At 34.6% G+C, this 144,179-nt stretch overlaps 7 protein-coding genes, 4 long non-coding RNA genes and 1 pseudogene across 18 annotated transcripts in view; 4 read left to right on the top strand and 8 right to left on the bottom strand.

Annotated features, from left to right (window-relative positions):
- The first annotated feature begins 6,007 nt into the window (after nucleotides 1-6,007).
- LOC145066101 (uncharacterized) lies at nucleotides 6,008-7,572 on the top strand. Its single transcript, XR_013688628.1, has 2 exons — nucleotides 6,008-6,272; nucleotides 7,276-7,572. It is a non-coding gene; the product is annotated as an uncharacterized LOC145066101 (long non-coding RNA).
- Nucleotides 7,573-8,881: 1,309 nt separating this feature from the next.
- On the bottom strand, nucleotides 8,882-22,203 carry LOC145066100 (TMV resistance protein N-like). Its single transcript, XM_079013278.1, has 9 exons — nucleotides 22,049-22,203; nucleotides 19,688-20,285; nucleotides 18,113-19,211; nucleotides 17,799-18,020; nucleotides 10,338-11,141; nucleotides 10,181-10,247; nucleotides 9,498-10,069; nucleotides 9,224-9,378; nucleotides 8,882-9,019 (listed from the first exon to the last, which is right to left on the bottom strand). Exons 2-7 carry the CDS (start codon nucleotides 20,197-20,199, stop codon nucleotides 9,636-9,638), a joined length of 3,138 nt encoding a protein of 1,045 aa, XP_078869404.1. The 5' UTR covers nucleotides 20,200-20,285; nucleotides 22,049-22,203; the 3' UTR covers nucleotides 8,882-9,019; nucleotides 9,224-9,378; nucleotides 9,498-9,635.
- Nucleotides 22,204-35,550: 13,347 nt separating this feature from the next.
- On the bottom strand, nucleotides 35,551-40,003 carry LOC145067030 (TMV resistance protein N-like). Its single transcript, XM_079014255.1, has 5 exons — nucleotides 39,443-40,003; nucleotides 37,869-38,967; nucleotides 37,603-37,788; nucleotides 36,203-37,063; nucleotides 35,551-36,114 (listed from the first exon to the last, which is right to left on the bottom strand). Exons 1-5 carry the CDS (start codon nucleotides 39,916-39,918, stop codon nucleotides 35,551-35,553), a joined length of 3,186 nt encoding a protein of 1,061 aa, XP_078870381.1. The 5' UTR covers nucleotides 39,919-40,003.
- A 9,477-nt stretch (nucleotides 40,004-49,480) lies between these two features.
- LOC145066290 (uncharacterized) lies at nucleotides 49,481-51,052 on the top strand. The gene is made up of 2 exons (XR_013688722.1): nucleotides 49,481-49,752; nucleotides 50,756-51,052. It is a non-coding gene; the product is annotated as an uncharacterized LOC145066290 (long non-coding RNA).
- Nucleotides 51,053-51,602: 550 nt separating this feature from the next.
- LOC145066289 (TMV resistance protein N-like) lies at nucleotides 51,603-63,814 on the bottom strand. 3 transcript variants are annotated; one of them, XM_079013504.1, is made up of 8 exons: nucleotides 63,138-63,814; nucleotides 61,563-62,661; nucleotides 61,249-61,470; nucleotides 53,818-54,621; nucleotides 53,661-53,727; nucleotides 52,978-53,549; nucleotides 52,393-52,858; nucleotides 51,603-52,106 (listed from the first exon to the last, which is right to left on the bottom strand). In XM_079013504.1, the coding sequence occupies exons 1-6, from the start codon at nucleotides 63,650-63,652 to the stop codon at nucleotides 53,116-53,118; spliced, it is 3,141 nt and encodes a 1,046-aa protein (XP_078869630.1). In that variant the 5' UTR covers nucleotides 63,653-63,814; the 3' UTR covers nucleotides 51,603-52,106; nucleotides 52,393-52,858; nucleotides 52,978-53,115. The 3 variants fall into 3 exon arrangements, with proteins under 3 accessions (XP_078869630.1, XP_078869628.1, XP_078869629.1); XM_079013502.1 differs by having other exon boundaries at nucleotides 52,978-53,727; nucleotides 63,138-63,812; XM_079013503.1 differs by lacking the exon at nucleotides 51,603-52,106 and having other exon boundaries at nucleotides 52,362-52,499; nucleotides 52,704-52,858; nucleotides 52,978-53,727; nucleotides 63,138-63,812.
- A 15,226-nt stretch (nucleotides 63,815-79,040) lies between these two features.
- LOC145067029 (TMV resistance protein N-like) lies at nucleotides 79,041-83,539 on the bottom strand. The gene is made up of 5 exons (XM_079014254.1): nucleotides 82,979-83,539; nucleotides 81,387-82,503; nucleotides 81,139-81,333; nucleotides 79,693-80,553; nucleotides 79,041-79,604 (listed from the first exon to the last, which is right to left on the bottom strand). The coding sequence occupies exons 1-5, from the start codon at nucleotides 83,452-83,454 to the stop codon at nucleotides 79,041-79,043; spliced, it is 3,213 nt and encodes a 1,070-aa protein (XP_078870380.1). The 5' UTR covers nucleotides 83,455-83,539.
- A 9,503-nt stretch (nucleotides 83,540-93,042) lies between these two features.
- On the top strand, nucleotides 93,043-94,619 carry LOC145066342 (uncharacterized). The gene is made up of 2 exons (XR_013688734.1): nucleotides 93,043-93,319; nucleotides 94,323-94,619. It is a non-coding gene; the product is annotated as an uncharacterized LOC145066342 (long non-coding RNA).
- Nucleotides 94,620-95,169: 550 nt separating this feature from the next.
- Nucleotides 95,170-107,248, bottom strand: LOC145066341 (TMV resistance protein N-like). Of its 3 annotated transcripts, XM_079013573.1 has the most exons (8): nucleotides 106,731-107,248; nucleotides 105,156-106,254; nucleotides 104,842-105,063; nucleotides 97,385-98,188; nucleotides 97,228-97,294; nucleotides 96,545-97,116; nucleotides 95,960-96,425; nucleotides 95,170-95,673 (listed from the first exon to the last, which is right to left on the bottom strand). In XM_079013573.1, the coding sequence occupies exons 1-6, from the start codon at nucleotides 107,231-107,233 to the stop codon at nucleotides 96,683-96,685; spliced, it is 3,129 nt and encodes a 1,042-aa protein (XP_078869699.1). In that variant the 5' UTR covers nucleotides 107,234-107,248; the 3' UTR covers nucleotides 95,170-95,673; nucleotides 95,960-96,425; nucleotides 96,545-96,682. The 3 variants fall into 3 exon arrangements, with proteins under 3 accessions (XP_078869699.1, XP_078869697.1, XP_078869698.1); XM_079013571.1 differs by having other exon boundaries at nucleotides 96,545-97,294; XM_079013572.1 differs by lacking the exon at nucleotides 95,170-95,673 and having other exon boundaries at nucleotides 95,929-96,066; nucleotides 96,271-96,425; nucleotides 96,545-97,294.
- Nucleotides 107,249-122,623: 15,375 nt separating this feature from the next.
- Nucleotides 122,624-127,113, bottom strand: LOC145067028 (TMV resistance protein N-like; annotated as a pseudogene).
- Nucleotides 127,114-136,584: 9,471 nt separating this feature from the next.
- On the top strand, nucleotides 136,585-138,153 carry LOC145066270 (uncharacterized). Its single transcript, XR_013688711.1, has 2 exons — nucleotides 136,585-136,853; nucleotides 137,857-138,153. It is a non-coding gene; the product is annotated as an uncharacterized LOC145066270 (long non-coding RNA).
- LOC145066269 (TMV resistance protein N-like) overlaps nucleotides 138,043-144,179 on the bottom strand; it is a 12,888-nt gene continuing 6,751 nt past the window's right edge. The window contains exons 4-6 of one of the 4 annotated variants that reach the window (XR_013688709.1): nucleotides 139,518-139,600; nucleotides 139,124-139,207; nucleotides 138,043-138,431 (exon numbers count right to left, since the gene is read on the bottom strand). Coding sequence is in view for 2 of the 4 variants with exons in the window: in XM_079013477.1 (XP_078869603.1) it covers nucleotides 139,490-139,600 (111 nt within the window). In the remaining 2 variants the exon portion in view is untranslated. Of the gene's footprint in view, nucleotides 138,432-138,703; nucleotides 139,208-139,464; nucleotides 139,960-140,078; nucleotides 140,123-144,179 lie in introns of those variants that run through there. The other 3 variants (XR_013688710.1, XM_079013478.1, XM_079013477.1) reach the window with 3 other exon arrangements.
- On the bottom strand, nucleotides 140,131-141,671 carry LOC145065580 (disease resistance-like protein DSC1). The gene is made up of 3 exons (XM_079012614.1): nucleotides 140,919-141,671; nucleotides 140,762-140,828; nucleotides 140,131-140,650 (listed from the first exon to the last, which is right to left on the bottom strand). The coding sequence occupies exons 1-3, from the start codon at nucleotides 141,669-141,671 to the stop codon at nucleotides 140,217-140,219; spliced, it is 1,254 nt and encodes a 417-aa protein (XP_078868740.1). The 3' UTR covers nucleotides 140,131-140,216.

The raw sequence follows: 144,179 nt of genomic DNA, 5'->3' as shown, positions 1-144,179 counted from the left end.
ACTTGCTTCAGTGTCTCAAAAAATAGATCCTCAACCTATCTTTACACCCAAACGATTTTTCATCACTAACCTGACCTGATTTAAAATACCACAAATGGTAATCAGTAAATGACTAATAATGAACTTCCAAAAGTATTTGGTGCTTAAACATAGCAATACAAGAATTCAATAGTCATTTTCCTCCAAATTCCATTCATTTATAACATACACAGCAGCATATTAACTTCACGGATTGTTTAATTTGATCATCTAACTACAGCAACTCAATAACTTCACAACGCTGACTAAATTAGGTCAAAATACGATTATCACAACCCGGATCAACATTTTTTTAACCCACTGATAAATTTTACTTAATAACTTATAGAAAACTTCATTAACACTTCCATTTCTTTCTCGGTAATTTATAATTAATCAGTATAGCAGTTTGAGGAACATACCTCAAATTCCCAGCAACGTCACACTTTAGCAAACACCCTTTCTAAGCTCTTTACTTTGGAAGCTTATGCTTCAATTTCCAATAGATTTCTTCTAATAATTTTCTAAGCTTATACCTTCCCTTCATCATTGACTCGTTTCTCTCCATTCTTCATATCGATTAACGACGGAGTGATAATAACAAGAATATATTTATAATTCCTTTGATCAGTCATCACAATTCTACACACTATCACCTTAAACCCTTAAAATGTGAAAAATATCACAAAACACCAAAATATTAGGAAAATGTTTTTTTTAATAAAATTAACATATTTTTTTACATAAATGATCACATATTTTATTATGGGATCATGTAAAATCATCCTTTGCTATGATTTCACATTTTTAAATGATTATACCACCAAAGATTAAAGATAAATAAAAAGTCATGTCTTCAAATATTGCGAAATATATAATATTCCATTTATTTTATTTTTTTGAATTTTTTTGTGATGCACACCATTGTAAAAATGAATTTTGCAGCATAATATATATATATATATATATATATATATATATATATATATATATATTTGACAAGTGTCATGCAATTAAAACCCCTCATTAATGTTATATATCATTTATCATGTCACTTGTCAATCTATTAATTATTCATTTGAAATTTCAAATGTTAAATTTCCCACTCTAATTTTATTAAATTAATAATTGATTATTCATTTTAAATTTCAAAATTTAAAATTTCTCCCTTTAATTATATTAAATTAATAACATTAGATTAAAAAATAAAATAAAATTAATATAAATTATAAAATGATATAACTCCACGTATTTATTTAAATTAACGATTATAATTTTATATAACTAAAAATATCTCTTAAGTAATAATTTATTTAAAATAATTGTATAATAATTTTGATTTTTTAATACGAAAGTTTAATTAATTTTATAACCGTGGTTATCACGGGTTATAAACTAGTATATATATATATATATATATATATATATATATATATATTCACATAGATATTATTGCAAAGTATAAGGTTATTTGTGTAACACATCAAAAAAAAGACCATATTCTTAAGTAGTTCCTTATTTTGATCATGCTTGTGATCATCCTATTTTGGTTATGATTGTTGAAGTCAATCAAAGTCACAATAACCAATTTTAAAACGCGTATTAAAACTTCTATTAGTTCTTGGTTCTTAATGACTAGGTGTGAGACCCGTGTATTACACGAGTTTATTAAAAAAAAGTTAATATCATAAACTATGATGAATAAGAAGGTAATTGAAATACAAAGTAATAAAAAAAACTATTGACATATTGTAAATAATTATTAGGAATAAAAAATTTTGAAATAGTTCTTTGAATGAAAATTAGATATCTTATTTCTAAGGTTACTGTTATACATTTGTATTTAAAAGTAGTTATTTCATCAAGGGCAAAACAATCACATTTATTGAGAAAAACTATCGAAACCAATTGCATGTTTTGTTTAAGGGAAAATATGACCAGAAAATACATAATATATAGTTGTAGTCGGATGACTTTGGAAGTTAGATGTTATAAAAAAGACTTTATATTTAAATTAAAAAAAAAAAACAACAACACTACTTTCCTACACCCCTTTACATTGATAATAAATATGAAATGACAATTTGTAACTAAATAATTATAAAATTTGAATACATCCTAATGTGTAATAGTATTCTGTAAAGAAAAAACTAAATTGCAATAGGAAACATTGATATTTTTGTATTTTTCTGTATTTTTTTTATAACATTGATATTTTTGTATTTTTTTTACAACACATACACACACAGCTAAACAATGTATTTTTGTTTTGGAAAAAATGTTATATATATATATATATATATATATATATATATATATATATATATTGTTAAAAAGTTTACTGCAATTTTATAGATTTTTTCCAAAGTTTATTGTTAAATTATAATTTTTTAACAAAATATGCAAAAAATCACATTTAAGGAAAGTGCAATGCTAGTTTCTGCAGAATTTTGAAGTTTTGAGAATTGTAAATTTTAGTTTTTTTTTGGAAAATATGGCAAAAATATGACTTACTATAAAATACTTATTTGAGTAGGGGTAAAACAGTAAAATTTGTTCCCATTTTTGTATTTAATTATAACACATTCACATGGTAACACATTATACTATCAATTTGATGTTTAATATAACACCATAACTTTTTAATATATTTGAACCCAAAAAAATTAAATTGGCAGAAATTTATTATTTATAAAATTACAATGCTATTTTTTGCTTAGTTATGAAGTTCTTTTATAATTCTCATCTTTTTTGGAAAATAGGTAGAAATTCATGGGTAAATCAGTCACACGCAGCATAACAATATACTTTCTTATGAAAAAATGTTAAAATAAAAAATCTATAAACTACAATGCTACTATATTTTGCATATTTTCTACAGTTTCATTGTTTAATTTAATAATTCTATAAAAAATGTAGAAAAAAAATGTTAACACGGCAGAAATGTGACTCATTATAAATTAGTTTTTAAGTCGTGGCAAAATAGTCAAATTTGTTGTCAATTTTGTATTTGTATTTTATACATTTCTATACGGTTGGTTGACAAGGTAAAACAACATAGAGACTATAAAAATCACAATCATTAATCATACATTCACAAACAGTTATTTTATACATAATTTGATGTTTTGTACGTAAGTCAATCATCGTTATTTTTAATTTATTAATATTTAAAATGGTTTCAAAATATTAAAATCATGTTCTATTAAGTCAATATCAATGATAAAAATATAATTTTGCACAATAAATATAAACTTCAATAGAATGAAAGTAAATAAATAACAATGTACTTTGTATTTTTGATATTTGATTTTTGATTTTTATGTTTCATTGATAATTTTTATGAAAAAACACAATAAAAGCCAACGATTACCATTGTTATAACTCCTTAAAATTTTTTAGTTAAATACCCTATTAACAAAAATTTTGAAAGCACCATATTGTAATAAAAAAAACACAGTGTTGACAAGTTAAATAACATAGAATGAACAAATTAAATAAAATATCATTTTGACTAAAAATTCCTTTACTATATGTTTTGAGTGTTTCCTATTAAGTTTTTTATTCATTTTTAAGTTATCCAAATAACAAAAGAAACAAAAACGGTAAAAATAATCAAATTTACTAAAAAAATAAAAATTTTCATTATTACAAAAAAATGAGCATTTATTTTACTATCTTCACAAAAGTATAATGTTGTAAACAATATAACCATTTGGAATATTTTTACCGTCAAAAGTTGACTAAAAATAAAATACCATTTTAATTTTTATCATTTTCACCAAAGTGAATTGAAAAAAAGCACCCCAACATTGATTTCCACTCAAAATTTACAAAACGGTCATCTCGTCTAGATGAGAATATTTGTTATTAAAAATGCCTATTGTGACCTTTTTAAACTTGACAAAAGGCCTGAAAAAATATCATTTTAGCTGCACAACTTGCCTGCAAAGTAATGGTGTCAAAAATACCTGATTTACATCCATTTTTACATCCATGCAAGCAAAATCACATTTTGAAAAGGAGCATTTACATAATTTTGATAAAAATCTTACTTTTCCTATTAAAAAAATAATAAAAATGAGCACTATTTTAACATTTTCACCAAAGTAAATTGCCATTTTGTCATTCGCTCCAAAGTACATTGCTATAAACAGAACATTATTTTATTTGGATCTATTATATTTTGATTTATGGCAGGTTGAAAACAAAGAGCATCTCTAAAATAGACATGATGATTTATGACCAATATTATATAGTTTTCTTTCCAGGGCATTTTGGACATTTAAGTAATAGTGAATGGTTACTACCATGAAGAATGATGCATAATAACGACCCTTAGCCTCAAAGATGCCATGATCATCGAACAGGGTGCCATCATCCATGCAGATTACAAGGCATTTTGGAAGTTAGTAAATTTGAAAATAAAAAGAAAAAATGTTAAATTATGAAAATGACGATCAATATATACCCAAAATTTACGTGTTGAACACATAGCTTTGATGAGGCCTTACAAATGAGGCTTAAACACCTAACCACCTGATGCTCAAGCTTCTCAAATTGGTCTTCATTTATTTGATTCCCATCAACTCCAAATTTGAATTGGGTTTATGAGTTCACTCTTTGAAGTTGAAAAATACGTACCTTTGCTATGATTAAACTAATATATATGAAAATCCGGAATCATTGAAATGACAATAAGTGTTAGAACCATCTTAATTAATATTGTAAAGTTGTATGGTTGCTGATTTATAAAAGTGAGAACATTATGTAAACACATTGAATTTTATTCATGAATAGTCTAATATAAATGCATCAAAGGATTAAACATAATAAAACTTTTGGGTTGTGACAGGAGCAAGGACCCTCAGTACAGGATCCTACGCCAATGTGACAAAAAGGTTGGCAATCACTATCCTTATGACAAGGGTCGGGAATCACACGATCGCTCATAGCATGACCATTGTTTTTAGACGTAGATTTATGGTTCACTACATATCCTCTCTCAGTGAAAGCATATGACATCTACATACCTGCAAAGTGTATCTCGTTAGCATTGAACTCTGTTAGTTTCTGAAACTACAGAAGTAGAGAAACAAATTGTAACAGGAATGGAAAGCAAGAATACGACAAAAAAGACAATCTTTTAGTGAAAGCATCCGCCTCAAAGGAATCAACTTATGTCTGTAGGTTCAATCATCGATTGCCTATGAAGACATATATACAAGAGAAAATTCATATTAGTGGTACAAAAAAGGAATCCCAATAATCAACGCTAATAAATGCGAGAAAATTCATATTAGTGATACAAAAAGGCATCCCAATAATCAACACTAATGAACGCATACTGTTTTAAAGAACATTTATGTTAGGAAACGTAACGTATAATCTTGTCATTAAAAATTTGATCTTATAATATCATTTATATATTTTTCTTACCTAATTAGGGTCGAAAAATAGAATCCTTCCTTCCAGATCAGCCAATCCATGAATTTTCGGTTTCATACCTTGTTTTAATTGGTTTTATATTTAATACAAAAAAAACCACAAAATTCCATGTGGAATTAATTTTATTCAAAAAAAAAACCACAAATTTACATGTGGCAAAAGGCTTAAGAATATGACAAGTGGCAAAAGTATTTTCATTTATTAGGGAGGATTTGTACCAAAAACCTATTGGGTCAGGTATGTTCACATAAAGAAGATCTTGATAAAAATGGAATATTGTATTTAAGGAATAAGATTTAATTTTATGAAGAACTTTTAAAGCATAGGGTTAGCCTAGGTCATGTATTGGACCTTTTTGCTTCCACACTTGACTAGGTCTTAAAGATCATTAGTAGGTTTTAATATTAATTTGTAAATTTATTATCTTGCTTAAGTGCAAAAACCATTTTGATATTGAAAATAAAAATATTGATTATGATATGTTTTTTCTTTTTCCTCTGTTTATTGAACAAGTAAAAACTTGATCTTGGCAATGCTTCATCATGAGAAATGAGGTTGGGATCTGAGTAACAAACAATTTTAAGTTAGGATGAAAAAGAAAAAAGAAAAAAAAATGAAAATACCCTAACAAACGCCAATAATGAATCCAAATTCCCAAACACTCCCTTTCCAACAGCCTTGTTCTGATTTACTCCCTTGTTATTGAGTCTTGACAAAAAAAAAAAAAAAAAAAAAAAAAAAAAAAAAAGGGAGGAGATCAGAAGACGATGATACGGGATTCCAAAATCCTGTAATCCGACTATCAAGTAAGTGAGGAACGATTCAGATGACTCCAATTCGACCTATATTATTATGTACATCGGTCCCCCAATACCCTTTCCATATCATCACACTCGTTCTCCCATTCTCTGTCAATGCAATTGTTCGCCATTTATCTGTTTTTGATTTCATCTTATGCTGTTTTCCTGTTTTCTGTTGAATAGAGGAATCGGCCCTGATTTTAACATCATCAATCTGCTACTTTATGCATCTGGCTTCTTCGGTTTTTCCCATCAAAGGAACCAATTATGCAAATTGTCTTTGATTCGAGATCTCTGTTTAGATATGCTGTTGTCCTGTTGAATATATGATACCCAAATTTATCTGTGATTTTCCCATTAAAGGGACCAATAAGGCAATTAGGCCGCTATATTTTCCAATTCCAATATGGTTTACCTTTTACATAATCCAAAGTCTGATCTGTATATGTTTACAGTTCACATACTAATTAATATCATTATCAATGAGTTACTGACTTATTAGGCTGTGTTAGTGTTTTAGTTCATATAGTACCAGAAGATTCCAAAAAAGATGTACATTGAGCAGCAAACAGAAAAGTAGGGATTCCCTTCCTATTCATTAGCCCAAATTATCAGAAAAAAATGTCATTCTCCCTTGTAGTTTTACTGGATGAAGAAACTCCAATCTAGTTATTGTGGCTTTTAGCCTTTTATGTTGAAGCTGATTGAATGAATTTTATATGTTTTGAACCCATTTTGATCTATTTGTTTATCCTTCTTTATCTTAATTTAGTTACTTAAGTTGATAGCAATCTAGTTGGCATTGATATTCTGCTGATTCCTAGTAAAATATATGAGATCCTACTTTTCCAATTCACAATCCTGAAACTTGATTGCCATTTATTCCAGAAAAAAATGAAATGCTATGGAAAGAATAATTGGATTAAAAGTCGAAAAACTGCCTATAATTGGTCCCCGAAATTAGTTTGAAAATTAAAAGTTTATTTTGAGCTTTTTAATTGTATGCCAGTGCAAAATATGTTCTATGCTGAAGTGGGATCCTCTAATGGCATTATTTGATCCAGCTCGGGATATATCAGTGATGTTCAAACAGTAAGAATTTTCCGTGCTCTTTATCTCAAGTTTGATTGAAAATAGTACAGGTTTTGTAAGGAAAATATCAAGGTAGTAACAACTAACAAAGTTTCTATTAGACTAGGAAACAAAAAATTATTATATGTATTGTATTGTATGTTTGTAGTTCTCGGGGTACCAAAACTGTAACATTTGTTATTATATATATCATAGTGTATGATGAATTCGAAAATGTGGTGTTCCTCAATGAACCAAAGGAAACATATCCTACACATGTCGTTCCACCATATTAAGGCTCCACTGCTACACTAGACTCATGTGAAAGCTCAAATAGAGAACCTTCATCTACCTCCTGCTTGATGACTTTATTATTAGAGAACAACACAGAAAAAGTCATTGTGGTAGATGAAGTGTAAATGTTCCAACCCTAAACAACAATCTACCAAAAAGCCTCCCTGGATTCATATCTTCAATTGCAAGACTGAAAAAGTAATCTTCAATAGCATTATCCTGCCATGGAAAACAACACACTTATGATTCATATGTTTGGGTTTATATAATTACTCATCGTATATTGAGATGTTGGGTTCAATTAATAAAGTTATAGTTTCATTTCGAAATCATTATTAATAACAATAACCCAATAGCTTAAATCTTTGTTGCACTCCAAAGATGTCTAAACTAATTCAAAGCTAAAAACATATACATCAACATTTTCATTGCATATTCCAGAGCTGTCCGAATGATGTGCAGGAAGACAAAGATGAAATAATGTTCTGAAGTTGAGGAAATAAGCAGGTTTCATATCAGATTATCAGGTGCTTTGTGCACATTAACTTATATAGATTGTAAAGCTACACTAAAGTTGCTCGATAAGACCAATACTCAAAGCCACAACAAACAGTTTTACCAATATATCTAAAAACAAATTACAGAATAAATTAGTCAGACTTTTTACACAGGATCCAAAGTTTTTATATGTTAATTAAAGAAACATTTGATTTATCTTACAACCCCTCCAAAGCTCTTTTTTGCAAGCTCTCGTACGATTGTAGAACAACAAGCTACATGGGTTGGAAACTGACTATCGGATTTGCAGGATAACACACGAGATACGACCAACAAATAAGGTGCAACTTATGAGAAAGACAATTGGGCCCTTCAACATTGTTGGTGAAAGAAGAAAGGCACATAGAAGGAACCTTAGCTTCTTGTTTTTAACAAGCTTGGGAATACATGATGAAGACCTTTGATGTATTTATTATCTCTTTAATCATGTCATTTGCCTGCAATAAACAAATAAAATGATGCAAGGGTTGAGTTAGAATATACATGATAGGCTGATATGCATGTCTACGATAGTGCTGAACAGCTTCATTATGTGGGGCACTTCATCAAACCAATCATGTAATCCACCGAGCACCTCTATTTGGTCAAGGTCATTGACATCATTGAAATAAATTACAGTATTTCTATTATTACATAACCTACTTCTCATCTTGGAGTTTTTAACTAAATAGCAGTAGTTGTAAAAAGTATTTACCAAAACAATGTAGTTTGTAAATTATTTACCAAAACATGGTAAATAGAAGGAACCTTGGCTTCTTCATGTTTTTGACAAGCTTAGGAAAAAGTGATGAAGTCCTTTGATGTATTATCTCTTTAATCTTGTCATTTGCCTGCAACAAAGAAATAAAATGATGCAAGGGTTGAGTTGGAATTTTGATAATACGCATGTCTATGAAAGAGCATTAGCCTCATTATGTGATAATAAACTGACACCATAGATCACATCAATCATGTAATCCACCTAGCACCTTTAGCTGGTCAAGGTCATAGACATCATTGAGAACAATTAGAGTATTTCTATTACATAAACCTACTTCTGATCTTGCATCTTCTTGCTCCCTTGATGTGTTATGTTAGACTATAATATCGTGGTAGTTGGAGGCAGTTATATATGATGTGCCTTACAGGTGATTGTTCGCTCTGCTGTGAGTCACACCCTGTCATGATATAGAGGTGGTGCTTTCCTTTGCTGTATAAATACAAAGTGTAGTCATATGAATTAGCTAAAGCTTATATACCAAGCATTCTCTTTCAATACTCGATGTATCTTACAGTATCAAAACCTAGGATCAAATCAGGAGTTTTTACCTTGATATGCAATCACCTTTGCAATCTGTTTTTCAATGTATGATGCGCAGTGTAATCGCATTCATAAATTCAGAGTGCAGACTATATGAACCGGCAAAGAGTTGAGAGATATATGGGTGTATGGATCTGATAGATGTTTTATTTCCATATAATATTGATAGAAGACTTAGAATTATCTTGGATCATAAATTCCTTAGATGCATCATTTGCCTCATCCCAAAATTCTGAGCAATCTGTTGCAAATTTTCTTGTTTGCACCGGATCATCTTTACTTTTTCTAGGAACGAGCTCAGCTGCAAATGAAGTCCAATACCCCTTTATGGAAAATGAAATGATATTGTATGATGGACTCAATGATGTGGTCTGCCTCAATGAACTAAAGGAAACATATCCCACGTGTGTCCTAACATCTCCACCATATTCAGGCTCTGGTACCTCATTGGATTCCTGCCAAATCTCAAACCGAGAATCTTCTTCATCTGGATCCTGCTTGATGCTTATATCCATCCACATTGTTAGGTCCTGGGTAACAATACGTATTAAGAACCCACAAAAGTCATTGCACCAATCATCTGGAAGATGCAGTATAAACGTGTCATCATGAGATTGAATATGCTGGGTATATAGGTCCCATTTAACATGTGGGTGACGCTTTGTAAATGTTTTTCCCCTAAAGAACCTACCTACAAACCCCTTTGGAATCTGCTGTTCAAGAACAACATTGATAAAATGATCTTCAATAGCATTTCCCTGCCATAAAAACACATTCATGTATTTGTATGTTTTGATAAATATATGATAAAGATCGAAATTCAAAAGGTACGTAGAGTAGAGGCAAACCTGGAGCATGGAGTCTAGTAATATCTCACCAACAAGTGGACCTACTTTCTTGTCCCCCCGAAGTGAGACTTTCCACAACCATTTACAGTTTGAAATATCTCCAATGCTTTCAAGTGAGCCACAAAAATCTGCTATGACAACGGCCATACTTGATGGCAGCTCCGACAACTCTACAAGTCCTTGGCACCATGACACGTTGAGCCATTTGAGCCGAGGAAGTCGGAAGCAACTAAAACTTAATCGTGAAAACTTATTTCCTCTTAGATCGAGCTGTTGCAAGTTGGGCAACTCTAAAACATTAGAGCCTAGGTCTTTATCTCGCAAGTTGAACCAGTGCAGATCCAACTTCCTTAAGAAGCGGAGTTCTTGCCAGTTGTTAAAAAACCCTAACCGACATAAACATTCTACACCAGGAAGATTGCTGCAACAATTAACAAAAAATTTTGGACAAGATTCTATGTAGGATGCAATTTCATTCCCACTATTATCCAAATCAAGATGTGGTAAATTCTCCATTTTCTGTTGTTGGATCTTTGGAAACTTAACAAGTTTGAGGTGTCCTTTGAATGAAAGGGTATCAAGTTTCTTTATTCCCCTAATCGGTGGAAACATCTCAAGACTGGGACAATATTCTATAGATAAGAAAACAAGCTTTTCCAAGCATCCAAACGATGGATGAATTTCTTCTAAATACCCACATCCATTAAGAATGAACCTTTCAAGATTTGGAAGTCCAATAAAATCTGGTGTCATGATTAGGTTATTCATATCACAAAGTTTCAATAACTTCAAATTTGGCAGCAACTGTTTAATAAAAGTGCAAACAAGTCAAAAATGTATAAAACGTGACAAGATTTGAAGGAAAATGGCACACACACACACGCATAAACTAGTTCCTTCCATCCACATATGGAAATCAACTGAATCAACTGAAGTGTTCAGTTATTTAATAAAATATCTATAAAACATATAAGAAAAACAAGATAATAATAGATCTTTAAACCCAAATCAGTGTTATCAATATTTTATAATGGTCTTTAATCAACAATGACTAATAGATCTTTAAACCCAAAAGGTAACGTAATGGGTGTATGAGTTGGCTGTTCTAAAAATAAATATATGAGATGATAACTTGTTGGAGGATGGGCTTTACATAAATACCATGTACTACAATGACTAATTAATATGTCAATAAACAATTTGTTTTTTGAAAAGTTTATAGTTATGAAGACAAATGGTATTCATAGAATAAAGGTCCAAGCTTTTTAATACTATAGATACTTGAAATTTACTCTGGATTAGTCATTTCAGTAATTCATCAACTTTGTTTTCTGATATGAACCCACCAAAGTTGACAAAAGTCTATCAGAGGCGCAAGAAGCATTCTCCGGGGGCTGTTTAGTACTTTTCGTAATTTAAAATATTTATGGTAATTATATGGTATTTGATTTTGTTTAGGATTTATCCTCTTACTTGAACCATGGGAAAACCAGACACCCGATCTGATACTGCCGCCTGAAACCTCAACAAGGATCCGACTCTTGATAAGAATCTAGTAGATTTTCAAACACAATCACTGGAGCGGTTCGAGAAGGTGGATCAAGAATTGGTGGAGATGAGGGCAGAATCGGAAAGTAGACAAGCAATTAAGAAATAATGGCCCTCCTACTTAGGGCATCGTAACCACCACCACCACCGCCTACGCAACCAATTCCCCAGGTGACCCCTCCAATTGTTACAATCACTAAGGTGGCTGCTTCTATTCCGCTAAAAACTGCCTCCAGGGGTTGGCAACAGCCACCAATCATGCAACCACACATGCAATCGCAACCCCAACCTTCTTACACGCCACATCCTCCTTTCTGTTCGATGAACAAAGATTCCTTGGACCACCTCCCTTCACCCTGGGGACGGTTCCAACAATAGCAAGTTTAAATCATACACCGGTGATGGATGGGGGATTGAGATCAGCACTTTCCAAGAAGCAATCACATGGGACCAACCATGGCAGCCACCAATCTCTAACCAAGGGCAAGGAAGGGGCCACTGTGAAGGCAACGACGTATATGGGTGGGTGTACAAGGCGGAACGGTTTTTTGCAAGGTTTTGAAAACCGGACCGGACATTGAACCGGCCGTCTTACTGGTCCGATGGTTCAACTGGTCCGACCGGTCCTAAAACCCGTAAAAACCGGTGTATATATATATATATATATATATATATATATATATATATATATATATATATATATATATATATATTAATGATCCATAGTCTTTGAGGTTTGAAAAGGATTATGTTAAACAATGGGACAATCCTATAGTATCCCACATCGAAAGATAAATAGAATAAAAATTAGTTATTTGGAGTATAAAACGTATGAAGTAAAGGTTTTACATTAAGTAATCCTTATACTTCCCACATCGGTTGGAAGTAAAAACAAAGGTAGCCACTTGCTTATATAAAGAAGGGTCATGCAAATTAGTTCAGCCGGATCCATGCGTTGGGTCCATCAACCGGCGTTTGAAAGTTTAAGTTTTTTTTTTTCTTATAATTTATAAAAACCGGTTTTTCGTTGGTTGAACCGGGCTGGTTGAACCGGTTTTTTGGTGAACCGGACGGTTTTATCCGGTTTGAAAACAAACGGTTTTTAGGCTTGAGAAAACCGGTAACCTGACCGGTTCCCGGTTGAACCGGTCGAACCGGCCGGTCCGGTCCGGTTTTCAAAACATGGGTTTTTTGATATGCAGGGCCTAACCACATTAGGAGAGCGATTACAGACAGTAGTGTTGTGCCTAGAAGGTCCGGTACCAGCTTGGTACCATTGGAATGAACATGGGACACCATTTCAAAGTTGGGAGGAGCTTAAACTCAGGATATTGGAACGTTTTCAGACTTCTTAAGTGGGTGACCTATATGAGCAGTTTTTAGCCATCAAACAGGAGGATAGGCACAAAATTACATGGGGATATTTGAACAGTTGGCGGCTCAACTAGGGGGCATTCGCCGGAGGGTACTTTCGTTAAGGGACTTAAGCCAGATTTGCACAATCCGGTTAAAATGATGCAACCTACAAGGCTTGGACAAACGATTAAGTTGGCCTTGTTGATAGATGAAAGTCGAATGAGTTAATATGTGGGGCCAAACAAGGGCAAGTCAAGAGCAATGGGTAACCATTCTGCGACGGGTGGGGAACGACAACATGGTTCGTAGGCCCTCAAGGACACCTCAGGTGCAACTAACTACTAGAGCCCCTTCTAAAAGAATGACAAACGCGGAGTTTGCAGATACTAAGGCCAAGGGCCTTTGTTTCTGCTGTGGTGGAAAATTTGCATCTGGCCATCGTTGTCCTGACAAAACCCTTTTGCTGGTCGACGTTGAAGAGGAGGAACCCGAGAGGCAGGAGCATGTGCACTTGGACATGGTCTCAATGTCGGCGAGTTCGATAATGGGATTCACGACACCCCATACGATGAAGCCGTGTGGTATGATTAGTGATCAGGAGGAGGTGGTACTCATTGACAATGGTGCCACCCATAATTTTTTTGTCATTACACATTGTAGGGTGATGTGACCACGTCCTCCGGTAATCTGAAGCGGTGGCTCTGGGCGGTTACAGAGTAATCTTGGTCATTCCGGGAGACCTGCAAGGTCACAACAGAGAAGAACAATCTCTCTCTCTCTCTCTCTCTCTCTCTCTCTCTCTCTCTCTCTCTCTCTCTCTCTCTCTCTCTGAGGGAGGAGCTCTTGGAAAAATGCTAAAACGGTCAAGTTAGTGGTTGAATTGAGAGTGTATGGTTAGAGCTGAGAGAGAATGACTTACTCTTTAAGGTGGCGGAGGAGACCTTTTATGCTGGGACCTCTGGCCAATACATGGGACAAGGTCGTCAGCTCCGATAGGATCTAGTGCCTTGATTGATTAATCGTGCTCCTTGTTGTGCCAGAGCTGACGATTGGTTCAGGTAATAAGGTAGTAAAGCTCTGAGCATACTCCTTGTCGCTTGGAGTCATTGGATTTGTCACGGAGTGGAAGGCCCCCGCTGAGGGCTGAGCCTTCAATGTGGGCGTCCGGCTCTAGAGGGACGCCCGTGGCGCGAGACTTCGTTTTGGCGGCTGCAATGGGAGTAGCTTGGTCTGGCGGTCTTCCATGACGCCTTTCAGCAGGGCTGGGCGCAGCTTCTAGCCCGTGCTAAGGGCACATTATCATAGGGCTTCTAGGCTAAGCTGTGAAAGGGCTTCGCAAGATGGGGGTTATGATGGGGAACGAGAAGTGAGATCACAATAGAGGAATATGTAAGGGTATGGTATTAACTATTAACCCTACTTGAATACCAGTTGGTTAATGACTTTTACCCCCTTGGAACTGGGCAGCAACAATATCATATTTGGCATGAAGTAGTTGCATACGTTGGGCGATAAGAGAGTGAATTGGTAGGAATTAACAATAACCTGTTACGGTAACCAAAAAATGAGTAACATTGCGAGGTGAACCCGACCATCACTATTCTAGAAGTTCAGTGTTCGAATCTCAATCCCAAGTTCATCCCACGCTCGATGAACTCGGGACTGAGAGCGTTAACGTTCGACCCTATCGGTTCCCACAATTACAAAAAAGCAAGAACGTACGACTAGTGGATGTGATGATCACAGTGGAGATCATACAGCTGAGCTCTAGCCCATTCTCCAATCCATTTTTACTTGTTAAAAAAAGACAGCAGTGATGCTTCTATGTAGATTATCGTGCCCTGGCAGTTTTGGACAAATTCTAGATCTCGATTATAGACGAGCTATTGGACGAACTTCACGGGGCAGCGGTTTTCAACAAACATGATCTAAAATCAGGGTACCATTAGATTCGGATGAAACCGCAAGATGTTCCAAAAATGGCATTACGCACACACGAGGGACACTACAAGTTCCTTGTAATGCCTTTCGGGTTGACAAACGCTCCATCGACATTCCAGTCGTTAATTAATAAGGTTTTTTACCCTTTGTCTTTTCAAAGATATTTTGGTTTACAACAAAACAATGGAAGAACACCGGGGGAGCACCTCAAAGTCATTTTTGGCTGCCTTAAAACCGAGAGGTTGTTTTTCAACAGAAAGAAAAATGTGTTTTTGACCATGGGAGGGTGGATTATTTCAGTCACGTCGTGACCAAGGATGGGGCCATGGCTGATCATCTGAATAAGATTTTGGCTATGTTAGAGTGGCCGATTCCCAAGACTCTTCGAGAACTTAGTGGGTTCTTGGGTTTAACCAGTTATCACAGAAAATTTGTGCAATGATACAAAAGAAAATTTGCAAGAGCCTTAACAGATCTTTTAAAGAAGGATAAATTTGTTGGGAGTAACGAAGGAACCCATGCATTCCATTAATTACAACAAGCCATGACTCAAGTGCCCGTTTTAGCCTGATTTCTCCAAAAAGTTTACAGTGGAGATGAACGCATCTGGTCAAGGGGTAAGGGCAGTACTAATAGAAGAAGGCCAACCCGTAGCTTATTTCAACCGAGTATTGGGTAGCTAAGCCCAACTCAAATCGGTATAGGAGCGCGGGTTAATGGCAATTGTACTGGCGGTACAAAAATGGTGGTCATATTTGTTAGGACGCCAATTTACAGTATTGACCGATCAAAAGAGCTTGAAATTTTTGCTTGACCAGGGTTTGGTGGCCGGGGAACATCAACGCTAGAATTCAAAGTTATATGGGTTCAATTTCAAAATCTTGTATTGACCTGTGGGAGAGAATGGCGCTGTTGATGCGTTGTCCAGAGACGCGGAGAGGGAGTTTCCTTGTCGGCATTAACGGTTTCTCGGATTAGCAACCATGCTAACTTGCTGGCTAAATTGAGCCTTGACCAGCACATTTATGATATTCAGGCGAAAATTGATTCAGCTGCTGGTGACATGGATGTGTATGAGATCAGGAGGCATGACAGGGGCATGTGTTGTATAAGGGTATGCATATGGGTAAGCTGGTGATTCCACGAACATCTATCTGGGTCTCTCATGTGTTTCACAAATCGCATGCCGGGGCAAGTAGTGGTCATGAAGACATGTAAAAGACGTACCAATGCCTTTCTAGGGAGTTATATTAGATTGGTATGAAGAGGGATGTGGCAAAACCGGTGGTTGAATGTGCCAGATTTCAGTGCAATAAGTACTCCCATTTGGCACCGACAGGGTTGCTCCAACCGTTAAAGCTACCAGAACGGATCTAGGAAGATTTAACCATGGGGTGTTCATCAACCATTTTTTGAAGGAGCTATTTAAGGACTCGGGTACAACCCTAAAATGCAGGACCGCGTACCATCCGCAAACGGATGGCCAGACATAAGTCGTCAATAGAAATTTGGAAACATACTTGTGGTGTTTTTCTTCCACTCAGCCAAAGGAATGGGTGAAATGGCTACCATATATGGGTTGCGTATTGGTATAATACTTCATACCGCTCTTCTATTCGAATGGCCCCATTCAAGCTACTTTATGGACGAGATCCACCGCATTTGATTCGATATGATTCTGATATTGTTGTCACATTTGAGGTGGACAGATATCTACAAGCAAGGGATGAAGTTCTCAAGGAAATTAAGTTGTATCTGCTCCGGGCACAGTAGATTATGAAGACTCATGCTGATGGTAATAGAAGAGATGTGGAATTCGTGGCTGATGACTTGGTTTACTTGAAACTATGACCATATCGGAAGGTTACGGTAGCTAAAAGCACAAACGAGAAGTTGGCTCCGTGTTTCTATGGGCCATTCCAGGTTCTGACTCGAGTGGGCAAAGTGGCGTATAAGTTAAAGCTTCCCGATAATGCTTCTATTCATCCGGTTTTTCATGTTTACTAGCTTAAGAAGGTTGTCGGAAGTCAAGAGGTGCTCACAACCCTTCCCGAGGAATTGACTGCCACGGATGATGGGATGCTGGTTCCAGAAAAGGTGGTGCGAAGCAGAATACAGCGAGGTGTTGAGGAATGGTTGGTCCAGTGGAAAGGCTTACATGAGGAGAAAGCAACTTGGGAAGAGAAAGAGTCGGCTCAGCGACAGTTTCCCGAGTCTTACCTTGAGGACAAGGTGATATTTCAGAGAGAGGGGGGGAGGGGGTTATTGATATGAACCGACCAAAGTTGACAAAGGTGTATCAGAGGCGAAGAAGAAATCAATAGGGGCTGTTTAGTACTTTCCGTAATTAAAAATATTTATAGTAATTATATGGTATTTAATTTTGTTTAGGACATATCCTTTAGGTAGGAGGCTTAAATAAGGAGGGTTAAGCCCCCATTAGGGTTAGACAAGTTTTTCACAGTTTACATTCTGTTTGGAGACTTCCTGATTCTCAAAATTCAGGCTCCCCTTTATTGATTAATCAAAGCATTAGGTTATCTTTGATTCTGTTGTTAATCTGGTCTTATCATTTTCATCTATTAATTAAATAAAGTAATAAACAATACAAATTACCTTACAACCCTCCCAAAGTTGTTTTTGCAAGCCTTCGCACAATATAAGACAGCAAAGCTGCCTTAGTGGAAGGTCATTAGACAATGATAGTTGACCACCTCTCGAATCCATATACCGAAGGTTCTTCATGTTTGCAGAGTAGACCGTAGGAAGATCTTGTTCTTGTTTTTTTGTTGGGTGAAACCGAAAATCCATTTTTATTGCTTCGATCTTGTCAAGTTCCTGTGATAGAAGAACAAAATGGTATCAGGATAGATTCAAAATTTTTGTTTATACATAAATAATACATCATGCAAAGCTAGCTTAACCATTACCGCAGTTGCACCCATAACACATATCTTAAAAATATCTTCCCTCTTCCAAACTCTACTATGTTTTTCAGGATTCTTGCGGTGTTCACCTCTAACGATGTGGTGTCCCATTTCTTGCACCAGATCATGCATATCAAACCTTCCATTGGAAATAGTTATGAGAGCCTTTTGTATCAACACCTTCACTCCTATAACAGGATGAAAACCACAAGCATCAAGCATCTCCATTGCCCTATCTTTCTTCTCCCACCTAAAAAAACATGCTATATCAAGAAACAAGTCTTGCTCAAGTGGTTTAAGTCCATCAAAGCTGACTTTTAGCGCTTCCAAAATATTATCATCCGGGATGTCTTTCAGTCTGGCTAATGTACTCCTCCACTCATGAATGTTTTTGTCACACAAGAAAGAACCGATTACTGTAAGTGCTAATGGAAGCCCACCAGCATAAGAGACAACCTCTTTAGAAAGCTGCCCGTAATCTTCCGTCCATCTGTAATCCCGGCATGCATGCTTGCAAAAGAGCTTAATAGACTCATCATCGTTTAGCAAGCGAATATTGTGCATCACATCTACTCTGTGTGCATTTAATAAATGCACATCTCTTGTTGTGATTATTATTCGACTTCCTTCACCAAACCAATCATGTGATCCAGCTAACGCTTTTAGTTGGTCAAGCTGATTGACATCATCTAGCACAATCAAGACCATTTTGTGGCACAACCTATCCTTTATCATTTGTCTTCCTTCCTCAACTCTCTCTATTGTCACTTGCTTTTGTTTCAAAACACCAAAAATGATTTTCTCTTGCAATTTTTCCGATCCATTTTTGCTTGATTCCTCCCGGATATTTTTTATAAAGCAGCAACCATCAAACTTGCTAGAGATTTCATCATAAATAGCAGACACAAGAGTAGTCTTACCACCACCCCCGACCCCCCATATTCCAATCATGCGCACGCCACCTGAGCCAATTTGTAACTTTGATTTCAGATCTTGCATGCGAGCCTCTATTCCAACCAGGTTTTCATTTGCACTTTGAGTTACTAGATGCAGCCTACGAGAAATTGTGTCAACAATTTCTTTGATAACCTTTGATTCATGCCTACACGTTGGACATACAAGGATAATCAACACATGCTCACATTGACGAAAGAGGTAACGTTTTTCATGTTCCATGAAATAGAAATAAGGGATCATAATCACCATTAAAATTTAATATTTTAAATAGAAGTTGAAAAGTTAAATTTAAAGGTAGTTTGTAACAATTTTCTCGGGAAACATCGAAAATAGTTTCATATAACAAAAAGTGAAGCAAGATGGATGTGTTGCGGCTTGAAGCGAGGCATCAAGTATGCTATTAGAATCAGAACTTAACGAAGTCCATCAAAACTTAATTTAAGGTTATTCATAATCCTAGGACTTGATACATATCTTTTAACTTTACCAAAATGATAAATTGATCTAGTAGAGCCTGTGATTATCTAGTTCATCAACATCATCGAATAATCAAAACATTTAGATAAAAACTTCTAAGATACAAGTATACATGTGTTTCACAAAAACAATGAAGAAAATTACCCATTGGCAATGTGCTTGGATTCCCATCCAGAAATGTTACTTGCATCCATGAGTGCTTTTCTCCAAGATTCAACATTGTTCTCGTTCTCCAACTCATGTTTGGAAAATGTTTCTCCATATTTTCTCTTTTGTTTTCGCACATCAGATGGATCCACATTATAAAATATGGGCAAAACGATTTGGTTTCCGGTATCCTTGCATTTCATGATATGTGCAAGTTCATGTAAGCACCATGAAGAATCTGCATAGTTTTCAGAGAATATGATGACAGCAATTTGTGATTCTTCTATAGCATTCATAAGGGATGGACCTATCGATTCACCCCGAGGAAGTGTTTCATCGTCCTTGTAGGTGTAGATGCCTTGTTGTTCAAGAGCTGTGTAGAGATGATCTACAAAGGTCTTGCGGGTATCCTCTCCTCTAAAGCTAAGAAATACATCATACTTCCATGATTTAGAAGAAAATACCGGAGCGGAAGGGGAAAATGATGATGATGATGATGATGATGCCATTGATGTGTTGATATGTTGCCAGTATGTGGTTTGAGCACCTCAATGAAATGAACTTTATACAGACAGATGTGAGTTTCCAATAAAACCTGTTATCATATAGAAAAACCTTGTCAGAACTCATAATTGGAGTAACCGGTTACCACTAATTTAGGTGATATCAGTTGGTTTTAACACAATTACATTATACATACTAATATTTTGCTTACAGCTGTATGTTGAGATTTTTCTGAAAAGACAGGGTGAAAATTTCCCAACAACACCAAACTTTAGCATAATCCCTTTCTGAAATCTTTACTTTGCAAGCTTATACTTCAATTTCCATAGGATTTGTTCCTTTAATATCTTCTTTCAACTTGAATCATTTTGAGTATGTGGATGCTTTGCCTCTACAACTTGACTCTTCTCTCAAGTCTCTAGATTGGTTAACCACAAAGTGAAGATAATGGAAAAGTAAATATAATTCCCTTATCTTTATAATCAATTTTCATAGTTTCAACATTTAACCACCACACTTTTACATTGTACATTCTCACACCAAATTTATTGCATCACCTATGCTATTTGTCAGATAACTTATACCCCAAAATTTTAACAAATACATAAATACCATCTCTGACCTACCGTTCCATACAATAAAATATGGAATAAAGTAATACACCCCATGGATTTTTACATTAAATAATGATATACACTACATCTTTTACCTAGAGTATATATCTTGGTTAACAATTCATTTGTATTGCATTCAAATTTCAAATCCAATGATTCACTAGTATAGTGTGAACAAAGTTGACCACTTTGGTACAAACCAATAATAATGTCATTACACACCCAGCATTTACATTGTTTACGAACAGCTTCTCCTATTTCATGCACAGGGTACACTCAGAAAGTCAATCGAAATTATGTTACTTAATTTCTTAGTTTAGCGGACTCTATCTATAAACATGATTCCAGGTGTTTCTTAATGAAAAAACAAGAAACTTCCCATCAAGACATGTCTATTTACAGGAAAGTTACTAAAAGTATGGATTTCCTATAAACGGTCCCACACTCCCACTTTCATCTTTAAAATCATGATCTTCCAATAATTTTACACATCATTGCTGCCACTTAGTCATTCTCTATGGATAGAAAGGGATATATTCATATTTATAGATTGATGTCAACATCTATCTCTCCTAGGACAGAGGACACTTATAGCCTTCAAGATTTTTTCACTAAGTCACTACATTACAACTTTCAAAAGCCTACCATGTACAAAATTCACACTCATAATCATCATAACGTCTTCATTTACCATTGTATAATCATCATAAGGTCTTCACAAAGCTTACCTTTATGACCTTTTGCTTTACGGCTAAAACCCATAACTTGTATCCGAATAAAAAAATTTAGTATCTTTATTGAATTCCCCAAGTATTTGGTTCTTAAACGTAGTGAAACACAAATTCAAATAGTGCCAAGCTTACTTGGATTTGCTCAAAAAACACAGCAGCGCACAACGGACCAATCCGCCTATTATATTTTATTTTTGTATCGACAACTCATACACATATCATTAGGCTCATTTACTTCCAAATTCCATTCGTTTATAACATACACAACAGCATACTAACTTCACGAATTGCTTAATTTGATCATCTAACTACACTAATTCAAAAGCTTCACAGCTTTGGACTAAATTAGGTCATAATACGATTTCTCACATTCCGAATTGACATTTTTTTCACTGTTTGATTAAATTTACTTAATAAGTTATATAAAAACATCATTAACAGCTAAGCGCTTCCATTTCTTTCTTATTGATAATTTGTGGCTCATCAAGTTATCAGTTTAGGGAACATACCTCAAATTCCCAGCAGCACCAAACTTTTAGCAGACGCGCTCACTAAGCTCTTCAGTTTGCAAGCTTATACTTCAATTTCGGAAAATTCCTTCCTTAATTTCTCTTTCGAACTTGGATCAATTTGAGTAGGTCGGTATCTTTTCTTCTATCGTTGACTACCCTCTCTCTCAGTTTTAGAAAGAGTAGGAAAAAAAGTAACTATAAATAAGAGAACATTACAATTTTGTTCTCTGAATAATTTTTTAAAATTTTTTGGTCATAAAATAAAGAGTAAAATAAACGAATGGTCCCTGTGGTTTGAGTTAATTTACATGTTTAGTCCTTAACTTAGTTTTAATTCGGACCGTCCTATAGTTTGATTTTGTTACGATGTTGGTCCCTAGCGACTCAAAATGACCAATATAGCCATATCTATTATTTTCATTGTGTTGTTTTATTAACTTATTAAATAAAATTTTAAAAGAAATTTCTTATTAGATATGGCCCCTAGTCTTTCTAATATTGTGAAGAATGAAAGGGAAACCTAAACCACCGGCGACACCTCAGTTCCCCCTTCCTCCTTCTCCCCTCTTTCCGGTGCCACCTCCACAATGCCACTGAAATCGCTACCGCCGACGATGAAAACCTTCACGCAGTTGCCTGGTGTTCATGGGAAATGCGTTGCTCACTCCTCCTTCCAATCATCTTCCCCCTTTTACCCTGAATCAGCGAATCATCCAACAATTATCTGTCGCCCTTCTCCTCTTAACCAATGACACCCTCAACCCACCTCAAACCCGTGTCAGCGGATCCCACAAGAAGAAGCAACCTATTGCAGGAGACCCGACGTCCGACGACCAAATCAACCAACGATTTCTGGATTTCGATTTCTTCACTACATGTTTAATCTAAGGTTTAAAATGTCAGACTGAATTAACGTCGAATCATTCCAAGGGCGGAGGATGGGGAACGACTGGAAGCTTCAAGTTAGACCCCTCCGATCCACCAAAATGAAAAAACCAAAGGGAGAAGATTGGATGAAGTAGTGTTGAATTGTGGTTGCCCTTTGTTAAACCTTTAAATCGCAAATCTGTATGTAACAAATTTTCTAATTATTGATCAATCTATCGAGTCTCAATGACATAATATGTTCTCTTGTGTCGATTCACCTAGGGGGTGTTTGGCTTATCTTTTGAGAGGCCAAAAGTTCTTTTTGGAAAAGATAGAATGCAAAAGATGTTTGGTAAAACCATTTTAAAAGTTACTTTTTGATTTTTTATATAAGGAAAATTGACATTTTGAAAAAGTCAGGAAATGCTGTCTTTTTATAAATTTTGTCAAAATGACTTTTGGCTCTAAAAAAGATAAGCCAAACACCCCCCTAGATTGTATTTAGGATTTTTGTATCTGCGATTTTTGTTTCAACGATTTTGCTTTTGGATTTGAGGCACAATTTCAATTTTAGATGTATTTCAGATTTATTGTTTAACTTCACATAGATTTATGGTTGGATTTAAGGTACAAGTTCAATTTTAGATGTATTTTAGATTTATTGTTGAACTTTACATAGATTTATGGTTGGATTTGTGTTTAATTTGGGGTGATTTATATGGTACTGGATCTATGGTCAAAGATGATGACCGGAGTTGGTATCGAGAACTAGATTTATGGTCGGAGATGGTGCCCAGATGTGGTGTCGGAAACGAGAAAAGGATTAAGGTGGAGTGGACTTGTCGGTTCCATTTTCAGTAATATATTAACAATTTACATTATTTAAAATGATAGAAACATGGTGTTCGAGATTAAGTTTCGAGACATAAAACTTTAAGCTTGCAACAGAAAACTTTTCATTTCAAAACTTGAACATATAAATTCCGACAAAAGATCACATTACATGAACATGTGAGATTTAGATCAACAACCATAGAAGGATAAGATTAATAACATTTGTTGTCCTTTGGTCCTCACGGGAGGTTGAAAGATGATGATGATGATGATGGCAAGAACTCAAAGTAGAATCCCTCTAGAGAAAGTCCACCAACAAGCTCCAACACTAGATGAATGCTAGTTCAACTCTTGATAATACAACCTCTTGAGTTTGAACACCCAAAAAAGAATTTTTGGTGTTCAATAGAGTGTATTCTCTTCTTTTATCAACTAACAACTTATAGAGAGAATGAGAGAGTTTGTGAGAGTAAAAATTTCATTTACATGCTTAAGCATGAGGAAAAATGAAAGCCTTTCACTCTTTTAATCACCTCACACATGCAAGAGTCAATCATGACTAATATAAAAGTCTCTACATGCATTGGACCACCCATAAAGGTGGTATGGAGTGATTATACATGAAATCATGAGAGATAGGAGGGAAAGTTAGTCAAACACTCATTCTCTCTCCTCTTTAATACTCCAAGTCTTCTATTTTATAAACCTAGCTTTTATATTTTATAGACTTTCAACTATATATACATATATTTGTTAGTTTTATTTATTTAATCTAACTCTTTAAATTAAATAAATAAATCTCACACAAAGTGAATCATTTAATAATGAAACAATAAAAGTACTAAACTTTTAATGATTTATACACTCTTCTGAATCGCATTTTATTATTATTATTATTATTACCATGTAATAACAATTCAAGATTTCTAATATTTTAATATAAGTCAAACTCATATACTAAAATTTTAATTCAAGTGTCTACTTGTTATTGGTGTGACCCTATAGGGTCATATGTTATTAGCAATATTGTTTTATTATCAATCTTGAGCAGATAGAACCAACAATCTCCCACTTGCACAAGATTGAATCGTACAAGGATATACATAGTGGTGAATGTTTAGCAACATTTCACTTACCCCAACAACACATGACGAAGTGCCATTCAACAACATTTAATTCCCATAAGCCCAAAGCTTCAATTGATGTAACTAGGTGATGTATCGGTTATCCTTTTGTTTCGAACATCATGTTAAACATGAGACATGGATCGCAATCATTCTCATTTGGTGTTCAACTTTAGTAAGATTCCTTAGATGTATCACTCTCAACACATAAGAGGAAAAAATTCCACATTGACTACATACGCCTCTTATATAGATCATATTATACCTAATGATGGCCTTATGACTGCATACAACCAATCTATGTCGGTAAGGAAATTGAAATCATATTGTATGATAAAGCCACCGACATTGTGTGCCTGCTTAATGAACTAAATGAGATATTGTTGGATTAGTGTCTAAGTCCATAACTATTTTGGTATGTACTTGACCCGATGGTGCATGGTCCTTTTGGGTTGCCTTCACCAAAGCAACTTGATAGGATGAATTATGGAGAGAGAGGATTAATTATGATTTATTAATATATTATGAGAATAATATATTAAAGGAGAAATCATATTGTTTAATTAATATTAGTCAAGAATTAATAAGAATTAACTTTGTGGCTAAAAGACATTAATTAAACTTAAGGGACTAGAACTGTCAATTGTGTGATAGTTGAATATTGGGCTAATGGACTACATATTAGAGGGGTGGACGAATTCTATGGGTAAACCCATTAGAAATCGTCCAAGGTCTCTAAGGAGGGAGTCCATGGGTTGCTTAGGGCCTAAGCAGTCAAATTAGAGTTTCCTTGTTAGACAACCCTAATAGCCTCACTATTTAAGGATCCCTAGAGCACCAAAAACGTGGTGAACTGATTCCTTAGGGTTTCTACACATTTTTGGTGCCTCCTCTCTTATCATTCTTCATCCTCTTGCTCTTGGTGTTTATGAGCCATTAGAGGAGTGATATTTGTGACTCTAAGCTTTCTAAAGCCATTACAAGGAGGATTTGAGATTGTTATTGCTACATAACAATCAAGGTAAGATCTAAACTCCATTCATAAGTTAATATGATTAATTGTATGCTAGATCTAAGGTTTAAAGTCTTGGATGAATTGCATGTACAATAGAGAAACCTAGATCCAAGCATTAGGGTTTGCATGAGCACATAGGTGATGGGTTTTGGTCATAAGACATCCTACAATATGTTTTATTATGTAATTTTCGTTTTCCCGCACAGTAGAAGAGGAGGCAGTAATGAAAAATTTTCTAGTTTTTTTCTATTAAGTTTAAATTGTGGGGTTTTATAAGTATTTGATGAATTACTTTTGTAAAATATAGAGTTTTGATGATATTTTAATTTATTATGCCACTAATAGATTTGGAAATTAGTGTCATAAAATAAAAAGTGCCACTATATATTAAAGGTTATAGTGGTATAAAAAAAGTGCCACTAAAAGTAGGCTATAGTGGCACAAAAACAAAATGCCACTAAAACTTTGTGCCACTAAATGTAATTTTATTTGTAGTGTGAGGTGGATCCTACCTCTAATAATGTTGCTTCTAGCCTCCACATTGTTGCGTCGTGTGAGGGATGTCAACGGGGACAAACGGCACGGGGATTGCATCCGCCGCCCCCACCCCCGCCCCCACCCCCAAAATCTCCATCCTTTCCACCCCCGCCCCCGTTCCCCCGTCCCTTATTGATTTTGGGCTAACTTATTTGGGTTAAAATAAGTTCTTGTTTGGGCTAAAAGAAACAATTTTTTGGTTAACAAATAGATATTTATAACATAATTTTACATGTTACAAACAACTTAAAAGCATGTTTTTTGTACATAAAAATCATTTTATTGTTTATTATACTTATATAATTAATATATGTCAATTTATATAATTTATTAACGGGGCTCCCACGGGGGTTTCGGGACGGGACTATCAACCCCCGCCCCCTCCCCCGAAATTAAAACGAGGGTTAACCTTGCCCCCGCCCCCGCCCCCTTCCCCGATTTTTTTCAACAAATGCCCCCATACAAGACGGGGCCCCCGCGGGATCGGGGTCCCACGGGACTTTTTGACATCCTTACGTTGTGCCTTATGAGGTAGCATAGTCCTTTTTCTCCAGTGATGCTGCATGGGGTTTTTGGCTCAAAAATCCATAAATCCATAAAAGGTGCTCTACAATGTGAATGGGGATCTCATGGCCATAAAGTTGGCACCTTTATGTCATGAGACCCCTCCAATAACTGAGATCTGAAAGTAGAACCCCATGAATCACTTTACAAATCCGAAAATGGCTTAGGAAGCCCTAAATGCACCCGAAATCTAAGCCCTAAAGATGAACAACCAAATGGAAGACCAAAACATGAGGCATTTACCTTGATTGAGCTGAAGATGGAATAAGATCTCTGGATCTACAAGCCCCAGCTCGAATTCCCAAGCTTCTTCCTTTCTTTCAAGCTTCACAAACCACCCAAAAGTACCAAAATGGCCTTAGATCACACAAAACGGCTAGGGTTTCGATATATAACTTCTTGAGAGAGATAGGGACGAGGGAGGCTGAGTTAAGTCGTTTAAATAGGGTGCAAACCCTCAGATTTAGGGTTTCCCTCATACAGAACCTACTCGCCGAGTCAGTCTCCCGACTTGTCGAGGAGGTCACTTAAAATGCCTGCGGATCACGACCCTACTCGACGAGTTGGGCCACCAACTCGTCGAGTCCCAGAGAAAATACAGAAGTGTTTAAATTAAATGCGTACCGGGAATCAGGTGCTACAATATCTCTGATCGGATCCACGACCGTCTTGCGGTTGAGAGCATCGACCACCACATTGGCCTTTCTCGGGTGATAAAAGATTTCACAATCATAATCATTTACCACGTCCAACCACCTGTGTTGCCTTATATTCAGATTCGGCTTATCCATCAGATACCTCAGGCTCTTGTGATCTATGTAAATAGTATAATGAACCCCATAAAGGTAATGCCGCCAAATATTAAGGGCGAAAACCACAACCCCCATCCAAGTCATGAGTCGGATAATTCGCCTCATGAGGCTTCAGCTGCCTCGAAGTGTAAGCGATCACACGACCCCTCTGCATCAACACTGCTCCCAAACCCGTGATTGACGCATCACAATAAACCACAAAATTCTCAACACCCTCTCGGTTTCTCACACAACCGTTGCCTGAAGGTCTCAAAAGTCGTCTGCTACTCAGTCCCCCCATGAAAAATAACCATCCTCTTTGTCAATCGAGTCAAAGGAACAACTATCTTGGTTCATATAAGTTCATATGTAAGTTCAAGAAATTATGGAAAACTTCAAGAAATTAAACACATCTAAGTTCATATAATGAAGTCTAAAACACAACCCCAACTTATAAGGCCATCCACATCTTGTTTAATCTATTGGCCTAAGAAATAGGCAAGGTAAATGAAGATGTAGGCAAACATCAAGCTGCAATTAAATCTGAGAAAAGAATTATCCATGGATGAACTTAGATGTGTTTAAATGAATTTTGGATCATTTAAAGAAGTATCAAATAAGAAACTATGCACCTTCATACTTCGGTACGTTGGCATATATAATACCTCAGTTATTAGAGTTTCTTTTGAGGAAAAGGAGAAGATTTCAGTTGCAAAGATGGAATATCATGCTCAAATCTCAAACAAAAACCAACAATATGACCAAATTGAAAACAAAAACTTGTTATACAAAATTGAAAATAAAAAATCAAACAATATCACCGGTGTAGAGAGAGAATATCAATGACCAAATATCCGGTCACCGGTTCCTTGAATAGAGAGGAGAGGGGGGGGGGTATCACATGACCAAATTGAAAACAAAAACCAAATCGATGAAATTGTTAGTGTTCGAAGGGTAGAACATAAGCATAATTTGACAAATTAGGGTTCAACACGTAGAAGATAAGCACAAACATCTGGCATCACAAGGGAAGAGTGGTGAATGTTAGAGGTGGCGATGGTAGTACAACAGGGCTCCCAACATAGAAATAAAACATATATCCGGAGAAAAGCGGGGAGGCCATGGTCTCCCCGGGCTTCTTAAGGGTTTTTGTATACTAGGATATGCATATTTTCTAAACGATATTGTAAATCTTCGTATATGATGGTAAAAACAACTATTAACAAGAAGAAGCCTCAAGACAAAACTAAAGTACACTACTAGAAAAACAACCTTTTACGACGCTCATTGCGCGTCGTAAAACGCTCAGACGACGCGCAAATGCGCGTCAAGGAAGGCCCTATCATAAAGAGAGACGATGCGCATTTACGATGCTCATTTACGACACGCATTTACGACACGCATTTATGACACGCAATGCGTATCAAGAAAGGCCCTGTCATACAGGAAGACGACACGCATTTGCATGTCGTAACCTTAGGAAGTGCATTTATGACACGCATTGCGTATCGTTAAAGCCCCTGTCATAAATGAAGATGACACACATTTGCGTGTCATAAGCTTCAATAACCATAATACAAAAATATGTAAACAAATATATACCAAAACAATCAACTTCATCTAATAACATCATGTCAAAAAATTGTAATACATTGATATTAAGGGGATCTAATTGTACATTGTTATTAAGAGGTTTTCCCTAAATATATAACCTAATACTACATTGCTATTAAGGGACACCTTCTGCAATGTAATGCTATACAAACTAAAAAGATATACACAAAGATGATAAACATCAAATTCCAACTAAGTAGATTTGCATCTTGCCTTTCATAATTCTTTAAGACTAATGAACCCTTGCTTCGATAATTCTTGTGACCTGATCAAATAAAATTCAAAAAATTAATAGGCTAAAATAATTATTAGAAGAATCAAACATGGAATGTTCGTTGTAGATAATACCTAAGGCAAATAGACAATCCTTGATCATTTGAACTAGAGAGCATATCATCACAATTCCATCTAACACCACCCATGAGAACTCGTAAAGCTACTCAACCAACATATCATGTCATGTAATGTATTTTTTATTAGTATATTTTCACATAGAAAAAAAGTGAAATAAATGAAAATAGTAAGTACCGATAATGATGTATTATTTCAAGTGAGATGGAGATTTTAAACTACCACGTATTGAAATATAAAGAACCTCAAGCACAAAATAGTTTCAAGTACACGCCCTTTGATTGTCTGGATATAAATGAAAATAGCATGTTCTTCACCCCACCCGGATTCCCAACTATTGTCTCCTTTCACTCCAACTCCACCTTTATACATAAGCCAATTAATCCAATCATCAAAATCTTCCATAGCTCTGTTCACATCACATCCCAATCATCAAAATCTTATAAGCTAGATTCATGAATTTGGAAAAAGAAAATAAAATAACTGGAAGCATACTTCTGCCATTCGAAGCCATGAAACCACATGAAAACAACTGCTCAATGTCAGCAATGTCAGCAGAACATACGAAACACTACCTCCTTTAGTGTACCCATAACCAACACTTCCCAATATTAAGCGGTCAACGCCTGCAGATGTGGGATCACATACTATGAACAATATTACACACAATTAAATCAAACATTAACATTTAGGCACCACAATACAAATAAATTAGACTAAATTATGCATTATTTATGATTTATGATATGCTAGTAGCTCAGTCTATGAAGGTTAAATGAAATAGGAGAATTAGAGTATTAGATTATAAATATGGATATTTTATCTAGAAAAAAAATGATCAATAATTCACACAAATTAACAATCACATGCCACATACTCTCAGTTTCATTCAATACTATCATCTTACCGACCGATGAGGGCAGGGATTCATTATAGCAGAGTCCACAACCTTCAAACATTAAGATTTCATACAATAATACATCAATGCACATTAATCAAACATTCAAAGTTACACCAATTTAAAGATGGGACTACTTAAATAACAACAATACCCTGTCAAAGCTTACCTGAGTTTGTTCAGGTATAAGGAGGATATCCTTTCCTAAAGAATCTGCCAAAAAGACCTATAAAAAAAATTAAACTTGCATGTTAGAGATTATATATGTTGCCTAATAACAGACCTAATATGCATAAACCAAATATCAACTTCAAGTAAGTAAATAAAGAAAGAAAACTGGAGGAAGAGAAAACCAGAATTCTGTAGATATGGCAGCCGGAAGCAACATAAATCCAACAAGAAGTTTTGTCGTTACTAACAAAAAAACGGCTTATAATGCAGGTTTGTATAGCATCACATTGCACGAGCACATAAATTCAAGAGCATTATTTGAAGCTGAGGTTTGTATAATGGATGGATAACAAAAGATAAAGAACAGAAGGATGAGAAGGTATGAGTAGCTTGGGGTGTTAATCGGGTCAACCCGATCGGGTTTCGGGTTAATCGGGTCGGGTTATTTGGGTTTTTTTAGAAAAAAAATCTGACTCGAAACCCGACCCTATTATGCTACGGGTTAGTCGGGTTTCGGGTAAATAGGGTCAAACCAATCGGGTTAGTCGGATTAATTATAAATTAGGCATTTGATTGTTTTGTGACTTGAAGAAATATATATAACGATTATTATTTATTAACTTTTTTTAAACATGCAACTAAATTACCATTACGGTTCTCTACTCATTATTTTTATCCATGTAGCCAGCAACTCATGATCCCACTGATGTATATGAAAAGCATTAGACTAAGATTTTAGAACACCACTAAAATGATTAAATTCCCGACTAAAAATCAAACCTATTTATTATCTAGAAACTTAGGTAACTATATATGTGTCAATTCTTGTAATTTCTCTTCTATTTTTCTTATATGACAAACTGCTTCCATTAATGTTTCCGAAAGTGCCCCTGAGTACATATATAAGTACAAATTTATAGAGCACATTTCACCAAGCTCTTCTTCCACTTTCTTGTATATATTTTCTTGCAAGCTTTAAGATTTTTTCAGGTCACCGGAAAGCACATCACCACCACCTAAAAGATTCTTACTCCGGTGATCATCATCAACTAAATCTTCATGCCCTTGAGATGAATATGAGAAAACTTCTTTAACCACAGTCCGATCGGTTTCAAACATGGACAAAACTTGAAAAGACAACATGTCAAGATCTTTTTGGAGTGGACTCACTGTAATTGAGTAATTCAATTGATCCCTTTTCAGAGCTGATTCTGAAGTTGTAGCTCTTTTTTGTAACTCCTTTTTAATGGAACTCAATTCACATCTTTCTTCATCGAATCATAACATCTGCTCATTTATTGAGTAAGCACATCTTGAGTGTTCATTTTTTAGGCTTTGAAACTCTCCAAGAATCTTTTTATGGTTTTCTTCAAGATCTTCCACAAGTACTTCATAGTAACACTCCATTTGTTCCAGCTTTCTAACAAGACTTTCACTTTCAGCTTTTGCTATCTTCAACTCGTTTAAAAGTTCCAGATGTTGCCCTTCTGTTGAGTTAATTGTTGATGTAGACCCTGGTTCTTGAAGGGGTAGAATTGGTCTTTTCTCTAATTTCATTTTTTTTTCAACTACTGTAGATTGTTTTTGAACCTTGAACATTCTTATTTAAGATCTGTAACCTCTTTCATTAATTCTTGGCTTGAAGAATCTTCAATAGCTAGTTCTTGTTGCAAATTTTGTGTTTCTTTACACATTTCATTTGCATAATTCTGTAAAGTGTTTACTTCCATTTCGAGCTCAAAAATCGATGACTCAGCAACCTCCAAGCTTCCTCTGAGCCTTTGATTCTCTTCATAAGAAATTGCCAATTCATCAGATCCGTTTCTTTTTTTGACTTAGTAACCCTGTTCTTAATGCTATCAACTTCATGAGTGATTGATGGATCATACTTGTAGTTTTCTGATGTGTTTGATGAGTCATCTTTGCTCCTGCTCCTTATGGGGACTATTGGCAACAAGTGCACCTATTCGAGTATCAGATCTTAGAGCATCCACAGCAGAGATATATGAGTCTTGGTTAAAGAATAAAAAGGGTAAAGGATCAGACGTGGTGAAGCCGGATATGCAACAATGGTTTGGGACTTTGATATTGAATGGTCTTTTAAGGGTTGTTTCTGGAAAGAGGCTTTTGCTCAACAAGGAAACTCTTTCAGTTATTTGCAGTAACAAGGTTCCTCAGTCAATATCACAAAATTTAACTTGAGTATAAAATCCTAATGCTTACTCATTAAATAGACCATGACCATCAAGATCATTCTCCCTTATCTTTGGGCCAGTCCTATACCATCCTACCACATGCTCCTTAGCTGCAACAAAAACTTCAATATTTCAAAAACAACTTTACTGCATAAACTAGGAAAAATATGAATTAAAACGATATCAATAATATAAGTTTTCTTTGTTATTTTTATCATTTATAATATCGATAATTCTTGACAACTTAGTAATAGAAAAGATCATTATTTATCATTTTCCTCTTAGTTTCTATAACTTTTGGAAATTCACTTAATGTGTTGTGAATACATGGTACTCTCTAATCATATAACCTAAAATACCCTCTGCATAATTTCTAATACTGTTATTTATTTTATTTTCAAGGTGTGATTTACAGGGGAGCAATCTTAGCAAACCCAAGTTACTTTAATCTGAATAAAAATTAATCAAACAATGTAACTTTCTCAAGCCATGGAAGTAAATTCATATTCAAGTGGGAGAGGTAAACCAACAAATGAGTAGTATTCGTATATTAAATGTGCAGAAACTTATTTTAAGGATTTAATTTTGCTGTTGGGTTATTTGGATATTAAAACCAGATTACCTATGGTGATAAACATAGACTTAAGTGCAACAAAGTAAATAAATAAATAAATAACATTATAAACATAGACTTAACTGCAAACCATCATACTTACTTAAACCGGCCTAACTATGAGAATGACCAAAATACCCCTCATTAGCTCCTTTATTCTGTACTTCTACTTATTTCCTACCCTTAAGACTACTAGGAAGTGTCACAGAGTTAGGTGATTTACTTATTGCTTTATAAATGTTTATAAATCCTGTGATTATTTTGGGTTTGAATGAATAACACACAGTTGGATACATGGATTGCAATCCTGTTGTGTAGAAAGTGTAGATCACTCCTACACATTTTGAAGAACTATGCAGAATCCATTCATCTAAAAATAACAAGAAGAAAAAGAGAACAAATTCTTTAGCTTTTCTGATAGATCACCACTAGGCATCACCAAATTTTGACCAATATAGATTATTTACAAATGTACTCACTACTCGTTCCCAGTAAAGCACTCTTGTCAATTCAATAGTCACGCACTAGGGCTTCATAGCACAATAGAAAGAGAAAGCAACATTAGCATAGAAGGCAGGTACCTGATACAAGATTCATGGTTCAGGTCTATAGAACTTCAAGTCCAGGAACAAACAGTAGAAACCATGTATCCACAATTCATGAAGTATTGTCAATTTCTAGGTTAACCAAAGTAGAAAATCCAATAAATTTGTCAAGAAATGTATACATGTACTCAAGTTAAAAAGACACGAGAGTACCTTTGGCGGGAGCATTGATAAATAAAACCCTATACGAGGCATTTCTGGCTTATGTAGTTAATAACGAGGGTTTATGGGTTTTCTTGGTGGGGTATTCTTTTTATCAGTGGATTCATCTTACTCAATCTCACATACTGATATTGATTTCCTGCTTCTAATCCTAGAACTTGAACAGTAGCTCTTCTTCCTCCTCTTTGACCTAGAATCATATGAATCGTCTGAATCATTGATGTGAAGAACTTGAAGATGAAAGATGGAAACAGAGGTGGAGGAGCACAAGGGAAACCAGATACAATAGAAATGAAGGCCAAAGACCGCCTAAGAAGTGATTGATGCCAAAAAAATAGGGGGGAAACGAAAATCGCTAAAATCGCATGAGATAATCCATGAATTTTAGGGAAATACCACCGGTTGTTTGGGGTTTTTCTTAGTAGCGGGATTTTTTTATAATTCTTTTGGGATTTCATTGTGTAATTTTTTGGAGTGCAATTCGATCATCAATGGTAGAAGGGTTTTTACAGAGAATGAAGATCTAGAGGGAAGGATGAGGATGCATATCACGGGTGGTTTAAAATAGTGATGGGGGTTTTGTTATCGGTGTAGTGCGACAGGAAAGAATGGTTGGAGAAGATGGTCGGAGACACTTGGCGGAGCGAGATCGGAGGTCGGGTGGTGGTACGATGCTGCTATGAAGACGAAGGCCTAGGGTTTTTTCTTGCTAATTGGAAATTTTTGGGATTCAATAGGCGGGTCAAATCCCGCCATAAAAACGCGTGTTTCATTAAAATGTTATAAAGCGACACATTTAGAGGACGCACATTTTATGAAAGGCGCCCTTCGCATTTACTTTTTTTTTTCTTTTCTAACACTACTTTTAGGGCACGCACAAATGCGTGTCCTATATCCTTCAAATTTTGCAAAATTGACATTATTTTTTAGGGCTCACACAAATGCGAGTCCTCTATCAGCGAGTGTCATTGTTTGCGCGTCATTAAAGGGTTGTTTTCTAGTAGTGGTAGCAAAACATGGTGTCGTAGAAATAGAGGAACCCAAAAAATTAAAGTAGTACAGGGAAAGAACTCATCATGGTTAAATAAAAGAATAAAAAGAAAACCATAAACCTACAAACCAGCCACTAAGACATAATCAGAACTTGTTCTCCATAGGTCACCATATAATATTAATAGAAGATTTTGAATCATGTTGGACTTGGATCGTAAATGTCTTTCTAGCATAAACTTTCTCCTCGTCCCAAAATTCCGAGGAATCTGTTGCAACTTTTGTTGTTTGCAGCTGATCACCTTTACTTTTCCTAGGAACGAGCTCAGCTCCAACATAACTCTCATTCTTCAATAAATTCCAATCCATGACTTTTAGGGAAAATGAAATCATATTGTATGATGAATTTGGAAATGCAGTGTGCCTCAATGAACCAAACGAAACGTATCCTATGAATGTCATTGTTCCATCATATATAGGCTCTACTGCTTCATTAGACTCCCGCAAAAGCTCAAATAGAGAATTTTCTTCATATACCTCCTGCTTCACGACTATATTAATACACGGACGGTAGATTTGGGTAACTACACATACTAAGAACCCACAATATTCATTGTACCAATCATCAGGAAGATGCAGTGTAAATGTTCCCCTAAACAACCTACCCACAAACCTATTTGGAACCTGAGGTTTAAGAATGATATTGATAAAGTAAACTTCAATAGCATTTCCCTGCCATGGAAAACATATTTACTTATAATTCTTAGGTTTGGGTTTTATATGATAATGAGTAAAATTTAAAAGGTAAGTAGAACTAAACCTGGAGCATGGAGTCAAGTAATATGCAACCAACAAGTTTGTTGTTTCCCAGAATTGAGACATTCCACAACCATTTACAGTTTGAAATATCTCCCAAGCTTTCAAGTGAGAAACAACCAATTGCTAAAACAACAGCTATACTTGATGGCAGATCTGACAATTTTACAAGGCCTTGGCAGCATGACACGTCGAGCAGTTTGAGCTGAGGAACTTGCAGGAAACTAAAATTTAATTGTGAAAAGTGATTTCCTGATAGATAGAGTTTCCGCAAGTTGGGTAACTCCCAAACAGCAGAGCCGATTTCTTTATCTCCCAAACTGCAGAAGCTAAGATCCAACTTTCTCAAGTTCTTGAGAAAGAAACGTAACCCTATGTGGTTCATATTGATGTCACGCAAAAAATGCTTCACATTTTTGTGAGGGGAAGAAGGCTCCATTAAACAACATTCAACACCAGGAAGATTGCTGCAACCACACCTCCAACAATTAACAAAAAAGTCTGGACAAGATCCTACAGAGGACGCAACTTTACTCCCACTATTATCATCCAAATGAACATGTGGTAAACTCTCCTTGTTCTCTTCTTGGATCCCTGAGAAATTAAAAAGTTCAGGGCATGCCAAGAACTTAATGGTCTTGAGTTTCTTTAGTCGAGTAACAGGTGGAAACATCTTAAGACGATCACAAAATTTAATACATATGAGAATAAGCTTTTCCAAGCGTCCAATCGATGGATGAATCTCTTTTAAACGCCAACATCCATTAAGAATGAATCTTTCAAGATTTGGAAGTCCATCAAAATCTGGTGTCATGATTAGGTTATGCAAATGGCAGAGTTCAATTGTCTTCAAATATGGCAGCAACTGTTGTATACAAGTGCAAGCAACTCAAAATTTTGGCACACATACAGGCATATATATATATATATATATATAAGAAATATGTCTCAACTTAGACAAAAACCAATTCCTATGGAAATCATTTGAAGTGTTTGTTTGATAACAATATAAAAAATACTTAATATAAACAAAATAATGAAATAGTTTTGAACCCAAATTGTTATAAATGTTTTATAATGGTTATCAATCAACAAAAAATAAATTTATGTTAAAATCTTACGTAGATAATAATACATTGTTTATCTTTAAAAGGGTATTTATATTGAGCTTTACATGAATACCATGGATTACAATGACCAAGGTGTCTACATCATATCAAACAAGTTATGTATTACCAAGTTTATCGTGATTAAGAGAATAAAGGGTTTGTGCTTTCAATACTAGCTACTAGTTATAAAAAATATAGTTGAAGCTGCTTGATGATATTAACAATTAGTTAGGTCGAACATTCATCGTCCACTTTGTTTTCATGTCTTAATTAGCAGAAAGACAATAAGAATTACCTTATAACCCTCCCAAAGTTGTTTTTGCAAGCTGTTAAACAAAATTAGACGACAAAGCTTCCTTTGTGGAAAATTACTAGGCATAAATTCACCGGCATATTCAATCCACCTAAGGTTCTTCATGTTTGCAGCAATTGGCAGATAAGAATAAGCCATATTGTATCTAACTTTTATTGCTTCAATCATCTCAAGTTCCTATGATAGAGGAAAAATGGTGTGAGAGTTGCAGTAAGAGTGCTTCTTTATACACTTATATCATGAAAAGCTAGCTCAACCATTACCGTCATTGCATCTATAGCACATATAGTCATAATATCTTCCTCCTTCCAAATTCTACTATGTTTTTCAGGATTGTTAGGGTGTTCCCCTCTAACAATGTGATGTCCCATTTCTTGCACAAGATCATGCATATCAAACTCACCATATTCTGAAATAGTTATGAGAGCCTTTTGTATCAACACCTTTACTCCTATAACCGGATGGAAACCACATTCACCAAGGATCTTCATTGCCTTATCTTTCCGTTCCCTCCTAAAAAAGCATGCAATATCTAGGAACAATTCTTTCTCAATTGGTTTAAGTCCATCAAAGCTGATTTTTAGCTTTTCTACAATATCAGTATCCGGGATCTCTTTTAGTCTAGCTAATGCACTCCTCCACTCATGAATGTCTTTGTCACAAAGAAAAGAACCAAGAACTGTAAGTGCCAATGGAAGCCCACCAGCATAAGTGATCACCTCTTTTGAAAGATGGTCATAATCTTCCACAGGCCTCTTATCCCGGGGTGCATGCTTGTAAAAGAGCTTAATAGCTTCATCACTGTTTAACAATCTAATATTGTATACTGCATTTACTTTGTGTGCGGTTAATAAATGTTTATCACGGGTTGTTATTATTATTCGGCTTCCTTCACCAAACCAATCATGTGATCCAGCTAGTGCTTTTAACTGGTCGAGGTTATCGACATCATCTAAAACAATCAAGACCTTTCTGTGGCGAAACCTATTATTTATCAAGCATCTTCCTCCTCCAGCTCTGTTTACTTCCATTTCTGAAAGAATTTTTTCTTTCAATTTTCCCAAACCATACCTGCCTGATTCCTCTCGAATATTTTCAACAAAGCAGCAGCTGTCAAACTTGGTAGAAATTTCATTGTAGATAGAAGATGCAAGAGTAGTTTTACCACCACCCCCAACCCCCCATATTCCAATCATGATCACACCACCTGACCCAATTTGTAACTCCAATTTCAAACCTTGCAAGCGAGCATCAATTCCGATCAAATTCTCATTTGCACTTGAAGTTGCTGGCTGCAACTTCCATGAAATTTCGACTACAATTTGTTTGATGCCTTTTGCTTCATGCCTACACATTGGACATAAAAGGATAATTAACACCTGCTCACATAGAAAAAAGATTACTCTATGAAATAAAGAGACCAAGTCCTAATTACCTTTTACTTTTCACATCCAAACAGAATTTCTAAAATCAATAACACAAGTAGTTTGTAGCAACTTTCTTGGGAAGAAGGAATAGTTTCAAATTGCAAAAAGTAAAGCTACATGGGTTTGTTGTCGTAACTTGAAGAGAGGTGTCATGTACGAATTTAGAAATAAGAACATAATAGATTACATCACAGCTTAATTTGAGCTTATCCATAATCCTAGGACTTGGGATGCCTTTTAACTTGGCCACTAGCATACGAAAACACATTTACTTTGAGCATCTTATAATCTTGAACAGAAAACATATTTGGCTCAAAACAAGTGATGTAGTCAAATCCTCTCTGTTTATAAAGTCATCAACTTCACCAAGAAATATTAAAACGAAGACAAATTACCCATTGGCAATGTGTTTGGGTTCCCATCCAGAAAGGTTACTTGCATCCACGAGTGCTTTTCTCCAAGATTCAACCTTGGTTTTGTTGTCCAACTCGTGTTTAGCAAACACTTCTCCGTATTTCCGTTTTGGTTTTCGTACTTGAGCAGGATTCACGTCATAAAATATAGGCATAACGATCTGGCCTCTCGTATCCCTGCATTTCATAATATATGAAAGTTCATCCAGACACCACGACGAATCACAATAGTTTTTTGAAAATACAATGATGGCTATCTGTGATTCTTCAATAGCCTTCATAAGGGATGGGTGGATCGATTCGCCTCGGGGGAGTGTTTCGTCGTCCTTGTAAGCAAAGATACCTTCTTGTTCAAGAGCCGAGTAGAGATGGCCCACAAAAGTATTTCGAGTATCTTCTCCTCTGAAGCTAAGAAAAACATCGTACTTCCAGAACACAGAAGATGATGGTGATACCATCAATGTCTTGACTTATTGAGATAGAAGATATGTGGTTTGAGCACCTCAATGAAAAGAACTTTATACAGAGATGTGAGTTTCCAATATAACCTGTTATCATGTTGGAAAACCTGTAAGAACTCAAAATTGAACAGGTTACCACGTAGAAAATCTCATAACCAGTCCTTACATTTTATTTTTCATTTCTGGTCGTAAAAACTCCTTTGAATGTATAATAGAAGTTACAGTTCTAAAGATAGGCATGAAACAATTTAGGTAATGTGAGTTAGTTTTTCCACAATCACATTGTAAAAACTAATGTTTTACTCTATATTCTACTTTGAGATTCTTCTTAAAAGAAGTGGAGGAGATTTCTGAGCAAAACCAAATTTTAGCAAACTCCCTTCCCGAACTCTGTACTTTGCAAGCTCATACATTAATTTCCATGGGAAAATAATGAAAAAGTAATTATAATTCCATACGGTTCATTTGCTATGATGGAATGGAATGAACAAGGTAATAGTATAGATCATTACATTTTATAGTCATGTTAGGTTGGCTCAAAATAATGGAATGAATTATTCGAACATAATTTTTTGTTATGGATTATATACAAAACTAAATATATTAGCTTGATTAATTAAACGTGTTATTTTATTTAATCAAATAAAGGTATTCTTAAATAAATTACATATAAGCATATTTCATTTCGTATAAAATATATGCTATATGTATTTCAAATAGTTAGAAAAGAAATTATATATCAATTACAAAATTGTTTTCACACTTAAGATTACCATAGAATCTTAAAACATAATTACAATATTGTTTACAAACAGCCTCTCAAGTTCATGCTAACTAAGGGTAAACTAATACACTCCATGAAATTCAATCGAAATGGTCTTATGTAATTTTTAAGTTTAGCAGACCATCAATATACAACAAAGTTACTTAATTCTGGATTTCCTAAGCACTACCACTTTCATCTTCACCATTCTGATCCTCTAGAAAACTTCACACTCGCATCAATGGTGCCTAGATCCAATTCTCCTTGGAGCGCAAGATATATGTTCACATTTATAATTTGATGTCAACATTTATCTCTTGTAATACAAAAGGACATATATAGCCTTTAAAGAAACTTTACTAGGTCACTATATTACAATTTTTATAATTTTACCATCTATTAAAATTCAGACTCGTAATCATCATTAATTATAAGTGTATTGATTATAAGTCTCTATTGGTTTCACAAGGCTTAATTTATGAACTTTTGCTTTCCCATTACACCAACACCTATAACTTGTATCCGATTTAAAAAGGTTAAGTTGAAACTCGCCAAAAGGTCCCAACAATAGATCCTCTACTTATGTTTACACCAAATCAATATTTTCATCGCTAACCAGAATCAATTTGAAACAACACAATTGGTAGTCAGTAAATGTCCTAACACCTTTCGACAAACACACATCACTACAACACGGACCTGTTTCACTTTCTTTTTGTATCCACAACACATACACACATCATTAGTCATCATCCTCCAAATTCCATTCATTTATAACATACACACATCACTATAATTTGATCATCTAACTACACTAATTCTAAATCTTCACAACTTCCATTTCTTTCATGGTAACTTATAATTCATCGATTTATCAGTTTGAAGAATGTACCTCAGATTCCGTGAAAAATCAAACTTTAGCAGAAACCCTTTGTAGCTCTTTACTCTGCAAGCTTATACTTCATCTCCATAGGATTCCTTAATTTATTTTTTTAACTTGGATCGATTTGAGTAGGTAGGTACCGTTGACTCTTTTCTATCATTTCTTCATTTCCATTAACGAAAGAGTGAAAACAATAAGAAAGTAATTATAATCCTTTATATATTTACTCATGTTTCAGAGTTTCATTATTAGTCATCACAGTTCTTAACACTATCACATCCTAACCCGTAAAATAGGGATATTTACAAAACTGGTCACCTGATTTTGTAAGATATAAATAAATGATCTAGTTTTTGGCGATTTGCAAAAATACATAAATAGGGCATTTGGGATTTCAGAAAATACATAATGTGTATTTTATCTCATTACAAGGGTCACTGTTCAAAAACTCTATCTATCAATTTTCGAAATGACAATTATAAATTTTCTAATATTACTGATTTTACCACCAAATGTCACATTTTGATGCTATAGTGTCTTATCTACTTTCCGTTTGTTATGTTTCGAAATGATAATTATAAAATTCTATCGAGTACCTCAGTTTTGATTAATAGGGCCATTCTTAATAGGGCATTTGGGAATTGGGATTTCAGTAAATATATAATGTGTTTTATCGCATTGCATGAGATACTTTTCAAAAACTCTATCTACCAATTTTCAAAATGAAAATTATAAAACTTCTAATATTATCGATTTTTCCACTAAATATCACATTTTGATGCTATTGTATCGTATCTACTTGCCATTTGTTATGTTTCGAAATGACAATTATAAAATTTTATCAAGTACCTCCCTAATTTTGATCAATAGGGCCAGGTCGTTGTGTAAAACATCGAAAAAAGGGCCATTCTATTAAGTACCTCCCTAATGTTGATCAATTTGTTATCTTCTTATTTTGGTTAATTATGTCCCAATAATCAAGTCAAGAATAATCAAATTTAAAACATACATGCAAACTTTTATTAGTGTTTGGTTCTTGTAGATTGTATCAAAAGATATATTAGTTCTGGTATTGGCACATAAAGATCTAGATAGAGACACAACACCATATTTTGGGAAGGTGATTTAATTTTATGAACTTTAACAGCAGATGGTTAGCATAGGTCATGTATAAGAACTTTTTTCTTCCGCACTCGACTACATAGAAAGATCATTAATGGGGTCTGCTAATATTCATGAATGTATCCTCATACTTGCCAACTTTTGAAGTTTAAGAACCAATTTGACATCAGAGGCGGACTTGTAGCTATGGAACGTATGCATGCGCTCTTATTAATTATTCGATATCCAAAACAAAAGCACAAAAAAGTAAGAAAAAGAAAAAAACAAATTGTCAACTCATACTCGAGCGCAATACACAATCAGAATTGACTCTCATCTCTCTGTTGACTCTCTGATTGATCGCAACCTCAATATATCTGTGCTCCAGTTATTCATTCTTCTATTACTTAATTAGGTGGTTTTCTCTTGTCTCTATTTGATTAAAGATAACTTATATTGGTAAACAATGACTAATAATTATAAAATGATAAACTATAACTTAAACATTAAATCATTGGTTAGTTAGTTATGGTTATTGGTAAGCTTAACGTTCTTAACAATTAGCTTTATTTTCCTTGATAGTTTGTAAGAAAGTTACATAATATTAATAATATGAGTGATCAATTCTTAAATGATAATTCAGTAACTTATGTAGATAAAAATATATTTTTAAAGTTCACGATAAAGATACACGGACCACTTTCAACATAGGAACATAAGACGAGAGCAACTGTATACTACTTTTTTGATATTAAGTGTCTTTTTTTAGACAATACATTTTTTTTTCTTAACTTGCTTCAGTGTCTCAAAAAATAGATCCTCAACCTATCTTTACACCCAAACGATTTTTCATCACTAACCTGACCTGATTTAAAATACCACAAATGGTAATCAGTAAATGACTAATAATGAACTTCCAAAAGTATTTGGTGCTTAAACATAGCAATACAAGAATTCAATAGTCATTTTCCTCCAAATTCCATTCATTTATAACATACACAGCAGCATATTAACTTCACGGATTGTTTAATTTGATCATCTAACTACAGCAACTCAATAACTTCACAACGCTGACTAAATTAGGTCAAAATACGATTATCACAACCCGGATCAACATTTTTTTAACCCACTGATAAATTTTACTTAATAACTTATAGAAAACTTCATTAACACTTCCATTTCTTTCTCGGTAATTTATAATTAATCAGTATAACAGTTTGAGGAACATACCTCAAATTCCCAGCAACGTCACACTTTAGCAAACACCCTTTCTAAGCTCTTTACTTTGGAAGCTTATGCTTCAATTTCCAATAGATTTCTTCTAATAATTTTCTAAGCTTATACCTTCCCTTCATCATTGACTCGTTTCTCTCCATTCTTCATATCGATTAACGACGGAGTGATAATAACAAGAATATATTTATAATTCCTTTGATCAGTCATCACAATTCTACACATTATCACCTTAAACCCTTAAAATGTGAAAAATATCACAAAACACCAAAATATTAGGAAAATGTTTTTTTTAATAAAATTAACATATTTTTTTACATAAATGATCACATATTTTATTATGGGATCATGTAAAATCATCCTTTGCTATGATTTCACATTTTTAAATGATTATACCACCAAAGATTAAAGATAAATAAAAAGTCATGTCTTCAAATATTGCGAAATATATAATATTCCATTTATTTTATTTTTTTGAATTTTTTTGTGATGCACACCATTGTAAAAATGAATTTTGCAGCATAATATATATATATATATATATATATATATATATATATATATATATATATATATTTTGACAAGTGTCATGCAATTAAAACCCCTCATTAATGTTATATATCATTTATCATGTCACTTGTCAATCTATTAATTATTCATTTCAAATTTCAAATGTTAAATTTCCCACTCTAATTTTATTAAATTAATAATTGATTATTCATTTTAAATTTCAAAATTTAAAATTTCTCCCTTTAATTATATTAAATTAATAACATTAGATTAAAAAATAAAATAAAATTAATATAAATTATAAAATGATATAACTCCACGTATTTATTTAAATTAACGATTATAATTTTATATAACTAAAAATATCTCTTAAGTAATAATTTATTTAAAATAATTGTATAATAATTTTGATTTTTTAATACGAAAGTTTAATTAATTTTATAACCGTGGTTATCACGGGTTATAAACTAGTATATATATATATATATATATATATATATATATATATTTCACATAGATATTATTGCAAAGTATAAGGTTATTTGTGTAACACATCAAAAAAAAGACCATATTCTTAAGTAGTTCCTTATTTTGATCATGCTTGTGATCATCCTATTTTGGTTATGATTGTTGAAGTCAATCAAAGTCACAATAACCAATTTTAAAACGCGTATTAAAACTTCTATTAGTTCTTGGTTCTTAATGACTATGTGTGAGACCCGTGTATTACACGAGTTTATTAAAAAAAAGTTAATATCATAAACTATGATGAATAAGAAGGTAATTGAAATACAAAGTAATAAAAAAAACTATTGACATATTGTAAATAATTATTAGGAATAAAAAATTTTGAAATAGTTCTTTGAATGAAAATTAGATATCTTATTTCTAAGGTTACTGTTATACATTTGTATTTAAAAGTAGTTATTTCATCAAGGGCAAAACAATCACATTTATTGAGAAAAACTATCGAAACCAATTGCATGTTTTGTTTAAGGGAAAATATGACCAGAAAATACATAATATATAGTTGTAGTCGGATGACTTTGGAAGTTAGATGTTATAAAAAAGACTTTATATTTAAATTAAAAAAAAAAAAAACAACAACACTACTTTCCTACACCCCTTTACATTGATAATAAATATGAAATGACAATTTGTAACTAAATAATTATAAAATTTGAATACATCCTAATGTGTAATAGTATTCTGTAAAGAAAAAACTAAATTGCAATAGGAAACATTGATATTTTTGTATTTTTCTGTATTTTTTTTATAACATTGATATTTTTGTATTTTTTTTACAACACATACACACACAGCTAAACAATGTATTTTTGTTTTGGAAAAAATGTTATATATATATATATATATATATATATATATATATATATATATATATATATATTGTTAAAAAGTTTACTGCAATTTTATAGATTTTTTCCAAAGTTTATTGTTAAATTATAATTTTTTAACAAAATATGCAAAAAATCACATTTAAGGAAAGTGCAATGCTAGTTTCTGCAGAATTTTGAAGTTTTGAGAATTGTAAATTTTAGTTTTTTTTGGAAAATATGGCAAAAATATGACTTACTATAAAATACTTATTTGAGTAGGGGTAAAACAGTAAAATTTGTTCCCATTTTTGTATTTAATTATAACACATTCACATGGTAACACATTATACTATCAATTTGATGTTTAATATAACACCATAACTTTTTAATATATTTGAACCCAAAAAAATTAAATTGGCAGAAATTTATTATTTATAAAATTACAATGCTATTTTTTGCTTAGTTATGAAGTTCTTTTATAATTCTCATCTTTTTTGGAAAATAGGTAGAAATTCATGGGTAAATCAGTCACACGCAGCATAACAATATACTTTCTTATGAAAAAATGTTAAAATAAAAAATCTATAAACTACAATGCTACTATATTTTGCATATTTTCTACAGTTTCATTGTTTAATTTAATAATTCTATAAAAAATGTAGAAAAAAAATGTTAACACGGCAGAAATGTGACTCATTATAAATTAGTTTTTAAGTCGTGGCAAAATAGTCAAATTTGTTGTCAATTTTGTATTTGTATTTTATACATTTCTATACGGTTGGTTGACAAGGTAAAACAACATAGAGACTATAAAAATCACAATCATTAATCATACATTCACAAACAGTTATTTTATACATAATTTGATGTTTTGTACGTAAGTCAATCATCGTTATTTTTAATTTATTAATATTTAAAATGGTTTCAAAATATTAAAATCATGTTCTATTAAGTCAATATCAATGATAAAAATATAATTTTGCACAATAAATATAAACTTCAATAGAATGAAAGTAAATAAATAACAATGTACTTTGTATTTTTGATATTTGATTTTTGATTTTTATGTTTCATTGATAATTTTTATGAAAAAACACAATAAAAGCCAACGATTACCATTGTTATAACTCCTTAAAATTTTTTAGTTAAATACCCTATTAACAAAAATTTTGAAAGCACCATATTGTAATAAAAAAAACACAGTGTTGACAAGTTAAATAACATAGAATGAACAAATTAAATAAAATATCATTTTGACTAAAAATTCCTTTACTATATGTTTTGAGTGTTTCCTATTAAGTTTTTTATTCATTTTTAAGTTATCCAAATAACAAAAGAAACAAAAACGGTAAAAATAATCAAATTTACTAAAAAAATAAAAATTTTCATTATTACAAAAAAATGAGCATTTATTTTACTATCTTCACAAAAGTATAATGTTGTAAACAATATAACCATTTGGAATATTTTTACCGTCAAAAGTTGACTAAAAATAAAATACCATTTTAATTTTTATCATTTTCACCAAAGTGAATTGAAAAAAAGCACCCCAACATTGATTTCCACTCAAAATTTACAAAACGGTCATCTCGTCTAGATGAGAATATTTGTTATTAAAAATGCCTATTGTGACCTTTTTAAACTTGACAAAAGGCCTGAAAAAATATCATTTTAGCTGCACAACTTGCCTGCAAAGTAATGGTGTCAAAAATACCTGATTTACATCCATTTTTACATCCATGCAAGCAAAATCACATTTTGAAAAGGAGCATTTACATAATTTTGATAAAAATCTTACTTTTCCTATTAAAAAAATAATAAAAATGAGCACTATTTTAACATTTTCACCAAAGTAAATTGCCATTTTGTCATTCGCTCCAAAGTACATTGCTATAAACAGAACATTATTTTATTTGGATCTATTATATTTTGATTTATGGCAGGTTGAAAACAAAGAGCATCTCTAAAATAGACATGATGATTTATGACCAATATTATATAGTTTTCTTTCCAGGGCATTTTGGACATTTAAGTAATAGTGAATGGTTACTACCATGAAGAATGATGCATAATAACGACCCTTAGCCTCAAAGATGCCATGATCATCGAACAGGGTGCCATCATCCATGCAGATTACAAGGCATTTTGGAAGTTAGTAAATTTGAAAATAAAAAGAAAAAATGTTAAATTATGAAAATGACGATCAATATATACCCAAAATTTACGTGTTGAACACATAGCTTTGATGAGGCCTTACAAATGAGGCTTAAACACCTAACCACCTGATGCTCAAGCTTCTCAAATTGGTCTTCATTTATTTGATTCCCATCAACTCCAAATTTGAATTGGGTTTATGAGTTCACTCTTTGAAGTTGAAAAATACGTACCTTTGCTATGATTAAACTAATATATATGAAAATCCGGAATCATTGAAATGACAGTAAGTGTTAGAACCATCTTAATTAATATTGTAAAGTTGTATGGTTGCTGATTTATAAAAGTGAGAACATTATGTAAACACATTGAATTTTATTCATGAATAGTCTAATATAAATGCATCAAAGGATTAAACATAATAAAACTTTTGGGTTGTGACAGGAGCAAGGACCCTCAGTACAGGATCCTACGCCAATGTGACAAAAAGGTTGGCAATCACTATCCTTATGACAAGGGTCGGGAATCACACGATCGCTCATAGCATGACCATTGTTTTTAGACGTAGATTTATGGTTCACTACATATCCTCTCTCAGTGAAAGCATATGACATCTACATACCTGCAAAGTGTATCTCGTTAGCATTGAACTCTGTTAGTTTCTGAAACTACAGAAGTAGAGAAACAAATTGTAACAGGAATGGAAAGCAAGAATACGACAAAAAAGACAATCTTTTAGTGAAAGCATCCGCCTCAAAGGAATCAACTTATGTCTGTAGGTTCAATCATCGATTGCCTATGAAGACATATATACAAGAGAAAATTCATATTAGTGGTACAAAAAAGGAATCCCAATAATCAACGCTAATAAATGCGAGAAAATTCATATTAGTGATACAAAAAGGCATCCCAATAATCAACACTAATGAACGCATACTGTTTTAAAGAACATTTATGTTAGGAAACGTAACGTATAATCTTGTCATTAAAAATTTGATCTTATAATATCATTTATATATTTTTCTTACCTAATTAGGGTCGAAAAATAGAATCCTTCCTTCCAGATCAGCCAATCCATGAATTTTCGGTTTCATACCTTGTTTTAATTGGTTTTATATTTAATACAAAAAAAACCACAAAATTCCATGTGGAATTAATTTTATTCAAAAAAAAAACCACAAATTTACATGTGGCAAAAGGCTTAAGAATATGACAAGTGGCAAAAGTATTTTCATTTATTAGGGAGGATTTGTACCAAAAACCTATTGGGTCAGGTATGTTCACATAAAGAAGATCTTGATAAAAATGGAATATTGTATTTAAGGAATAAGATTTAATTTTATGAAGAACTTTTAAAGCATAGGGTTAGCCTAGGTCATGTATTGGACCTTTTTGCTTCCACACTTGACTAGGTCTTAAAGATCATTAGTAGGTTTTAATATTAATTTGTAAATTTATTATCTTGCTTAAGTGCAAAAACCATTTTGATATTGAAAATAAAAATATTGATTATGATATGTTTTTTCTTTTTCCTCTGTTTATTGAACAAGTAAAAACTTGATCTTGGCAATGCTTCATCATGAGAAATGAGGTTGGGATCTGAGTAACAAACAATTTTAAGTTAGGATGAAAAAGAAAAAAGAAAAAAAAATGAAAATACCCTAACAAACGCCAATAATGAATCCAAATTCCCAAACACTCCCTTTCCAACAGCCTTGTTCTGATTTACTCCCTTGTTATTGAGTCTTGACAAAAAAAAAAAAAAAAAAAAAAAAAAAAAAAAAAAAAAAAAGGGAGGAGATCAGAAGACGATGATACGGGATTCCAAAATCCTGTAATCCGACTATCAAGTAAGTGAGGAACGATTCAGATGACTCCAATTCGACCTATATTATTATGTACATCGGTCCCCCAATACCCTTTCCATATCATCACACTCGTTCTCCCATTCTCTGTCAATGCAATTGTTCGCCATTTATCTGTTTTTGATTTCATCTTATGCTGTTTTCCTGTTTTCTGTTGAATAGAGGAATCGGCCCTGATTTTAACATCATCAATCTGCTACTTTATGCATCTGGCTTCTTCGGTTTTTCCCATCAAAGGAACCAATTATGCAAATTGTCTTTGATTCGAGATCTCTGTTTAGATATGCTGTTGTCCTGTTGAATATATGATACCCAAATTTATCTGTGATTTTCCCATTAAAGGGACCAATAAGGCAATTAGGCCGCTATATTTTCCAATTCCAATATGGTTTACCTTTTACATAATCCAAAGTCTGATCTGTATATGTTTACAGTTCACATACTAATTAATATCATTATCAATGAGTTACTGACTTATTAGGCTGTGTTAGTGTTTTAGTTCATATAGTACCAGAAGATTCCAAAAAAGATGTACATTGAGCAGCAAACAGAAAAGTAGGGATTCCCTTCCTATTCATTAGCCCAAATTATCAGAAAAAAATGTCATTCTCCCTTGTAGTTTTACTGGATGAAGAAACTCCAATCTAGTTATTGTGGCTTTTAGCCTTTTATGTTGAAGCTGATTGAATGAATTTTATATGTTTTGAACCCATTTTGATCTATTTGTTTATCCTTCTTTATCTTAATTTAGTTACTTAAGTTGATAGCAATCTAGTTGGCATTGATATTCTGCTGATTCCTAGTAAAATATATGAGATCCTACTTTTCCAATTCACAATCCTGAAACTTGATTGCCATTTATTCCAGAAAAAAATGAAATGCTATGGAAAGAATAATTGGATTAAAAGTCGAAAAACTGCCTATAATTGGTCCCCGAAATTAGTTTGAAAATTAAAAGTTTATTTTGAGCTTTTTAATTGTATGCCAGTGCAAAATATGTTCTATGCTGAAGTGGGATCCTCTAATGGCATTATTTGATCCAGCTCGGGATATATCAGTGATGTTCAAACAGTAAGAATTTTCCGTGCTCTTTATCTCAAGTTTGATTGAAAATAGTACAGGTTTTGTAAGGAAAATATCAAGGTAGTAACAACTAACAAAGTTTCTATTAGACTAGGAAACAAAAAATTATTATATGTATTGTATTGTATGTTTGTAGTTCTCGGGGTACCAAAACTGTAACATTTGTTATTATATATATCATAGTGTATGATGAATTCGAAAATGTGGTGTTCCTCAATGAACCAAAGGAAACATATCCTACACATGTCGTTCCACCATATTAAGGCTCCACTGCTACACTAGACTCATGTGAAAGCTCAAATAGAGAACCTTCATCTACCTCCTGCTTGATGACTTTATTATTAGAGAACAACACAGAAAAAGTCATTGTGGTAGATGAAGTGTAAATGTTCCAACCCTAAACAACAATCTACCAAAAAGCCTCCCTGGATTCATATCTTCAATTGCAAGACTGAAAAAGTAATCTTCAATAGCATTATCCTGCCATGGAAAACAACACACTTATGATTCATATGTTTGGGTTTATATAATTACTCATCGTATATTGAGATGTTGGGTTCAATTAATAAAGTTATAGTTTCATTTCGAAATCATTATTAATAACAATAACCCAATAGCTTAAATCTTTGTTGCACTCCAAAGATGTCTAAACTAATTCAAAGCTAAAAACATATACATCAACATTTTCATTGCATATTCCAGAGCTGTCCGAATGATGTGCAGGAAGACAAAGATGAAATAATGTTCTGAAGTTGAGGAAATAAGCAGGTTTCATATCAGATTATCAGGTGCTTTGTGCACATTAACTTATATAGATTGTAAAGCTACACTAAAGTTGCTCGATAAGACCAATACTCAAAGCCACAACAAACAGTTTTACCAATATATCTAAAAACAAATTACAGAATAAATTAGTCAGACTTTTTACACAGGATCCAAAGTTTTTATATGTTAATTAAAGAAACATTTGATTTATCTTACAACCCCTCCAAAGCTCTTTTTTGCAAGCTCTCGTACGATTGTAGAACAACAAGCTACATGGGTTGGAAACTGACTATCGGATTTGCAGGATAACACACGAGATACGACCAACAAATAAGGTGCAACTTATGAGAAAGACAATTGGGCCCTTCAACATTGTTGGTGAAAGAAGAAAGGCACATAGAAGGAACCTTAGCTTCTTGTTTTTAACAAGCTTGGGAATACATGATGAAGACCTTTGATGTATTTATTATCTCTTTAATCATGTCATTTGCCTGCAATAAACAAATAAAATGATGCAAGGGTTGAGTTAGAATATACATGATAGGCTGATATGCATGTCTACGATAGTGCTGAACAGCTTCATTATGTGGGGCACTTCATCAAACCAATCATGTAATCCACCGAGCACCTCTATTTGGTCAAGGTCATTGACATCATTGAAATAAATTACAGTATTTCTATTATTACATAACCTACTTCTCATCTTGGAGTTTTTAACTAAATAGCAGTAGTTGTAAAAAGTATTTACCAAAACAATGTAGTTTGTAAATTATTTACCAAAACATGGTAAATAGAAGGAACCTTGGCTTCTTCATGTTTTTGACAAGCTTAGGAAAAAGTGATGAAGTCCTTTGATGTATTATCTCTTTAATCTTGTCATTTGCCTGCAACAAAGAAATAAAATGATGCAAGGGTTGAGTTGGAATTTTGATAATACGCATGTCTATGAAAGAGCATTAGCCTCATTATGTGATAATAAACTGACACCATAGATCACATCAATCATGTAATCCACCTAGCACCTTTAGCTGGTCAAGGTCATAGACATCATTGAGAACAATTAGAGTATTTCTATTACATAAACCTACTTCTGATCTTGCATCTTCTTGCTCCCTTGATGTGTTATGTTAGACTATAATATCGTGGTAGTTGGAGGCAGTTATATATGATGTGCCTTACAGGTGATTGTTCGCTCTGCTGTGAGTCACACCCTGTCATGATATAGAGGTGGTGCTTTCCTTTGCTGTATAAATACAAAGTGTAGTCATATGAATTAGCTAAAGCTTATATACCAAGCATTCTCTTTCAATACTCGATGTATCTTACAGTATCAAAACCTAGGATCAAATCAGGAGTTTTTACCTTGATATGCAATCACCTTTGCAATCTGTTTTTCAATGTATGATGCGCAGTGTAATCGCATTCATAAATTCAGAGTGCAGACTATATGAACCGGCAAAGAGTTGAGAGATATATGGGTGTATGGATCTGATAGATGTTTTATTTCCATATAATATTGATAGAAGACTTAGAATTATCTTGGATCATAAATTCCTTAGATGCATCATTTGCCTCATCCCAAAATTCTGAGCAATCTGTTGCAAATTTTCTTGTTTGCACCGGATCATCTTTACTTTTTCTAGGAACGAGCTCAGCTGCAAATGAAGTCCAATACCCCTTTATGGAAAATGAAATGATATTGTATGATGGACTCAATGATGTGGTCTGCCTCAATGAACTAAAGGAAACATATCCCACGTGTGTCCTAACATCTCCACCATATTCAGGCTCTGGTACCTCATTGGATTCCTGCCAAATCTCAAACCGAGAATCTTCTTCATCTGGATCCTGCTTGATGCTTATATCCATCCACATTGTTAGGTCCTGGGTAACAATACGTATTAAGAACCCACAAAAGTCATTGCACCAATCATCTGGAAGATGCAGTATAAACGTGTCATCATGAGATTGAATATGCTGGGTATATAGGTCCCATTTAACATGTGGGTGACGCTTTGTAAATGTTTTTCCCCTAAAGAACCTACCTACAAACCCCTTTGGAATCTGCTGTTCAAGAACAACATTGATAAAATGATCTTCAATAGCATTTCCCTGCCATAAAAACACATTCATGTATTTGTATGTTTTGATAAATATATGATAAAGATCGAAATTCAAAAGGTACGTAGAGTAGAGGCAAACCTGGAGCATGGAGTCTAGTAATATCTCACCAACAAGTGGACCTACTTTCTTGTCCCCCCGAAGTGAGACTTTCCACAACCATTTACAGTTTGAAATATCTCCAATGCTTTCAAGTGAGCCACAAAAATCTGCTATGACAACGGCCATACTTGATGGCAGCTCCGACAACTCTACAAGTCCTTGGCACCATGACACGTTGAGCCATTTGAGCCGAGGAAGTCGGAAGCAACTAAAACTTAATCGTGAAAACTTATTTCCTCTTAGATCGAGCTGTTGCAAGTTGGGCAACTCTAAAACATTAGAGCCTAGGTCTTTATCTCGCAAGTTGAACCAGTGCAGATCCAACTTCCTTAAGAAGCGGAGTTCTTGCCAGTTGTTAAAAAACCCTAACCGACATAAACATTCTACACCAGGAAGATTGCTGCAACAATTAACAAAAAATTTTGGACAAGATTCTATGTAGGATGCAATTTCATTCCCACTATTATCCAAATCAAGATGTGGTAAATTCTCCATTTTCTGTTGTTGGATCTTTGGAAACTTAACAAGTTTGAGGTGTCCTTTGAATGAAAGGGTATCAAGTTTCTTTATTCCCCTAATCGGTGGAAACATCTCAAGACTGGGACAATATTCTATAGATAAGAAAACAAGCTTTTCCAAGCATCCAAACGATGGATGAATTTCTTCTAAATACCCACATCCATTAAGAATGAACCTTTCAAGATTTGGAAGTCCAATAAAATCTGGTGTCATGATTAGGTTATTCATATCACAAAGTTTCAATAACTTCAAATTTGGCAGCAACTGTTTAATAAAAGTGCAAACAAGTCAAAAATGTATAAAACGTGACAAGATTTGAAGGAAAATGGCACACACACACACGCATAAACTAGTTCCTTCCATCCACATATGGAAATCAACTGAATCAACTGAAGTGTTCAGTTATTTAATAAAATATCTATAAAACATATAAGAAAAACAAGATAATAATAGATCTTTAAACCCAAATCAGTGTTATCAATATTTTATAATGGTCTTTAATCAACAATGACTAATAGATCTTTAAACCCAAAAGGTAACGTAATGGGTGTATGAGTTGGCTGTTCTAAAAATAAATATATGAGATGATAACTTGTTGGAGGATGGGCTTTACATAAATACCATGTACTACAATGACTAATTAATATGTCAATAAACAATTTGTTTTTTGAAAAGTTTATAGTTATGAAGACAAATGGTATTCATAGAATAAAGGTCCAAGCTTTTTAATACTATAGATACTTGAAATTTACTCTGGATTAGTCATTTCAGTAATTCATCAACTTTGTTTTCTGATATGAACCCACCAAAGTTGACAAAAGTCTATCAGAGGCGCAAGAAGCATTCTCCGGGGGCTGTTTAGTACTTTTCGTAATTTAAAATATTTATGGTAATTATATGGTATTTGATTTTGTTTAGGATTTATCCTCTTACTTGAACCATGGGAAAACCAGACACCCGATCTGATACTGCCGCCTGAAACCTCAACAAGGATCCGACTCTTGATAAGAATCTAGTAGATTTTCAAACACAATCACTGGAGCGGTTCGAGAAGGTGGATCAAGAATTGGTGGAGATGAGGGCAGAATCGGAAAGTAGACAAGCAATTAAGAAATAATGGCCCTCCTACTTAGGGCATCGTAACCACCACCACCACCGCCTACGCAACCAATTCCCCAGGTGACCCCTCCAATTGTTACAATCACTAAGGTGGCTGCTTCTATTCCGCTAAAAACTGCCTCCAGGGGTTGGCAACAGCCACCAATCATGCAACCACACATGCAATCGCAACCCCAACCTTCTTACACGCCACATCCTCCTTTCTGTTCGATGAACAAAGATTCCTTGGACCACCTCCCTTCACCCTGGGGACGGTTCCAACAATAGCAAGTTTAAATCATACACCGGTGATGGATGGGGGATTGAGATCAGCACTTTCCAAGAAGCAATCACATGGGACCAACCATGGCAGCCACCAATCTCTAACCAAGGGCAAGGAAGGGGCCACTGTGAAGGCAACGACGTATATGGGTGGGTGTACAAGGCGGAACGGTTTTTTGCAAGGTTTTGAAAACCGGACCGGACATTGAACCGGCCGTCTTACTGGTCCGATGGTTCAACTGGTCCGACCGGTCCTAAAACCCGTAAAAACCGGTGTATATATATATATATATATATATATATATATATATATATTAATGATCCATAGTCTTTGAGGTTTGAAAAGGATTATGTTAAACAATGGGACAATCCTATAGTATCCCACATCGAAAGATAAATAGAATAAAAATTAGTTATTTGGAGTATAAAACGTATGAAGTAAAGGTTTTACATTAAGTAATCCTTATACTTCCCACATCGGTTGGAAGTAAAAACAAAGGTAGCCACTTGCTTATATAAAGAAGGGTCATGCAAATTAGTTCAGCCGGATCCATGCGTTGGGTCCATCAACCGGCGTTTGAAAGTTTAAGTTTTTTTTTTTCTTATAATTTATAAAAACCGGTTTTTCGTTGGTTGAACCGGGCTGGTTGAACCGGTTTTTTGGTGAACCGGACGGTTTTATCCGGTTTGAAAACAAACGGTTTTTAGGCTTGAGAAAACCGGTAACCTGACCGGTTCCCGGTTGAACCGGTCGAACCGGCCGGTCCGGTCCGGTTTTCAAAACATGGGTTTTTTGATATGCAGGGCCTAACCACATTAGGAGAGCGATTACAGACAGTAGTGTTGTGCCTAGAAGGTCCGGTACCAGCTTGGTACCATTGGAATGAACATGGGACACCATTTCAAAGTTGGGAGGAGCTTAAACTCAGGATATTGGAACGTTTTCAGACTTCTTAAGTGGGTGACCTATATGAGCAGTTTTTAGCCATCAAACAGGAGGATAGGCACAAAATTACATGGGGATATTTGAACAGTTGGCGGCTCAACTAGGGGGCATTCGCCGGAGGGTACTTTCGTTAAGGGACTTAAGCCAGATTTGCACAATCCGGTTAAAATGATGCAACCTACAAGGCTTGGACAAACGATTAAGTTGGCCTTGTTGATAGATGAAAGTCGAATGAGTTAATATGTGGGGCCAAACAAGGGCAAGTCAAGAGCAATGGGTAACCATTCTGCGACGGGTGGGGAACGACAACATGGTTCGTAGGCCCTCAAGGACACCTCAGGTGCAACTAACTACTAGAGCCCCTTCTAAAAGAATGACAAACGCGGAGTTTGCAGATACTAAGGCCAAGGGCCTTTGTTTCTGCTGTGGTGGAAAATTTGCATCTGGCCATCGTTGTCCTGACAAAACCCTTTTGCTGGTCGACGTTGAAGAGGAGGAACCCGAGAGGCAGGAGCATGTGCACTTGGACATGGTCTCAATGTCGGCGAGTTCGATAATGGGATTCACGACACCCCATACGATGAAGCCGTGTGGTATGATTAGTGATCAGGAGGAGGTGGTACTCATTGACAATGGTGCCACCCATAATTTTTTTGTCATTACACATTGTAGGGTGATGTGACCACGTCCTCCGGTAATCTGAAGCGGTGGCTCTGGGCGGTTACAGAGTAATCTTGGTCATTCCGGGAGACCTGCAAGGTCACAACAGAGAAGAACAATCTCTCTCTCTCTCTCTCTCTCTCTCTCTCTCTCTCTCTCTCTCTCTCTCTCTCTCTCTGAGGGAGGAGCTCTTGGAAAAATGCTAAAACGGTCAAGTTAGTGGTTGAATTGAGAGTGTATGGTTAGAGCTGAGAGAGAATGACTTACTCTTTAAGGTGGCGGAGGAGACCTTTTATGCTGGGACCTCTGGCCAATACATGGGACAAGGTCGTCAGCTCCGATAGGATCTAGTGCCTTGATTGATTAATCGTGCTCCTTGTTGTGCCAGAGCTGACGATTGGTTCAGGTAATAAGGTAGTAAAGCTCTGAGCATACTCCTTGTCGCTTGGAGTCATTGGATTTGTCACGGAGTGGAAGGCCCCCGCTGAGGGCTGAGCCTTCAATGTGGGCGTCCGGCTCTAGAGGGACGCCCGTGGCGCGAGACTTCGTTTTGGCGGCTGCAATGGGAGTAGCTTGGTCTGGCGGTCTTCCATGACGCCTTTCAGCAGGGCTGGGCGCAGCTTCTAGCCCGTGCTAAGGGCACATTATCATAGGGCTTCTAGGCTAAGCTGTGAAAGGGCTTCGCAAGATGGGGGTTATGATGGGGAACGAGAAGTGAGATCACAATAGAGGAATATGTAAGGGTATGGTATTAACTATTAACCCTACTTGAATACCAGTTGGTTAATGACTTTTACCCCCTTGGAACTGGGCAGCAACAATATCATATTTGGCATGAAGTAGTTGCATACGTTGGGCGATAAGAGAGTGAATTGGTAGGAATTAACAATAACCTGTTACGGTAACCAAAAAATGAGTAACATTGCGAGGTGAACCCGACCATCACTATTCTAGAAGTTCAGTGTTCGAATCTCAATCCCAAGTTCATCCCACGCTCGATGAACTCGGGACTGAGAGCGTTAACGTTCGACCCTATCGGTTCCCACAATTACAAAAAAGCAAGAACGTACGACTAGTGGATGTGATGATCACAATGGAGATCATACAGCTGAGCTCTAGCCCATTCTCCAATCCATTTTTACTTGTTAAAAAAAGACAGCAGTGATGCTTCTATGTAGATTATCGTGCCCTGGCAGTTTTGGACAAATTCTAGATCTCGATTATAGACGAGCTATTGGACGAACTTCACGGGGCAGCGGTTTTCAACAAACATGATCTAAAATCAGGGTACCATTAGATTCGGATGAAACCGCAAGATGTTCCAAAAATGGCATTACGCACACACGAGGGACACTACAAGTTCCTTGTAATGCCTTTCGGGTTGACAAACGCTCCATCGACATTCCAGTCGTTAATTAATAAGGTTTTTTACCCTTTGTCTTTTCAAAGATATTTTGGTTTACAACAAAACAATGGAAGAACACCGGGGGAGCACCTCAAAGTCATTTTTGGCTGCCTTAAAACCGAGAGGTTGTTTTTCAACAGAAAGAAAAATGTGTTTTTGACCATGGGAGGGTGGATTATTTCAGTCACGTCGTGACCAAGGATGGGGCCATGGCTGATCATCTGAATAAGATTTTGGCTATGTTAGAGTGGCCGATTCCCAAGACTCTTCGAGAACTTAGTGGGTTCTTGGGTTTAACCAGTTATCACAGAAAATTTGTGCAATGATACAAAAGAAAATTTGCAAGAGCCTTAACAGATCTTTTAAAGAAGGATAAATTTGTTGGGAGTAACGAAGGAACCCATGCATTCCATTAATTACAACAAGCCATGACTCAAGTGCCCGTTTTAGCCTGATTTCTCCAAAAAGTTTACAGTGGAGATGAACGCATCTGGTCAAGGGGTAAGGGCAGTACTAATAGAAGAAGGCCAACCCGTAGCTTATTTCAACCGAGTATTGGGTAGCTAAGCCCAACTCAAATCGGTATAGGAGCGCGGGTTAATGGCAATTGTACTGGCGGTACAAAAATGGTGGTCATATTTGTTAGGACGCCAATTTACGGTATTGACCGATCAAAAGAGCTTGAAATTTTTGCTTGACCAGGGTTTGGTGGCCGGGGAACATCAACGCTAGAATTCAAAGTTATATGGGTTCAATTTCAAAATCTTGTATTGACCTGTGGGAGAGAATGGCGCTGTTGATGCGTTGTCCAGAGACGCGGAGAGGGAGTTTCCTTGTCGGCATTAACGGTTTCTCGGATTAGCAACCATGCTGACTTGCTGGCTAAATTGAGCCTTGACCAGCACATTTATGATATTCAGGCGAAAATTGATTCAGCTGCTGGTGACATGGATGTGTATGAGATCAGGAGGCATGACAGGGGCATGTGTTGTATAAGGGTATGCATATGGGTAAGCTGGTGATTCCACGAACATCTATCTGGGTCTCTCATGTGTTTCACAAATCGCATGCCGGGGCAAGTAGTGGTCATGAAGACATGTAAAAGACGTACCAATGCCTTTCTAGGGAGTTATATTAGATTGGTATGAAGAGGGATGTGGCAAAACCGGTGGTTGAATGTGCCAGATTTCAGTGCAATAAGTACTCCCATTTGGCACCGACAGGGTTGCTCCAACCGTTAAAGCTACCAGAACGGATCTAGGAAGATTTAACCATGGGGTGTTCATCAACCATTTTTTGAAGGAGCTATTTAAGGACTCGGGTACAACCCTAAAATGCAGGACCGCGTACCATCCGCAAACGGATGGCCAGACATAAGTCGTCAATAGAAATTTGGAAACATACTTGTGGTGTTTTTCTTCCACTCAGCCAAAGGAATGGGTGAAATGGCTACCATATATGGGTTGCGTATTGGTATAATACTTCATACCGCTCTTCTATTCGAATGGCCCCATTCAAGCTACTTTATGGACGAGATCCACCGCATTTGATTCGATATGATTCTGATATTGTTGTCACATTTGAGGTGGACAGATATCTACAAGCAAGGGATGAAGTTCTCAAGGAAATTAAGTTGTATCTGCTCCGGGCACAGTAGATTATGAAGACTCATGCTGATGGTAATAGAAGAGATGTGGAATTCGTGGCTGATGACTTGGTTTACTTGAAACTATGACCATATCGGAAGGTTACGGTAGCTAAAAGCACAAACGAGAAGTTGGCTCCGTGTTTCTATGGGCCATTCCAGGTTCTGACTCGAGTGGGCAAAGTGGCGTATAAGTTAAAGCTTCCCGATAATGCTTCTATTCATCCGGTTTTTCATGTTTACTAGCTTAAGAAGGTTGTCGGAAGTCAAGAGGTGCTCACAACCCTTCCCGAGGAATTGACTGCCACGGATGATGGGATGCTGGTTCCAGAAAAGGTGGTGCGAAGCAGAATACAGCGAGGTGTTGAGGAATGGTTGGTCCAGTGGAAAGGCTTACATGAGGAGAAAGCAACTTGGGAAGAGAAAGAGTCGGCTCAGCGACAGTTTCCCGAGTCTTACCTTGAGGACAAGGTGATATTTCAGAGAGAGGGGGGGAGGGGGTTATTGATATGAACCGACCAAAGTTGACAAAGGTGTATCAGAGGCGAAGAAGAAATCAATAGGGGCTGTTTAGTACTTTCCGTAATTAAAAATATTTATAGTAATTATATGGTATTTAATTTTGTTTAGGACATATCCTTTAGGTAGGAGGCTTAAATAAGGAGGGTTAAGCCCCCATTAGGGTTAGACAAGTTTTTCACAGTTTACATTCTGTTTGGAGACTTCCTGATTCTCAAAATTCAGGCTCCCCTTTATTGATTAATCAAAGCATTAGGTTATCTTTGATTCTGTTGTTAATCTGGTCTTATCATTTTCATCTATTAATTAAATAAAGTAATAAACAATACAAATTACCTTACAACCCTCCCAAAGTTGTTTTTGCAAGCCTTCGCACAATATAAGACAGCAAAGCTGCCTTAGTGGAAGGTCATTAGACAATGATAGTTGACCACCTCTTGAATCCATATACCGAAGGTTCTTCATGTTTGCAGAGTAGACCGTAGGAAGATCTTGTTCTTGTTTTTTTGTTGGGTGAAACCGAAAATCCATTTTTATTGCTTCGATCTTGTCAAGTTCCTGTGATAGAAGAACAAAATGGTATCAGGATAGATTCAAAATTTTTGTTTATACATAAATAATACATCATGCAAAGCTAGCTTAACCATTACCGCAGTTGCACCCATAACACATATCTTAAAAATATCTTCCCTCTTCCAAACTCTACTATGTTTTTCAGGATTCTTGCGGTGTTCACCTCTAACGATGTGGTGTCCCATTTCTTGCACCAGATCATGCATATCAAACCTTCCATTGGAAATAGTTATGAGAGCCTTTTGTATCAACACCTTCACTCCTATAACAGGATGAAAACCACAAGCATCAAGCATCTCCATTGCCCTATCTTTCTTCTCCCACCTAAAAAAACATGCTATATCAAGAAACAAGTCTTGCTCAAGTGGTTTAAGTCCATCAAAGCTGACTTTTAGCGCTTCCAAAATATTATCATCCGGGATGTCTTTCAGTCTGGCTAATGTACTCCTCCACTCATGAATGTTTTTGTCACACAAGAAAGAACCGATTACTGTAAGTGCTAATGGAAGCCCACCAGCATAAGAGACAACCTCTTTAGAAAGCTGCCCGTAATCTTCCGTCCATCTGTAATCCCGGCATGCATGCTTGCAAAAGAGCTTAATAGACTCATCATCGTTTAGCAAGCGAATATTGTGCATCACATCTACTCTGTGTGCATTTAATAAATGCACATCTCTTGTTGTGATTATTATTCGACTTCCTTCACCAAACCAATCATGTGATCCAGCTAACGCTTTTAGTTGGTCAAGCTGATTGACATCATCTAGCACAATCAAGACCATTTTGTGGCACAACCTATCCTTTATCATTTGTCTTCCTTCCTCAACTCTCTCTATTGTCACTTGCTTTTGTTTCAAAACACCAAAAATGATTTTCTCTTGCAATTTTTCCGATCCATTTTTGCTTGATTCCTCCCGGATATTTTTTATAAAGCAGCAACCATCAAACTTGCTAGAGATTTCATCATAAATAGCAGACACAAGAGTAGTCTTACCACCACCCCCGACCCCCCATATTCCAATCATGCGCACGCCACCTGAGCCAATTTGTAACTTTGATTTCAGATCTTGCATGCGAGCCTCTATTCCAACCAGGTTTTCATTTGCACTTTGAGTTACTAGATGCAGCCTACGAGAAATTGTGTCAACAATTTCTTTGATAACCTTTGATTCATGCCTACACGTTGGACATACAAGGATAATCAACACATGCTCACATTGACGAAAGAGGTAACGTTTTTCATGTTCCATGAAATAGAAATAAGGGATCATAATCACCATTAAAATTTAATATTTTAAATAGAAGTTGAAAAGTTAAATTTAAAGGTAGTTTGTAACAATTTTCTCGGGAAACATCGAAAATAGTTTCATATAACAAAAAGTGAAGCAAGATGGATGTGTTGCGGCTTGAAGCGAGGCATCAAGTATGCTATTAGAATCAGAACTTAACGAAGTCCATCAAAACTTAATTTAAGGTTATTCATAATCCTAGGACTTGATACATATCTTTTAACTTTACCAAAATGATAAATTGATCTAGTAGAGCCTGTGATTATCTAGTTCATCAACATCATCGAATAATCAAAACATTTAGATAAAAACTTCTAAGATACAAGTATACATGTGTTTCACAAAAACAATGAAGAAAATTACCCATTGGCAATGTGCTTGGATTCCCATCCAGAAATGTTACTTGCATCCATGAGTGCTTTTCTCCAAGATTCAACATTGTTCTCGTTCTCCAACTCATGTTTGGAAAATGTTTCTCCATATTTTCTCTTTTGTTTTCGCACATCAGATGGATCCACATTATAAAATATGGGCAAAACGATTTGGTTTCCGGTATCCTTGCATTTCATGATATGTGCAAGCTCATGTAAGCACCATGAAGAATCTGCATAGTTTTCAGAGAATATGATGACAGCAATTTGTGATTCTTCTATAGCATTCATAAGGGATGGACCTATCGATTCACCCCGAGGAAGTGTTTCATCGTCCTTGTAGGTGTAGATGCCTTGTTGTTCAAGAGCTGTGTAGAGATGATCTACAAAGGTCTTGCGGGTATCCTCTCCTCTAAAGCTAAGAAATACATCATACTTCCATGATTTAGAAGAAAATACCGGAGCGGAAGGGGAAAATGATGATGATGATGATGATGATGATGCCATTGATGTGTTGATATGTTGCCAGTATGTGGTTTGAGCACCTCAATGAAATGAACTTTATACAGACAGATGTGAGTTTCCAATAAAACCTGTTATCATATAGAAAAACCTTGTCAGAACTCATAATTGGAGTAACCGGTTACCACTAATTTAGGTGATATCAGTTGGTTTTAACACAATTACATTATACATACTAATATTTTGCTTATAGCTGTATGTTGAGATTTTTCTGAAAAGACAGGGTGAAAATTTCCCAACACCACCAAACTTTAGCATAATCCCTTTCTGAAATCTTTACTTTGCAAGCTTATACTTCAATTTCCATAGGATTTGTTCCTTTAATATCTTCTTTCAACTTGAATCATTTTGAGTATGTGGATGCTTTGCCTCTACAACTTGACTCTTCTCTCAAGTCTCTAGATTGGTTAACCACAAAGTGAAGATAATGGAAAAGTAAATATAATTCCCTTATCTTTATAATCAATTTTCATAGTTTCAACATTTAACCACCACACTTTTACATTGTACATTCTCACACCAAATTTATTGCATCACCTATGCTATTTGTCAGATAACTTATACCCCAAAATTTCACCAAATACATAAATACCATCTCTGACCTACCGTTCCATACAATAAAATATGGAATAAAGTAATACACCCCAGGGATTTTTACATTAAATAATGATATACACTACATCTTTTACCTAGAGTATATATCTTGGTTAACAATTCATTTGTATTGCATTCAAATTTCAAATCCAATGATTCACTAGTATAGTGTGAACAAAGTTGACCACTTTGGTACAAACCAATAATAATGTCATTACACACCCAGCATTTACATTGTTTACGAACAGCTTCTCCTATTTCATGCACAGGGTACACTCAGAAAGTCAATCGAAATTATGTTACTTAATTTCTTAGTTTAGCGGACTCTATCTATAAACATGATTCCAGGTGTTTCTTAATGAAAAAACAAGAAACTTCCCATCAAGACATGTCTATTTACAGGAAAGTTACTAAAAGTATGGATTTCCTATAAACGGTCCCACACTCCCACTTTCATCTTTAAAATCATGATCTTCCAATAATTTTACACATCATTGCTGCCACTTAGTCATTCTCTATGGATAGAAAGGGATATATTCATATTTATAGATTGATGTCAACATCTATCTCTCCTAGGACAGAGGACACTTATAGCCTTCAAGATTTTTTCACTAAGTCACTACATTACAACTTTCAAAAGCCTACCATGTACAAAATTCACACTCATAATCATCATAACGTCTTCATTTACCATTGTATAATCATCATAAGGTCTTCACAAAGCTTACCTTTATGACCTTTTGCTTTACGGCTAAAACCCATAACTTGTATCCGAATAAAAAAATTTAGTATCTTTATTGAATTCCCCAAGTATTTGGTTCTTAAACGTAGTGAAACACAAATTCAAATAGTGCCAAGCTTACTTGGATTTGCTCAAAAAACACAGCAGCGCACAACGGACCAATCCGCCTATTATATTTTATTTTTGTATCGACAACTCATACACATATCATTAGGCTCATTTACTTCCAAATTCCATTCGTTTATAACATACACAACAGCATACTAACTTCACGAATTGCTTAATTTGATCATCTAACTACACTAATTCAAAAGCTTCACAGCTTTGGACTAAATTAGGTCATAATACGATTTCTCACATTCCGAATTGACATTTTTTTCACTGTTTGATTAAATTTACTTAATAAGTTATATAAAAACATCATTAACAGCTAAGCGCTTCCATTTCTTTCTTATTGATAATTTGTGGCTCATCAAGTTATCAGTTTAGGGAACATACCTCAAATTCCCAGCAGCACCAAACTTTTAGCAGACGCGCTCACTAAGCTCTTCAGTTTGCAAGCTTATACTTCAATTTCGGAAAATTCCTTCCTTAATTTCTCTTTCGAACTTGGATCAATTTGAGTAGGTCGGTATCTTTTCTTCTATCGTTGACTACCCTCTCTCTCAGTTTTAGAAAGAGTAGGAAAAAAAGTAACTATAAATAAGAGAACATTACAATTTTGTTCTCTGAATAATTTTTTAAAATTTTTTGGTCATAAAATAAAGAGTAAAATAAACGAATGGTCCCTGTGGTTTGAGTTAATTTACATGTTTAGTCCTTAACTTAGTTTTAATTCGGACCGTCCTATAGTTTGATTTTGTTACGATGTTGGTCCCTAGCGACTCAAAATGACCAATATAGCCATATCTATTATTTTCATTGTGTTGTTTTATTAACTTATTAAATAAAATTTTAAAAGAAATTTCTTATTAGATATGGCCCCTAGTCTTTCTAATATTGTGAAGAATGAAAGGGAAACCTAAACCACCGGCGACACCTCAGTTCCCCCTTCCTCCTTCTCCCCTCTTTCCGGTGCCACCTCCACAATGCCACTGAAATCGCTACCGCCGACGATGAAAACCTTCACGCAGTTGCCTGGTGTTCATGGGAAATGCGTTGCTCACTCCTCCTTCCAATCATCTTCCCCCTTTTACCCTGAATCAGCGAATCATCCAACAATTATCTGTTGCCCTTCTCCTCTTAACCAATGACACCCACAACCCACCTCAAACCCGTGTCAGCGGATCCCACAAGAAGAAGCAACCTATTGCAGGAGACCCGACGTCCGACGACCAAATCAACCAACGATTTCTGGATTTCGATTTCTTCACTACATGTTTAATCTAAGGTTTAAAATGTCAGACTGAATTAACGTCGAATCATTCCAAGGGCGGAGGATGGGGAACGACTGGAAGCTTCAAGTTAGACCCCTCCGATCCACCAAAATGAAAAAACCAAAGGGAGAAGATTGGATGAAGTAGTGTTGAATTGTGGTTGCCCTTTGTTAAACCTTTAAATCGCAAATCTGTATGTAACAAATTTTCTAATTATTGATCAATCTATCGAGTCTCAATGACATAATATGTTCTCTTGTGTCGATTCACCTAGGGGGTGTTTGGCTTATCTTTTGAGAGGCCAAAAGTTCTTTTTGGAAAAGATAGAATGCAAAAGATGTTTGGTAAAACCATTTTAAAAGTTACTTTTTGATTTTTTATATAAGGAAAATTGACATTTTGAAAAAGTCAGGAAATGCTGTCTTTTTATAAATTTTGTCAAAATGACTTTTGGCTCTAAAAAAGATAAGCCAAACACCCCCCTAGATTGTATTTAGGATTTTTGTATCTGCGATTTTTGTTTCAACGATTTTGCTTTTGGATTTGAGGCACAATTTCAATTTTAGATGTATTTCAGATTTATTGTTTAACTTCACATAGATTTATGGTTGGATTTAAGGTACAAGTTCAATTTTAGATGTATTTTAGATTTATTGTTGAACTTTACATAGATTTATGGTTGGATTTGTGTTTAATTTGGGGTGATTTATATGGTACTGGATCTATGGTCAAAGATGATGACCGGAGTTGGTATCGAGAACTAGATTTATGGTCGGAGATGGTGCCCAGATGTGGTGTCGGAAACGAGAAAAGGATTAAGGTGGAGTGGACTTGTCGGTTCCATTTTCAGTAATATATTAACAATTTACATTATTTAAAATGATAGAAACATGGTGTTCGAGATTAAGTTTCGAGACATAAAACTTTAAGCTTGCAACAGAAAACTTTTCATTTCAAAACTTGAACATATAAATTCCGACAAAAGATCACATTACATGAACATGTGAGATTTAGATCAACAACCATAGAAGGATAAGATTAATAACATTTGTTGTCCTTTGGTCCTCACGGGAGGTTGAAAGATGATGATGATGATGATGGCAAGAACTCAAAGTAGAATCCCTCTAGAGAAAGTCCACCAACAAGCTCCAACACTAGATGAATGCTAGTTCAACTCTTGATAATACAACCTCTTGAGTTTGAACACCCAAAAAAGAATTTTTGGTGTTCAATAGAGTGTATTCTCTTCTTTTATCAACTAACAACTTATAGAGAGAATGAGAGAGTTTGTGAGAGTAAAAATTTCATTTACATGCTTAAGCATGAGGAAAAATGAAAGCCTTTCACTCTTTTTAATCACCTCACACATGCAAGAGTCAATCATGACTAATATAAAAGTCTCTACATGCATTGGACCACCCATAAAGGTGGTATGGAGTGATTATACATGAAATCATGAGAGATAGGAGGGAAAGTTAGTCAAACACTCATTCTCTCTCCTCTTTAATACTCCAAGTCTTCTATTTTATAAACCTAGCTTTTATATTTTATAGACTTTCAACTATATATACATATATTTGTTAGTTTTATTTATTTAATCTAACTCTTTAAATTAAATAAATAAATCTCACACAAAGTGAATCATTTAATAATGAAACAATAAAAGTACTAAACTTTTAATGATTTATACACTCTTCTGAATCGCATTTTATTATTATTATTATTATTACCATGTAATAACAATTCAAGATTTCTAATATTTTAATATAAGTCAAACTCATATACTAAAATTTTAATTCAAGTGTCTACTTGTTATTGGTGTGACCCTATAGGGTCATATGTTATTAGCAATATTGTTTTATTATCAATCTTGAGCAGATAGAACCAACAATCTCCCACTTGCGCAAGATTGAATCGTACAAGGATATACATAGTGGTGAATGTTTAGCAACATTTCACTTACCCCAACAACACATGACGAAGTGCCATTCAACAACATTTAATTCCCATAAGCCCAAAGCTTCAATTGATGTAACTAGGTGATGTATCGGTTATCCTTTTGTTTCGAACATCATGTTAAACATGAGACATGGATCGCAATCATTCTCATTTGGTGTTCAACTTTAGTAAGATTCCTTAGATGTATCACTCTCAACACATAAGAGGAAAAAATTCCACATTGACTACATACGCCTCTTATATAGATCATATTATACCTAATGATGGCCTTATGACTGCATACAACCAATCTATGTCGGTAAGGAAATTGAAATCATATTGTATGATAAAGCCACCGACATTGTGTGCCTGCTTAATGAACTAAATGAGATATTGTTGGATTAGTGTCTAAGTCCATAACTATTTTGGTATGTACTTGACCCGATGGTGCATGGTCCTTTTGGGTTGCCTTCACCAAAGCAACTTGATAGGATGAATTATGGAGAGAGAGGATTAATTATGATTTATTAATATATTATGAGAATAATATATTAAAGGAGAAATCATATTGTTTAATTAATATTAGTCAAGAATTAATAAGAATTAACTTTGTGGCTAAAAGACATTAATTAAACTTAAGGGACTAGAACTGTCAATTGTGTGATAGTTGAATATTGGGCTAATGGACTACATATTAGAGGGGTGGACGAATTCTATGGGTAAACCCATTAGAAATCGTCCAAGGTCTCTAAGGAGGGAGTCCATGGGTTGCTTAGGGCCTAAGCAGTCAAATTAGAGTTTCCTTGTTAGACAACCCTAATAGCCTCACTATTTAAGGATCCCTAGAGCACCAAAAACGTGGTGAACTGATTCCTTAGGGTTTCTACACATTTTTGGTGCCTCCTCTCTTATCATTCTTCATCCTCTTGCTCTTGGTGTTTATGAGCCATTAGAGGAGTGATATTTGTGACTCTAAGCTTTCTAAAGCCATTACAAGGAGGATTTGAGATTGTTATTGCTACATAACAATCAAGGTAAGATCTAAACTCCATTCATAAGTTAATATGATTAATTGTATGCTAGATCTAAGGTTTAAAGTCTTGGATGAATTGCATGTACAATAGAGAAACCTAGATCCAAGCATTAGGGTTTGCATGAGCACATAGGTGATGGGTTTTGGTCATAAGACATCCTACAATATGTTTTATTATGTAATTTTCGTTTTCCCGCACAGTAGAAGAGGAGGCAGTAATGAAAAATTTTCTAGTTTTTTTCTATTAAGTTTAAATTGTGGGGTTTTATAAGTATTTGATGAATTACTTTTGTAAAATATAGAGTTTTGATGATATTTTAATTTATTATGCCACTAATAGATTTGGAAATTAGTGTCATAAAATAAAAAGTGCCACTATATATTAAAGGTTATAGTGGTATAAAAAAAGTGCCACTAAAAGTAGGCTATAGTGGCACAAAAACAAAATGCCACTAAAACTTTGTGCCACTAAATGTAATTTTATTTGTAGTGTGAGGTGGATCCTACCTCTAATAATGTTGCTTCTAGCCTCCACATTGTTGCGTCGTGTGAGGGATGTCAACGGGGACAAACGGCACGGGGATTGCATCCGCCGCCCCCGCCCCCGCCCCCACCCCCAAAATCTCCATCCTTTCCACCCCCGCCCCCGTTCCCCCGTCCCTTATTGATTTTGGGCTAACTTATTTGGGTTAAAATAAGTTCTTGTTTGGGCTAAAAGAAACAATTTTTTGGTTAACAAATAGATATTTATAACATAATTTTACATGTTACAAACAACTTAAAAGCATGTTTTTTGTACATAAAAATCATTTTATTGTTTATTATACTTATATAATTAATATATGTCAATTTATATAATTTATTAACGGGGCTCCCACGGGGGTTTCGGGACGGGACTATCAACCCCCGCCCCCTCCCCCGAAATTAAAACGAGGGTTAACCTTGCCCCCGCCCCCGCCCCCTTCCCCGATTTTTTTCAACAAATGCCCCCATACAAGACGGGGCCCCCGCGGGATCGGGGTCCCACGGGACTTTTTGACATCCTTACGTTGTGCCTTATGAGGTAGCATAGTCCTTTTTCTCCAGTGATGCTGCATGGGGTTTTTGGCTCAAAAATCCATAAATCCATAAAAGGTGCTCTACAATGTGAATGGGGATCTCATGGCCATAAAGTTGGCACCTTTATGTCATGAGACCCCTCCAATAACTGAGATCTGAAAGTAGAACCCCATGAATCACTTTACAAATCCGAAAATGGCTTAGGAAGCCCTAAATGCACCCGAAATCTAAGCCCTAAAGATGAACAACCAAATGGAAGACCAAAACATGAGGCATTTACCTTGATTGAGCTGAAGATGGAATAAGATCTCTGGATCTACAAGCCCCAGCTCGAATTCCCAAGCTTCTTCCTTTCTTTCAAGCTTCACAAACCACCCAAAAGTACCAAAATGGCCTTAGATCACACAAAACGGCTAGGGTTTCGATATATAACTTCTTGAGAGAGATAGGGACGAGGGAGGCTGAGTTAAGTCGTTTAAATAGGGTGCAAACCCTCAGATTTAGGGTTTCCCTCATACAGAACCTACTCGCCGAGTCAGTCTCCCGACTTGTCGAGGAGGTCACTTAAAATGCCTGCGGATCACGACCCTACTCGACGAGTTGGGCCACCAACTCGTCGAGTCCCAGAGAAAATACAGAAGTGTTTAAATTAAATGCGTACCGGGAATCAGGTGCTACAATATCTCTGATCGGATCCACGACCGTCTTGCGGTTGAGAGCATCGACCACCACATTGGCCTTTCTCGGGTGATAAAAGATTTCACAATCATAATCATTTACCACGTCCAACCACCAGTGTTGCCTTATATTCAGATTCGGCTTATCCATCAGATACCTCAGGCTCTTGTGATCTATGTAAATAGTATAATGAACCCCATAAAGGTAATGCCGCCAAATATTAAGGGCGAAAACCACAACCCCCATCCAAGTCATGAGTCGGATAATTCGCCTCATGAGGCTTCAGCTGCCTCGAAGTGTAAGCGATCACACGACCCCTCTGCATCAACACTGCTCCCAAACCCGTGATTGACGCATCACAATAAACCACAAAATTCTCAACACCCTCTCGGTTTCTCACACAACCGTTGCCTGAAGGTCTCAAAAGTCGTCTGCTACTCAGTCCCCCCATGAAAAATAACCATCCTCTTTGTCAATCGAGTCAAAGGAACAACTATCTTGGTTCATATAAGTTCATATGTAAGTTCAAGAAATTATGGAAAACTTCAAGAAATTAAACACATCTAAGTTCATATAATGAAGTCTAAAACACAACCCCAACTTATAAGGCCATCCACATCTTGTTTAATCTATTGGCCTAAGAAATAGGCAAGGTAAATGAAGATGTAGGCAAACATCAAGCTGCAATTAAATCTGAGAAAAGAATTATCCATGGATGAACTTAGATGTGTTTAAATGAATTTTGGATCATTTAAAGAAGTATCAAATAAGAAACTATGCACCTTCATACTTCGGTACGTTGGCATATATAATACCTCAGTTATTAGAGTTTCTTTTGAGGAAAAGGAGAAGATTTCAGTTGCAAAGATGGAATATCATGCTCAAATCTCAAACAAAAACCAACAATATGACCAAATTGAAAACAAAAACTTGTTATACAAAATTGAAAATAAAAAATCAAACAATATCACCGGTGTAGAGAGAGAATATCAATGACCAAATATCCGGTCACCGGTTCCTTGAATAGAGAGGAGAGGGGGGGGGGGGTATCACATGACCAAATTGAAAACAAAAACCAAATCGATGAAATTGTTAGTGTTCGAAGGGTAGAACATAAGCATAATTTGACAAATTAGGGTTCAACACGTAGAAGATAAGCACAAACATCTGGCATCACAAGGGAAGAGTGGTGAATGTTAGAGGTGGCGATGGTAGTACAACAGGGCTCCCAACATAGAAATAAAACATATATCCGGAGAAAAGCGGGGAGGCCATGGTCTCCCCGGGCTTCTTAAGGGTTTTTGTATACTAGGATATGCATATTTTCTAAACGATATTGTAAATCTTCGTATATGATGGTAAAAACAACTATTAACAAGAAGAAGCCTCAAGACAAAACTAAAGTACACTACTAGAAAAACAACCTTTTACGACGCTCATTGCGCGTCGTAAAACGCTCAGACGACGCGCAAATGCGCGTCAAGGAAGGCCCTATCATAAAGAGAGACGATGCGCATTTACGATGCTCATTTACGACACGCATTTACGACACGCATTTATGACACGCAATGCGTATCAAGAAAGGCCCTGTCATACAGGAAGACGACACGCATTTGCATGTCGTAACCTTAGGAAGTGCATTTATGACACGCATTGCGTATCGTTAAAGCCCCTGTCATAAATGAAGATGACACACATTTGCGTGTCATAAGCTTCAATAACCATAATACAAAAATATGTAAACAAATATATACCAAAACAATCAACTTCATCTAATAACATCATGTCAAAAAATTGTAATACATTGATATTAAGGGGATCTAATTGTACATTGTTATTAAGAGGTTTTCCCTAAATATATAACCTAATACTACATTGCTATTAAGGGACACCTTCTGCAATGTAATGCTATACAAACTAAAAAGATATACACAAAGATGATAAACATCAAATTCCAACTAAGTAGATTTGCATCTTGCCTTTCATAATTCTTTAAGACTAATGAACCCTTGCTTCGATAATTCTTGTGACCTGATCAAATAAAATTCAAAAAATTAATAGGCTAAAATAATTATTAGAAGAATCAAACATGGAATGTTCGTTGTAGATAATACCTAAGGCAAATAGACAATCCTTGATCATTTGAACTAGAGAGCATATCATCACAATTCCATCTAACACCACCCATGAGAACTCGTAAAGCTACTCAACCAACATATCATGTCATGTAATGTATTTTTTATTAGTATATTTTCACATAGAAAAAAAGTGAAATAAATGAAAATAGTAAGTACCGATAATGATGTATTATTTCAAGTGAGATGGAGATTTTAAACTACCACGTATTGAAATATAAAGAACCTCAAGCACAAAATAGTTTCAAGTACACGCCCTTTGATTGTCTGGATATAAATGAAAATAGCATGTTCTTCACCCCACCCGGATTCCCAACTATTGTCTCCTTTCACTCCAACTCCACCTTTATACATAAGCCAATTAATCCAATCATCAAAATCTTCCATAGCTCTGTTCACATCACATCCCAATCATCAAAATCTTATAAGCTAGATTCATGAATTTGGAAAAAGAAAATAAAATAACTGGAAGCATACTTCTGCCATTCGAAGCCATGAAACCACATGAAAACAACTGCTCAATGTCAGCAATGTCAGCAGAACATACGAAACACTACCTCCTTTAGTGTACCCATAACCAACACTTCCCAATATTAAGCGGTCAAAGCCTGCAGATGTGGGATCACATACTATGAACAATATTACACACAATTAAATCAAACATTAACATTTAGGCACCACAATACAAATAAATTAGACTAAATTATGCATTATTTATGATTTATGATATGCTAGTAGCTCAGTCTATGAAGGTTAAATGAAATAGGAGAATTAGAGTATTAGATTATAAATATGGATATTTTATCTAGAAAAAAAATGATCAATAATTCACACAAATTAACAATCACATGCCACATACTCTCAGTTTCATTCAATACTATCATCTTACCGACCGATGAGGGCAGGGATTCATTATAGCAGAGTCCACAACCTTCAAACATTAAGATTTCATACAATAATACATCAATGCACATTAATCAAACATTCAAAGTTACACCAATTTAAAGATGGGACTACTTAAATAACAACAATACCCTGTCAAAGCTTACCTGAGTTTGTTCAGGTATAAGGAGGATATCCTTTCCTAAAGAATCTGCCAAAAAGACCTATAAAAAAAATTAAACTTGCATGTTAGAGATTATATATGTTGCCTAATAACAGACCTAATATGCATAAACCAAATATCAACTTCAAGTAAGTAAATAAAGAAAGAAAACTGGAGGAAGAGAAAACCAGAATTCTGTAGATATGGCAGCCGGAAGCAACATAAATCCAACAAGAAGTTTTGTCGTTACTAACAAAAAAACGGCTTATAATGCAGGTTTGTATAGCATCACATTGCACGAGCACATAAATTCAAGAGCATTATTTGAAGCTGAGGTTTGTATAATGGATGGATAACAAAAGATAAAGAACAGAAGGATGAGAAGGTATGAGTAGCTAGGGGTGTTAATCGGGTCAACCCGATCGGGTTTCGGGTTAATCGGGTCGGGTTATTTGGGTTTTTTTAGAAAAAAAATCTGACTCGAAACCCGACCCTATTATGCTACGGGTTAGTCGGGTTTCGGGTAAATAGGGTCAAACCAATCGGGTTAGTCGGATTAATTATAAATTAGGCATTTGATTGTTTTGTGACTTGAAGAAATATATATAACGATTATTATTTATTAACTTTTTTTAAACATGCAACTAAATTACCATTACGGTTCTCTACTCATTATTTTTATCCATGTAGCCAGCAACTCATGATCCCACTGATGTATATGAAAAGCATTAGACTAAGATTTTAGAACACCACTAAAATGATTAAATTCCCGACTAAAAATCAAACCTATTTATTATCTAGAAACTTAGGTAACTATATATGTGTCAATTCTTGTAATTTCTCTTCTATTTTTCTTATATGACAAACTGCTTCCATTAATGTTTCCGAAAGTGCCCCTGAGTACATATATAAGTACAAATTTATAGAGCACATTTCACCAAGCTCTTCTTCCACTTTCTTGTATATATTTTCTTGCAAGCTTTAAGATTTTTTCAGGTCACCGGAAAGCACATCACCACCACCTAAAAGATTCTTACTCCGGTGATCATCATCAACTAAATCTTCATGCCCTTGAGATGAATATGAGAAAACTTCTTTAACCACAGTCCGATCGGTTTCAAACATGGACAAAACTTGAAAAGACAACATGTCAAGATCTTTTTGGAGTGGACTCACTGTAATTGAGTAATTCAATTGATCCCTTTTCAGAGCTGATTCTGAAGTTGTAGCTCTTTTTTGTAACTCCTTTTTAATGGAACTCAATTCACGTCTTTCTTCATCGAATCATAACATCTGCTCATTTATTGAGTAAGCACATCTTGAGTGTTCATTTTTTAGGCTTTGAAACTCTCCAAGAATCTTTTTATGGTTTTCTTCAAGATCTTCCACAAGTACTTCATAGTAACACTCCATTTGTTCCAGCTTTCTAACAAGACTTTCACTTTCAGCTTTTGCTATCTTCAACTCGTTTAAAAGTTCCAGATGTTGCCCTTCTGTTGAGTTAATTGTTGATGTAGACCCTGGTTCTTGAAGGGGTAGAATTGGTCTTTTCTCTAATTTCATTTTTTTTTCAACTACTGTAGATTGTTTTTGAACCTTGAACATTCTTATTTAAGATCTGTAACCTCTTTCATTAATTCTTGGCTTGAAGAATCTTCAATAGCTAGTTCTTGTTGCAAATTTTGTGTTTCTTTACACATTTCATTTGCATAATTCTGTAAAGTGTTTACTTCCATTTCGAGCTCAAAAATCGATGACTCAGCAACCTCCAAGCTTCCTCTGAGCCTTTGATTCTCTTCATAAGAAATTGCCAATTCATCAGATCCGTTTCTTTTTTTGACTTAGTAACCCTGTTCTTAATGCTATCAACTTCATGAGTGATTGATGGATCATACTTGTAGTTTTCTGATGTGTTTGATGAGTCATCTTTGCTCCTGCTCCTTATGGGGACTATTGGCAACAAGTGCACCTATTCGAGTATCAGATCTTAGAGCATCCACAGCAGAGATATATGAGTCTTGGTTAAAGAATAAAAAGGGTAAAGGATCAGACGTGGTGAAGCCGGATATGCAACAATGGTTTGGGACTTTGATATTGAATGGTCTTTTAAGGGTTGTTTCTGGAAAGAGGCTTTTGCTCAACAAGGAAACTCTTTCAGTTATTTGCAGTAACAAGGTTCCTCAGTCAATATCACAAAATTTAACTTGAGTATAAAATCCTAATGCTTACTCATTAAATAGACCATGACCATCAAGATCATTCTCCCTTATCTTTGGGCCAGTCCTATACCATCCTACCACATGCTCCTTAGCTGCAACAAAAACTTCAATATTTCAAAAACAACTTTACTGCATAAACTAGGAAAAATATGAATTAAAACGATATCAATAATATAAGTTTTCTTTGTTATTTTTATCATTTATAATATCGATAATTCTTGACAACTTAGTAATAGAAAAGATCATTATTTATCATTTTCCTCTTAGTTTCTATAACTTTTGGAAATTCACTTAATGTGTTGTGAATACATGGTACTCTCTAATCATATAACCTAAAATACCCTCTGCATAATTTCTAATACTGTTATTTATTTTATTTTCAAGGTGTGATTTACAGGGGAGCAATCTTAGCAAACCCAAGTTACTTTAATCTGAATAAAAATTAATCAAACAATGTAACTTTCTCAAGCCATGGAAGTAAATTCATATTCAAGTGGGAGAGGTAAACCAACAAATGAGTAGTATTCGTATATTAAATGTGCAGAAACTTATTTTAAGGATTTAATTTTGCTGTTGGGTTATTTGGATATTAAAACCAGATTACCTATGGTGATAAACATAGACTTAAGTGCAACAAAGTAAATAAATAAATAAATAACATTATAAACATAGACTTAACTGCAAACCATCATACTTACTTAAACCGGCCTAACTATGAGAATGACCAAAATACCCCTCATTAGCTCCTTTATTCTGTACTTCTACTTATTTCCTACCCTTAAGACTACTAGGAAGTGTCACAGAGTTAGGTGATTTACTTATTGCTTTATAAATGTTTATAAATCCTGTGATTATTTTGGGTTTGAATGAATAACACACAGTTGGATACATGGATTGCAATCCTGTTGTGTAGAAAGTGTAGATCACTCCTACACATTTTGAAGAACTATGCAGAATCCATTCATCTAAAAATAACAAGAAGAAAAAGAGAACAAATTCTTTAGCTTTTCTGATAGATCACCACTAGGCATCACCAAATTTTGACCAATATAGATTATTTACAAATGTACTCACTACTCGTTCCCAGTAAAGCACTCTTGTCAATTCAATAGTCACGCACTAGGGCTTCATAGCACAATAGAAAGAGAAAGCAACATTAGCATAGAAGGCAGGTACCTGATACAAGATTCATGGTTCAGGTCTATAGAACTTCTAGTTCAGGAACTCCTCGGTATCTATAGAACTTCAAGTCCAGGAACAAACAGTAGAAACCATGTATCCACAATTCATGAAGTATTGTCAATTTCTAGGTTAACCAAAGTAGAAAATCCAATAAATTTGTCAAGAAATGTATACATGTACTCAAGTTAAAAAGACACGAGAGTACCTTTGGCGGGAGCATTGATAAATAAAACCCTATACGAGGCATTTCTGGCTTATGTAGTTAATAACGAGGGTTTATGGGTTTTCTTGGTGGGGTATTCTTTTTATCAGTGGATTCATCTTACTCAATCTCACATACTGATATTGATTTCCTGCTTCTAATCCTAGAACTTGAACAGTAGCTCTTCTTCCTCCTCTTTGACCTAGAATCATATGAATCATCTGAATCATTGATGTGAAGAACTTGAAGATGAAAGATGGAAACAGAGGTGGAGGAGCACAAGGGAAACCAGATACAATAGAAATGAAGGCCAAAGACCGCCTAAGAAGTGATTGATGCCAAAAAAATAGGGGGGAAACGAAAATCGCTAAAATCGCATGAGATAATCCATGAATTTTAGGGAAATACCACCGGTTGTTTGGGGTTTTTCTTAGTAGCGGGATTTTTTTATAATTCTTTTGGGATTTCATTGTGTAATTTTTTGGAGTGCAATTCGATCATCAATGGTAGAAGGGTTTTTACAGAGAATGAAGATCTAGAGGGAAGGATGAGGATGCATATCACGGGTGGTTTAAAATAGTGATGGGGGTTTTGTTATCGGTGTAGTGCGACAGGAAAGAATGGTTGGAGAAGATGGTCGGAGACACTTGGCGGAGCGAGATCGGAGGTCGGGTGGTGGTACGATGCTGCTATGAAGACGAAGGCCTAGGGTTTTTTCTTGCTAATTGGAAATTTTTGGGATTCAATAGGCGGGTCAAATCCCGCCATAAAAACGCGTGTTTCATTAAAATGTTATAAAGCGACACATTTAGAGGACGCACATTTTATGAAAGGCGCCCTTCGCATTTACTTTTTTTTTTCTTTTCTAACACTACTTTTAGGGCACGCACAAATGCGTGTCCTATATCCTTCAAATTTTGCAAAATTGACATTATTTTTTAGGGCTCACACAAATGCGAGTCCTCTATCAGCGAGTGTCATTGTTTGCGCGTCATTAAAGGGTTGTTTTCTAGTAGTGGTAGCAAAACATGGTGTCGTAGAAATAGAGGAACCCAAAAAATTAAAGTAGTACAGGGAAAGAACTCATCATGGTTAAATAAAAGAATAAAAAGAAAACCATAAACCTACAAACCAGCCACTAAGACATAATCAGAACTTGTTCTCCATAGGTCACCATATAATATTAATAGAAGATTTTGAATCATGTTGGACTTGGATCGTAAATGTCTTTCTAGCATAAACTTTCTCCTCGTCCCAAAATTCCGAGGAATCTGTTGCAACTTTTGTTGTTTGCAGCTGATCACCTTTACTTTTCCTAGGAACGAGCTCAGCTCCAACATAACTCTCATTCTTCAATAAATTCCAATCCATGACTTTTAGGGAAAATGAAATCATATTGTATGATGAATTTGGAAATGCAGTGTGCCTCAATGAACCAAACGAAACGTATCCTATGAATGTCATTGTTCCATCATATATAGGCTCTACTGCTTCATTAGACTCCCGCAAAAGCTCAAATAGAGAATTTTCTTCATATACCTCCTGCTTCACGACTATATTAATACACGGACGGTAGATTTGGGTAACTACACATACTAAGAACCCACAATATTCATTGTACCAATCATCAGGAAGATGCAGTGTAAATGTTCCCCTAAACAACCTACCCACAAACCTATTTGGAACCTGAGGTTTAAGAATGATATTGATAAAGTAAACTTCAATAGCATTTCCCTGCCATGGAAAACATATTTACTTATAATTCTTAGGTTTGGGTTTTATATGATAATGAGTAAAATTTAAAAGGTAAGTAGAACTAAACCTGGAGCATGGAGTCAAGTAATATGCAACCAACAAGTTTGTTGTTTCCCAGAATTGAGACATTCCACAACCATTTACAGTTTGAAATATCTCCCAAGCTTTCAAGTGAGAAACAACCAATTGCTAAAACAACAGCTATACTTGATGGCAGATCTGACAATTTTACAAGGCCTTGGCAGCATGACACGTCGAGCAGTTTGAGCTGAGGAACTTGCAGGAAACTAAAATTTAATTGTGAAAAGTGATTTCCTGATAGATAGAGTTTCCGCAAGTTGGGTAACTCCCAAACAGCAGAGCCGATTTCTTTATCTCCCAAACTGCAGAAGCTAAGATCCAACTTTCTCAAGTTCTTGAGAAAGAAACGTAACCCTATGTGGTTCATATTGATGTCACGCAAAAAATGCTTCACATTTTTGTGAGGGGAAGAAGGCTCCATTAAACAACATTCAACACCAGGAAGATTGCTGCAACCACACCTCCAACAATTAACAAAAAAGTCTGGACAAGATCCTACAGAGGACGCAACTTTACTCCCACTATTATCATCCAAATGAACATGTGGTAAACTCTCCTTGTTCTCTTCTTGGATCCCTGAGAAATTAAAAAGTTCAGGGCATGCCAAGAACTTAATGGTCTTGAGTTTCTTTAGTCGAGTAACAGGTGGAAACATCTTAAGACGATCACAAAATTTAATACATATGAGAATAAGCTTTTCCAAGCGTCCAATCGATGGATGAATCTCTTTTAAACGCCAACATCCATTAAGAATGAATCTTTCAAGATTTGGAAGTCCATCAAAATCTGGTGTCATGATTAGGTTATGCAAATGGCAGAGTTCAATTGTCTTCAAATATGGCAGCAACTGTTGTATACAAGTGCAAGCAACTCAAAATTTTGGCACACATACAGGCATATATATATATATATATATATATATATATATATATATATATATATATATATATATATATATATATATAAGAAATATGTCTCAACTTAGACAAAAACCAATTCCTATGGAAATCATTTGAAGTGTTTGTTTGATAACAATATAAAAAATACTTAATATAAACAAAATAATGAAATAGTTTTGAACCCAAATTGTTATAAATGTTTTATAATGGTTATCAATCAACAAAAAATAAATTTATGTTAAAATCTTACGTAGATAATAATACATTGTTTATCTTTAAAAGGGTATTTATATTGAGCTTTACATGAATACCATGGATTACAATGACCAAGGTGTCTACATCATATCAAACAAGTTATGTATTACCAAGTTTATCGTGATTAAGAGAATAAAGGGTTTGTGCTTTCAATACTAGCTACTAGTTATAAAAAATATAGTTGAAGCTGCTTGATGATATTAACAATTAGTTAGGTCGAACATTCATCGTCCACTTTGTTTTCATGTCTTAATTAGCAGAAAGACAATAAGAATTACCTTATAACCCTCCCAAAGTTGTTTTTGCAAGCTGTTAAACAAAATTAGACGACAAAGCTTCCTTTGTGGAAAATTACTAGGCATAAATTCACCGGCATATTCAATCCACCTAAGGTTCTTCATGTTTGCAGCAATTGGCAGATAAGAATAAGCCATATTGTATCTAACTTTTATTGCTTCAATCATCTCAAGTTCCTATGATAGAGGAAAAATGGTGTGAGAGTTGCAGTAAGAGTGCTTCTTTATACACTTATATCATGAAAAGCTAGCTCAACCATTACCGTCATTGCATCTATAGCACATATAGTCATAATATCTTCCTCCTTCCAAATTCTACTATGTTTTTCAGGATTGTTAGGGTGTTCCCCTCTAACAATGTGATGTCCCATTTCTTGCACAAGATCATGCATATCAAACTCACCATATTCTGAAATAGTTATGAGAGCCTTTTGTATCAACACCTTTACTCCTATAACCGGATGGAAACCACATTCACCAAGGATCTTCATTGCCTTATCTTTCCGTTCCCTCCTAAAAAAGCATGCAATATCTAGGAACAATTCTTTCTCAATTGGTTTAAGTCCATCAAAGCTGATTTTTAGCTTTTCTACAATATCAGTATCCGGGATCTCTTTTAGTCTAGCTAATGCACTCCTCCACTCATGAATGTCTTTGTCACAAAGAAAAGAACCAAGAACTGTAAGTGCCAATGGAAGCCCACCAGCATAAGTGATCACCTCTTTTGAAAGATGGTCATAATCTTCCACAGGCCTCTTATCCCGGGGTGCATGCTTGTAAAAGAGCTTAATAGCTTCATCACTGTTTAACAATCTAATATTGTATACTGCATTTACTTTGTGTGCGGTTAATAAATGTTTATCACGGGTTGTTATTATTATTCGGCTTCCTTCACCAAACCAATCATGTGATCCAGCTAGTGCTTTTAACTGGTCGAGGTTATCGACATCATCTAAAACAATCAAGACCTTTCTGTGGCGAAACCTATTATTTATCAAGCATCTTCCTCCTCCAGCTCTGTTTACTTCCATTTCTGAAAGAATTTTTTCTTTCAATTTTCCCAAACCATACCTGCCTGATTCCTCTCGAATATTTTCAACAAAGCAGCAGCTGTCAAACTTGGTAGAAATTTCATTGTAGATAGAAGATGCAAGAGTAGTTTTACCACCACCCCCAACCCCCCATATTCCAATCATGATCACACCACCTGACCCAATTTGTAACTCCAATTTCAAACCTTGCAAGCGAGCATCAATTCCGATCAAATTCTCATTTGCACTTGAAGTTGCTGGCTGCAACTTCCATGAAATTTCGACTACAATTTGTTTGATGCCTTTTGCTTCATGCCTACACATTGGACATAAAAGGATAATTAACACCTGCTCACATAGAAAAAAGATTACTCTATGAAATAAAGAGACCAAGTCCTAATTACCTTTTACTTTTCACATCCAAACAGAATTTCTAAAATCAATAACACAAGTAGTTTGTAGCAACTTTCTTGGGAAGAAGGAATAGTTTCAAATTGCAAAAAGTAAAGCTACATGGGTTTGTTGTCGTAACTTGAAGAGAGGTGTCATGTACGAATTTAGAAATAAGAACATAATAGATTACATCACAGCTTAATTTGAGCTTATCCATAATCCTAGGACTTGGGATGCCTTTTAACTTGGCCACTAGCATACGAAAACACATTTACTTTGAGCATCTTATAATCTTGAACAGAAAACATATTTGGCTCAAAACAAGTGATGTAGTCAAATCCTCTCTGTTTATAAAGTCATCAACTTCACCAAGAAATATTAAAACGAAGACAAATTACCCATTGGCAATGTGTTTGGGTTCCCATCCAGAAAGGTTACTTGCATCCACGAGTGCTTTTCTCCAAGATTCAACCTTGGTTTTGTTGTCCAACTCGTGTTTAGCAAACACTTCTCCGTATTTCCGTTTTGGTTTTCGTACTTGAGCAGGATTCACGTCATAAAATATAGGCATAACGATCTGGCCTCTCGTATCCCTGCATTTCATAATATATGAAAGTTCATCCAGACACCACGACGAATCACAATAGTTTTTTGAAAATACAATGATGGCTATCTGTGATTCTTCAATAGCCTTCATAAGGGATGGGTGGATCGATTCGCCTCGGGGGAGTGTTTCGTCGTCCTTGTAAGCAAAGATACCTTCTTGTTCAAGAGCCGAGTAGAGATGGCCCACAAAAGTATTTCGAGTATCTTCTCCTCTGAAGCTAAGAAAAACATCGTACTTCCAGAACACAGAAGATGATGGTGATACCATCAATGTCTTGACTTATTGAGATAGAAGATATGTGGTTTGAGCACCTCAATGAAAAGAACTTTATACAGAGATGTGAGTTTCCAATATAACCTGTTATCATGTTGGAAAACCTGTAAGAACTCAAAATTGAACAGGTTACCACGTAGAAAATCTCATAACCAGTCCTTACATTTTATTTTTCATTTCTGGTCGTAAAAACTCCTTTGAATGTATAATAGAAGTTACAGTTCTAAAGATAGGCATGAAACAATTTAGGTAATGTGAGTTAGTTTTTCCACAATCACATTGTAAAAACTAATGTTTTACTCTATATTCTACTTTGAGATTCTTCTTAAAAGAAGTGGAGGAGATTTCTGAGCAAAACCAAATTTTAGCAAACTCCCTTCCCGAACTCTGTACTTTGCAAGCTCATACATTAATTTCCATGGGAAAATAATGAAAAAGTAATTATAATTCCATACGGTTCATTTGCTATGATGGAATGGAATGAACAAGGTAATAGTATAGATCATTACATTTTATAGTCATGTTAGGTTGGCTCAAAATAATGGAATGAATTATTCGAACATAATTTTTTGTTATGGATTATATACAAAACTAAATATATTAACTTGATTAATTAAACGTGTTATTTTATTTAATCAAATAAAGGTATTCTTAAATAAATTACATATAAGCATATTTCATTTCGTATAAAATATATGCTATATGTATTTCAAATAGTTAGAAAAGAAATTATATATCAATTACAAAATTGTTTTCACACTTAAGATTACCATAGAATCTTAAAACATAATTACAATATTGTTTACAAACAGCCTCTCAAGTTCATGCTAACTAAGGGTAAACTAATACACTCCATGAAATTCAATCGAAATGGTCTTATGTAATTTTTAAGTTTAGCAGACCATCAATATACAACAAAGTTACTTAATTCTGGATTTCCTAAGCACTACCACTTTCATCTTCACCATTCTGATCCTCTAGAAAACTTCACACTCGCATCAATGGTGCCTAGATCCAATTCTCCTTGGAGCGCAAGATATATGTTCACATTTATAATTTGATGTCAACATTTATCTCTTGTAATACAAAAGGACATATATAGCCTTTAAAGAAACTTTACTAGGTCACTATATTACAATTTTTATAATTTTACCATCTATTAAAATTCAGACTCGTAATCATCATTAATTATAAGTGTATTGATTATAAGTCTCTATTGGTTTCACAAGGCTTAATTTATGAACTTTTGCTTTCCCATTACACCAACACCTATAACTTGTATCCGATTTAAAAAGGTTAAGTTGAAACTCGCCAAAAGGTCCCAACAATAGATCCTCTACTTATGTTTACACCAAATCAATATTTTCATCGCTAACCAGAATCAATTTGAAACAACACAATTGGTAGTCAGTAAATGTCCTAACACCTTTCGACAAACACACATCACTACAACACGGACCTGTTTCACTTTCTTTTTGTATCCACAACACATACACACATCATTAGTCATCATCCTCCAAATTCCATTCATTTATAACATACACACATCACTATAATTTGATCATCTAACTACACTAATTCTAAATCTTCACAACTTCCATTTCTTTCATGGTAACTTATAATTCATCGATTTATCAGTTTGAAGAATGTACCTCAGATTCCGTGAAAAATCAAACTTTAGCAGAAACCCTTTGTAGCTCTTTACTCTGCAAGCTTATACTTCATCTCCATAGGATTCCTTAATTTATTTTTTTAACTTGGATCGATTTGAGTAGGTAGGTACCGTTGACTCTTTTCTATCATTTCTTCATTTCCATTAACGAAAGAGTGAAAACAATAAGAAAGTAATTATAATCCTTTATATATTTACTCATGTTTCAGAGTTTCATTATTAGTCATCACAGTTCTTAACACTATCACATCCTAACCCGTAAAATAGGGATATTTACAAAACTGGTCACCTGATTTTGTAAGATATAAATAAATGATCTAGTTTTTGGCGATTTGCAAAAATACATAAATAGGGCATTTGGGATTTCAGAAAATACATAATGTGTATTTTATCTCATTACAAGGGTCACTGTTCAAAAACTCTATCTATCAATTTTCGAAATGACAATTATAAATTTTCTAATATTACTGATTTTACCACCAAATGTCACATTTTGATGCTATAGTGTCTTATCTACTTTCCGTTTGTTATGTTTCGAAATGATAATTATAAAATTCTATCGAGTACCTCCTTAGTTTTGATTAATAGGGCCATTCTTAATAGGGCATTTGGGAATTGGGATTTCAGTAAATATATAATGTGTTTTATCGCATTGCATGAGATACTTTTCAAAAACTCTATCTACCAATTTTCAAAATGAAAATTATAAAACTTCTAATATTATCGATTTTTCCACTAAATATCACATTTTGATGCTATTGTATCGTATCTACTTGCCATTTGTTATGTTTCGAAATGACAATTATAAAATTTTATCAAGTACCTCCCTAATTTTGATCAATAGGGCCAGGTCGTTGTGTAAAACATCGAAAAAAGGGCCATTCTATTAAGTACCTCCCTAATGTTGATCAATTTGTTATCTTCTTATTTTGGTTAATTATGTCCCAATAATCAAGTCAAGAATAATCAAATTTAAAACATACATGCAAACTTTTATTAGTGTTTGGTTCTTGTAGATTGTATCAAAAGATATATTAGTTCTGGTATTGGCACATAAAGATCTAGATAGAGACACAACACCATATTTTGGGAAGGTGATTTAATTTTATGAACTTTAACAGCAGATGGTTAGCATAGGTCATGTATAAGAACTTTTTTCTTCCGCACTCGACTACATAGAAAGATCATTAATGGGGTCTGCTAATATTCATGAATGTATCCTCATACTTGCCAACTTTTGAAGTTTAAGAACCAATTTGACATCAGAGGCGGACTTGTAGCTATGGAACGTATGCATGCGCTCTTATTAATTATTCGATATCCAAAACAAAAGCACAAAAAAGTAAGAAAAAGAAAAAAACAAATTGTCAACTCATACTCGAGCGCAATACACAATCAGAATTGACTCTCATCTCTCTGTTGACTCTCTGATTGATCGCAGCCTCAATATATCTGTGCTCCAGTTATTCATTCTTCTATTACTTAATTAGGTGGTTTTCTCTTGTCTCTATTTGATTAAAGATAACTTATATTGGTAAACAATGACTAATAATTATAAAATGATAAACTATAACTTAAACATTAAATCATTGGTTAGTTAGTTATGGTTATTGGTAAGCTTAACGTTCTTAACAATTAGCTTTATTTTCCTTGATAGTTTGTAAGAAAGTTACATAATATTAATAATATGAGTGATCAATTCTTAAATGATAATTCAGTAACTTATGTAGATAAAAATATATTTTTAAAGTTCACGATAAAGATACACGGACCACTTTCAACATAGGAACATAAGACGAGAGCAACTGTATACTACTTTTTTGATATTAAGTGTCTTTTTTTAGACAATACATTTTTTTTTCTTAACTTGCTTCAGTGTCTCAAAAAATAGATCCTCAACCTATCTTTACACCCAAACGATTTTTCATCACTAACCTGACCTGATTTAAAATACCACAAATGGTAATCAGTAAATGACTAATAATGAACTTCCAAAAGTATTTGGTGCTTAAACATAGCAATACAAGAATTCAATAGTCATTTTCCTCCAAATTCCATTCATTTATAACATACACAGCAGCATATTAACTTCACGGATTGTTTAATTTGATCATCTAACTACAGCAACTCAATAACTTCACAACGCTGACTAAATTAGGTCAAAATACGATTATCACAACCCGGATCAACATTTTTTTAACCCACTGATAAATTTTACTTAATAACTTATAGAAAACTTCATTAACACTTCCATTTCTTTCTCGGTAATTTATAATTAATCAGTATAACAGTTTGAGGAACATACCTCAAATTCCCAGCAACGTCACACTTTAGCAAACACCCTTTCTAAGCTCTTTACTTTGGAAGCTTATGCTTCAATTTCCAATAGATTTCTTCTAATAATTTTCTAAGCTTATACCTTCCCTTCATCATTGACTCGTTTCTCTCCATTCTTCATATCGATTAACGACGGAGTGATAATAACAAGAATATATTTATAATTCCTTTGATCAGTCATCACAATTCTACACACTATCACCTTAAACCCTTAAAATGTGAAAAATATCACAAAACACCAAAATATTAGGAAAATGTTTTTTTTAATAAAATTAACATATTTTTTTACATAAATGATCACATATTTTATTATGGGATCATGTAAAATCATCCTTTGCTATGATTTCACATTTTTAAATGATTATACCACCAAAGATTAAAGATAAATAAAAAGTCATGTCTTCAAATATTGCGAAATATATAATATTCCATTTATTTTATTTTTTTGAATTTTTTTGTGATGCACACCATTGTAAAAATGAATTTTGCAGCATAATATATATATATATATATATATATATATATATATATATATATATATATATATTTTGACAAGTGTCATGCAATTAAAACCCCTCATTAATGTTATATATCATTTATCATGTCACTTGTCAATCTATTAATTATTCATTTCAAATTTCAAATGTTAAATTTCCCACTCTAATTTTATTAAATTAATAATTGATTATTCATTTTAAATTTCAAAATTTAAAATTTCTCCCTTTAATTATATTAAATTAATAACATTAGATTAAAAAATAAAATAAAATTAATATAAATTATAAAATGATATAACTCCACGTATTTATTTAAATTAACGATTATAATTTTATATAACTAAAAATATCTCTTAAGTAATAATTTATTTAAAATAATTGTATAATAATTTTGATTTTTTAATACGAAAGTTTAATTAATTTTATAACCGTGGTTATCACGGGTTATAAACTAGTATATATATATATATATATATATATATATATATATATATATATATATATATATATATATTTCACATAGATATTACTGCAAAGTATAAGGTTATTTGTGTAACACATCAAAAAAAAGACCATATTCTTAAGTAGTTCCTTATTTTGATCATGCTTGTGATCATCCTATTTTGGTTATGATTGTTGAAGTCAATCAAAGTCACAATAACCAATTTTAAAACGCGTATTAAAACTTCTATTAGTTCTTGGTTCTTAATGACTAGGTGTGAGATCCGTGTATTACACGAGTTTATTAAAAAAAAGTTAATATCATAAACTATGATGAATAAGAAGGTAATTGAAATACAAAGTAATAAAAAAAACTATTGACATATTGTAAATAATTATTAGGAATAAAAAATTTTGAAATAGTTCTTTGAATGAAAATTAGATATCTTATTTCTAAGGTTACTGTTATACATTTGTATTTAAAAGTAGTTATTTCATCAAGGGCAAAACAATCACATTTATTGAGAAAAACTATCGAAACCAATTGCATGTTTTGTTTAAGGGAAAATATGACCAGAAAATACATAATATATAGTTGTAGTCGGATGACTTTGGAAGTTAGATGTTATAAAAAAGACTTTATATTTAAATTAAAAAAAAAAAAAAAACAACACTACTTTCCTACACCCCTTTACATTGATAATAAATATGAAATGACAATTTGTAACTAAATAATTATAAAATTTGAATACATCCTAATGTGTAATAGTATTCTGTAAAGAAAAAACTAAATTGCAATAGGAAACATTGATATTTTTGTATTTTTCTGTATTTTTTTTATAACATTGATATTTTTGTATTTTTTTTACAACACATACACACAGCTAAACAATGTATTTTTGTTTTGGAAAAAATGTTATATATATATATATATATATATATATATATATATATATATATATATATATATATATTGTTAAAAAGTTTACTGCAATTTTATAGATTTTTTCCAAAGTTTATTGTTAAATTATAATTTTTTAACAAAATATGCAAAAAATCACATTTAAGGAAAGTGCAATGCTAGTTTCTGCAGAATTTTGAAGTTTTGAGAATTGTAAATTTTAGTTTTTTTTGGAAAATATGGCAAAAATATGACTTACTATAAAATACTTATTTGAGTAGGGGTAAAACAGTAAAATTTGTTCCCATTTTTGTATTTAATTATAACACATTCACATGGTAACACATTATACTATCAATTTGATGTTTAATATAACACCATAACTTTTTAATATATTTGAACCCAAAAAAATTAAATTGGCAGAAATTTATTATTTATAAAATTACAATGCTATTTTTTGCTTAGTTATGAAGTTCTTTTATAATTCTCATCTTTTTTGGAAAATAGGTAGAAATTCATGGGTAAATCAGTCACACGCAGCATAACAATATACTTTCTTATGAAAAAATGTTAAAATAAAAAATCTATAAACTACAATGCTACTATATTTTGCATATTTTCTACAGTTTCATTGTTTAATTTAATAATTCTATAAAAAATGTAGAAAAAAAATGTTAACACGGCAGAAATGTGACTCATTATAAATTAGTTTTTAAGTCGTGGCAAAATAGTCAAATTTGTTGTCAATTTTGTATTTGTATTTTATACATTTCTATACGGTTGGTTGACAAGGTAAAACAACATAGAGACTATAAAAATCACAATCATTAATCATACATTCACAAACAGTTATTTTATACATAATTTGATGTTTTGTACGTAAGTCAATCATCGTTATTTTTAATTTATTAATATTTAAAATGGTTTCAAAATATTAAAATCATGTTCTATTAAGTCAATATCAATGATAAAAATATAATTTTGCACAATAAATATAAACTTCAATAGAATGAAAGTAAATAAATAACAATGTACTTTGTATTTTTGATATTTGATTTTTGATTTTTATGTTTCATTGATAATTTTTATGAAAAAACACAATAAAAGCCAACGATTACCATTGTTATAACTCCTTAAAATTTTTTAGTTAAATACCCTATTAACAAAAATTTTGAAAGCACCATATTGTAATAAAAAAAACACAGTGTTGACAAGTTAAATAACATAGAATGAACAAATTAAATAAAATATCATTTTGACTAAAAATTCCTTTACTATATGTTTTGAGTGTTTCCTATTAAGTTTTTTATTCATTTTTAAGTTATCCAAATAACAAAAGAAACAAAAACGGTAAAAATAATCAAATTTACTAAAAAAATAAAAATTTTCATTATTACAAAAAAATGAGCATTTATTTTACTATCTTCACAAAAGTATAATGTTGTAAACAATATAACCATTTGGAATATTTTTACCGTCAAAAGTTGACTAAAAATAAAATACCATTTTAATTTTTATCATTTTCACCAAAGTGAATTGAAAAAAAGCACCCCAACATTGATTTCCACTCAAAATTTACAAAACGGTCATCTCGTCTAGATGAGAATATTTGTTATTAAAAATGCCTATTGTGACCTTTTTAAACTTGACAAAAGGCCTGAAAAAATATCATTTTAGCTGCACAACTTGCCTGCAAAGTAATGGTGTCAAAAATACCTGATTTACATCCATTTTTACATCCATGCAAGCAAAATCACATTTTGAAAAGGAGCATTTACATAATTTTGATAAAAATCTTACTTTTCCTATTAAAAAAATAATAAAAATGAGCACTATTTTAACATTTTCACCAAAGTAAATTGCCATTTTGTCATTCGCTCCAAAGTACATTGCTATAAACAGAACATTATTTTATTTGGATCTATTATATTTTGATTTATGGCAGGTTGAAAACAAAGAGCATCTCTAAAATAGACATGATGATTTATGACCAATATTATATAGTTTTCTTTCCAGGGCATTTTGGACATTTAAGTAATAGTGAATGGTTACTACCATGAAGAATGATGCATAATAACGACCCTTAGCCTCAAAGATGCCATGATCATCGAACAGGGTGCCATCATCCATGCAGATTACAAGGCATTTTGGAAGTTAGTAAATTTGAAAATAAAAAGAAAAAATGTTAAATTATGAAAATGACGATCAATATATACCCAAAATTTACGTGTTGAACACATAGCTTTGATGAGGCCTTACAAATGAGGCTTAAACACCTAACCACCTGATGCTCAAGCTTCTCAAATTGGTCTTCATTTATTTGATTCCCATCAACTCCAAATTTGAATTGGGTTTATGAGTTCACTCTTTGAAGTTGAAAAATACGTACCTTTGCTATGATTAAACTAATATATATGAAAATCCGGAATCATTGAAATGACAGTAAGTGTTAGAACCATCTTAATTAATATTGTAAAGTTGTATGGTTGCTGATTTATAAAAGTGAGAACATTATGTAAACACATTGAATTTTATTCATGAATAGTCTAATATAAATGCATCAAAGGATTAAACATAATAAAACTTTTGGGTTGTGACAGGAGCAAGGACCCTCAGTACAGGATCCTACGCCAATGTGACAAAAAGGTTGGCAATCACTATCCTTATGACAAGGGTCGGGAATCACACGATCGCTCATAGCATGACCATTGTTTTTAGACGTAGATTTATGGTTCACTACATATCCTCTCTCAGTGAAAGCATATGACATCTACATACCTGCAAAGTGTATCTCGTTAGCATTGAACTCTGTTAGTTTCTGAAACTACAGAAGTAGAGAAACAAATTGTAACAGGAATGGAAAGCAAGAATACGACAAAAAAGACAATCTTTTAGTGAAAGCATCCGCCTCAAAGGAATCAACTTATGTCTGTAGGTTCAATCATCGATTGCCTATGAAGACATATATACAAGAGAAAATTCATATTAGTGGTACAAAAAAGGAATCCCAATAATCAACGCTAATAAATGCGAGAAAATTCATATTAGTGATACAAAAAGGCATCCCAATAATCAACACTAATGAACGCATACTGTTTTAAAGAACATTTATGTTAGGAAACGTAACGTATAATCTTGTCATTAAAAATTTGATCTTATAATATCATTTATATATTTTTCTTACCTAATTAGGGTCAAAAAATAGAATCCTTCCTTCCAGATCAGCCAATCCATGAATTTTCGGTTTCATACCTTGTTTTAATTGGTTTTATATTTAATACAAAAAAAACCACAAAATTCCATGTGGAATTAATTTTATTCAAAAAAAAAACCACAAATTTACATGTGGCAAAAGGCTTAAGAATATGACAAGTGGCAAAAGTATTTTCATTTATTAGGGAGGATTTGTACCAAAAACCTATTGGGTCAGGTATGTTCACATAAAGAAGATCTTGATAAAAATGGAATATTGTATTTAAGGAATAAGATTTAATTTTATGAAGAACTTTTAAAGCATAGGGTTAGCCTAGGTCATGTATTGGACCTTTTTGCTTCCACACTTGACTAGGTCTTAAAGATCATTAGTAGGTTTTAATATTAATTTGTAAATTTATTATCTTGCTTAAGTGCAAAAACCATTTTGATATTGAAAATAAAAATATTGATTATGATATGTTTTTTCTTTTTCCTCTGTTTATTGAACAAGTAAAAACTTGATCTTGGCAATGCTTCATCATGAGAAATGAGGTTGGGATCTGAGTAACAAACAATTTTAAGTTAGGATGAAAAAGAAAAAAGAAAAAAAAATGAAAATACCCTAACAAACGCCAATAATGAATCCAAATTCCCAAACACTCCCTTTCCAACAGCCTTGTTCTGATTTACTCCCTTGTTATTGAGTCTTGACAAAAAAAAAAAAAAAAAAAAAAAAAAAAAAAAAAAAAAAAAAAAAAGGGAGGAGATCAGAAGACGATGATACGGGATTCCAAAATCCTGTAATCCGACTATCAAGTAAGTGAGGAACGATTCAGATGACTCCAATTCGACCTATATTATTATGTACATCGGTCCCCCAATACCCTTTCCATATCATCACACTCGTTCTCCCATTCTCTGTCAATGCAATTGTTCGCCATTTATCTGTTTTTGATTTCATCTTATGCTGTTTTCCTGTTTTCTGTTGAATAGAGGAATCGGCCCTGATTTTAACATCATCAATCTGCTACTTTATGCATCTGGCTTCTTCGGTTTTTCCCATCAAAGGAACCAATTATGCAAATTGTCTTTGATTCGAGATCTCTGTTTAGATATGCTGTTGTCCTGTTGAATATATGATACCCAAATTTATCTGTGATTTTCCCATTAAAGGGACCAATAAGGCAATTAGGCCGCTATATTTTCCAATTCCAATATGGTTTACCTTTTACATAATCCAAAGTCTGATCTGTATATGTTTACAGTTCACATACTAATTAATATCATTATCAATGAGTTACTGACTTATTAGGCTGTGTTAGTGTTTTAGTTCATATAGTACCAGAAGATTCCAAAAAAGATGTATATTGAGCAGCAAACAGAAAAGTAGGGATTCCCTTCCTATTCATTAGCCCAAATTATCAGAAAAAAATGTCATTCTCCCTTGTAGTTTTACTGGATGAAGAAACTCCAATCTAGTTATTGTGGCTTTTAGCCTTTTATGTTGAAGCTGATTGAATGAATTTTATATGTTTTGAACCCATTTTGATCTATTTGTTTATCCTTCTTTATCTTAATTTAGTTACTTAAGTTGATAGCAATCTAGTTGGCATTGATATTCTGCTGATTCCTAGTAAAATATATGAGATCCTACTTTTCCAATTCACAATCCTGAAACTTGATTGCCATTTATTCCAGAAAAAAATGAAATGCTATGGAAAGAATAATTGGATTAAAAGTCGAAAAACTGCCTATAATTGGTCCCCGAAATTAGTTTGAAAATTAAAAGTTTATTTTGAGCTTTTTAATTGTATGCCAGTGCAAAATATGTTCTATGCTGAAGTGGGATCCTCTAATGGCATTATTTGATCCAGCTCGGGATATATCAGTGATGTTCAAACAGTAAGAATTTTCCGTGCTCTTTATCTCAAGTTTGATTGAAAATAGTACAGGTTTTGTAAGGAAAATATCAAGGTAGTAACAACTAACAAAGTTTCTATTAGACTAGGAAACAAAAAATTATTATATGTATTGTATTGTATGTTTGTAGTTCTCGGGGTACCAAAACTGTAACATTTGTTATTATATATATCATAGTGTATGATGAATTCGAAAATGTGGTGTTCCTCAATGAACCAAAGGAAACATATCCTACACATGTCGTTCCACCATATTAAGGCTCCACTGCTACACTAGACTCATGTGAAAGCTCAAATAGAGAACCTTCATCTACCTCCTGCTTGATGACTTTATTATTAGAGAACAACACAGAAAAAGTCATTGTGGTAGATGAAGTGTAAATGTTCCAACCCTAAACAACAATCTACCAAAAAGCCTCCCTGGATTCATATCTTCAATTGCAAGACTGAAAAAGTAATCTTCAATAGCATTATCCTGCCATGGAAAACAACACACTTATGATTCATATGTTTGGGTTTATATAATTACTCATCGTATATTGAGATGTTGGGTTCAATTAATAAAGTTATAGTTTCATTTCGAAATCATTATTAATAACAATAACCCAATAGCTTAAATCTTTGTTGCACTCCAAAGATGTCTAAACTAATTCAAAGCTAAAAACATATACATCAACATTTTCATTGCATATTCCAGAGCTGTCCGAATGATGTGCAGGAAGACAAAGATGAAATAATGTTCTGAAGTTGAGGAAATAAGCAGGTTTCATATCAGATTATCAGGTGCTTTGTGCACATTAACTTATATAGATTGTAAAGCTACACTAAAGTTGCTCGATAAGACCAATACTCAAAGCCACAACAAACAGTTTTACCAATATATCTAAAAACAAATTACAGAATAAATTAGTCAGACTTTTTACACAGGATCCAAAGTTTTTATATGTTAATTAAAGAAACATTTGATTTATCTTACAACCCCTCCAAAGCTCTTTTTTGCAAGCTCTCGTACGATTGTAGAACAACAAGCTACATGGGTTGGAAACTGACTATCGGATTTGCAGGATAACACACGAGATACGACCAACAAATAAGGTGCAACTTATGAGAAAGACAATTGGGCCCTTCAACATTGTTGGTGAAAGAAGAAAGGCACATAGAAGGAACCTTAGCTTCTTGTTTTTAACAAGCTTGGGAATACATGATGAAGACCTTTGATGTATTTATTATCTCTTTAATCATGTCATTTGCCTGCAATAAACAAATAAAATGATGCAAGGGTTGAGTTAGAATATATATGATAGGCTGATATGCATGTCTACGATAGTGCTGAACAGCTTCATTATGTGGGGCACTTCATCAAACCAATCATGTAATCCACCGAGCACCTCTATTTGGTCAAGGTCATTGACATCATTGAAATAAATTACAGTATTTCTATTATTACATAACCTACTTCTCATCTTGGAGTTTTTAACTAAATAGCAGTAGTTGTAAAAAGTATTTACCAAAACAATGTAGTTTGTAAATTATTTACCAAAACATGGTAAATAGAAGGAACCTTGGCTTCTTCATGTTTTTGACAAGCTTAGGAAAAAGTGATGAAGTCCTTTGATGTATTATCTCTTTAATCTTGTCATTTGCCTGCAACAAAGAAATAAAATGATGCAAGGGTTGAGTTGGAATTTTGATAATACGCATGTCTATGAAAGAGCATTAGCCTCATTATGTGATAATAAACTGACACCATAGATCACATCAATCATGTAATCCACCTAGCACCTTTAGCTGGTCAAGGTCATAGACATCATTGAGAACAATTAGAGTATTTCTATTACATAAACCTACTTCTGATCTTGCATCTTCTTGCTCCCTTGATGTGTTATGTTAGACTATAATATCGTGGTAGTTGGAGGCAGTTATATATGATGTGCCTTACAGGTGATTGTTCGCTCTGCTGTGAGTCACACCCTGTCATGATATAGAGGTGGTGCTTTCCTTTGCTGTATAAATACAAAGTGTAGTCATATGAATTAGCTAAAGCTTATATACCAAGCATTCTCTTTCAATACTCGATGTATCTTACAGTATCAAAACCTAGGATCAAATCAGGAGTTTTTACCTTGATATGCAATCACCTTTGCAATCTGTTTTTCAATGTATGATGCGCAGTGTAATCGCATTCATAAATTCAGAGTGCAGACTATATGAACCGGCAAAGAGTTGAGAGATATATGGGTGTATGGATCTGATAGATGTTTTATTTCCATATAATATTGATAGAAGACTTAGAATTATCTTGGATCATAAATTCCTTAGATGCATCATTTGCCTCATCCCAAAATTCTGAGCAATCTGTTGCAAATTTTCTTGTTTGCACCGGATCATCTTTACTTTTTCTAGGAACGAGCTCAGCTGCAAATGAAGTCCAATACCCCTTTATGGAAAATGAAATGATATTGTATGATGGACTCAATGATGTGGTCTGCCTCAATGAACTAAAGGAAACATATCCCACGTGTGTCCTAACATCTCCACCATATTCAGGCTCTGGTACCTCATTGGATTCCTGCCAAATCTCAAACCGAGAATCTTCTTCATCTGGATCCTGCTTGATGCTTATATCCATCCACATTGTTAGGTCCTGGGTAACAATACGTATTAAGAACCCACAAAAGTCATTGCACCAATCATCTGGAAGATGCAGTATAAACGTGTCATCATGAGATTGAATATGCTGGGTATATAGGTCCCATTTAACATGTGGGTGACGCTTTGTAAATGTTTTTCCCCTAAAGAACCTACCTACAAACCCCTTTGGAATCTGCTGTTCAAGAACAACATTGATAAAATGATCTTCAATAGCATTTCCCTGCCATAAAAACACATTCATGTATTTGTATGTTTTGATAAATATATGATAAAGATCGAAATTCAAAAGGTACGTAGAGTAGAGGCAAACCTGGAGCATGGAGTCTAGTAATATCTCACCAACAAGTGGACCTACTTTCTTGTCCCCCCGAAGTGAGACTTTCCACAACCATTTACAGTTTGAAATATCTCCAATGCTTTCAAGTGAGCCACAAAAATCTGCTATGACAACGGCCATACTTGATGGCAGCTCCGACAACTCTACAAGTCCTTGGCACCATGACACGTTGAGCCATTTGAGCCGAGGAAGTCGGAAGCAACTAAAACTTAATCGTGAAAACTTATTTCCTCTTAGATCGAGCTGTTGCAAGTTGGGCAACTCTAAAACATTAGAGCCTAGGTCTTTATCTCGCAAGTTGAACCAGTGCAGATCCAACTTCCTTAAGAAGCGGAGTTCTTGCCAGTTGTTAAAAAACCCTAACCGACATAAACATTCTACACCAGGAAGATTGCTGCAACAATTAACAAAAAATTTTGGACAAGATTCTATGTAGGATGCAATTTCATTCCCACTATTATCCAAATCAAGATGTGGTAAATTCTCCATTTTCTGTTGTTGGATCTTTGGAAACTTAACAAGTTTGAGGTGTCCTTTGAATGAAAGGGTATCAAGTTTCTTTATTCCCCTAATCGGTGGAAACATCTCAAGACTGGGACAATATTCTATAGATAAGAAAACAAGCTTTTCCAAGCATCCAAACGATGGATGAATTTCTTCTAAATACCCACATCCATTAAGAATGAACCTTTCAAGATTTGGAAGTCCAATAAAATCTGGTGTCATGATTAGGTTATTCATATCACAAAGTTTCAATAACTTCAAATTTGGCAGCAACTGTTTAATAAAAGTGCAAACAAGTCAAAAATGTATAAAACGTGACAAGATTTGAAGGAAAATGGCACACACACACACGCATAAACTAGTTCCTTCCATCCACATATGGAAATCAACTGAATCAACTGAAGTGTTCAGTTATTTAATAAAATATCTATAAAACATATAAGAAAAACAAGATAATAATAGATCTTTAAACCCAAATCAGTGTTATCAATATTTTATAATGGTCTTTAATCAACAATGACTAATAGATCTTTAAACCCAAAAGGTAACGTAATGGGTGTATGAGTTGGCTGTTCTAAAAATAAATATATGAGATGATAACTTGTTGGAGGATGGGCTTTACATAAATACCATGTACTACAATGACTAATTAATATGTCAATAAACAATTTGTTTTTTGAAAAGTTTATAGTTATGAAGACAAATGGTATTCATAGAATAAAGGTCCAAGCTTTTTAATACTATAGATACTTGAAATTTACTCTGGATTAGTCATTTCAGTAATTCATCAACTTTGTTTTCTGATATGAACCCACCAAAGTTGACAAAAGTCTATCAGAGGCGCAAGAAGCATTCTCCGGGGGCTGTTTAGTACTTTTCGTAATTTAAAATATTTATGGTAATTATATGGTATTTGATTTTGTTTAGGATTTATCCTCTTACTTGAACCATGGGAAAACCAGACACCCGATCTGATACTGCCGCCTGAAACCTCAACAAGGATCCGACTCTTGATAAGAATCTAGTAGATTTTCAAACACAATCACTGGAGCGGTTCGAGAAGGTGGATCAAGAATTGGTGGAGATGAGGGCAGAATCGGAAAGTAGACAAGCAATTAAGAAATAATGGCCCTCCTACTTAGGGCATCGTAACCACCACCACCACCGCCTACGCAACCAATTCCCCAGGTGACCCCTCCAATTGTTACAATCACTAAGGTGGCTGCTTCTATTCCGCTAAAAACTGCCTCCAGGGGTTGGCAACAGCCACCAATCATGCAACCACACATGCAATCGCAACCCCAACCTTCTTACACGCCACATCCTCCTTTCTGTTCGATGAACAAAGATTCCTTGGACCACCTCCCTTCACCCTGGGGACGGTTCCAACAATAGCAAGTTTAAATCATACACCGGTGATGGATGGGGGATTGAGATCAGCACTTTCCAAGAAGCAATCACATGGGACCAACCATGGCAGCCACCAATCTCTAACCAAGGGCAAGGAAGGGGCCACTGTGAAGGCAACGACGTATATGGGTGGGTGTACAAGGCGGAACGGTTTTTTGCAAGGTTTTGAAAACCGGACCGGACATTGAACCGGCCGTCTTACTGGTCCGATGGTTCAACTGGTCCGACCGGTCCTAAAACCCGTAAAAACCGGTGTATATATATATATATATATATATATATATATATATATATATATATATATATATATATATATATATTAATGATCCATAGTCTTTGAGGTTTGAAAAGGATTATGTTAAACAATGGGACAATCCTATAGTATCCCACATCGAAAGATAAATAGAATAAAAATTAGTTATTTGGAGTATAAAACGTATGAAGTAAAGGTTTTACATTAAGTAATCCTTATACTTCCCACATCGGTTGGAAGTAAAAACAAAGGTAGCCACTTGCTTATATAAAGAAGGGTCATGCAAATTAGTTCAGCCGGATCCATGCGTTGGGTCCATCAACCGGCGTTTGAAAGTTTAAGTTTTTTTTTTTCTTATAATTTATAAAAACCGGTTTTTCGTTGGTTGAACCGGGCTGGTTGAACCGGTTTTTTGGTGAACCGGACGGTTTTATCCGGTTTGAAAACAAACGGTTTTTAGGCTTGAGAAAACCGGTAACCTGACCGGTTCCCGGTTGAACCGGTCGAACCGGCCGGTCCGGTCCGGTTTTCAAAACATGGGTTTTTTGATATGCAGGGCCTAACCACATTAGGAGAGCGATTACAGACAGTAGTGTTGTGCCTAGAAGGTCCGGTACCAGCTTGGTACCATTGGAATGAACATGGGACACCATTTCAAAGTTGGGAGGAGCTTAAACTCAGGATATTGGAACGTTTTCAGACTTCTTAAGTGGGTGACCTATATGAGCAGTTTTTAGCCATCAAACAGGAGGATAGGCACAAAATTACATGGGGATATTTGAACAGTTGGCGGCTCAACTAGGGGGCATTCGCCGGAGGGTACTTTCGTTAAGGGACTTAAGCCAGATTTGCACAATCCGGTTAAAATGATGCAACCTACAAGGCTTGGACAAACGATTAAGTTGGCCTTGTTGATAGATGAAAGTCGAATGAGTTAATATGTGGGGCCAAACAAGGGCAAGTCAAGAGCAATGGGTAACCATTCTGCGACGGGTGGGGAACGACAACATGGTTCGTAGGCCCTCAAGGACACCTCAGGTGCAACTAACTACTAGAGCCCCTTCTAAAAGAATGACAAACGCGGAGTTTGCAGATACTAAGGCCAAGGGCCTTTGTTTCTGCTGTGGTGGAAAATTTGCATCTGGCCATCGTTGTCCTGACAAAACCCTTTTGCTGGTCGACGTTGAAGAGGAGGAACCCGAGAGGCAGGCATGTGCACTTGGACATGGTCTCAATGTCGGCGAGTTCGATAATGGGATTCACGACACCCCATACGATGAAGCCGTGTGGTATGATTAGTGATCAGGAGGAGGTGGTACTCATTGACAATGGTGCCACCCATAATTTTTTTGTCATTACACATTGTAGGGTGATGTGACCACGTCCTCCGGTAATCTGAAGCGGTGGCTCTGGGCGGTTACAGAGTAATCTTGGTCATTCCGGGAGACCTGCAAGGTCACAACAGAGAAGAACAATCTCTCTCTCTCTCTCTCTCTCTCTCTCTCTCTCTCTCTCTCTCTCTCTCTCTCTCTCTCTGAGGGAGGAGCTCTTGGAAAAATGCTAAAACGGTCAAGTTAGTGGTTGAATTGAGAGTGTATGGTTAGAGCTGAGAGAGAATGACTTACTCTTTAAGGTGGCGGAGGAGACCTTTTATGCTGGGACCTCTGGCCAATACATGGGACAAGGTCGTCAGCTCCGATAGGATCTAGTGCCTTGATTGATTAATCGTGCTCCTTGTTGTGCCAGAGCTGACGATTGGTTCAGGTAATAAGGTAGTAAAGCTCTGAGCATACTCCTTGTCGCTTGGAGTCATTGGATTTGTCACGGAGTGGAAGGCCCCCGCTGAGGGCTGAGCCTTCAATGTGGGCGTCCGGCTCTAGAGGGACGCCCGTGGCGCGAGACTTCGTTTTGGTGGCTGCAATGGGAGTAGCTTGGTCTGGCGGTCTTCCATGACGCCTTTCAGCAGGGCTGGGCGCAGCTTCTAGCCCGTGCTAAGGGCACATTATCATAGGGCTTCTAGGCTAAGCTGTGAAAGGGCTTCGCAAGATGGGGGTTATGATGGGGAACGAGAAGTGAGATCACAATAGAGGAATATGTAAGGGTATGGTATTAACTATTAACCCTACTTGAATACCAGTTGGTTAATGACTTTTACCCCCTTGGAACTGGGCAGCAACAATATCATATTTGGCATGAAGTAGTTGCATACGTTGGGCGATAAGAGAGTGAATTGGTAGGAATTAACAATAACCTGTTACGGTAACCAAAAAATGAGTAACATTGCGAGGTGAACCCGACCATCACTATTCTAGAAGTTCAGTGTTCGAATCTCAATCCCAAGTTCATCCCACGCTCGATGAACTCGGGACTGAGAGCGTTAACGTTCGACCCTATCGGTTCCCACAATTACAAAAAAGCAAGAACGTACGACTAGTGGATGTGATGATCACAGTGGAGATCATACAGCTGAGCTCTAGCCCATTCTCCAATCCATTTTTACTTGTTAAAAAAAGACAGCAGTGATGCTTCTATGTAGATTATCGTGCCCTGGCAGTTTTGGACAAATTCTAGATCTCGATTATAGACGAGCTATTGGACGAACTTCACGGGGCAGCGGTTTTCAACAAACATGATCTAAAATCAGGGTACCATTAGATTCGGATGAAACCGCAAGATGTTCCAAAAATGGCATTACGCACACACGAGGGACACTACAAGTTCCTTGTAATGCCTTTCGGGTTGACAAACGCTCCATCGACATTCCAGTCGTTAATTAATAAGGTTTTTTACCCTTTGTCTTTTCAAAGATATTTTGGTTTACAACAAAACAATGGAAGAACACCGGGGGAGCACCTCAAAGTCATTTTTGGCTGCCTTAAAACCGAGAGGTTGTTTTTCAACAGAAAGAAAAATGTGTTTTTGACCATGGGAGGGTGGATTATTTCAGTCACGTCGTGACCAAGGATGGGGCCATGGCTGATCATCTGAATAAGATTTTGGCTATGTTAGAGTGGCCGATTCCCAAGACTCTTCGAGAACTTAGTGGGTTCTTGGGTTTAACCAGTTATCACAGAAAATTTGTGCAATGATACAAAAGAAAATTTGCAAGAGCCTTAACAGATCTTTTAAAGAAGGATAAATTTGTTGGGAGTAACGAAGGAACCCATGCATTCCATTAATTACAACAAGCCATGACTCAAGTGCCCGTTTTAGCCTGATTTCTCCAAAAAGTTTACAGTGGAGATGAACGCATCTGGTCAAGGGGTAAGGGCAGTACTAATAGAAGAAGGCCAACCCGTAGCTTATTTCAACCGAGTATTGGGTAGCTAAGCCCAACTCAAATCGGTATAGGAGCGCGGGTTAATGGCAATTGTACTGGCGGTACAAAAATGGTGGTCATATTTGTTAGGACGCCGATTTACAGTATTGACCGATCAAAAGAGCTTGAAATTTTTGCTTGACCAGGGTTTGGTGGCCGGGGAACATCAACGCTAGAATTCAAAGTTATATGGGTTCAATTTCAAAATCTTGTATTGACCTGTGGGAGAGAATGGCGCTGTTGATGCGTTGTCCAGAGACGCGGAGAGGGAGTTTCCTTGTCGGCATTAACGGTTTCTCGGATTAGCAACCATGCTAACTTGCTGGCTAAATTGAGCCTTGACCAGCACATTTATGATATTCAGGCGAAAATTGATTCAGCTGCTGGTGACATGGATGTGTATGAGGTCAGGAGGCATGACAGGGGCATGTGTTGTATAAGGGTATGCATATGGGTAAGCTGGTGATTCCACGAACATCTATCTGGGTCTCTCATGTGTTTCACAAATCGCATGCCGGGGCAAGTAGTGGTCATGAAGACATGTAAAAGACGTACCAATGCCTTTCTAGGGAGTTATATTAGATTGGTATGAAGAGGGATGTGGCAAAACCGGTGGTTGAATGTGCCAGATTTCAGTGCAATAAGTACTCCCATTTGGCACCGACAGGGTTGCTCCAACCGTTAAAGCTACCAGAACGGATCTAGGAAGATTTAACCATGGGGTGTTCATCAACCATTTTTTGAAGGAGCTATTTAAGGACTCGGGTACAACCCTAAAATGCAGGACCGCGTACCATCCGCAAACGGATGGCCAGACATAAGTCGTCAATAGAAATTTGGAAACATACTTGTGGTGTTTTTCTTCCACTCAGCCAAAGGAATGGGTGAAATGGCTACCATATATGGGTTGCGTATTGGTATAATACTTCATACCGCTCTTCTATTCGAATGGCCCCATTCAAGCTACTTTATGGACGAGATCCACCGCATTTGATTCGATATGATTCTGATATTGTTGTCACATTTGAGGTGGACAGATATCTACAAGCAAGGGATGAAGTTCTCAAGGAAATTAAGTTGTATCTGCTCCGGGCACAGTAGATTATGAAGACTCATGCTGATGGTAATAGAAGAGATGTGGAATTCGTGGCTGATGACTTGGTTTACTTGAAACTATGACCATATCGGAAGGTTACGGTAGCTAAAAGCACAAACGAGAAGTTGGCTCCGTGTTTCTATGGGCCATTCCAGGTTCTGACTCGAGTGGGCAAAGTGGCGTATAAGTTAAAGCTTCCCGATAATGCTTCTATTCATCCGGTTTTTCATGTTTACTAGCTTAAGAAGGTTGTCGGAAGTCAAGAGGTGCTCACAACCCTTCCCGAGGAATTGACTGCCACGGATGATGGGATGCTGGTTCCAGAAAAGGTGGTGCGAAGCAGAATACAGCGAGGTGTTGAGGAATGGTTGGTCCAGTGGAAAGGCTTACATGAGGAGAAAGCAACTTGGGAAGAGAAAGAGTCGGCTCAGCGACAGTTTCCCGAGTCTTACCTTGAGGACAAGGTGATATTTCAGAGAGAGGGGGGGAGGGGGTTATTGATATGAACCGACCAAAGTTGACAAAGGTGTATCAGAGGCGAAGAAGAAATCAATAGGGGCTGTTTAGTACTTTCCGTAATTAAAAATATTTATAGTAATTATATGGTATTTAATTTTGTTTAGGACATATCCTTTAGGTAGGAGGCTTAAATAAGGAGGGTTAAGCCCCCATTAGGGTTAGACAAGTTTTTCACAGTTTACATTCTGTTTGGAGACTTCCTGATTCTCAAAATTCAGGCTCCCCTTTATTGATTAATCAAAGCATTAGGTTATCTTTGATTCTGTTGTTAATCTGGTCTTATCATTTTCATCTATTAATTAAATAAAGTAATAAACAATACAAATTACCTTACAACCCTCCCAAAGTTGTTTTTGCAAGCCTTCGCACAATATAAGACAGCAAAGCTGCCTTAGTGGAAGGTCATTAGACAATGATAGTTGACCACCTCTTGAATCCATATACCGAAGGTTCTTCATGTTTGCAGAGTAGACCGTAGGAAGATCTTGTTCTTGTTTTTTTGTTGGGTGAAACCGAAAATCCATTTTTATTGCTTCGATCTTGTCAAGTTCCTGTGATAGAAGAACAAAATGGTATCAGGATAGATTCAAAATTTTTGTTTATACATAAATAATACATCATGCAAAGCTAGCTTAACCATTACCGCAGTTGCACCCATAACACATATCTTAAAAATATCTTCCCTCTTCCAAACTCTACTATGTTTTTCAGGATTCTTGCGGTGTTCACCTCTAACGATGTGGTGTCCCATTTCTTGCACCAGATCATGCATATCAAACCTTCCATTGGAAATAGTTATGAGAGCCTTTTGTATCAACACCTTCACTCCTATAACAGGATGAAAACCACAAGCATCAAGCATCTCCATTGCCCTATCTTTCTTCTCCCACCTAAAAAAACATGCTATATCAAGAAACAAGTCTTGCTCAAGTGGTTTAAGTCCATCAAAGCTGACTTTTAGCGCTTCCAAAATATTATCATCCGGGATGTCTTTCAGTCTGGCTAATGTACTCCTCCACTCATGAATGTTTTTGTCACACAAGAAAGAACCGATTACTGTAAGTGCTAATGGAAGCCCACCAGCATAAGAGACAACCTCTTTAGAAAGCTGCCCGTAATCTTCCGTCCATCTGTAATCCCGGCATGCATGCTTGCAAAAGAGCTTAATAGACTCATCATCGTTTAGCAAGCGAATATTGTGCATCACATCTACTCTGTGTGCATTTAATAAATGCACATCTCTTGTTGTGATTATTATTCGACTTCCTTCACCAAACCAATCATGTGATCCAGCTAACGCTTTTAGTTGGTCAAGCTGATTGACATCATCTAGCACAATCAAGACCATTTTGTGGCACAACCTATCCTTTATCATTTGTCTTCCTTCCTCAACTCTCTCTATTGTCACTTGCTTTTGTTTCAAAACACCAAAAATGATTTTCTCTTGCAATTTTTCCGATCCATTTTTGCTTGATTCCTCCCGGATATTTTTTATAAAGCAGCAACCATCAAACTTGCTAGAGATTTCATCATAAATAGCAGACACAAGAGTAGTCTTACCACCACCCCCGACCCCCCATATTCCAATCATGCGCACGCCACCTGAGCCAATTTGTAACTTTGATTTCAGATCTTGCATGCGAGCCTCTATTCCAACCAGGTTTTCATTTGCACTTTGAGTTACTAGATGCAGCCTACGAGAAATTGTGTCAACAATTTCTTTGATAACCTTTGATTCATGCCTACACGTTGGACATACAAGGATAATCAACACATGCTCACATTGACGAAAGAGGTAACGTTTTTCATGTTCCATGAAATAGAAATAAGGGATCATAATCACCATTAAAATTTAATATTTTAAATAGAAGTTGAAAAGTTAAATTTAAAGGTAGTTTGTAACAATTTTCTCGGGAAACATCGAAAATAGTTTCATATAACAAAAAGTGAAGCAAGATGGATGTGTTGCGGCTTGAAGCGAGGCATCAAGTATGCTATTAGAATCAGAACTTAACGAAGTCCATCAAAACTTAATTTAAGGTTATTCATAATCCTAGGACTTGATACATATCTTTTAACTTTACCAAAATGATAAATTGATCTAGTAGAGCCTGTGATTATCTAGTTCATCAACATCATCGAATAATCAAAACATTTAGATAAAAACTTCTAAGATACAAGTATACATGTGTTTCACAAAAACAATGAAGAAAATTACCCATTGGCAATGTGCTTGGATTCCCATCCAGAAATGTTACTTGCATCCATGAGTGCTTTTCTCCAAGATTCAACATTGTTCTCGTTCTCCAACTCATGTTTGGAAAATGTTTCTCCATATTTTCTCTTTTGTTTTCGCACATCAGATGGATCCACATTATAAAATATGGGCAAAACGATTTGGTTTCCGGTATCCTTGCATTTCATGATATGTGCAAGTTCATGTAAGCACCATGAAGAATCTGCATAGTTTTCAGAGAATATGATGACAGCAATTTGTGATTCTTCTATAGCATTCATAAGGGATGGACCTATCGATTCACCCCGAGGAAGTGTTTCATCGTCCTTGTAGGTGTAGATGCCTTGTTGTTCAAGAGCTGTGTAGAGATGATCTACAAAGGTCTTGCGGGTATCCTCTCCTCTAAAGCTAAGAAATACATCATACTTCCATGATTTAGAAGAAAATACCGGAGCGGAAGGGGAAAATGATGATGATGATGCCATTGATGTGTTGATATGTTGCCAGTATGTGGTTTGAGCACCTCAATGAAATGAACTTTATACAGACAGATGTGAGTTTCCAATAAAACCTGTTATCATATAGAAAAACCTTGTCAGAACTCATAATTGGAGTAACCGGTTACCACTAATTTAGGTGATATCAGTTGGTTTTAACACAATTACATTATACATACTAATATTTTGCTTATAGCTGTATGTTGAGATTTTTCTGAAAAGACAGGGTGAAAATTTCCCAACAACACCAAACTTTAGCATAATCCCTTTCTGAAATCTTTACTTTGCAAGCTTATACTTCAATTTCCATAGGATTTGTTCCTTTAATATCTTCTTTCAACTTGAATCATTTTGAGTATGTGGATGCTTTGCCTCTACAACTTGACTCTTCTCTCAAGTCTCTAGATTGGTTAACCACAAAGTGAAGATAATGGAAAAGTAAATATAATTCCCTTATCTTTATAATCAATTTTCATAGTTTCAACATTTAACCACCACACTTTTACATTGTACATTCTCACACCAAATTTATTGCATCACCTATGCTATTTGTCAGATAACTTATACCCCAAAATTTCACCAAATACATAAATACCATCTCTGACCTACCGTTCCATACAATAAAATATGGAATAAAGTAATACACCCCAGGGATTTTTACATTAAATAATGATATACACTACATCTTTTACCTAGAGTATATATCTTGGTTAACAATTCATTTGTATTGCATTCAAATTTCAAATCCAATGATTCACTAGTATAGTGTGAACAAAGTTGACCACTTTGGTACAAACCAATAATAATGTCATTACACACCCAGCATTTACATTGTTTACGAACAGCTTCTCCTATTTCATGCACAGGGTACACTCAGAAAGTCAATCGAAATTATGTTACTTAATTTCTTAGTTTAGCGGACTCTATCTATAAACATGATTCCAGGTGTTTCTTAATGAAAAAACAAGAAACTTCCCATCAAGACATGTCTATTTACAGGAAAGTTACTAAAAGTATGGATTTCCTATAAACGGTCCCACACTCCCACTTTCATCTTTAAAATCATGATCTTCCAATAATTTTACACATCATTGCTGCCACTTAGTCATTCTCTATGGATAGAAAGGGATATATTCATATTTATAGATTGATGTCAACATCTATCTCTCCTAGGACAGAGGACACTTATAGCCTTCAAGATTTTTTCACTAAGTCACTACATTACAACTTTCAAAAGCCTACCATGTACAAAATTCACACTCATAATCATCATAACGTCTTCATTTACCATTGTATAATCATCATAAGGTCTTCACAAAGCTTACCTTTATGACCTTTTGCTTTACGGCTAAAACCCATAACTTGTATCCGAATAAAAAAATTTAGTATCTTTATTGAATTCCCCAAGTATTTGGTTCTTAAACGTAGTGAAACACAAATTCAAATAGTGCCAAGCTTACTTGGATTTGCTCAAAAAACACAGCAGCGCACAACGGACCAATCCGCCTATTATATTTTATTTTTGTATCGACAACTCATACACATATCATTAGGCTCATTTACTTCCAAATTCCATTCGTTTATAACATACACAACAGCATACTAACTTCACGAATTGCTTAATTTGATCATCTAACTACACTAATTCAAAAGCTTCACAGCTTTGGACTAAATTAGGTCATAATACGATTTCTCACATTCCGAATTGACATTTTTTTCACTGTTTGATTAAATTTACTTAATAAGTTATATAAAAACATCATTAACAGCTAAGCGCTTCCATTTCTTTCTTATTGATAATTTGTGGCTCATCAAGTTATCAGTTTAGGGAACATACCTCAAATTCCCAGCAGCACCAAACTTTTAGCAGACGCGCTCACTAAGCTCTTCAGTTTGCAAGCTTATACTTCAATTTCGGAAAATTCCTTCCTTAATTTCTCTTTCGAACTTGGATCAATTTGAGTAGGTCGGTATCTTTTCTTCTATCGTTGACTACCCTCTCTCTCAGTTTTAGAAAGAGTAGGAAAAAAAGTAACTATAAATAAGAGAACATTACAATTTTGTTCTCTGAATAATTTTTTAAAATTTTTTGGTCATAAAATAAAGAGTAAAATAAACGAATGGTCCCTGTGGTTTGAGTTAATTTACATGTTTAGTCCTTAACTTAGTTTTAATTCGGACCGTCCTATAGTTTGATTTTGTTACGATGTTGGTCCCTAGCGACTCAAAATGACCAATATAGCCATATCTATTATTTTCATTGTGTTGTTTTATTAACTTATTAAATAAAATTTTAAAAGAAATTTCTTATTAGATATGGCCCCTAGTCTTTCTAATATTGTGAAGAATGAAAGGGAAACCTAAACCACCGGCGACACCTCAGTTCCCCCTTCCTCCTTCTCCCCTCTTTCCGGTGCCACCTCCACAATGCCACTGAAATCGCTACCGCCGACGATGAAAACCTTCACGCAGTTGCCTGGTGTTCATGGGAAATGCGTTGCTCACTCCTCCTTCCAATCATCTTCCCCCTTTTACCCTGAATCAGCGAATCATCCAACAATTATCTGTTGCCCTTCTCCTCTTAACCAATGACACCCACAACCCACCTTAAACCCGTGTCAGCGGATCCCACAAGAAGAAGCAACCTATTGCAGGAGACCCGACGTCCGACGACCAAATCAACCAACGATTTCTGGATTTCGATTTCTTCACTACATGTTTAATCTAAGGTTTAAAATGTCAGACTGAATTAACGTCGAATCATTCCAAGGGCGGAGGATGGGGAACGACTGGAAGCTTCAAGTTAGACCCCTCCGATCCACCAAAATGAAAAAACCAAAGGGAGAAGATTGGATGAAGTAGTGTTGAATTGTGGTTGCCCTTTGTTAAACCTTTAAATCGCAAATCTGTATGTAACAAATTTTCTAATTATTGATCAATCTATCGAGTCTCAATGACATAATATGTTCTCTTGTGTCGATTCACCTAGGGGGTGTTTGGCTTATCTTTTGAGAGGCCAAAAGTTCTTTTTGGAAAAGATAGAATGCAAAAGATGTTTGGTAAAACCATTTTAAAAGTTACTTTTTGATTTTTTATATAAGGAAAATTGACATTTTGAAAAAGTCAGGAAATGCTGTCTTTTTATAAATTTTGTCAAAATGACTTTTGGCTCTAAAAAAGATAAGCCAAACACCCCCCTAGATTGTATTTAGGATTTTTGTATCTGCGATTTTTGTTTCAACGATTTTGCTTTTGGATTTGAGGCACAATTTCAATTTTAGATGTATTTCAGATTTATTGTTTAACTTCACATAGATTTATGGTTGGATTTAAGGTACAAGTTCAATTTTAGATGTATTTTAGATTTATTGTTGAACTTTACATAGATTTATGGTTGGATTTGTGTTTAATTTGGGGTGATTTATATGGTACTGGATCTATGGTCAAAGATGATGACCGGAGTTGGTATCGAGAACTAGATTTATGGTCGGAGATGGTGCCCAGATGTGGTGTCGGAAACGAGAAAAGGATTAAGGTGGAGTGGACTTGTCGGTTCCATTTTCAGTAATATATTAACAATTTACATTATTTAAAATGATAGAAACATGGTGTTCGAGATTAAGTTTCGAGACATAAAACTTTAAGCTTGCAACAGAAAACTTTTCATTTCAAAACTTGAACATATAAATTCCGACAAAAGATCACATTACATGAACATGTGAGATTTAGATCAACAACCATAGAAGGATAAGATTAATAACATTTGTTGTCCTTTGGTCCTCACGGGAGGTTGAAAGATGATGATGATGATGATGGCAAGAACTCAAAGTAGAATCCCTCTAGAGAAAGTCCACCAACAAGCTCCAACACTAGATGAATGCTAGTTCAACTCTTGATAATACAACCTCTTGAGTTTGAACACCCAAAAAAGAATTTTTGGTGTTCAATAGAGTGTATTCTCTTCTTTTATCAACTAACAACTTATAGAGAGAATGAGAGAGTTTGTGAGAGTAAAAATTTCATTTACATGCTTAAGCATGAGGAAAAATGAAAGCCTTTCACTCTTTTTAATCACCTCACACATGCAAGAGTCAATCATGACTAATATAAAAGTCTCTACATGCATTGGACCACCCATAAAGGTGGTATGGAGTGATTATACATGAAATCATGAGAGATAGGAGGGAAAGTTAGTCAAACACTCATTCTCTCTCCTCTTTAATACTCCAAGTCTTCTATTTTATAAACCTAGCTTTTATATTTTATAGACTTTCAACTATATATACATATATTTGTTAGTTTTATTTATTTAATCTAACTCTTTAAATTAAATAAATAAATCTCACACAAAGTGAATCATTTAATAATGAAACAATAAAAGTACTAAACTTTTAATGATTTATACACTCTTCTGAATCGCATTTTATTATTATTATTATTATTATTACCATGTAATAACAATTCAAGATTTCTAATATTTTAATATAAGTCAAACTCATATACTAAAATTTTAATTCAAGTGTCTACTTGTTATTGGTGTGACCCTATAGGGTCATATGTTATTAGCAATATTGTTTTATTATCAATCTTGAGCAGATAGAACCAACAATCTCCCACTTGCGCAAGATTGAATCGTACAAGGATATACATAGTGGTGAATGTTTAGCAACATTTCACTTACCCCAACAACACATGACGAAGTGCCATTCAACAACATTTAATTCCCATAAGCCCAAAGCTTCAATTGATGTAACTAGGTGATGTATCGGTTATCCTTTTGTTTCGAACATCATGTTAAACATGAGACATGGATCGCAATCATTCTCATTTGGTGTTCAACTTTAGTAAGATTCCTTAGATGTATCACTCTCAACACATAAGAGGAAAAAATTCCACATTGACTACATACGCCTCTTATATAGATCATATTATACCTAATGATGGCCTTATGACTGCATACAACCAATCTATGTCGGTAAGGAAATTGAAATCATATTGTATGATAAAGCCACCGACATTGTGTGCCTGCTTAATGAACTAAATGAGATATTGTTGGATTAGTGTCTAAGTCCATAACTATTTTGGTATGTACTTGACCCGATGGTGCATGGTCCTTTTGGGTTGCCTTCACCAAAGCAACTTGATAGGATGAATTATGGAGAGAGAGGATTAATTATGATTTATTAATATATTATGAGAATAATATATTAAAGGAGAAATCATATTGTTTAATTAATATTAGTCAAGAATTAATAAGAATTAACTTTGTGGCTAAAAGACATTAATTAAACTTAAGGGACTAGAACTGTCAATTGTGTGATAGTTGAATATTGGGCTAATGGACTACATATTAGAGGGGTGGACGAATTCTATGGGTAAACCCATTAGAAATCGTCCAAGGTCTCTAAGGAGGGAGTCCATGGGTTGCTTAGGGCCTAAGCAGTCAAATTAGAGTTTCCTTGTTAGACAACCCTAATAGCCTCACTATTTAAGGATCCCTAGAGCACCAAAAACGTGGTGAACTGATTCCTTAGGGTTTCTACACATTTTTGGTGCCTCCTCTCTTATCATTCTTCATCCTCTTGCTCTTGGTGTTTATGAGCCATTAGAGGAGTGATATTTGTGACTCTAAGCTTTCTAAAGCCATTACAAGGAGGATTTGAGATTGTTATTGCTACATAACAATCAAGGTAAGATCTAAACTCCATTCATAAGTTAATATGATTAATTGTATGCTAGATCTAAGGTTTAAAGTCTTGGATGAATTGCATGTACAATAGAGAAACCTAGATCCAAGCATTAGGGTTTGCATGAGCACATAGGTGATGGGTTTTGGTCATAAGACATCCTACAATATGTTTTATTATGTAATTTTCGTTTTCCCGCACAGTAGAAGAGGAGGCAGTAATGAAAAATTTTCTAGTTTTTTTCTATTAAGTTTAAATTGTGGGGTTTTATAAGTATTTGATGAATTACTTTTGTAAAATATAGAGTTTTGATGATATTTTAATTTATTATGCCACTAATAGATTTGGAAATTAGTGTCATAAAATAAAAAGTGCCACTATATATTAAAGGTTATAGTGGTATAAAAAAAGTGCCACTAAAAGTAGGCTATAGTGGCACAAAAACAAAATGCCACTAAAACTTTGTGCCACTAAATGTAATTTTATTTGTAGTGTGAGGTGGATCCTACCTCTAATAATGTTGCTTCTAGCCTCCACATTGTTGCGTCGTGTGAGGGATGTCAACGGGGACAAACGGCACGGGGATTGCATCCGCCGCCCCCGCCCCCGCCCCCACCCCCAAAATCTCCATCCTTTCCACCCCCGCCCCCGTTCCCCCGTCCCTTATTGATTTTGGGCTAACTTATTTGGGTTAAAATAAGTTCTTGTTTGGGCTAAAAGAAACAATTTTTTGGTTAACAAATAGATATTTATAACATAATTTTACATGTTACAAACAACTTAAAAGCATGTTTTTTGTACATAAAAATCATTTTATTGTTTATTATACTTATATAATTAATATATGTCAATTTATATAATTTATTAACGGGGCTCCCACGGGGGTTTCGGGACGGGACTATCAACCCCCGCCCCCTCCCCCGAAATTAAAACGAGGGTTAACCTTGCCCCCGCCCCCGCCCCCTTCCCCGATTTTTTTCAACAAATGCCCCCATACAAGACGGGGCCCCCGCGGGATCGGGGTCCCACGGGACTTTTTGACATCCTTACGTTGTGCCTTATGAGGTAGCATAGTCCTTTTTCTCCAGTGATGCTGCATGGGGTTTTTGGCTCAAAAATCCATAAATCCATAAAAGGTGCTCTACAATGTGAATGGGGATCTCATGGCCATAAAGTTGGCACCTTTATGTCATGAGACCCCTCCAATAACTGAGATCTGAAAGTAGAACCCCATGAATCACTTTACAAATCCGAAAATGGCTTAGGAAGCCCTAAATGCACCCGAAATCTAAGCCCTAAAGATGAACAACCAAATGGAAGACCAAAACATGAGGCATTTACCTTGATTGAGCTGAAGATGGAATAAGATCTCTGGATCTACAAGCCCCAGCTCGAATTCCCAAGCTTCTTCCTTTCTTTCAAGCTTCACAAACCACCCAAAAGTACCAAAATGGCCTTAGATCACACAAAACGGCTAGGGTTTCGATATATAACTTCTTGAGAGAGATAGGGACGAGGGAGGCTGAGTTAAGTCGTTTAAATAGGGTGCAAACCCTCAGATTTAGGGTTTCCCTCATACAGAACCTACTCGCCGAGTCAGTCTCCCGACTTGTCGAGGAGGTCACTTAAAATGCCTGCGGATCACGACCCTACTCGACGAGTTGGGCCACCAACTCGTCGAGTCCCAGAGAAAATACAGAAGTGTTTAAATTAAATGCGTACCGGGAATCAGGTGCTACAATATCTCTGATCGGATCCACGACCGTCTTGCGGTTGAGAGCATCGACCACCACATTGGCCTTTCTCGGGTGATAAAAGATTTCACAATCATAATCATTTACCACGTCCAACCACCAGTGTTGCCTTATATTCAGATTCGGCTTATCCATCAGATACCTCAGGCTCTTGTGATCTATGTAAATAGTATAATGAACCCCATAAAGGTAATGCCGCCAAATATTAAGGGCGAAAACCACAACCCCCATCCAAGTCATGAGTCGGATAATTCGCCTCATGAGGCTTCAGCTGCCTCGAAGTGTAAGCGATCACACGACCCCTCTGCATCAACACTGCTCCCAAACCCGTGATTGACGCATCACAATAAACCACAAAATTCTCAACACCCTCTCGGTTTCTCACACAACCGTTGCCTGAAGGTCTCAAAAGTCGTCTGCTACTCAGTCCCCCCATGAAAAATAACCATCCTCTTTGTCAATCGAGTCAAAGGAACAACTATCTTGGTTCATATAAGTTCATATGTAAGTTCAAGAAATTATGGAAAACTTCAAGAAATTAAACACATCTAAGTTCATATAATGAAGTCTAAAACACAACCCCAACTTATAAGGCCATCCACATCTTGTTTAATCTATTGGCCTAAGAAATAGGCAAGGTAAATGAAGATGTAGGCAAACATCAAGCTGCAATTAAATCTGAGAAAAGAATTATCCATGGATGAACTTAGATGTGTTTAAATGAATTTTGGATCATTTAAAGAAGTATCAAATAAGAAACTATGCACCTTCATACTTCGGTACGTTGGCATATATAATACCTCAGTTATTAGAGTTTCTTTTGAGGAAAAGGAGAAGATTTCAGTTGCAAAGATGGAATATCATGCTCAAATCTCAAACAAAAACCAACAATATGACCAAATTGAAAACAAAAACTTGTTATACAAAATTGAAAATAAAAAATCAAACAATATCACCGGTGTAGAGAGAGAATATCAATGACCAAATATCCGGTCACCGGTTCCTTGAATAGAGAGGAGAGGGGGGGGGGGTATCACATGACCAAATTGAAAACAAAAACCAAATCGATGAAATTGTTAGTGTTCGAAGGGTAGAACATAAGCATAATTTGACAAATTAGGGTTCAACACGTAGAAGATAAGCACAAACATCTGGCATCACAAGGGAAGAGTGGTGAATGTTAGAGGTGGCGATGGTAGTACAACAGGGCTCCCAACATAGAAATAAAACATATATCCGGAGAAAAGCGGGGAGGCCATGGTCTCCCCGGGCTTCTTAAGGGTTTTTGTATACTAGGATATGCATATTTTCTAAACGATATTGTAAATCTTCGTATATGATGGTAAAAACAACTATTAACAAGAAGAAGCCTCAAGACAAAACTAAAGTACACTACTAGAAAAACAACCTTTTACGACGCTCATTGCGCGTCGTAAAACGCTCAGACGACGCGCAAATGCGCGTCAAGGAAGGCCCTATCATAAAGAGAGACGATGCGCATTTACGATGCTCATTTACGACACGCATTTACGACACGCATTTATGACACGCAATGCGTATCAAGAAAGGCCCTGTCATACAGGAAGACGACACGCATTTGCATGTCGTAACCTTAGGAAGTGCATTTATGACACGCATTGCGTATCGTTAAAGCCCCTGTCATAAATGAAGATGACACACATTTGCGTGTCATAAGCTTCAATAACCATAATACAAAAATATGTAAACAAATATATACCAAAACAATCAACTTCATCTAATAACATCATGTCAAAAAATTGTAATACATTGATATTAAGGGGATCTAATTGTACATTGTTATTAAGAGGTTTTCCCTAAATATATAACCTAATACTACATTGCTATTAAGGGACACCTTCTGCAATGTAATGCTATACAAACTAAAAAGATATACACAAAGATGATAAACATCAAATTCCAACTAAGTAGATTTGCATCTTGCCTTTCATAATTCTTTAAGACTAATGAACCCTTGCTTCGATAATTCTTGTGACCTGATCAAATAAAATTCAAAAAATTAATAGGCTAAAATAATTATTAGAAGAATCAAACATGGAATGTTCGTTGTAGATAATACCTAAGGCAAATAGACAATCCTTGATCATTTGAACTAGAGAGCATATCATCACAATTCCATCTAACACCACCCATGAGAACTCGTAAAGCTACTCAACCAACATATCATGTCATGTAATGTATTTTTTATTAGTATATTTTCACATAGAAAAAAAGTGAAATAAATGAAAATAGTAAGTACCGATAATGATGTATTATTTCAAGTGAGATGGAGATTTTAAACTACCACGTATTGAAATATAAAGAACCTCAAGCACAAAATAGTTTCAAGTACACGCCCTTTGATTGTCTGGATATAAATGAAAATAGCATGTTCTTCACCCCACCCGGATTCCCAACTATTGTCTCCTTTCACTCCAACTCCACCTTTATACATAAGCCAATTAATCCAATCATCAAAATCTTCCATAGCTCTGTTCACATCACATCCCAATCATCAAAATCTTATAAGCTAGATTCATGAATTTGGAAAAAGAAAATAAAATAACTGGAAGCATACTTCTGCCATTCGAAGCCATGAAACCACATGAAAACAACTGCTCAATGTCAGCAATGTCAGCAGAACATACGAAACACTACCTCCTTTAGTGTACCCATAACCAACACTTCCCAATATTAAGCGGTCAAAGCCTGCAGATGTGGGATCACATACTATGAACAATATTACACACAATTAAATCAAACATTAACATTTAGGCACCACAATACAAATAAATTAGACTAAATTATGCATTATTTATGATTTATGATATGCTAGTAGCTCAGTCTATGAAGGTTAAATGAAATAGGAGAATTAGAGTATTAGATTATAAATATGGATATTTTATCTAGAAAAAAAATGATCAATAATTCACACAAATTAACAATCACATGCCACATACTCTCAGTTTCATTCAATACTATCATCTTACCGACCGATGAGGGCAGGGATTCATTATAGCAGAGTCCACAACCTTCAAACATTAAGATTTCATACAATAATACATCAATGCACATTAATCAAACATTCAAAGTTACACCAATTTAAAGATGGGACTACTTAAATAACAACAATACCCTGTCAAAGCTTACCTGAGTTTGTTCAGGTATAAGGAGGATATCCTTTCCTAAAGAATCTGCCAAAAAGACCTATAAAAAAAATTAAACTTGCATGTTAGAGATTATATATGTTGCCTAATAACAGACCTAATATGCATAAACCAAATATCAACTTCAAGTAAGTAAATAAAGAAAGAAAACTGGAGGAAGAGAAAACCAGAATTCTGTAGATATGGCAGCCGGAAGCAACATAAATCCAAAAAGAAGTTTTGTCGTTACTAACAAAAAAACGGCTTATAATGCAGGTTTGTATGGCATCACATTGCACGAGCACATAAATTCAAGAGCATTATTTGAAGCTGAGGTTTGTATAATGGATGGATAACAAAAGATAAAGAACAGAAGGATGAGAAGGTATGAGTAGCTAGGGGTGTTAATCGGGTCAACCCGATCGGGTTTCGGGTTAATCGGGTCGGGTTATTTGGGTTTTTTTAGAAAAAAAAATCTGACTCGAAACCCGACCCTATTATGCTACGGGTTAGTCGGGTTTCGGGTAAATAGGGTCAAACCAATCGGGTTAGTCGGATTAATTATAAATTAGGCATTTGATTGTTTTGTGACTTGAAGAAATATATATAACGATTATTATTTATTAACTTTTTTTAAACATGCAACTAAATTACCATTACGGTTCTCTACTCATTATTTTTATCCATGTAGCCAGCAACTCATGATCCCACTGATGTATATGAAAAGCATTAGACTAAGATTTTAGAACACCACTAAAATGATTAAATTCCCTACTAAAAATCAAACCTATTTATTATCTAGAAACTTAGGTAACTATATATGTGTCAATTCTTGTAATTTCTCTTCTATTTTTCTTATATGACAAACTGCTTCCATTAATGTTTCCGAAAGTGCCCCTGAGTACATATATAAGTACAAATTTATAGAGCACATTTCACCAAGCTCTTCTTCCACTTTCTTGTATATATTTTCTTGCAAGCTTTAAGATTTTTTCAGGTCACCGGAAAGCACATCACCACCACCTAAAAGATTCTTACTCCGGTGATCATCATCAACTAAATCTTCATGCCCTTGAGATGAATATGAGAAAACTTCTTTAACCACAGTCCGATCGGTTTCAAACATGGACAAAACTTGAAAAGACAACATGTCAAGATCTTTTTGGAGTGGACTCACTGTAATTGAGTAATTCAATTGATCCCTTTTCAGAGCTGATTCTGAAGTTGTAGCTCTTTTTTGTAACTCCTTTTTAATGGAACTCAATTCACGTCTTTCTTCATCGAATCATAACATCTGCTCATTTATTGAGTAAGCACATCTTGAGTGTTCATTTTTTAGGCTTTGAAACTCTCCAAGAATCTTTTTATGGTTTTCTTCAAGATCTTCCACAAGTACTTCATAGTAACACTCCATTTGTTCCAGCTTTCTAACAAGACTTTCACTTTCAGCTTTTGCTATCTTCAACTCGTTTAAAAGTTCCAGATGTTGCCCTTCTGTTGAGTTAATTGTTGATGTAGACCCTGGTTCTTGAAGGGGTAGAATTGGTCTTTTCTCTAATTTCATTTTTTTTTCAACTACTGTAGATTGTTTTTGAACCTTGAACATTCTTATTTAAGATCTGTAACCTCTTTCATTAATTCTTGGCTTGAAGAATCTTCAATAGCTAGTTCTTGTTGCAAATTTTGTGTTTCTTTACACATTTCATTTGCATAATTCTGTAAAGTGTTTACTTCCATTTCGAGCTCAAAAATCGATGACTCAGCAACCTCCAAGCTTCCTCTGAGCCTTTGATTCTCTTCATAAGAAATTGCCAATTCATCAGATCCGTTTCTTTTTTTGACTTAGTAACCCTGTTCTTAATGCTATCAACTTCATGAGTGATTGATGGATCATACTTGTAGTTTTCTGATGTGTTTGATGAGTCATCTTTGCTCCTGCTCCTTATGGGGACTATTGGCAACAAGTGCACCTATTCGAGTATCAGATCTTAGAGCATCCACAGCAGAGATATATGAGTCTTGGTTAAAGAATAAAAAGGGTAAAGGATCAGACGTGGTGAAGCCGGATATGCAACAATGGTTTGGGACTTTGATATTGAATGGTCTTTTAAGGGTTGTTTCTGGAAAGAGGCTTTTGCTCAACAAGGAAACTCTTTCAGTTATTTGCAGTAACAAGGTTCCTCAGTCAATATCACAAAATTTAACTTGAGTATAAAATCCTAATGCTTACTCATTAAATAGACCATGACCATCAAGATCATTCTCCCTTATCTTTGGGCCAGTCCTATACCATCCTACCACATGCTCCTTAGCTGCAACAAAAACTTCAATATTTCAAAAACAACTTTACTGCATAAACTAGGAAAAATATGAATTAAAACGATATCAATAATATAAGTTTTCTTTGTTATTTTTATCATTTATAATATCGATAATTCTTGACAACTTAGTAATAGAAAAGATCATTATTTATCATTTTCCTCTTAGTTTCTATAACTTTTGGAAATTCACTTAATGTGTTGTGAATACATGGTACTCTCTAATCATATAACCTAAAATACCCTCTGCATAATTTCTAATACTGTTATTTATTTTATTTTCAAGGTGTGATTTACAGGGGAGCAATCTTAGCAAACCCAAGTTACTTTAATCTGAATAAAAATTAATCAAACAATGTAACTTTCTCAAGCCATGGAAGTAAATTCATATTCAAGTGGGAGAGGTAAACCAACAAATGAGTAGTATTCGTATATTAAATGTGCAGAAACTTATTTTAAGGATTTAATTTTGCTGTTGGGTTATTTGGATATTAAAACCAGATTACCTATGGTGATAAACATAGACTTAAGTGCAACAAAGTAAATAAATAAATAAATAACATTATAAACATAGACTTAACTGCAAACCATCATACTTACTTAAACCGGCCTAACTATGAGAATGACCAAAATACCCCTCATTAGCTCCTTTATTCTGTACTTCTACTTATTTCCTACCCTTAAGACTACTAGGAAGTGTCACAGAGTTAGGTGATTTACTTATTGCTTTATAAATGTTTATAAATCCTGTGATTATTTTGGGTTTGAATGAATAACACACAGTTGGATACATGGATTGCAATCCTATTGTGTAGAAAGTGTAGATCACTCCTACACATTTTGAAGAACTATGCAGAATCCATTCATCTAAAAATAACAAGAAGAAAAAGAGAACAAATTCTTTAGCTTTTCTGATAGATCACCACTAGGCATCACCAAATTTTGACCAATATAGATTATTTACAAATGTACTCACTACTCGTTCCCAGTAAAGCACTCTTGTCAATTCAATAGTCACGCACTAGGGCTTCATAGCACAATAGAAAGAGAAAGCAACATTAGCATAGAAGGCAGGTACCTGATACAAGATTCATGGTTCAGGTCTATAGAACTTCAAGTTCAGGAACTCCTCGGTATCTATAGAACTTCAAGTCCAGGAACAAACAGTAGAAACCATGTATCCACAATTCATGAAGTATTGTCAATTTCTAGGTTAACCAAAGTAGAAAATCCAATAAATTTGTCAAGAAATGTATACATGTACTCAAGTTAAAAAGACACGAGAGTACCTTTGGCGGGAGCATTGATAAATAAAACCCTATACGAGGCATTTCTGGCTTATGTAGTTAATAACGAGGGTTTATGGGTTTTCTTGGTGGGGTATTCTTTTTATCAGTGGATTCATCTTACTCAATCTCACATACTGATATTGATTTCCTGCTTCTAATCCTAGAACTTGAACAGTAGCTCTTCTTCCTCCTCTTTGACCTAGAATCATATGAATCGTCTGAATCATTGATGTGAAGAACTTGAAGATGAAAGATGGAAACAGAGGTGGAGGAGCACAAGGGAAACCAGATACAATAGAAATGAAGGCCAAAGACCGCCTAAGAAGTGATTGATGCCAAAAAAATAGGGGGGAAACGAAAATCGCTAAAATCGCATGAGATAATCCATGAATTTTAGGGAAATACCACCGGTTGTTTGGGGTTTTTCTTAGTAGCGGGATTTTTTTATAATTCTTTTGGGATTTCATTGTGTAATTTTTTGGAGTGCAATTCGATCATCAATGGTAGAAGGGTTTTTACAGAGAATGAAGATCTAGAGGGAAGGATGAGGATGCATATCACGGGTGGTTTAAAATAGTGATGGGGGTTTTGTTATCGGTGTAGTGCGACAGGAAAGAATGGTTGGAGAAGATGGTCGGAGACACTTGGCGGAGCGAGATCGGAGGTCGGGTGGTGGTACGATGCTGCTATGAAGACGAAGGCCTAGGGTTTTTTCTTGCTAATTGGAAATTTTTGGGATTCAATAGGCGGGTCAAATCCCGCCATAAAAACGCGTGTTTCATTAAAATGTTATAAAGCGACACATTTAGAGGACGCACATTTTATGAAAGGCGCCCTTCGCATTTACTTTTTTTTTCTTTTCTAACACTACTTTTAGGGCACGCACAAATGCGTGTCCTATATCCTTCAAATTTTGCAAAATTGACATTATTTTTTAGGGCTCACACAAATGCGAGTCCTCTATCAGCGAGTGTCATTGTTTGCGCGTCATTAAAGGGTTGTTTTCTAGTAGTGGTAGCAAAACATGGTGTCGTAGAAATAGAGGAACCCAAAAAATTAAAGTAGTACAGGGAAAGAACTCATCATGGTTAAATAAAAGAATAAAAAGAAAACCATAAACCTACAAACCAGCCACTAAGACATAATCAGAACTTGTTCTCCATAGGTCACCATATAATATTAATAGAAGATTTTGAATCATGTTGGACTTGGATCGTAAATGTCTTTCTAGCATAAACTTTCTCCTCGTCCCAAAATTCCGAGGAATCTGTTGCAACTTTTGTTGTTTGCAGCTGATCACCTTTACTTTTCCTAGGAACGAGCTCAGCTCCAACATAACTCTCATTCTTCAATAAATTCCAATCCATGACTTTTAGGGAAAATGAAATCATATTGTATGATGAATTTGGAAATGCAGTGTGCCTCAATGAACCAAACGAAACGTATCCTATGAATGTCATTGTTCCATCATATATAGGCTCTACTGCTTCATTAGACTCCCGCAAAAGCTCAAATAGAGAATTTTCTTCATATACCTCCTGCTTCACGACTATATTAATACACGGACGGTAGATTTGGGTAACTACACATACTAAGAACCCACAATATTCATTGTACCAATCATCAGGAAGATGCAGTGTAAATGTTCCCCTAAACAACCTACCCACAAACCTATTTGGAACCTGAGGTTTAAGAATGATATTGATAAAGTAAACTTCAATAGCATTTCCCTGCCATGGAAAACATATTTACTTATAATTCTTAGGTTTGGGTTTTATATGATAATGAGTAAAATTTAAAAGGTAAGTAGAACTAAACCTGGAGCATGGAGTCAAGTAATATGCAACCAACAAGTTTGTTGTTTCCCAGAATTGAGACATTCCACAACCATTTACAGTTTGAAATATCTCCCAAGCTTTCAAGTGAGAAACAACCAATTGCTAAAACAACAGCTATACTTGATGGCAGATCTGACAATTTTACAAGGCCTTGGCAGCATGACACGTCGAGCAGTTTGAGCTGAGGAACTTGCAGGAAACTAAAATTTAATTGTGAAAAGTGATTTCCTGATAGATAGAGTTTCCGCAAGTTGGGTAACTCCCAAACAGCAGAGCCGATTTCTTTATCTCCCAAACTGCAGAAGCTAAGATCCAACTTTCTCAAGTTCTTGAGAAAGAAACGTAACCCTATGTGGTTCATATTGATGTCACGCAAAAAATGCTTCACATTTTTGTGAGGGGAAGAAGGCTCCATTAAACAACATTCAACACCAGGAAGATTGCTGCAACCACACCTCCAACAATTAACAAAAAAGTCTGGACAAGATCCTACAGAGGACGCAACTTTACTCCCACTATTATCATCCAAATGAACATGTGGTAAACTCTCCTTGTTCTCTTCTTGGATCCCTGAGAAATTAAAAAGTTCAGGGCATGCCAAGAACTTAATGGTCTGAGTTTCTTTAGTCGAGTAACAGGTGGAAACATCTTAAGACGATCACAAAATTTAATACATATGAGAATAAGCTTTTCCAAGCGTCCAATCGATGGATGAATCTCTTTTAAACGCCAACATCCATTAAGAATGAATCTTTCAAGATTTGGAAGTCCATCAAAATCTGGTGTCATGATTAGGTTATGCAAATGGCAGAGTTCAATTGTCTTCAAATATGGCAGCAACTGTTGTATACAAGTGCAAGCAACTCAAAATTTTGGCACACATACAGGCATATATATATATATATATATATATATATATATATATATATATATATATATATATATATATAAGAAATATGTCTCAACTTAGACAAAAACCAATTCCTATGGAAATCATTTGAAGTGTTTGTTTGATAACAATATAAAAAATACTTAATATAAACAAAATAATGAAATAGTTTTGAACCCAAATTGTTATAAATGTTTTATAATGGTTATCAATCAACAAAAAATAAATTTATGTTAAAATCTTACGTAGATAATAATACATTGTTTATCTTTAAAAGGGTATTTATATTGAGCTTTACATGAATACCATGGATTACAATGACCAAGGTGTCTACATCATATCAAACAAGTTATGTATTACCAAGTTTATCGTGATTAAGAGAATAAAGGGTTTGTGCTTTCAATACTAGCTACTAGTTATAAAAAATATAGTTGAAGCTGCTTGATGATATTAACAATTAGTTAGGTCGAACATTCATCGTCCACTTTGTTTTCATGTCTTAATTAGCAGAAAGACAATAAGAATTACCTTATAACCCTCCCAAAGTTGTTTTTGCAAGCTGTTAAACAAAATTAGACGACAAAGCTTCCTTTGTGGAAAATTACTAGGCATAAATTCACCGGCATATTCAATCCACCTAAGGTTCTTCATGTTTGCAGCAATTGGCAGATAAGAATAAGCCATATTGTATCTAACTTTTATTGCTTCAATCATCTCAAGTTCCTATGATAGAGGAAAAATGGTGTGAGAGTTGCAGTAAGAGTGCTTCTTTATACACTTATATCATGAAAAGCTAGCTCAACCATTACCGTCATTGCATCTATAGCACATATAGTCATAATATCTTCCTCCTTCCAAATTCTACTATGTTTTTCAGGATTGTTAGGGTGTTCCCCTCTAACAATGTGATGTCCCATTTCTTGCACAAGATCATGCATATCAAACTCACCATATTCTGAAATAGTTATGAGAGCCTTTTGTATCAACACCTTTACTCCTATAACCGGATGGAAACCACATTCACCAAGGATCTTCATTGCCTTATCTTTCCGTTCCCTCCTAAAAAAGCATGCAATATCTAGGAACAATTCTTTCTCAATTGGTTTAAGTCCATCAAAGCTGATTTTTAGCTTTTCTACAATATCAGTATCCGGGATCTCTTTTAGTCTAGCTAATGCACTCCTCCACTCATGAATGTCTTTGTCACAAAGAAAAGAACCAAGAACTGTAAGTGCCAATGGAAGCCCACCAGCATAAGTGATCACCTCTTTTGAAAGATGGTCATAATCTTCCACAGGCCTCTTATCCCGGGGTGCATGCTTGTAAAAGAGCTTAATAGCTTCATCACTGTTTAACAATCTAATATTGTATACTGCATTTACTTTGTGTGCGGTTAATAAATGTTTATCACGGGTTGTTATTATTATTCGGCTTCCTTCACCAAACCAATCATGTGATCCAGCTAGTGCTTTTAACTGGTCGAGGTTATCGACATCATCTAAAACAATCAAGACCTTTCTGTGGCGAAACCTATTATTTATCAAGCATCTTCCTCCTCCAGCTCTGTTTACTTCCATTTCTGAAAGAATTTTTTCTTTCAATTTTCCCAAACCATACCTGCCTGATTCCTCTCGAATATTTTCAACAAAGCAGCAGCTGTCAAACTTGGTAGAAATTTCATTGTAGATAGAAGATGCAAGAGTAGTTTTACCACCACCCCCAACCCCCCATATTCCAATCATGATCACACCACCTGACCCAATTTGTAACTCCAATTTCAAACCTTGCAAGCGAGCATCAATTCCGATCAAATTCTCATTTGCACTTGAAGTTGCTGGCTGCAACTTCCATGAAATTTCGACTACAATTTGTTTGATGCCTTTTGCTTCATGCCTACACATTGGACATAAAAGGATAATTAACACCTGCTCACATAGAAAAAAGATTACTCTATGAAATAAAGAGACCAAGTCCTAATTACCTTTTACTTTTCACATCCAAACAGAATTTCTAAAATCAATAACACAAGTAGTTTGTAGCAACTTTCTTGGGAAGAAGGAATAGTTTCAAATTGCAAAAAGTAAAGCTACATGGGTTTGTTGTCGTAACTTGAAGAGAGGTGTCATGTACGAATTTAGAAATAAGAACATAATAGATTACATCACAGCTTAATTTGAGCTTATCCATAATCCTAGGACTTGGGATGCCTTTTAACTTGGCCACTAGCATACGAAAACACATTTACTTTGAGCATCTTATAATCTTGAACAGAAAACATATTTGGCTCAAAACAAGTGATGTAGTCAAATCCTCTCTGTTTATAAAGTCATCAACTTCACCAAGAAATATTAAAACGAAGACAAATTACCCATTGGCAATGTGTTTGGGTTCCCATCCAGAAAGGTTACTTGCATCCACGAGTGCTTTTCTCCAAGATTCAACCTTGGTTTTGTTGTCCAACTCGTGTTTAGCAAACACTTCTCCGTATTTCCGTTTTGGTTTTCGTACTTGAGCAGGATTCACGTCATAAAATATAGGCATAACGATCTGGCCTCTCGTATCCCTGCATTTCATAATATATGAAAGTTCATCCAGACACCACGACGAATCACAATAGTTTTTTGAAAATACAATGATGGCTATCTGTGATTCTTCAATAGCCTTCATAAGGGATGGGTGGATCGATTCGCCTCGGGGGAGTGTTTCGTCGTCCTTGTAAGCAAAGATACCTTCTTGTTCAAGAGCCGAGTAGAGATGGCCCACAAAAGTATTTCGAGTATCTTCTCCTCTGAAGCTAAGAAAAACATCGTACTTCCAGAACACAGAAGATGATGGTGATACCATCAATGTCTTGACTTATTGAGATAGAAGATATGTGGTTTGAGCACCTCAATGAAAAGAACTTTATACAGAGATGTGAGTTTCCAATATAACCTGTTATCATGTTGGAAAACCTGTAAGAACTCAAAATTGAACAGGTTACCACGTAGAAAATCTCATAACCAGTCCTTACATTTTATTTTTCATTTCTGGTCGTAAAAACTCCTTTGAATGTATAATAGAAGTTACAGTTCTAAAGATAGGCATGAAACAATTTAGGTAATGTGAGTTAGTTTTTCCACAATCACATTGTAAAAACTAATGTTTTACTCTATATTCTACTTTGAGATTCTTCTTAAAAGAAGTGGAGGAGATTTCTGAGCAAAACCAAATTTTAGCAAACTCCCTTCCCGAACTCTGTACTTTGCAAGCTCATACATTAATTTCCATGGGAAAATAATGAAAAAGTAATTATAATTCCATACGGTTCATTTGCTATGATGGAATGGAATGAACAAGGTAATAGTATAGATCATTACATTTTATAGTCATGTTAGGTTGGCTCAAAATAATGGAATGAATTATTCGAACATAATTTTTTGTTATGGATTATATACAAAACTAAATATATTAACTTGATTAATTAAACGTGTTATTTTATTTAATCAAATAAAGGTATTCTTAAATAAATTACATATAAGCATATTTCATTTCGTATAAAATATATGCTATATGTATTTCAAATAGTTAGAAAAGAAATTATATATCAATTACAAAATTGTTTTCACACTTAAGATTACCATAGAATCTTAAAACATAATTACAATATTGTTTACAAACAGCCTCTCAAGTTCATGCTAACTAAGGGTAAACTAATACACTCCATGAAATTCAATCGAAATGGTCTTATGTAATTTTTAAGTTTAGCAGACCATCAATATACAACAAAGTTACTTAATTCTGGATTTCCTAAGCACTACCACTTTCATCTTCACCATTCTGATCCTCTAGAAAACTTCACACTCGCATCAATGGTGCCTAGATCCAATTCTCCTTGGAGCACAAGATATATGTTCACATTTATAATTTGATGTCAACATTTATCTCTTGTAATACAAAAGGACATATATAGCCTTTAAAGAAACTTTACTAGGTCACTATATTACAATTTTTATAATTTTACCATCTATTAAAATTCAGACTCGTAATCATCATTAATTATAAGTGTATTGATTATAAGTCTCTATTGGTTTCACAAGGCTTAATTTATGAACTTTTGCTTTCCCATTACACCAACACCTATAACTTGTATCCGATTTAAAAAGGTTAAGTTGAAACTCGCCAAAAGGTCCCAACAATAGATCCTCTACTTATGTTTACACCAAATCAATATTTTCATCGCTAACCAGAATCAATTTGAAACAACACAATTGGTAGTCAGTAAATGTCCTAACACCTTTCGACAAACACACATCACTACAACACGGACCTATTTCACTTTCTTTTTGTATCCACAACACATACACACATCATTAGTCATCATCCTCCAAATTCCATTCATTTATAACATACACACATCACTATAATTTGATCATCTAACTACACTAATTCTAAATCTTCACAACTTCCATTTCTTTCATGGTAACTTATAATTCATCGATTTATCGGTTTGAAGAATGTACCTCAGATTCCGTGAAAAATCAAACTTTAGCAGAAACCCTTTGTAGCTCTTTACTCTGCAAGCTTATACTTCATCTCCATAGGATTCCTTAATTTATTTTTTTAACTTGGATCGATTTGAGTAGGTAGGTACCGTTGACTCTTTTCTATCATTTCTTCATTTCCATTAACGAAAGAGTGAAAACAATAAGAAAGTAATTATAATCCTTTATATATTTACTCATGTTTCAGAGTTTCATTATTAGTCATCACAGTTCTTAACACTATCACATCCTAACCCGTAAAATAGGGATATTTACAAAACTGGTCACCTGATTTTGTAAGATATAAATAAATGATCTAGTTTTTGGCGATTTGCAAAAATACATAAATAGGGCATTTGGGATTTCAGAAAATACATAATGTGTATTTTATCTCATTACAAGGGTCACTGTTCAAAAACTCTATCTATCAATTTTCGAAATGACAATTATAAATTTTCTAATATTACTGATTTTACCACCAAATGTCACATTTTGATGCTATAGTGTCTTATCTACTTTCCGTTTGTTATGTTTCGAAATGATAATTATAAAATTCTATCGAGTACCTCCTTAGTTTTGATTAATAGGGCCATTCTTAATAGGGCATTTGGGAATTGGGATTTCAGTAAATATATAATGTGTTTTATCGCATTGCATGAGATACTTTTCAAAAACTCTATCTACCAATTTTCAAAATGAAAATTATAAAACTTCTAATATTATCGATTTTTCCACTAAATATCACATTTTGATGCTATTGTATCGTATCTACTTGCCATTTGTTATGTTTCGAAATGACAATTATAAAATTTTATCAAGTACCTCCCTAATTTTGATCAATAGGGCCAGGTCGTTGTGTAAAACATCGAAAAAAGGGCCATTCTATTAAGTACCTCCCTAATGTTGATCAATTTGTTATCTTCTTATTTTGGTTAATTATGTCCCAATAATCAAGTCAAGAATAATCAAATTTAAAACATACATGCAAACTTTTATTAGTGTTTGGTTCTTGTAGATTGTATCAAAAGATATATTAGTTCTGGTATTGGCACATAAAGATCTAGATAGAGACACAACACCATATTTTGGGAAGGTGATTTAATTTTATGAACTTTAACAGCAGATGGTTAGCATAGGTCATGTATAAGAACTTTTTTCTTCCGCACTCGACTACATAGAAAGATCATTAATGGGGTCTGCTAATATTCATGAATGTATCCTCATACTTGCCAACTTTTGAAGTTTAAGAACCAATTTGACATCAGAGGCGGACTTGTAGCTATGGAACGTATGCATGCGCTCTTATTAATTATTCGATATCCAAAACAAAAGCACAAAAAAGTAAGAAAAAGAAAAAAACAAATTGTCAACTCATACTCGAGCGCAATACACAATCAGAATTGACTCTCATCTCTCTGTTGACTCTCTGATTGATCGCAGCCTCAATATATCTGTGCTCCAGTTATTCATTCTTCTATTACTTAATTAGGTGGTTTTCTCTTGTCTCTATTTGATTAAAGATAACTTATATTGGTAAACAATGACTAATAATTATAAAATGATAAACTATAACTTAAACATTAAATCATTGGTTAGTTAGTTATGGTTATTGGTAAGCTTAACGTTCTTAACAATTAGCTTTATTTTCCTTGATAGTTTGTAAGAAAGTTACATAATATTAATAATATGAGTGATCAATTCTTAAATGATAATTCAGTAACTTATGTAGATAAAAATATATTTTTAAAGTTCACGATAAAGATACACGGACCACTTTCAACATAGGAACATAAGACGAGAGCAACTGTATACTACTTTTTTGATATTAAGTGTCTTTTTTTAGACAATACATTTTTTTTTCTTAACTTGCTTCAGTGTCTCAAAAAATAGATCCTCAACCTATCTTTACACCCAAACGATTTTTCATCACTAACCTGACCTGATTTAAAATACCACAAATGGTAATCAGTAAATGACTAATAATGAACTTCCAAAAGTATTTGGTGCTTAAACATAGCAATACAAGAATTCAATAGTCATTTTCCTCCAAATTCCATTCATTTATAACATACACAGCAGCATATTAACTTCACGGATTGTTTAATTTGATCATCTAACTACAGCAACTCAATAACTTCACAACGCTGACTAAATTAGGTCAAAATACGATTATCACAACCCGGATCAACATTTTTTTAACCCACTGATAAATTTTACTTAATAACTTATAGAAAACTTCATTAACACTTCCATTTCTTTCTCGGTAATTTATAATTAATCAGTATAACAGTTTGAGGAACATACCTCAAATTCCCAGCAACGTCACACTTTAGCAAACACCCTTTCTAAGCTCTTTACTTTGGAAGCTTATGCTTCAATTTCCAATAGATTTCTTCTAATAATTTTCTAAGCTTATACCTTCCCTTCATCATTGACTCGTTTCTCTCCATTCTTCATATCGATTAACGACGGAGTGATAATAACAAGAATATATTTATAATTCCTTTGATCAGTCATCACAATTCTACACACTATCACCTTAAACCCTTAAAATGTGAAAAATATCACAAAACACCAAAATATTAGGAAAATGTTTTTTTTAATAAAATTAACATATTTTTTTACATAAATGATCACATATTTTATTATGGGATCATGTAAAATCATCCTTTGCTATGATTTCACATTTTTAAATGATTATACCACCAAAGATTAAAGATAAATAAAAAGTCATGTCTTCAAATATTGCGAAATATATAATATTCCATTTATTTTATTTTTTTGAATTTTTTTGTGATGGACACCATTGTAAAAATGAATTTTGCAGCATAATATATATATATATATATATATATATATATATATATATTTTGACAAGTGTCATGCAATTAAAACCCCTCATTAATGTTATATATCATTTATCATGTCACTTGTCAATCTATTAATTATTCATTTCAAATTTCAAATGTTAAATTTCCCACTCTAATTTTATTAAATTAATAATTGATTATTCATTTTAAATTTCAAAATTTAAAATTTCTCCCTTTAATTATATTAAATTAATAACATTAGATTAAAAAATAAAATAAAATTAATATAAATTATAAAATGATATAACTCCACGTATTTATTTAAATTAACGATTATAATTTTATATAACTAAAAATATCTCTTAAGTAATAATTTATTTAAAATAATTGTATAATAATTTTGATTTTTTAATACGAAAGTTTAATTAATTTTATAACCGTGGTTATCACGGGTTATAAACTAGTATATATATATATATATATATATATATATATATATATATTTCACATAGATATTATTGCAAAGTATAAGGTTATTTGTGTAACACATCAAAAAAAAGACCATATTCTTAAGTAGTTCCTTATTTTGATCATGCTTGTGATCATCCTATTTTGGTTATGATTGTTGAAGTCAATCAAAGTCACAATAACCAATTTTAAAACGCGTATTAAAACTTCTATTAGTTCTTGGTTCTTAATGACTAGGTGTGAGACCCGTGTATTACACGAGTTTATTAAAAAAAAGTTAATATCATAAACTATGATGAATAAGAAGGTAATTGAAATACAAAGTAATAAAAAAAACTATTGACATATTGTAAATAATTATTAGGAATAAAAAATTTTGAAATAGTTCTTTGAATGAAAATTAGATATCTTATTTCTAAGGTTACTGTTATACATTTGTATTTAAAAGTAGTTATTTCATCAAGGGCAAAACAATCACATTTATTGAGAAAAACTATCGAAACCAATTGCATGTTTTGTTTAAGGGAAAATATGACCAGAAAATACATAATATATAGTTGTAGTCGGATGACTTTGGAAGTTAGATGTTATAAAAAAGACTTTATATTTAAATTAAAAAAAAAAAAAAAACAACAACACTACTTTCCTACACCCCTTTACATTGATAATAAATATGAAATGACAATTTGTAACTAAATAATTATAAAATTTGAATACATCCTAATGTGTAATAGTATTCTGTAAAGAAAAAACTAAATTGCAATAGGAAACATTGATATTTTTGTATTTTTCTGTATTTTTTTTATAACATTGATATTTTTGTATTTTTTTTACAACACATACACACACAGCTAAACAATGTATTTTTGTTTTGGAAAAAATGTTATATATATATATATATATATATATATATATATATATATATATATATATATATTGTTAAAAAGTTTACTGCAATTTTATAGATTTTTTCCAAAGTTTATTGTTAAATTATAATTTTTTAACAAAATATGCAAAAAATCACATTTAAGGAAAGTGCAATGCTAGTTTCTGCAGAATTTTGAAGTTTTGAGAATTGTAAATTTTAGTTTTTTTTGGAAAATATGGCAAAAATATGACTTACTATAAAATACTTATTTGAGTAGGGGTAAAACAGTAAAATTTGTTCCCATTTTTGTATTTAATTATAACACATTCACATGGTAACACATTATACTATCAATTTGATGTTTAATATAACACCATAACTTTTTAATATATTTGAACCCAAAAAAATTAAATTGGCAGAAATTTATTATTTATAAAATTACAATGCTATTTTTTGCTTAGTTATGAAGTTCTTTTATAATTCTCATCTTTTTTGGAAAATAGGTAGAAATTCATGGGTAAATCAGTCACACGCAGCATAACAATATACTTTCTTATGAAAAAATGTTAAAATAAAAAATCTATAAACTACAATGCTACTATATTTTGCATATTTTCTACAGTTTCATTGTTTAATTTAATAATTCTATAAAAAATGTAGAAAAAAAATGTTAACACGGCAGAAATGTGACTCATTATAAATTAGTTTTTAAGTCGTGGCAAAATAGTCAAATTTGTTGTCAATTTTGTATTTGTATTTTATACATTTCTATACGGTTGGTTGACAAGGTAAAACAACATAGAGACTATAAAAATCACAATCATTAATCATACATTCACAAACAGTTATTTTATACATAATTTGATGTTTTGTACGTAAGTCAATCATCGTTATTTTTAATTTATTAATATTTAAAATGGTTTCAAAATATTAAAATCATGTTCTATTAAGTCAATATCAATGATAAAAATATAATTTTGCACAATAAATATAAACTTCAATAGAATGAAAGTAAATAAATAACAATGTACTTTGTATTTTTGATATTTGATTTTTGATTTTTATGTTTCATTGATAATTTTTATGAAAAAACACAATAAAAGCCAACGATTACCATTGTTATAACTCCTTAAAATTTTTTAGTTAAATACCCTATTAACAAAAATTTTGAAAGCACCATATTGTAATAAAAAAAACACAGTGTTGACAAGTTAAATAACATAGAATGAACAAATTAAATAAAATATCATTTTGACTAAAAATTCCTTTACTATATGTTTTGAGTGTTTCCTATTAAGTTTTTTATTCATTTTTAAGTTATCCAAATAACAAAAGAAACAAAAACGGTAAAAATAATCAAATTTACTAAAAAAATAAAAATTTTCATTATTACAAAAAAATGAGCATTTATTTTACTATCTTCACAAAAGTATAATGTTGTAAACAATATAACCATTTGGAATATTTTTACCGTCAAAAGTTGACTAAAAATAAAATACCATTTTAATTTTTATCATTTTCACCAAAGTGAATTGAAAAAAAGCACCCCAACATTGATTTCCACTCAAAATTTACAAAACGGTCATCTCGTCTAGATGAGAATATTTGTTATTAAAAATGCCTATTGTGACCTTTTTAAACTTGACAAAAGGCCTGAAAAAATATCATTTTAGCTGCACAACTTGCCTGCAAAGTAATGGTGTCAAAAATACCTGATTTACATCCATTTTTACATCCATGCAAGCAAAATCACATTTTGAAAAGGAGCATTTACATAATTTTGATAAAAATCTTACTTTTCCTATTAAAAAAATAATAAAAATGAGCACTATTTTAACATTTTCACCAAAGTAAATTGCCATTTTGTCATTCGCTCCAAAGTACATTGCTATAAACAGAACATTATTTTATTTGGATCTATTATATTTTGATTTATGGCAGGTTGAAAACAAAGAGCATCTCTAAAATAGACATGATGATTTATGACCAATATTATATAGTTTTCTTTCCAGGGCATTTTGGACATTTAAGTAATAGTGAATGGTTACTACCATGAAGAATGATGCATAATAACGACCCTTAGCCTCAAAGATGCCATGATCATCGAACAGGGTGCCATCATCCATGCAGATTACAAGGCATTTTGGAAGTTAGTAAATTTGAAAATAAAAAGAAAAAATGTTAAATTATGAAAATGACGATCAATATATACCCAAAATTTACGTGTTGAACACATAGCTTTGATGAGGCCTTACAAATGAGGCTTAAACACCTAACCACCTGATGCTCAAGCTTCTCAAATTGGTCTTCATTTATTTGATTCCCATCAACTCCAAATTTGAATTGGGTTTATGAGTTCACTCTTTGAAGTTGAAAAATACGTACCTTTGCTATGATTAAACTAATATATATGAAAATCCGGAATCATTGAAATGACAGTAAGTGTTAGAACCATCTTAATTAATATTGTAAAGTTGTATGGTTGCTGATTTATAAAAGTGAGAACATTATGTAAACACATTGAATTTTATTCATGAATAGTCTAATATAAATGCATCAAAGGATTAAACATAATAAAACTTTTGGGTTGTGACAGGAGCAAGGACCCTCAGTACAGGATCCTACGCCAATGTGACAAAAAGGTTGGCAATCACTATCCTTATGACAAGGGTCGGGAATCACACGATCGCTCATAGCATGACCATTGTTTTTAGACGTAGATTTATGGTTCACTACATATCCTCTCTCAGTGAAAGCATATGACATCTACATACCTGCAAAGTGTATCTCGTTAGCATTGAACTCTGTTAGTTTCTGAAACTACAGAAGTAGAGAAAACAAATTGTAACAGGAATGGAAAGCAAGAATACGACAAAAAAGACAATCTTTTAGTGAAAGCATCCGCCTCAAAGGAATCAACTTATGTCTGTAGGTTCAATCATCGATTGCCTATGAAGACATATATACAAGAGAAAATTCATATTAGTGGTACAAAAAAGGAATCCCAATAATCAACGCTAATAAATGCGAGAAAATTCATATTAGTGATACAAAAAGGCATCCCAATAATCAACACTAATGAACGCATACTGTTTTAAAGAACATTTATGTTAGGAAACGTAACGTATAATCTTGTCATTAAAAATTTGATCTTATAATATCATTTATATATTTTTCTTACCTAATTAGGGTCGAAAAATAGAATCCTTCCTTCCAGATCAGCCAATCCATGAATTTTCGGTTTCATACCTTGTTTTAATTGGTTTTATATTTAATACAAAAAAAACCACAAAATTCCATGTGGAATTAATTTTATTCAAAAAAAAAACCACAAATTTACATGTGGCAAAAGGCTTAAGAATATGACAAGTGGCAAAAGTATTTTCATTTATTAGGGAGGATTTGTACCAAAAACCTATTGGGTCAGGTATGTTCACATAAAGAAGATCTTGATAAAAATGGAATATTGTATTTAAGGAATAAGATTTAATTTTATGAAGAACTTTTAAAGCATAGGGTTAGCCTAGGTCATGTATTGGACCTTTTTGCTTCCACACTTGACTAGGTCTTAAAGATCATTAGTAGGTTTTAATATTAATTTGTAAATTTATTATCTTGCTTAAGTGCAAAAACCATTTTGATATTGAAAATAAAAATATTGATTATGATATGTTTTTTCTTTTTCCTCTGTTTATTGAACAAGTAAAAACTTGATCTTGGCAATGCTTCATCATGAGAAATGAGGTTGGGATCTGAGTAACAAACAATTTTAAGTTAGGATGAAAAAGAAAAAAGAAAAAAAAATGAAAATACCCTAACAAACGCCAATAATGAATCCAAATTCCCAAACACTCCCTTTCCAACAGCCTTGTTCTGATTTACTCCCTTGTTATTGAGTCTTGACAAAAAAAAAAAAAAAAAAAAAAAAAAAAAAAAAAAAAAGGGAGGAGATCAGAAGACGATGATACGGGATTCCAAAATCCTGTAATCCGACTATCAAGTAAGTGAGGAACGATTCAGATGACTCCAATTCGACCTATATTATTATGTACATCGGTCCCCCAATACCCTTTCCATATCATCACACTCGTTCTCCCATTCTCTGTCAATGCAATTGTTCGCCATTTATCTGTTTTTGATTTCATCTTATGCTGTTTTCCTGTTTTCTGTTGAATAGAGGAATCGGCCCTGATTTTAACATCATCAATCTGCTACTTTATGCATCTGGCTTCTTCGGTTTTTCCCATCAAAGGAACCAATTATGCAAATTGTCTTTGATTCGAGATCTCTGTTTAGATATGCTGTTGTCCTGTTGAATATATGATACCCAAATTTATCTGTGATTTTCCCATTAAAGGGACCAATAAGGCAATTAGGCCGCTATATTTTCCAATTCCAATATGGTTTACCTTTTACATAATCCAAAGTCTGATCTGTATATGTTTACAGTTCACATACTAATTAATATCATTATCAATGAGTTACTGACTTATTAGGCTGTGTTAGTGTTTTAGTTCATATAGTACCAGAAGATTCCAAAAAAGATGTACATTGAGCAGCAAACAGAAAAGTAGGGATTCCCTTCCTATTCATTAGCCCAAATTATCAGAAAAAAATGTCATTCTCCCTTGTAGTTTTACTGGATGAAGAAACTCCAATCTAGTTATTGTGGCTTTTAGCCTTTTATGTTGAAGCTGATTGAATGAATTTTATATGTTTTGAACCCATTTTGATCTATTTGTTTATCCTTCTTTATCTTAATTTAGTTACTTAAGTTGATAGCAATCTAGTTGGCATTGATATTCTGCTGATTCCTAGTAAAATATATGAGATCCTACTTTTCCAATTCACAATCCTGAAACTTGATTGCCATTTATTCCAGAAAAAAATGAAATGCTATGGAAAGAATAATTGGATTAAAAGTCGAAAAACTGCCTATAATTGGTCCCCGAAATTAGTTTGAAAATTAAAAGTTTATTTTGAGCTTTTTAATTGTATGCCAGTGCAAAATATGTTCTATGCTGAAGTGGGATCCTCTAATGGCATTATTTGATCCAGCTCGGGATATATCAGTGATGTTCAAACAGTAAGAATTTTCCGTGCTCTTTATCTCAAGTTTGATTGAAAATAGTACAGGTTTTGTAAGGAAAATATCAAGGTAGTAACAACTAACAAAGTTTCTATTAGACTAGGAAACAAAAAATTATTATATGTATTGTATTGTATGTTTGTAGTTCTCGGGGTACCAAAACTGTAACATTTGTTATTATATATATCATAGTGTATGATGAATTCGAAAATGTGGTGTTCCTCAATGAACCAAAGGAAACATATCCTACACATGTCGTTCCACCATATTAAGGCTCCACTGCTACACTAGACTCATGTGAAAGCTCAAATAGAGAACCTTCATCTACCTCCTGCTTGATGACTTTATTATTAGAGAACAACACAGAAAAAGTCATTGTGGTAGATGAAGTGTAAATGTTCCAACCCTAAACAACAATCTACCAAAAAGCCTCCCTGGATTCATATCTTCAATTGCAAGACTGAAAAAGTAATCTTCAATAGCATTATCCTGCCATGGAAAACAACACACTTATGATTCATATGTTTGGGTTTATATAATTACTCATCGTATATTGAGATGTTGGGTTCAATTAATAAAGTTATAGTTTCATTTCGAAATCATTATTAATAACAATAACCCAATAGCTTAAATCTTTGTTGCACTCCAAAGATGTCTAAACTAATTCAAAGCTAAAAACATATACATCAACATTTTCATTGCATATTCCAGAGCTGTCCGAATGATGTGCAGGAAGACAAAGATGAAATAATGTTCTGAAGTTGAGGAAATAAGCAGGTTTCATATCAGATTATCAGGTGCTTTGTGCACATTAACTTATATAGATTGTAAAGCTACACTAAAGTTGCTCGATAAGACCAATACTCAAAGCCACAACAAACAGTTTTACCAATATATCTAAAAACAAATTACAGAATAAATTAGTCAGACTTTTTACACAGGATCCAAAGTTTTTATATGTTAATTAAAGAAACATTTGATTTATCTTACAACCCCTCCAAAGCTCTTTTTTGCAAGCTCTCGTACGATTGTAGAACAACAAGCTACATGGGTTGGAAACTGACTATCGGATTTGCAGGATAACACACGAGATACGACCAACAAATAAGGTGCAACTTATGAGAAAGACAATTGGGCCCTTCAACATTGTTGGTGAAAGAAGAAAGGCACATAGAAGGAACCTTAGCTTCTTGTTTTTAACAAGCTTGGGAATACATGATGAAGACCTTTGATGTATTTATTATCTCTTTAATCATGTCATTTGCCTGCAATAAACAAATAAAATGATGCAAGGGTTGAGTTAGAATATACATGATAGGCTGATATGCATGTCTACGATAGTGCTGAACAGCTTCATTATGTGGGGCACTTCATCAAACCAATCATGTAATCCACCGAGCACCTCTATTTGGTCAAGGTCATTGACATCATTGAAATAAATTACAGTATTTCTATTATTACATAACCTACTTCTCATCTTGGAGTTTTTAACTAAATAGCAGTAGTTGTAAAAAGTATTTACCAAAACAATGTAGTTTGTAAATTATTTACCAAAACATGGTAAATAGAAGGAACCTTGGCTTCTTCATGTTTTTGACAAGCTTAGGAAAAAGTGATGAAGTCCTTTGATGTATTATCTCTTTAATCTTGTCATTTGCCTGCAACAAAGAAATAAAATGATGCAAGGGTTGAGTTGGAATTTTGATAATACGCATGTCTATGAAAGAGCATTAGCCTCATTATGTGATAATAAACTGACACCATAGATCACATCAATCATGTAATCCACCTAGCACCTTTAGCTGGTCAAGGTCATAGACATCATTGAGAACAATTAGAGTATTTCTATTACATAAACCTACTTCTGATCTTGCATCTTCTTGCTCCCTTGATGTGTTATGTTAGACTATAATATCGTGGTAGTTGGAGGCAGTTATATATGATGTGCCTTACAGGTGATTGTTCGCTCTGCTGTGAGTCACACCCTGTCATGATATAGAGGTGGTGCTTTCCTTTGCTGTATAAATACAAAGTGTAGTCATATGAATTAGCTAAAGCTTATATACCAAGCATTCTCTTTCAATACTCGATGTATCTTACAGTATCAAAACCTAGGATCAAATCAGGAGTTTTTACCTTGATATGCAATCACCTTTGCAATCTGTTTTTCAATGTATGATACGCAGTGTAATCGCATTCATAAATTCAGAGTGCAGACTATATGAACCGGCAAAGAGTTGAGAGATATATGGGTGTATGGATCTGATAGATGTTTTATTTCCATATAATATTGATAGAAGACTTAGAATTATCTTGGATCATAAATTCCTTAGATGCATCATTTGCCTCATCCCAAAATTCTGAGCAATCTGTTGCAAATTTTCTTGTTTGCACCGGATCATCTTTACTTTTTCTAGGAACGAGCTCAGCTGCAAATGAAGTCCAATACCCCTTTATGGAAAATGAAATGATATTGTATGATGGACTCAATGATGTGGTCTGCCTCAATGAACTAAAGGAAACATATCCCACGTGTGTCCTAACATCTCCACCATATTCAGGCTCTGGTACCTCATTGGATTCCTGCCAAATCTCAAACCGAGAATCTTCTTCATCTGGATCCTGCTTGATGCTTATATCCATCCACATTGTTAGGTCCTGGGTAACAATACGTATTAAGAACCCACAAAAGTCATTGCACCAATCATCTGGAAGATGCAGTATAAACGTGTCATCATGAGATTGAATATGCTGGGTATATAGGTCCCATTTAACATGTGGGTGACGCTTTGTAAATGTTTTTCCCCTAAAGAACCTACCTACAAACCCCTTTGGAATCTGCTGTTCAAGAACAACATTGATAAAATGATCTTCAATAGCATTTCCCTGCCATAAAAACACATTCATGTATTTGTATGTTTTGATAAATATATGATAAAGATCGAAATTCAAAAGGTACGTAGAGTAGAGGCAAACCTGGAGCATGGAGTCTAGTAATATCTCACCAACAAGTGGACCTACTTTCTTGTCCCCCCGAAGTGAGACTTTCCACAACCATTTACAGTTTGAAATATCTCCAATGCTTTCAAGTGAGCCACAAAAATCTGCTATGACAACGGCCATACTTGATGGCAGCTCCGACAACTCTACAAGTCCTTGGCACCATGACACGTTGAGCCATTTGAGCCGAGGAAGTCGGAAGCAACTAAAACTTAATCGTGAAAACTTATTTCCTCTTAGATCGAGCTGTTGCAAGTTGGGCAACTCTAAAACATTAGAGCCTAGGTCTTTATCTCGCAAGTTGAACCAGTGCAGATCCAACTTTCTTAAGAAGCGGAGTTCTTGCCAGTTGTTAAAAAACCCTAACCGACATAAACATTCTACACCAGGAAGATTGCTGCAACAATTAACAAAAAATTTTGGACAAGATTCTATGTAGGATGCAATTTCATTCCCACTATTATCCAAATCAAGATGTGGTAAATTCTCCATTTTCTGTTGTTGGATCTTTGGAAACTTAACAAGTTTGAGGTGTCCTTTGAATGAAAGGGTATCAAGTTTCTTTATTCCCCTAATCGGTGGAAACATCTCAAGACTGGGACAATATTCTATAGATAAGAAAACAAGCTTTTCCAAGCATCCAAACGATGGATGAATTTCTTCTAAATACCCACATCCATTAAGAATGAACCTTTCAAGATTTGGAAGTCCAATAAAATCTGGTGTCATGATTAGGTTATTCATATCACAAAGTTTCAATAACTTCAAATTTGGCAGCAACTGTTTAATAAAAGTGCAAACAAGTCAAAAATGTATAAAACGTGACAAGATTTGAAGGAAAATGGCACACACACACACGCATAAACTAGTTCCTTCCATCCACATATGGAAATCAACTGAATCAACTGAAGTGTTCAGTTATTTAATAAAATATCTATAAAACATATAAGAAAAACAAGATAATAATAGATCTTTAAACCCAAATCAGTGTTATCAATATTTTATAATGGTCTTTAATCAACAATGACTAATAGATCTTTAAACCCAAAAGGTAACGTAATGGGTGTATGAGTTGGCTGTTCTAAAAATAAATATATGAGATGATAACTTGTTGGAGGATGGGCTTTACATAAATACCATGTACTACAATGACTAATTAATATGTCAATAAACAATTTGTTTTTTGAAAAGTTTATAGTTATGAAGACAAATGGTATTCATGCTTTTTAATACTATAGATACTTGAAATTTACTCTGGATTAGTCATTTCAGTAATTCATCAACTTTGTTTTCTGATATGAACCCACCAAAGTTGACAAAAGTCTATCAGAGGCGCAAGAAGCATTCTCCGGGGGCTGTTTAGTACTTTTCGTAATTTAAAATATTTATGGTAATTATATGGTATTTGATTTTGTTTAGGATTTATCCTCTTACTTGAACCATGGGAAAACCAGACACCCGATCTGATACTGCCGCCTGAAACCTCAACAAGGATCCGACTCTTGATAAGAATCTAGTAGATTTTCAAACACAATCACTGGAGCGGTTCGAGAAGGTGGATCAAGAATTGGTGGAGATGAGGGCAGAATCGGAAAGTAGACAAGCAATTAAGAAATAATGGCCCTCCTACTTAGGGCATCGTAACCACCACCACCACCGCCTACGCAACCAATTCCCCAGGTGACCCCTCCAATTGTTACAATCACTAAGGTGGCTGCTTCTATTCCGCTAAAAACTGCCTCCAGGGGTTGGCAACAGCCACCAATCATGCAACCACACATGCAATCGCAACCCCAACCTTCTTACACGCCACATCCTCCTTTCTGTTCGATGAACAAAGATTCCTTGGACCACCTCCCTTCACCCTGGGGACGGTTCCAACAATAGCAAGTTTAAATCATACACCGGTGATGGATGGGGGATTGAGATCAGCACTTTCCAAGAAGCAATCACATGGGACCAACCATGGCAGCCACCAATCTCTAACCAAGGGCAAGGAAGGGGCCACTGTGAAGGCAACGACGTATATGGGTGGGTGTACAAGGCGGAACAGTTTTTTGCAAGGTTTTGAAAACCGGAACGGACATTGAACCGGCCGTCTTAATGGTCCGATGGTTCAATTGGTCCGACCGGTCCTAAAACCCGTAAAAACCGGTGTATATATATATATATATATATATATATATATATATATATATATATATATATATATATATATATATATATATATTAATGATCCATAGTCTTTGAGGTTTGAAAAGGATTATGTTAAACAATGGGACAATCCTATAGTATCCCACATCGAAAGATAAATAGAATAAAAATTAGTTATTTGGAGTATAAAACGTATGAAGTAAAGGTTTTACATTAAGTAATCCTTATACTTCCCACATCGGTTGGAAGTAAAAACAAAGGTAGCCACTTGCTTATATAAAGAAGGGTCATGCAAATTAGTTCAGCCGGATCCATGCGTTGGGTCCATCAACCGGCGTTTGAAAGTTTAAGTTTTTTTTTTTCTTATAATTTATAAAAACCGGTTTTTCGTTGGTTGAACCGGGCTGGTTGAACCGGTTTTTTGGTGAACCGGACGGTTTTATCCGGTTTGAAAACAAACGGTTTTTAGGCTTGAGAAAACCGGTAACCTGACCGGTTCCCGGTTGAACCGGTCGAACCGGCCGGTCCGGTCCGGTTTTCAAAACATGGGTTTTTTGATATGCAGGGCCTAACCACATTAGGAGAGCGATTACAGACAGTAGTGTTGTGCCTAGAAGGTCCGGTACCAGCTTGGTACCATTGGAATGAACATGGGACACCATTTCAAAGTTGGGAGGAGCTTAAACTCAGGATATTGGAACGTTTTCAGACTTCTTAAGTGGGTGACCTATATGAGCAGTTTTTAGCCATCAAACAGGAGGATAGGCACAAAATTACATGGGGATATTTGAACAGTTGGCGGCTCAACTAGGGGGCATTCGCCGGAGGGTACTTTCGTTAAGGGACTTAAGCCAGATTTGCACAATCCGGTTAAAATGATGCAACCTACAAGGCTTGGACAAACGATTAAGTTGGCCTTGTTGATAGATGAAAGTCGAATGAGTTAATATGTGGGGCCAAACAAGGGCAAGTCAAGAGCAATGGGTAACCATTCTGCGACGGGTGGGGAACGACAACATGGTTCGTAGGCCCTCAAGGACACCTCAGGTGCAACTAACTACTAGAGCCCCTTCTAAAAGAATG

Source organism: Lactuca serriola, chromosome 8 (assembly GCF_051521515.1).
Source record: "Lactuca serriola cultivar US96UC23 chromosome 8, Lser_US96UC23_V15, whole genome shotgun sequence".
Classification (NCBI taxonomy): domain Eukaryota; kingdom Viridiplantae; phylum Streptophyta; class Magnoliopsida; order Asterales; family Asteraceae; genus Lactuca; species Lactuca serriola.
Note: the sequence above shows the minus strand (reverse complement) of the source record. Positions and strands in the feature narration are given on the sequence as shown.

Coding starts and splice junctions, on each gene's coding strand:
- LOC145066341 (XM_079013571.1), bottom strand. CDS start 107,233: ATGGCATCATCATCATCATTTTCCCCTTCCGCTCCGGTATTTTCTTCT. Junction 98,189..104,841: donor AACTTTGGGAGGGTTGTAAG/GTAATTTGTATT, acceptor TTTATTAAACAG/TTGCTGCCAAATTTGAAGTT. Junction 97,295..97,384: donor TACTAGACTCCATGCTCCAG/GTTTGCCTCTAC, acceptor TTTTTATGGCAG/GGAAATGCTATTGAAGATCA.
- LOC145067029 (XM_079014254.1), bottom strand. CDS start 83,454: ATGGTATCACCATCATCTTCTGTGTTCTGGAAGTACGATGTTTTTCTT. Junction 81,334..81,386: donor TAGCTTTTCATGATATAAGT/GTATAAAGAAGC, acceptor CCTCTATCATAG/GAACTTGAGATGATTGAAGC. Junction 80,554..81,138: donor AACTTTGGGAGGGTTATAAG/GTAATTCTTATT, acceptor TGTATACAACAG/TTGCTGCCATATTTGAAGAC.
- LOC145066289 (XM_079013502.1), bottom strand. CDS start 63,652: ATGGCATCATCATCATCATCATCATCATCATTTTCCCCTTCCGCTCCG. Junction 62,662..63,137: donor TCCAAGCACATTGCCAATGG/GTAATTTTCTTC, acceptor TCCAACGTGTAG/GCATGAATCAAAGGTTATCA. Junction 61,471..61,562: donor GTGTTATGGGTGCAACTGCG/GTAATGGTTAAG, acceptor CTTCTATCACAG/GAACTTGACAAGATCGAAGC.
- LOC145065580 (XM_079012614.1), bottom strand. CDS start 141,671: ATGACACCAGATTTTATTGGACTTCCAAATCTTGAAAGGTTCATTCTT. Junction 140,829..140,918: donor TACTAGACTCCATGCTCCAG/GTTTGCCTCTAC, acceptor TTTTTATGGCAG/GGAAATGCTATTGAAGATCA. Junction 140,651..140,761: donor GATTCCAAAGGGGTTTGTAG/GTAGGTTCTTTA, acceptor TGCATCTTCCAG/ATGATTGGTGCAATGACTTT.
- LOC145066100 (XM_079013278.1), bottom strand. CDS start 20,199: ATGGCATCATCATCATCATCATCATCATTTTCCCCTTCCGCTCCGGTA. Junction 19,212..19,687: donor TCCAAGCACATTGCCAATGG/GTAATTTTCTTC, acceptor TCCAACGTGTAG/GCATGAATCAAAGGTTATCA. Junction 11,142..17,798: donor AACTTTGGGAGGGTTGTAAG/GTAATTTGTATT, acceptor TTTATTAAACAG/TTGCTGCCAAATTTGAAGTT.
- LOC145067030 (XM_079014255.1), bottom strand. CDS start 39,918: ATGGTATCACCATCATCTTCTGTGTTCTGGAAGTACGATGTTTTTCTT. Junction 38,968..39,442: donor CCCAAACACATTGCCAATGG/GTAATTTGTCTT, acceptor TCCAATGTGTAG/GCATGAAGCAAAAGGCATCA. Junction 37,789..37,868: donor TGACGGTAATGGTTGAGCTA/GCTTTTCATGAT, acceptor TAGGAACTTGAG/ATGATTGAAGCAATAAAAGT.